This window comes from Lithobates pipiens, unplaced genomic scaffold, assembly GCF_037356315.1.
Source record: "Lithobates pipiens isolate NorthernLeopardFrog02 unplaced genomic scaffold, aLitPip1_a1.2 Scaffold_52, whole genome shotgun sequence".
Lineage (NCBI taxonomy): Eukaryota > Metazoa > Chordata > Amphibia > Anura > Ranidae > Lithobates > Lithobates pipiens.
Genome location: NW_027507875.1, coordinates 5037052 through 5181230, shown reverse-complemented (window position 1 = coordinate 5181230; position 144179 = coordinate 5037052). Strand labels below are relative to the sequence as shown.

Sequence of the window (144179 nt, the reverse complement as noted above, 5' to 3'; positions counted from 1 at the left end):
AAATATAATAACAAATACGCTTTTTGTACAAAAAATTATTACATGACACAAAATATAGGGGATCCTGAAAATGTTAGTTGCTGAGAATGATCATGTGTTCTCCCGACATGTTTCGCGTTTTTGCTTCTTCAGGGGAGTATGCAACTAACATGAACATAAACACAAAGAGAAAGGGGTTTAAGAATACAGAAAATACATTTTATGCCATACAGTTAGATGCACATAAGTTTCAGAACATTAAATATGAAATTGGTCTCAATTCACTCAGTCCGAGGAGGTACAATGCTTACCCAGGTGTAATCATTCCCGGCATCGCAACCCACAAGCCAATAGATGGTGAAATAGGTGGCAAGAATTAGGTGACAGGATCAAATGCTAAAAACAACCCAGCCCCATGCAGGGCATAGATGGAGGTAGACAAGCGCTACAAAGATCAAAAACAAAATCCAAAGATAAGTACCAAGTTTACAAATCCAGCACAGGTATTGAAAAATGTTACTTGGTGACAGAAAGGATAAACGAAATCAATCCCTAAATTATAAGAGGGAGTTGGGGCTGGAAAACATGCCTCCATAGTAGAACATGAGATACTGATTATCAAAGGAATGAAACAATTGATTATAATTACGCCTGATTAGTATAAGGGTTGTAAGAAGTGACTATTGGGGATATACAATTAATATACTGTTAAAGAGAGTAAAAGGAATAAAAATTATTTTTACCTGCAGTTAGAGTTAAAGATGAAAGAATTAGTTCCATATGATAATATTGGTGCAATACACATGCAACAGATTACAAAGAGAGAATCAATTGATTCATTGTGATGTTTTATAAATTACAGAGTGCAGCGGTATGCTGCCACTGCCAGGCTTCCTGAACCTACAAGCAAATAGAAGGGAAGATGAATAGGTATAGGTATAGAAAGATGAGAAACGATGTTGTAACAGTATAAAGTTCAACTAAAAAAGTATATTTACCAAAAGGAAGAGTCAGCGTGGCGATAGTATCTGTGCTGAACCTGCACTACAGATGAAGTGACAGCGCTGCCTTTTGTATCCCCCATCCATCGAGCCGGCGTCTGACGTCACCGGCTCGATGCGGACAGTCATAGGTGGAAGCAGTGAGCATGTGCAAAGCCTTTCGAGTCGGCATTTGAACTACCAACCCCATAATGCCTCAGTGCTGACACGAGGTTCATTTGGGTAAATGCTGATGGAGATAGGGCTACGCTAGCTCTCCGCCCTTAAAGGGGCGGGAAGACACAAGCCTGCATAGAGGGCAGATGAAACGACGATTGTCATGGCTTTTAACCCTAGAGGGGATTACATGCTCCCTTCCACCTCAAATCGGGAGCCGCCTGGGGATATGACCCAGCGGCGCCCTTGGGTGTCCATATGCCCTTGCATACTTGGAGCAAGGGAAGATAAAAAACAGAGGATCCAGTCCCAAATCACAAAATAATATGGCTTAGGGATGCGGTGTAGGAAAGGAGGGAAAAAGCAAAGCTCCTCAATGTGGGTGGGACTCATAGAGAGCAACAGAGATCCCCAAGTGTGCAAACCATGAAACCCACCTTGGGCCAAGCAAAGCGAGACATTAAATGGTATATATTACCTGTACAGCATTAATAGTAATTAGAAATGAAATTTTTTGATGTACAGAGATATTTTTAAATATAGCATAAACATAGCAATGAAGAAAATAAAAATAAAAATAAAATAAAAAAACAAAAATAACCAAATAGATTGGGGGGGGGGGATAAGAGGGAAAGGGAAAAAATGAACAAAAAAGGAGAAAAAAGGGGATATCACTTCTCTCTCTTCATGCCAGGCTCCACGGGGGCTCACAGCTGAGGTAGAAGGGTTCATGAAACAAACAAACAGAGATTAGCTATAGAAAAGATCTGTAGCTTATATTTTCATTGAAACCAGGATATTTTGTGGCTTTTAGGATAAAGATCCACTTAGCTTCAGTTTGTAAGAGAAGCTTGTCCACTGAGCCACCTCTTGAGTTTAGAGGTATATGGGTCAGGGCTGAAAATCGTATCCAGTTGGGGTCAAAGGCATGATGGGTGCCTATGTGCCTACTTATGGCTGTAGTAATTTTTTTATTGAGAATAGGTTTGATGTGGTCTTTTATGCGGATAGAAAATAGTCTTTTAGTTTTACCTACGTAAAATCCTCCACAACGGCATTGGGCCAAATATACAACGCCTGGAGTGGAGCATGTGACGTGAAATTTCGAAACAAACAGATTGCCATTTGGCAGTCTGATCTTTCGAGAATTGTATATATAAGGACACATGTCACATTGCCCGCATGAATAGGTGCCTGGATGTTTCGGTTTAGTTTCACCTGAGGAGTCCTGAAAGTGACTTCTAACCAAGCTGTCCTTGAGTGATTGAGGTCTCATATAGGTGATTGATGGTACATCGTTTATGTACTGATTAACGATGGAGTCGGCTTTTAGAAGAGGCCAGAACTTATTGATTATAGCACGGAAAGAATGATGTTGGTTAGAGTATTTGGTAATGATACGTACTTTATTATCAAAATTTTTTTGTTTATTAGAGAAGAGAAGGGAAGTCCTATCTTTATTTTTTACTCTGTTATATGATTTTTTCAAAGATACATGACTGTATCCACGTGCTCTGAGTCTGTTATATAAGTCATTGGCTGCAATTTTAAAGTCCGAGTCAGTACTGCAATTACGTTTGGCCCTTAGATACTGGCTATAAGGGATGCTCTTAAGGAGAGGTTTTGGATGAAAGCTTGTCGCATGCAGGACCGTATTGCCGGCAGTGGGCTTTCTGTATAAGGCAGAATATACATGTCCAGTGGCATCAATTTTAATGGTTAAGTCCAAAAATTCAATAGAATTTTGACTGTAATTTAACGTGAACTTTAAATTGAATGGGTTCACAGAAAGTAAATTAAAAAAGAGCAACAAATCTGATTCTGATCCTGACCAAAAAAATAAAATATCATCAATGTACCTATACCAGGCTGTGATGTTACTTAGGAAAGGAACAAGGTCTTCACGCGCGAAGGTATCTTTTTCCCACCCCCCCAGGTACAGGTTGGCATACGATGGGGCACATTTGGTCCCCATCGCAACCCCCTGCACCTGGAGGTAGTGGGATTGGTTAAATTGGAATACGTTGTGCTTTAAAATAAAATCCAATAGCTTCATAACAAATTCATTATAAGCAAAGAAATTTGAGCCTCTTTCTTGCAAATAGGAGCGTATTATTTGTAAACCTTTGGTATGTGGTATAGCATTATACAAACATTCCACGTCGATGGAAACCAACCAGGACTGTGCCGGTAGGCTGATACCCTCGAGTATCTTTAGAAGATCGATGGTATCCTTTACATAAGAAAAAAGGGAAATGACGTGCGGTGTAAGGTGTTTATCTACAAGGCTACTTGCATTTTCTGTCAAACTATCACAGCTGGAAATGATGGGACGTCCCGGAGGGTCAGTTAGAGATTTGTGCACCTTCGGAAGGGCATAGAAAGTAGCAACTTTCGGATCTTTAGAATTTAGAAAGTTCCACGTGCCTTTGTCTATAGTACCTGATTTGTATGCATTAAAGATAATCGAACGATATTGTGTGTCAAAATGAGAGATTAAAGACACAGAAATTGGTCGATACCAATCAGAATTTTGAAGAATCTTATTACACATAGTGAGATATTGTGAAGTATTCATAATTACGATGTTTCCACCTTTATCCGCAGGTTTTATGACTATATTGGGATTAGTTTTGAGTTGTTTTAATGCCGTCAATTGATTATGCGTTAAATTATGTTTCTTGGTCAATGGAAAATGAGTCTGTTCAATTGCCTGGCAAACTTGTTGGGTAAAGGCCCAAATATTTGGATTTGTATTTAGGAGTGGAAAATTTTTTGACTTGGGTTTGAACATTTCTAAAGGAGGAAAGGAAACTGACTGTACCGATAAACCAGTGGAAGAGATGGTCATCTCATCATCAGGGGGTACTTGGCCCTCTTCCCATAAATCCATCAAATTGGAGAGGGCTTGTTGATCAGCACTATTTACCTCATTGGTGAGTTTCGATGTATTTATTGGTACAGTAGGTTGATTGGGCTTATGAAAAAAGGTTCTAAATATCAATTTTCGTGCAAATAAATGTATATCCTTTATCAGAGAGAATTTGTCCGAGCTTGAATCAGGGCAGAAGGTCAGTCCTAGTTTCAGAACATCGAGTTCATGACTCGTGAGCACATAAGACGATAAGTTGACTATAGATAGTTCATTCCCTAAGTTGGATTCTGGGTTAGTAGAAGGAGATTGGGTTAGGTATTGGGTGGTTGAGGAGATTCTTTCCCTAAAAAAATAGGGGCGATTCGGAGGTCCGCCGGTAGGGGAGCACCACTAGGTGAAATGATGATATCATTAGTGTTGGTGATGGGTAAGGATGATGTCAAAGGGGCTGATTTAGTGAAGGAAGACGTGAGAGTGGTAGACATAGAAGTATTACTAGAGGTGGAAATGGACAAGGATGTGTTAATGGGGGTGGGGGTGATGAGAGGTGGGGGTGGTGGTGGGTGATGGAACATCATTAGGGGACGAACAGGGACTTGGTTGGAAATAGGATGAGTTTGAGGTGGTAAAGGGGTACTAAGGTGTTGGTTGGGTGCTGCCATAGCGGCGCCCTCCGAATCGCTTTTTCTCCTCTTTGGGAGTCTATCTCCAGATAGATCACGATAAATTGTGGAATGATTGGATGGAAAAGAGGTTGATGAAACACTCGATCTAGTTTCATCATCATTGTAGTCCCTCCTGTTGGAGGGGCGTGATGCTCTAAAGAACTTATTTTTATTTTTTCCATCTGTTGGCCATTTGTATGCCGAACCATTCGAGTAGGAATTGCTATCACGTGTGAGTTTATTTTGTTTTAAGCGTATTATCTCTAAGGTGTAATTCTCAATGTGTTTGGATAATTCAGATTCCTTGCGTTTAAATTTGGGAGTGGAGGTTATTTTAGCATATTCATCGTACCATTTTTTAATGGAATTATCTATCAGGTCGATATCATGCGAGTATTGGATGGCTAATAGAGTCATCATTGCTATCGAACATGTTTGTAGGTTTTCTTCCCATTTTTGCTTGATGAGATTGTCAATTTTGTTTAGATTGGGGAATATTTGTATTCTAAGGCCAAAAGGCACAATTTGTTGATCAATGTATTTGTGAAAGAACTTTCTGTGCCAAAAAATTCTAACCTTACGTTCCAAAAGGCGTTGCAAATATTGCAGAGCTAGATCAAGATCCTTATCCGATGGTTCACTATTCTTTTGGAGATCAGAAGCTTTGTTCATTAGGCCCTCCCAGGCCTCGCCGCTGAAAGCCGCCATGGACCCGGGAAAGAGAGAGAAGGAAACAAAGGGAAAAAGGAAAGTTTAGGGAGGAAAAGGGGGAAAGGGAAAATACAATTTTATTAATTAGTAAAAATAAATGCAAAAAATACAAAAGATCAAAGAGACAAAGAAAATTTTTTTTATCATCATTACAGAAAGTTGCAGTGTCACAGGGAGGTGGGCCTATGGACAAAAAGCGTATTAAAACGCATGAGTATAATAGAAATAAGTTGGTCCACACTATCCCAGAGACACATTACTGTTGAAGGTACCTCATCCCCTAATAATTCTATAAATATTGTATCCAAGAATAGGAAAAAAGGAGGGGGCAGGGGATTTTTTTACGGTACACTATATAAAGAAACAGAGATTTCTTAAAGAAGAATTCATAGCTTTAATATTTGAAAATGTGTTAAAATTATTTTGGAAGAACCAAAATAACAAAAATATAATAACAAATACGCTTTTTGTACAAAAAATTATTACATGACACAAAATATAGGGGATCCTGAAAATGTTAGTTGCTGAGAATGATCATGTGTTCTCCCGACATGTTTCGCGTTTTTGCTTCTTCAGGGGAGTATGCAACTAACATGAACATAAACACAAAGAGAAAGGGGTTTAAGAATACAGAAAATACATTTTATGCCATACAGTTAGATGCACATAAGTTTCAGAACATTAAATATGAAATTGGTCTCAATTCACTCAGTCCGAGGAGGTACAATGCTTACCCAGGTGTAATCATTCCCGGCATCGCAACCCACAAGCCAATAGATGGTGAAATAGGTGGCAAGAATTAGGTGACAGGATCAAATGCTAAAAACAACCCAGCCCCATGCAGGGCATAGATGGAGGTAGACAAGCGCTACAAAGATCAAAAACAAAATCCAAAGATAAGTACCAAGTTTACAAATCCAGCACAGGTATTGAAAAATGTTACTTGGTGACAGAAAGAATAAACGAAATCAATCCCTAAATTATAAGAGGGAGTTGGGGCTGGAAAACATGCCTCCATAGTAGAACATGAGATACTGATTATCAAAGGAATGAAACAATTGATTATAATTACGCCTGATTAGTATAAGGGTTGTAAGAAGTGACTATTGGGGATATACAATTAATATACTGTTAAAGAGAGTAAAAGGAATAAAAATTATTTTTACCTGCAGTTAGAGTTAAAGATGAAAGAATTAGTTCCATATGATAATATTGGTGCAATACACATGCAACAGATTACAAAGAGAGAATCAATTGATTCATTGTGATGTTTTATAAATTACAGAGTGCAGCGGTATGCTGCCACTGCCAGGCTTGCTGAACCTACAAGCAAATAGAAGGGAAGATGAATAGGTATAGGTATAGAAAGATGAGAAACGATGTTGTAACAGTATAAAGTTCAGGTAAAAATAATTTTTATTCCTTTTACTCTCTTTAACAGTATATTAATTGTATATCCCCAATAGTCACTTCTTACAACCCTTATACTAATCAGGCGTAATTATAATCAATTGTTTCATTCCTTTGATAATCAGTATCTCATGTTCTACTATGGAGGCATGTTTTCCAGCCCCAACTCCCTCTTATAATTTAGGGATTGATTTCGTTTATCCTTTCTGTCACCAAGTAACATTTTTCAATACCTGTGCTGGATTTGTAAACTTGGTACTTATCTTTGGATTTTGTTTTTGATCTTTGTAGCGCTTGTCTACCTCCATCTATGCCCTGCATGGGGCTGGGTTGTTTTTAGCATTTGATCCTGTCACCTAATTCTTGCCACCTATTTCACCATCTATTGGCTTGTGGGTTGCGATGCCGGGAATGATTACACCTGGGTAAGCATTGTACCTCCTCGGACTGAGTGAATTGAGACCAATTTCATATTTAATGTTCTGAAACTTATGTGCATCTAACTGTATGGCATAAAATGTATTTTCTGTATTCTTAAACCCCTTTCTCTTTGTGTTTATGTTCATGTTAGTTGCATACTCCCCTGAAGAAGCAAAAACGCGAAACATGTCGGGAGAACACATGATCATTCTCAGCAACTAACATTTTCAGGATCCCCTATATTTTGTGTCATGTAATAATTTTTTGTACAAAAAGCGTATTTGTTATTATATTTTTGTTATTTTGGTTCTTCCAAAATAATTTTAACACATTTTCAAATATTAAAGCTATGAATTCTTCTTTAAGAAATCTCTGTTTCTTTATATAGTGTACCGTAAAAAAATCCCCTGCCCCCTCCTTTTTTCCTATTCTTGGATACAATATTTATAGAATTATTAGGGGATGAGGTACCTTCAACAGTAATGTGTCTCTGGGATAGTGTGGACCAACTTATTTCTATTATACTCATGCGTTTTAATACGCTTTTTGTCCATAGGCCCACCTCCCTGTGACACGGCAACTTTCTGTAATGATGATAAAAAAAAATTTCTTTGTCTCTTTGATCTTTTGTATTTTTTGCATTTATTTTTACTAATTAATAAAATTGTATTTTCCCTTTCCCCCTTTTCCTCCCTAAACTTTCCTTTTTCCCTTTGTTTCCTTCTCTCTCTTTCCCGGGTCCATGGCGGCTTTCAGCGGCGAGGCCTGGGAGGGCCTAATGAACAAAGCTTCTGATCTCCAAAAGAATAGTGAACCATCGGATAAGGATCTTGATCTAGCTCTGCAATATTTGCAACGCCTTTTGGAACGTAAGGTTAGAATTTTTTGGCACAGAAAGTTCTTTCACAAATACATTGATCAACAAATTGTGCCTTTTGGCCTTAGAATACAAATATTCCCCAATCTAAACAAAATTGACAATCTCATCAAGCAAAAATGGGAAGAAAACCTACAAACATGTTCGATAGCAATGATGACTCTATTAGCCATCCAATACTCGCATGATATCGACCTGATAGATAATTCCATTAAAAAATGGTACGATGAATATGCTAAAATAACCTCCACTCCCAAATTTAAACGCAAGGAATCTGAATTATCCAAACACATTGAGAATTACACCTTAGAGATAATACGCTTAAAACAAAATAAACTCACACGTGATAGCAATTCCTACTCGAATGGTTCGGCATACAAATGGCCAACAGATGGAAAAAATAAAAATAAGTTCTTTAGAGCATCACGCCCCTCCAACAGGAGGGACTACAATGATGATGAAACTAGATCGAGTGTTTCATCAACCTCTTTTCCATCCAATCATTCCACAATTTATCGTGATCTATCTGGAGATAGACTCCCAAAGAGGAGAAAAAGCGATTCGGAGGGCGCCGCTATGGCAGCACCCAACCAACACCTTAGTACCCCTTTACCACCTCAAACTCATCCTATTTCCAACCAAGTCCCTGTTCGTCCCCTAATGATGTTCCATCACCCACCACCACCCCCACCTCTCATCACCCCCACCCCCATTAACACATCCTTGTCCATTTCCACCTCTAGTAATACTTCTATGTCTACCACTCTCACGTCTTCCTTCACTAAATCAGCCCCTTTGACATCATCCTTACCCATCACCAACACTAATGATATCATCATTTCACCTAGTGGTGCTCCCCTACCGGCGGACCTCCGAATCGCCCCTATTTTTTTAGGGAAAGAATCTCCTCAACCACCCAATACCTAACCCAATCTCCTTCTACTAACCCAGAATCCAACTTAGGGAATGAACTATCAATAGTCAACTTATCGTCTTATGTGCTCACGAGTCATGAACTCGATGTTCTGAAACTAGGACTGACCTTCTGCCCTGATTCAAGCTCGGACAAATTCTCTCTGATAAAGGATATACATTTATTTGCACGAAAATTGATATTTAGAACCTTTTTTCATAAGCCCAATCAACCTACTGTACCAATAAATACATCGAAACTCACCAATGAGGTAAATAGTGCTGATCAACAAGCCCTCTCCAATTTGATGGATTTATGGGAAGAGGGCCAAGTACCCCCTGATGATGAGATGACCATCTCTTCCACTGGTTTATCGGTACAGTCAGTTTCCTTTCCTCCTTTAGAAATGTTCAAACCCAAGTCAAAAAATTTTCCACTCCTAAATACAAATCCAAATATTTGGGCCTTTACCCAACAAGTTTGCCAGGCAATTGAACAGACTCATTTTCCATTGACCAAGAAACATAATTTAACGCATAATCAATTGACGGCATTAAAACAACTCAAAACTAATCCCAATATAGTCATAAAACCTGCGGATAAAGGTGGAAACATCGTAATTATGAATACTTCACAATATCTCACTATGTGTAATAAGATTCTTCAAAATTCTGATTGGTATCGACCAATTTCTGTGTCTTTAATCTCTCATTTTGACACACAATATCGTTCGATTATCTTTAATGCATACAAATCAGGTACTATAGACAAAGGCACATGGAACTTTCTAAATTCTAAAGATCCGAAAGTTGCTACTTTCTATGCCCTTCCGAAGGTGCACAAATCTCTAACTGACCCTCCGGGACGTCCCATCATTTCCAGCTGTGATAGTTTGACAGAAAATGCAAGTAGCCTTGTAGATAAACACCTTACACCGCACGTCATTTCCCTTTTTTCTTATGTAAAGGATACCATCGATCTTCTAAAGATACTCGAGGGTATCAGCCTACCGGCACAGTCCTGGTTGGTTTCCATCGACGTGGAATGTTTGTATAATGCTATACCACATACCAAAGGTTTACAAATAATACGCTCCTATTTGCAAGAAAGAGGCTCAAATTTCTTTGCTTATAATGAATTTGTTATGAAGCTATTGGATTTTATTTTAAAGCACAACGTATTCCAATTTAACCAATCCCACTACCTCCAGGTGCAGGGGGTTGCGATGAGGACCAAATGTGCCCCATCGTATGCCAACCTGTACCTGGGGGGGTGGGAAAAAGATACCTTCGCGCGTGAAGACCTTGTTCCTTTCCTAAGTAACATCACAGCCTGGTATAGGTACATTGATGATATTTTATTTTTTTGGTCAGGATCAGAATCAGATTTGTTGCTCTTTTTTAATTTACTTTCTGTGAACCCATTCAATTTAAAGTTCACGTTAAATTACAGTCAAAATTCTATTGAATTTTTGGACTTAACCATTAAAATTGATGCCACTGGACATGTATATTCTGCCTTATACAGAAAGCCCACTGCCGGCAATACGGTCCTGCATGCGACAAGCTTTCATCCAAAACCTCTCCTTAAGAGCATCCCTTATAGCCAGTATCTAAGGGCCAAACGTAATTGCAGTACTGACTCGGACTTTAAAATTGCAGCCAATGACTTATATAACAGACTCAGAGCACGTGGATACAGTCATGTATCTTTGAAAAAATCATATAACAGAGTAAAAAATAAAGATAGGACTTCCCTTCTCTTCTCTAATAAACAAAAAAATTTTGATAATAAAGTACGTATCATTACCAAATACTCTAACCAACATCATTCTTTCCGTGCTATAATCAATAAGTTCTGGCCTCTTCTAAAAGCCGATTCCATCGTTAATCAGTACATAAACGATGTACCATCAATCACCTATATGAGACCTCAATCACTCAAGGACAGCTTGGTTAGAAGTCACTTTCAGGACTCCTCAGGTGAAACTAAACCGAAACATCCAGGCACCTATTCATGCGGGCAATGTGACATGTGTCCTTATATATACAATTCTCGAAAGATCAGACTGCCAAATGGCAATCTGTTTGTTTCGAAATTTCACGTCACATGCTCCACTCCAGGCGTTGTATATTTGGCCCAATGCCGTTGTGGAGGATTTTACGTAGGTAAAACTAAAAGACTATTTTCTATCCGCATAAAAGACCACATCAAACCTATTCTCAATAAAAAAATTACTACAGCCATAAGTAGGCACATAGGCACCCATCATGCCTTTGACCCCAACTGGATACGATTTTCAGCCCTGACCCATATACCTCTAAACTCAAGAGGTGGCTCAGTGGACAAGCTTCTCTTACAAACTGAAGCTAAGTGGATCTTTATCCTAAAAGCCACAAAATATCCTGGTTTCAATGAAAATATAAGCTACAGATCTTTTCTATAGCTAATCTCTGTTTGTTTGTTTCATGAACCCTTCTACCTCAGCTGTGAGCCCCCGTGGAGCCTGGCATGAAGAGAGAGAAGTGATATCCCCTTTTTTCTCCTTTTTTGTTCATTTTTTCCCTTTCCCTCTTATCCCCCCCCCCCCCAATCTATTTGGTTATTTTTGTTTTTTTATTTTATTTTTATTTTTATTTTCTTCATTGCTATGTTTATGCTATATTTAAAAATATCTCTGTACATCAAAAAATGTCATTTCTAATTACTATTAATGCTGTACACTATTAATGCTGTGCTGTAATGCTGTAGGTTCAGCAAGCCTGGCAGTGGCAGCATACCGCTGCACTCTGTAATTTATAAAACATCACAATGAATCAATTGATTCTCTCTTTGTAATCTGTTGCATGTGTATTGCACCAATATTATCATATGGAACTAATTCTTTCATCTTTAACTCTAACTGCAGGTAAAAATAATTTTTATTCCTTTTACTCTCTTTAACAGTATATTAATTGTATATCCCCAATAGTCACTTCTTACAACCCTTATACTAATCAGGCGTAATTATAATCAATTGTTTCATTCCTTTGATAATCAGTATCTCATGTTCTACTATGGAGGCATGTTTTCCAGCCCCAACTCCCTCTTATAATTTAGGGATTGATTTCGTTTATCCTTTCTGTCACCAAGTAACATTTTTCAATACCTGTGCTGGATTTGTAAACTTGGTACTTATCTTTGGATTTTGTTTTTGATCTTTGTAGCGCTTGTCTACCTCCATCTATGCCCTGCATGGGGCTGGGTTGTTTTTAGCATTTGATCCTGTCACCTAATTCTTGCCACCTATTTCACCATCTATTGGCTTGTGGGTTGCGATGCCGGGAATGATTACACCTGGGTAAGCATTGTACCTCCTCGGACTGAGTGAATTGAGACCAATTTCATATTTAATGTTCTGAAACTTATGTGCATCTAACTGTATGGCATAAAATGTATTTTCTGTATTCTTAAACCCCTTTCTCTTTGTGTTTATGTTCATGTTAGTTACATACTCCCCTGAAGAAGCAAAAACGCGAAACATGTCGGGAGAACACATGATCATTCTCAGCAACTAACATTTTCAGGATCCCCTATATTTTGTGTCATGTAATAATTTTTTGTACAAAAAGCGTATTTGTTATTATATTTTTGTTATTTTGGTTCTTCCAAAATAATTTTAACACATTTTCAAATATTAAAGCTATGAATTCTTCTTTAAGAAATCTCTGTTTCTTTATATAGTGTACCGTAAAAAAATCCCCTGCCCCCTCCTTTTTTCCTATTCTTGGATACAATATTTATAGAATTATTAGGGGATGAGGTACCTTCAACAGTAATGTGTCTCTGGGATAGTGTGGACCAACTTATTTCTATTATATTTATGTTGTTCTACTTATACTTAATAAAAGAATAAAACAAAAAAAAAAAATAAGTCAATGCCAACAACTTAAAAAAAAAGCCTATGGCATTGAGAAATCCCAGGCGGTCTCCCATCCAGGTACTAACCAGGTCCCAACCCTGCTTAGCCTCTGAGATCAAATGAGATTTGGCTCTATCAGGGTGATGCAGCCATAGTAGATTTTTTCAGGCACGCTCAACCCTCTTGACAAACGCCAAGATGGTCACCTTGGGAAACAAACAAAAAAAACAAGTCAACGCCAACAACATAAAAAGAAGCCTACCGCACCTAGTATTTCCAGGCAGTCTCCCATCCAGGTATTAACAAGGCGCGACCCTTTCTAGCCTCTGAGATCAGCGGAGATTGGGCGCTTTCAGGGTGATGTGCCCATAGGCAATTTCTTTGGGCACTCTCATCCCTCTGAGGAGAATAGCACGTGTAAAGCTTTGCGGTCATATCAAGATGAGATTAAAGCTCCATCTCGTTGGGATCCTCTACCACTTAAAATATTATTGATACTAGCCCTGCTACCCTCGAAGAGTTTAGATATCCATAGATAGAGGAAGAGTATTGTGTAGTAGTCAAATGGGGTCGGAACATACCATTTTCTTTTCCCTTTTTTGAGTTAAGAAGGGAAATAGTAGAACTGAAAGGAGGGAGAAGGGGAAAGAGAAGATTGGGGAAGGAAATGGCAGAAAAGGAAAAGAAGGGGTAAGGGGGTGTCGTGGGTAGAGTGGATAGGATGTTGTCCCCTCCCAGGGAGCAAGAGACGCCCTCGGCTCACCAGCTCATCAGCTGTCCAACGTTTGGAACAGCGATCTCCAACGATCACCATGAGCTTACTATGTCTCGCGGAGGTATTCTTCCGAAAAGCGAAACTGGGTCCAGTAGAACCATCTGTTCCCATGCTCCTCCGTTTTATCCCTCATTGTGGCAGTCAGGTCTTCCATTCGTTTAATATCATTTACCCTTGCGAACCACTGGGTCACCATTGGAGAAGATTGCTCTTTCCACTGACTTGGGATGCAGGCCCTAGCTGCATTGAGGAGATGTTTAAGTAAGGACTTATGATAACGCTTTCTCGACATAGGAGTTAGATTGAGAAGAACTGCTGCGGGATCATTGGCTAAGGAAATGTCTGTGAACTTGTGAATGAGTCTCAGGACAGGCTGCCAGAATGTTTGTAATTTAGGGCATTCCCAGAAAATGTGGAGAATGGTGCCAGCCTGTTGCCCACAGCGACAGCAGCGGTCAGATTGACCGGGGAATATTTTGGCCAACACCACCGGTGTACGATACCAGCGTGTGATCAGCTTATATGAGATCTCCTGATATTTACTGCAGAGTGACGACTTATGGGCGAAAAAGAGTATTCTGTCCTTCTGTGGTTTGGAGAATGTAGTTTGTAAGTCCCTTTTCCCTTTGCACTCTCTTCTTCCCCCATCCTCCCTTTTCACTATGCCTTGTCTCCTTACCAGCCTTTGGGACCCAGAAGAACCCCAGGGTTCTGGACACGACCGGCTCATATTTTACTCTGGTTCACATAGGTCATGATAAGCTGGCTCACTGTGGTCCCAGTTGTTCTCCATGATTACATTTGTCCGAAGGGAGCTGCATTAGTTATACTGTACTACATGTCGGAGGTGGGGTTTCTCTCTTTTCTGCATGAAACTCTAGGACTCCCCTCTGAGAACCTAGAGTTATTTGGCTGCCTATTTTTTGTTACCATGTAATTGTGACCCTGGGTCATGCTGTATGGTTAACTGTTATATTTATGTTGTTCTACTTATACTTAATAAAAGAATAAAACAAAAAAAAAAAAATAAGTCAATGCCAACAACTTAAAAAAAAAGCCTATGGCATTGAGAAATCCCAGGCGGTCTCCCATCCAGGTACTAACCAGGTCCCAACCCTGCTTAGCCTCTGAGATCAAATGAGATTTGGCTCTTTCAGGGTGATGCAGCCATAGTAGATTTTTTCAGGCACGCTCAACCCTCTTGACAAACGCCAAGATGGTCACCTTGGGAAACAAACAAAAAAGTCAACGCCAACAACATAAAAAGAAGCCTACCGCACCTAGTATTTCCAGGCGGTCTCCCATCCAGGTATTAACAAGGCGTCTCTGTGCTGGGGAAAATGAGCAATTAAGGTCCTTTTCCCAGTTGGACAGACAGGTTAAGTGTGGGTAATCTGTTTGAGAGAGAATGTGGGCCAAAGGGCCTTCGTTCCTGCATAGAGTCTCAAACTCCGTCTGAGGGCGGGCGAACGTTTGAGGATTGGGGATGGAATGGAGAAAATGATGTCGTTGCGCCGCTCTCCAAAAAGGCAGTTGGAAAAGCCCTGTCGGATCTGTTAGGGTTGAGAAAGAAGGCCATTTTCCATCAATGACGGATTTAGACGCATTGTCTAGGTTGGAATTTCTAAGTGGGTCCCCAGTTCAAAGGTTGGATGGCCACGTATAGGGAATAGGGGGGAAGTCAAAGACGTGAGTGTGTTTTGGGTAGCGATCAGGTGACTGACTTTCAACTAAGCCCCTATAGTGGGATATGACATAAAATTCTGTGGGTAAATACTTATAGCACCACATGGCGCTTCTTAGCGGAATTCGGGAGTGTGCTTAGAAAGTTTGTTTCGATTCCAGTCCAATACACGCTCCAGATGGGAGGCCAGGTAGTAGCGTCGCAAGTCAGGGAGAACCAACCCTCCCTGTTGTTTAGACAATGTCAGCTATGACCGCTTAAGTCTGGGATTTTTGTGGGCCCAGTTAAATTGAGTGAGCAAGGATTGAGCTTGCTTAAAAAACGGGACTGGAATCTGGATCGGGAGAGCTTGGAAAAGATAAGTAAATTTAGGGAGTATGTTCATTTTAATGAGATTGCATCTCCTGAACCAGGAATGGAGGCCAGAATGCCACCCGTGAAGAAAACTGCGGATCTTAGTGACAAGGGGTGGGGGGAAGTTCAACATAAACGTACGCGCGATGTCTGGTGGAATGTAAGTACCTAAGTACTTAAGGGCTGTATGGGTCCATTTAAATCAAAAATTGGACTGCAAGTCTATTAACGTTTGCGGGGGGACTGTAACCCCCATGGCCTTTGATTTCAAGAAGTATCCCGTATATCTGGAATTCCCGAAGGAGATTTGGCAAGGAAACTCTGGGATTCGTCAGCGAGAACAGCATGTCATCCGCGTAGGCAGAAATCTTGCACTCAATAGTACCCATTTGGAGTCCCGTTATGTCTGAGTTTTGTCGAATTGTGGAGAGAAAGGGTTTCAATGACAGTGCGAATAATAGGGGCGACAGGGGGCAACCTTGTCTGGTCTCATTCCCGATGTCAAGGGGAGATGAGAGAACCCCATTCGCTTTGACTTGAGCTGAAGGGCGTGAGTATATCTTACTTATCCATGCCAGCATCCATTCACTCAGACCTATATGGCGAAGGACCAAGAACATCAATGTCCATTTGACCCGATCAAAAGCCTTCTCGGCATCAGTACTCATGAAAAGACAAGGGGTCCCAGATGACTTTGCTTTATGGATCAGGGTAAGCACCTTAATGGTGTTGTCCCTATCTTCCCTGGTGGGAATAAAACCTAACTGGTCAATATGTATAAGGGACTGCAAGTGATGTGCCAATCACGTGGCGAGGATTTTAGAGAATAGTTTTAGGACCGAATTTAGGAGGGAAATGGGTCTGTAGCTCCCACATAGGCCCGGGTCTTTGCCCTCCTTAGGTATCGACAAGATGTGGGCTCTAAGGGTATCCTCAGGAAAATCCCCATTCGAGCTCAGAGTATTAAATAAATTCACCAAGCGCGGGCCGAGAATAGGGAGGAAGGTCTTAAAGTATTGTGCAGTATATCCGTCAGGGTCCGGAGCCTTACCCACCTTCGGAGGTCCCACGGCCGTCTGGACTTCTTCCAGTGTGATCGGGTCCTCCAAGTACTCCCGTGATTCCGATGAGAGGGTTGGTAGACCAGAACCAGTTACATATCTGTCTATATTGTCCTGTCCAGACCCTGAATCGGGCAGGTTGTAGAGATCAGAGTAACATTTTTCAAAGACTTCGGCTATTTGGGTTGGGCTAGAGGCCCTCTGGCCATTCTCATCTATCAACTATGGTATGTAAGAGCCAGATTTCAACTTCTTTACCGACCTGGCTAAGATTTTTCCGCATTTGTCCCCTGACTCCTACGTCAGTTTACGACAAAACTGGAGTGCCGCTTTCGCTTTATAATGGAGTAGGTCAGCAATATGGGTACGGAGTGTCCCCAATTCAATCTCTAAGGTCCGTGAGGGGGCATGTTTATGTTTCGCTTCCACAGGGGCAAGTTCACGAAACAGATTAGCAAGCTGTTCCTTCCGTGTTCTTTTGATGCGCGCCCCGTGCCTGATAAGTACCCTGCAGAGTACTGACTTGTGAGCCTCCCAAATTATCCCCGGGTCACAGTCCTGCGTTTAGTTTTCTTGAAAATAAAGGTCCAATTCCCTGGTCACATCTGCTAAAACTTCCGGTATCTGGAGAAGGCTCTCATTAAGGTGCTAGAATAGAGACCTAGGTGAGGGGTTCCTAGAGAGGGTGTAGGTAAGGGCTACAGGAGCGTGGTCGGACCAAGTATTATGGCCGATGGAGGAAGAGCTCACCAAGTGCAGTTGGTCATGTGGAATCAAGAAGAAGTCTATCCTCAAGTATGATTTGTGAGGGGAAGAGCAAAAAGAGTAGTCCCTTTCCCCAGAGTGTTGCAGACGCCAGACATCAACTAATTGGTCATTCAGTAAACATTTAGTAATCCGCTTTCTAGAGGAAATGAGGAGCGAGGAGCAAGAGGCAGAAGTGTCAACCGATGGCGAAAGGGGACATTAAAGTCCCCACCTAATATCAACTGGCCCTCCCGAAAGTCACATAATCTGTGCAGGGTAGTTCTGAGGAAAGTGTCTTGGTGATCATTGGGAGCGTACACAGTGGCAAATGTAAAAAGGCGCTCTCCAATGTGGCCCCTAAGAAAAAGATATCGGCCCCCAGGGTCCACCAGAGAATCCTGGAGAACCCAGGGGAGCCTGCTAGAGATCAGAATGGAGACTCCCTTGGTCTTAGAGGAGGGGTTAGTAGAGTGGTAGACCTTAGGGAAGGATCTCGACCATAGAAAGGGGAGGCTAGTATTTTTAAAATGTGTTTCTTGTATAAATGCCACATCAGTACAGGAAGTCTTCAGTCCTCACAGGAGGATCCACCGTTTTTCAGGGGAGTTCAGTCCCTTAACATTTAGAGAGGTGACCTTTACTGAGTCTGCCATCGCTCCTCGGGGAGGGGGAGGGGGACGTCAGAGAAAAGCAAAGAAAGTTGAACCAAGGTAGGTTTTGGGTAGGTAATGCATGGCGGGAACTAAGGGGGAGAAAGGAAGGGCAAATGGAAGGAAAGGTAAAGGGAAAAAGAGGCCGGGCACCTCAACCCCAGGGGGAGAGGGAAATTAAGGGTTGTCCGCACTCAACAGTACAGGAAGGGTATACTAAAACAGCACAATTATGCTATAGCGCTTACCAGATGTACACTGGGTTTAAAGCGCTGTCCTACTTGGGTTGGTGGGTAGACAGGTCGGAGAGGGAGCCCCCGAATCCTAGTCCCCCCAGTCCCGGCAGTGGTAAATGTCACGTTTGATACCGGTATGCAAATAAAAGACAATCAGTAACATCATAGAACCAAAAAACAATAGTATAACCAAAACAGAGGTAGAGCATATAACTGTCAGCACTGAGGGGTCTCCTCGGCTCGTCCTAAACGTAGGCATGCACGAGGGAGCCCGTCACAACAGAAAAGGCATCACAGAATGGGATCCACCACCCCCCATCCCATACCCCTAAAGTACATGCAGTCCCCGAACAAATGCATTTCTCCCTTTGGCAGATTGTCCTCTCCTTACCCCCTCTCCTCCGTCCACGCCCCGGGGGGGAAAGGGGCAGGGAAGGGGGGAAAGGGGGAGTGGAAGGGGGGAAAGGGGGAGTGGAAGGGGGAAAGGGGGAGGGAAAGGAGGGAAGGGAAGGGTGGGAAGGGGGGGAAGGGAGGGGGGAAACAGGGGAGAGGGGACAAACATGCAGAAATGTCAAGTCCTTTAGCGCACTCCCACCAGCAAACACCCGGACCCCATACATTTTAACTCCTCCCCTCCATGGTCACCACATCAAGATGAAAGAGGAACAGCCCTGATCGGTGCATGGAAAATCTGGCAGGCAAGGGGCTGGGGCCACCATCCCTCCATCCAACGGGAGACTTCACCCGAGCAGCAGTCCTGGGGCCCGCCAATTAGTGTCTCTCCTGCATCGCCATCGGGGGCTGTGTAGAGCATCCAGAGGGAGGCTGGGACCGCCCAAACAGTAAGGGGTAAATCCTCCAGGGGGGTCCAGAGTCACCCTGGAGGGAAGCAGTGTCTCGTACCAATAGGCTCAATAAATAAGTCATCCAGGGTCCCCGAAAGCTGCAGAAGGCAATGTCGGCAAAGAGTAGGTGGGAGCCAGAGGGGGGGACGAGGGGCGCAACCAGGGGGAGGGGACACATATGCCTGAATGTCAAGCCCTTCCAGTACAGCGCACTAGGTATCACTCACCCCCCAAAGTGCAACTCCCCCATCTAAGGTCAAGACTCCAGAAGGGAAGATGAGCCGCCCTGGTCTGTAAATGAAAGAACCTGCTGCCAAGGGGTTGGGGCCATCATCCCTTCCTCCAATGGGAGATGCCACCGGCATGACAGCCCCGTGTCCTGTCAAGTGGTGCCCCTCTGACAATGTCGTTGTGGTATATGTGGAGCATCCAGGGAGAGGCAGGGACCACCCAAACAGTGAGGGGTAAAGCCTCCAAGGGGGACCGGTATCAGACAGAAGGATAGCGGTGTCTTGTACAAGTTGGTTAATTAGACAAGTCATCCAGTGTGTTCCTGTGAGCAGCGGAAGGAAAGTCGGTAAGGATTATGAATGGGTGGGGGCCAGGGAGTGCATAAAACTGCCACCAGATGACCGGGGCAGAGAGGGCAAGGGGATGAAAGTCAGATCTGGTAGGTGGGGGCGGGGGTGAGGAGTGTCCCTCATATTACTCACGTTGGCCATACCTTGAAGCTGAGCGCTCTGCATACCCAGGACGTTCTTCTGTATAATCTAGCCTATCTGTATACATTAGCCTGTCTTTTGTACACATTAGCCGGTCCTCTGTATACACTAGTCTGTCTGTATACATTAGTGTATACAGATAGGCTAGATTATACAGAAGAACGTCCTGGGTATGCAGAGCTGGAGGCTAGGGTATACAGAGAGAGAGGCTAGAGTATGCATACTTGCTAGTGTATACAGACGGACTAGTGTATACAGAAGACCGGCTAGTTTATATAGGGAGGCTAATGTGTGCAAAAGACAGGCTAGTGTATACAAATAGGCTAGATTATAGAGAAGAACATCTTGGGTATGCAGAGAGAGAGGCTGGGTTACACAGAGAGGCTGGTGTATGCAGACTTGCTAGTGTATAGAGACAGACTAGTGTATACAGAGAGGCTTGGGTATACAGAGAGCTAATGTATAAAGAGCAGCTAGTGTATACAAAAGACATCCAAGGGTATACAGAGAGACTCGTGTATGCAGAAGACCGGCTAGTTTATACAGAGAGGCTAAAGTGTACAAAACACAGGCTAGTGTATATAGATAGGCTAGATTATACAGAAGAACGTCCTGGGTATGCAGAGATGGAGGCTAGGGTATACAGAGAGAGAGACTGTGTTACACAGAGAGGCTAGAGTATGCAGACTTGCTAGTGTATACTGACGGACTAGTGTATACAGAAGACCAGCTAGTTTATACAGAGAGGCTAATGTGTACAAAAGACAGGCTAGTTTATACAGATAGGCTAGATTATACAGAAGAACGTCCTGGGTATGCAGAGATGGAGGCTAGGGTATACAGAGAGAGAGAGAGGCTGGGTTACACAGAGAGGCAGGAGTATGCAGACTTGCTAGTGTATACAGATGGACTAGTGTATACAGTAGACCGGCTAGTTTATACAGAGAGGCTAATGTGTACAAAAGACAGGCTAGTGTATACAGATAGGCTAGATTATACAGAAGAAGGTCCTGGTTATGCAAGAGATGGAGGCTAGAGTATGCAGAGAGAGAGGCTTGGTTACACAGTCTTGCTAGTGTATACAGACGGACTAGTGTATACAGAGGACCGGCTAGTTTATACAGAGAGGCTAATGTGTACAAAAGACAGGCTAGCGTGTGATCAGCTTATATGAGATCTCCTGATATTTACTGCAGAGTGACGACTTATGGGCGAAAAAGAGTATTCTGTCCTTCTGTGGTTTGGAGAATGTAGTTTGTTTCCATTTAGCTAGGAAGGGTGGATCCGTGGAGGATTGTGCGTCTGTCAGGATTTGGTAGGACCTAGAGAGGGAACCACGAATTGGGCCATCATCCAGGCAAAGTTCCTCGAAAGGTAGGAATTGTCTAGAGAAGAACGAATGGTTAGGTAGTGATCCGAGGAAATGGATTAGCTGTCTAGCTCTCCAGCTATCCAATGCAACAGGTACTTGCTCTAGCAGTATGGTCCCCATGGGAATCAAGCCCGTGGGTCCAAGAAATAGGGCTGCTCTCAGAAGCCCTTTCGGGGCTTGCCTGGTAAAGGCCCGGTCAGACAGGCCCGGAGGGAATCTAGGATGTCCAATAATTGGGGTCATAGGAGAAGGGAAGTTAGTCAGGTGGGAAAGGTGAAAAAAACTATCCATCTCGGCGAGCGAGGGGCCAATTAACGGGTGAGTAGTCACACAGGGCTCCAATGGCCTCCCCGCCCAAGGCAGACCAGCCAGTGGAACCCGCGCCATCTCCTGCTCTAGCTTGACCCATAGCTTCAGTTCCCCATGCCGGTGTCTTATCACATATGGTCCCCCATCGGATAGTGTACGCTGTGTACTGCCCATGCGCAGTACACAGCAACACAGATTCCGAAAATTGCCGAGCATGAACGGCGCCTGCGCACTGAGTCCAGGTTCTATCCCCACTATCCAAGTGGACATAGAGTAAGAATATAAAAGAGCCGAGCACAGCGAGGCCGAGCCCGAAGCGTGGCGAGCGAAGCTCGCCTGCGAGGGGCCCTCTAATATTCACAACCCTATGTCCGCTTGGATGGTGGGGCTACCACCTCCACTCACCGCGCAGGCGCCGTTCAGCTTCGGAGATTTTCCGAAGCTTCGTCTGCTCCGTACTGCGCATGCGCAGTACGGCGCGGACACTATATCATGGCCGGACAGTATATGGCAGAACACCGGCACCAGTCAACCACCGGTGTCATGTGCGTCGCTGTGTAATATAGAGCAGGGTCCGGAAAGCCAATACCTCCCCGCAATTTCGGTCGCAATAGCATTGCCCTACCAATACGCATATGTTTTCCGCGCCAGAGGAACTTGATAAAGATTGAGCGAACCGCATGAAAGAAAGTCTGGGGTATTTTGATAGGTAAGGCTTGTAGTAGATACAGAAGTCGTGGCATCGCGTTCATCTTCAACACATTACAGCGTCCGAACCATGACAGAGCTAGTAGGTCCCATCTTTTAAGGTCCGCTGTAAGCCCATAGGCTTCTTTTTATGTTGTTGGCTTTGACCTTTTTTTTTGCTTGTTTCTCAAGGCGACCATCTTGGCGTTTGTCAAGAGGGTTGGGCGTGTCTTGAAGAGAACGCTTACGGCCACATCAACCTGAAAGCACCCGATCTCGTCTGATTTCAGAGGCTAAGCAGCGTCAGGCCTGGTTAGTACCTGGATGGGAGACTGCCTGGGAAGACCAGGTGCCATAGAAGGATCTGGTCTGGTTAGTGTCTTGATTGGGAGATCGCCTGGGAATACTGGATGCCGTAGGCTTCTTTTTATGTTGCTGGCTTTGACCTGATTTTTTTAGCTTGTTTCCCAAGGTGACCATCTTGGCCTTTGTCAAGAGGCTTCAGAGTGCCCAAAGAGAGTGCCTACGGCCAAATCACCCTGAAAGAGCCCAATCTCATCTGATCTCGGAGGCTAAGTAGCGATGGGCCTGGTTAGTACCTGGATGGGAGACAGCTTGGGAATACCAGGTGCCGTAGGCTTCTCATTATGTTGTCGGCGTTGACCTGTTTTTTTTCCCTTGTTTCCCAAGGTGACCATCTTGGCATGTGTCAAGAGGGTTGAGAGTGCACAAAGAAATTGCCTACGGGCACAACACCCTGAAAGCGTCCAATCTTGTTTGGTCTCAGAGGCTAAGCAGGGTTGGGCCTGGTTTGTACCTGGATGGGAGACCGCCTGGGTTTTCCAGATGCCGCAGGCTTCTTTTTATGTTGTTGGTGTTGACCTGTTTTTTTCGCTTGTTTCCCAAAGTGATCATCTTGGCATTTGTCAAGAGGGTTGAGAGTGCCTAAAGAGATCGCTTACAGCCGCATCACCCTTAAAGCACCCTATCTTTTCTGATCTCAGAGGCTAAGAAGGGTTGGGCCTAGTTAGTACTTGAATGGGGGACGGCCTTGGAATACCAGGTGCCGTATTCTTCTTTTTATGTTGTTGGCGTTGACCTGTTTTTTTTCGCTTGTTTCCCAGGGTGACTATCTTGGCATTTTTCAAGAGGGATGAGAGTGCCCAAAGAGATTGCCTATGGGCACATCACCCTGAAAGCGCCCAATCTCCGCTGATCTCAGAGGCTAGAAAGGGTCGCGCCTTGTTAATACCTGGATGGGAGACCACCTGGAAATACTAGGTGCGGTAGGCTTCTTTTTATGTTGTTGGCGTTGACTTGTTTTTTTTGTTTGTTTCCCAAGGTGACCATCTTGGCGTTTGTCAAGAGGGTTGAGCGTGCCTGAAAAAATCTACTATGGCTGCATCACCCTGAAAGAGCCAAATCTCATTTGATCTCAGAGGCTAAGCAGGGTTGGGACCTGGTTAGTACCTGGATGGGAGACCGCCTGGGATTTCTCAATGCCATAGGCTTTTTTTTTAAGTTGTTGGCATTGACTTATTTTTTTTTTTTGTTTTATTCTTTTATTAAGTATAAGTAGAACAACATAAATATAACAGTCAACCATACAGCATGACCCAGGGTCACAATTACATGGTAACAAAAAATAGGCATCCAAATAACTCTGGGTTCTCAGAGGGGAGTCCTAGAGTTTCATGCAGAAAAGAGAGAAACCCCACCTCCGACATGTAGTACAGTATAACTAATGCAGCTCCGTTCGGACAAATGTAATCATGGAGAACAACTGGGACCACAGCGAGCCAGCTTATCATGACCTATGTGAACCAGAGTAAAATATTAGCCGGTCGTGTCCAGAACCCTGGGGTTCTTCTGGGTCCCAAAGGCTGGTAAGGAGACAAGGCATAGTGAAAAGGGAGGACGGGGAAGAAGCCTTAGGAAATGGACTCAGGATCGTCCAAATGTAAAAGTGGGTGATGTTATGTTGAAGGACAGCCAAGAGGGCAGGAATGAGTGGCCCGTAGGACTTGTTAATGCTCTAAGCAGGGATGGCAAGGTTAGAAAGGTGGAGGTCAAGATTGTGAAAAATGAGACTGCCAGAATTTATCTCAGACCTGTAATTGACAGTTTTGATCTTGGACTAGCTAGGATTCAATTTTCCTGTTTATCTGTTTTTTCTGCATAGCAGTAGTTATTTAGGTAGTGACATAATAAATTATGCCAGACAGAGTGTTCTGCCCATATTTTTTATGTGCTGTTACAGATTATACTGCAATGTTAGTTTCACGTTGCTGCCATCTAGTGGTCAGAATTAGTTATTATTTTGCCACAGCTTGACAGGAAGTGATATTTTCTTCACAGTGAAAGCTGGAACTGTACTTCCTTAATTTCATGACTGAATGCAGTAGAGCTCTTAACTATTCCTGGGCTAATGGTGGAATTGTCCGTGAGTACTTTCACTGATGTGAGGCTGCTGTATAATGGTTTTAATGCACTGACACATTTGTTTATGCTTATGTTGTAGTTTTACAAAGTTATTTGGAAAAAAGAATACATACACATCTGATGTCTCGTGTTTCTTGACTTCTGAATTATTTTTAAGTTGTCTGACTAGTGTTATACAACAGTTCAATAACGCAAAGCAGAACAGTGGGCGTTGCAGCACGTTTTCAAACCGCACAGCAAACTGCATTTTCTGTGTGGGTTGCGTGTTCGGAAATGTGTAGATGGATTCAGACACTGCCTAAATGGAAGCGCACACGCTATGCACATTTGTTGCCTTTTTGGAAACATGCAGAAAGGTTTTGCTGCCAAAACGCACAATGCTCCATGACCAAAAAGTTTATTTAAACTACTTTGGGGCGTTTGTCGCTTATAGGGCAGCCCATTCAAGTGATGTTTGTTTATATGGGAAAAACACAAAAAAAGTGAAGCAGGAACATGCATTTCCACTATGCTCGGGTGTGGATGGGATGTGCTGGGGAGTAAGCTTTTAGGCAGCAAGGATAACTAGGGAGGAGAGGGGGGTGGGTCAAAAAACAAAAACACTACATCAGAAGTCTCAAAGATTAAGACAAAACGTACCCCTAGCTGGTGATTTTATAATGGGAGTCGTGCTACACCAGAGTCACTAAAAAATACTGCAAGACTCAAGTCACTGAATTTAAGACAACACCTATTGAAATCTGTGTGTTTTCACTTTACCTGAGTAGCAGGTCACCAATAAATAGTCAATATGTATCAGTTCACAGGAACCATGAGGTAGATCAAAAACAGATTATAGGCGACTCACCTATAATCTGTTTTTGATCTACCTCATGGTTCCTGTGAACTGATACATATTGACTGAGCGCATTATTTATATAGCTGGTTGCCTTATGTGGCATATATAAAACAGCTTTGCTTTGCTCAGTTTTTTCCACAGTTTTTTGCATATACAATTTTTTTTTTATTTTTTTTGCACTATTTGCACATATTTTTTGGATTTTTTTTTGTACTCTGCACTTTATGGACACAAGAGATATACAGTTTTGCACTATTTTTGGACTTTTATTGATCCTTGATTAACGTTGGATGTTATATACAATATACGATATTTAAGACACTTATATTCTAGTCCACATTAACCACTTGCCACCCGCCCATTGTCAAATGACGGTGGCAAAGTGGTTTCAAAATCCTGACTGGACGTCATAGACCGTCCTCAGGATTTTGAGCCGCTGTGCGCCCCCGGGGGTGCGCATCACGGCGATCATTGTTGCGGGGTGTCAGTCTGATCCAATCACGGCTGATCACAGTGTAAATAGGAAGAGCCGGTGATCGGCTGTTCCTCACTCGCGTCTGTCAGACGCGAGTAGAAGAGAGCTGATGGGCTGCTCCTCTGAGAGGGGGGGTCTGTGCTGCACACTGGACCACCAGGGACTCCACCAGACCACCAGGGATGCCCAGCAGCAGGTATGCCACCCTAGACCACCAGGGATTCCAGTCAGTGCCATGATGTATGCCAATCAGTGCCCACAATGGGCATCACTGATTGGCATGCATTATTTTTTTTTTAACAGAAACATTTTTATTGGTCTTTTAACGGATACAGCAATGCATCACATCATATTTTTTACATATAAAATATAAAATACAATGTAACAAGCACAAAAAAGAAAAAGAAAAAAAAAAGGATCAGAGCAGAATCAAGCTATGGAGTATAGCGTACATTTAGATTTAGCAGTCATATTCCACAGAACATATCCGCACTGCACTTATCCCAGTATTCGTAGGGGACAACTCCTTATTTTGGCTGCTATAAAGGGTCAGGCCATTTGATCATAATACAGCACCTAACCATCTACAGTAGGTCGGGGTGAGGGGACCAGCGCATCAATACAGGTCAGCCCTGTGTCTCATAGTGCGCTTCTCTCTTGAACCCAACATCCCCAGATCTTAGTAAACGTTGTACCTTGTACAGCTGGAGGGCAGAATCAATCAGGGATTTCCAGTGGGCTACACTAGGTGGGTCCGATTTCTTCCACTGCATAAGAATAGTCTTTCTGGCATAGAACGCCGTATAAAACACAAACAGCTGTTTATATGTATTTGGTGCTACCCTGTCACATACGCCCAGCAGTAAAACTACCGGATCTAACCCCAACGAGAGGTCCCCAACTTCGTTGATCTCCCGCACCACACCTTCCCAAAATCGTATTATAACCGGGCACTCCCACACCACATGTATAAAGTGGTACACTTCGGGCATCTATCCGAGTATCCCGGGTATATTCTGGAAAGGCATTGCAGGGTATAGTATGGCCTATGAATACATTTCAACTGTATGTACCTGTCCTTAGCTGATATCATCAATGGCAAATATTTTTGTATCCCCCTCTTCCCAATCATCAGTCGCCAGGGTGGGGAGGTCCTCCTGCCATTTCTGGAAGAGGCTAGGTCCACCCCTGGCTGACCCCGTCGAGATCCTAAGATAAAGAGAGGAGAGGACACGATCTGCCTCCTGGGCCATGAGAAATTTCTCGACAATGTGGGAGTGTAAGATTACTCCTGAAGGAAATTGTGCTCTCAGTGCGTGGCGTAATTGTATGTAGCGAAAAATGATTCTGGAGGGGAAGTGGTATTCTTCTCTAAGGGAATCAAAGGGGATAAGTAATCCCCTCGGCATCACCTATTGCAGAGTTGTGACACCATACCTAGCCCAAAGGGCAGGGTCCGGTACCGAGTTGAGGTGTTTCAACTTTGGGTTTTCCCACAATGGGGTGTATGGCGACAGTGCGGCGGGCGGGTTCAATCGAGTCGTAACCTGATACCAAGCCCGAAGCGTAGTTCGCATAGGGGTAGTAAACTCAGGGTGAGCCTTCGGCCCTCTAAAGACTAAGTTACTCGATGCAGCATAGGAGCCTAAAATTGCCGCCTCCAGATTAACAAACGGGTTGGAGTGGAGCGGCATGAACCAGTACCGCTGCCCAATAATATTCCTTCAGACAGGGAAGGGCTAGACCCCCAAGTGACAGGGGCAATTGGAGGGTAGTTTGTGCTATTCTTGGTGTCGCCCCGGCCCATGTAAAGGTGTTCACTATCTGTTCTACCTTCTTAAAAAATGAATTGGGGATCAGGACCGGGGTGTTTCGAAAGACATATAAAAATTTCGGGAGAAACGTCATCTTGAGCAAGTTGACCCTACCCACCGGTGTCAGGGGTAGAGTTTTCCACATCTGGCACTTAGCCACTAGGTCCTGTAAGACTGGGTAAACATTATCTGTCAGATACTGCTTGGGCTCCCTCTGAACTTGTGATGGACGAACTTCCGACGGGACGTTTCGCGAACGTGAAACGCGAACGCGGCCGATAGTTCGCAAACCGTAACGTTTGCGGCAGGCCCCATTGACTTCAATGGGAGGCAAACTTTACAAACCTACAGGTCAAATTTGCAGCCACAAAATAATTACTAGCTGTGCACACATAGTCCCACCACATGGCCAAAGACATAACACATGTATGAGGTGAATCTGGGATCGACAACTACAAGCATTCTTTTTTTATATGTGAAATTCTGACAATTCAGGACTCATGAGGCAATGGATGCGAGGGAAGGTCAGGGTAGGCAAAGAAGAGGGTGCAGGAGATGATCACCAGCACCGTGATATAGAGCACTGACACCTGCACCGTGATAGAGTGATCTGACACCAGCACCGTGATAGAGAGCACTGACATCAGCAGCGTGACATAAAGCACTGACACCAGCACCGTAATATACAGCACTGACACCTGCACCGTGATACAGTGATCTGACACCAGCACCGTGATAGAGAGCACTGACATCAGCAGCGTGACATAAAGCACTGACACCAGCACCGTGATATACAGCACTGACACCTGCACCGTAAGTAGCCCCAGGAGGAAGTCAGCATAGCACAGGGATGGTGGGAGCCCCTCATAATGAGCATAGCACAGGGATGGTGGGAGCCCCTCATAATATGCACAGCAGAGGTACAGCCCCAGGAGGAAGTCAGCATAGCACAGGGATGGTGGGAGCCCCTCATAATAAGCAGCCCCAGGAGGAAGTCAGCATAGCACAGGGATGGTGGGAGCCCCTCATAATGAGCATAGCACAGAGATGGTGGGAGCCCCTCATAATAAGCAGCCCCAGGAGGAAGTCAGCATAGCACAGGGATGGTGGGAGCCCCTCATAATAAGCAGCCCCAGGAGGAAGTCAGCATAGCACAGGGATGGTGGGAGCCCCTCATAATGAGCATAGCACAGGGATGGTGGGAGCCCTTCATAATGAGCATAGCACAGGGATGGTGGGAGCCCCTCATAATATGCACAGCAGAGGTACAGCCCCAGGAGGAAGTCAGCACAGCACAGGGATGGTGGGAGCCCCTCATAATAAGCAGCCCTTGGAGGAAGTCAGCATAGCACAGGGATGGTGGGAGCGCCTGATAATGAGCATAGCACAGGGATGGTGGGAGCACCTCATAATGAGCATAGCACAGGGATGGTGGGAGCACCTCATAATATGCACAGCAGAGGTACAGCCCAAGGAGGAAGTCAGCACAGCACAGGGATGGTGGGAGCCCCTCATAATAAGCAGCCCCAGGAGGAAGCCAGCACAGCACAGGGATGGTGAACTTTACAAACCTACAGGTCATATTTGCAGCCACAAAATAATTACTAGCTGTGCACACATAGTCCCACCACATGGCCAATGACATAACACACGTATGATGTGAATCTGGGATCGACAATTACAAGCATTCTTTTTTTATATGTGAAATTCTGAAAATTCAGGACTCTTGAGACAACGGAGGTGAGGGAAGGTCAGGGTAGGCAAAGAAGAGGGTGCAGGAGATGATCACCAGCACCGTGATATAGAGCACTGACACCTGCACCGTGATAGAGTGATCTGACACCAGCACCGTGATAGTGAGCACTGACATCAGCAGCGTGACATAAAGCACTGACACCAGCACCGTGATATACAGCACTGACACCTGCACCGTGATAGAGTGATCTGACACCAGCACCGTGGTAGAGAGCACTGACATCAGCAGCGTGACATAAAGCACTGACACCAGCACCATGATATACAGCACTGACACCTGCACCGTAAGCAGCCCCAGGAGGAAGTCAGCATAGCACATGGATGGTGGGAGCCCCTCATAATGAGCATAGCACAGGGATGGTGGGAGCCCCTCATAATATGCACAGCAGAGGTACAGCCCCAGGAGTAAGTCAGCATAGCACAGGGATGGTGGGAGCCCCTCATAATAAGCAGCCCCAGGAGGAAGTCAGCATAGCACAGGGATGGTGGGAGCCCCTCATAATAAGCAGCCCCAGGAGGAAGTCAGCATAGCACAGGGATGGTGGGAGCCCCTCATAATGAGCATAGCACAGGGATGGTGGGAGCCTCTTATAATGAGCATAGCACAGGGATGGTGGGAGCCCCTCATAATATGCACAGCAGAGGTACAGCCCCAGGAGGATGTCAGCATAGCACAGGGATGGTGGGAGCCCCTCATAATAAGCAGCCCTTGGAGGAAGTCAGCATAGCACAGGGATGGTGGGAGCCCCTGATAATGAGCATAGCACAGGGATGGTGGGAGCACCTCATAATGAGCATAGCACAGGGATGGTGGGAGCACCTCATAATATGCACAGCAGAGGTACAGCCCAAGGAGGAAGTCAGCACAGCACAGGGATGGTGGGAGCCCCTCATAATAAGCAGCCCCAGGAGGAAGTCAGCACAGCACAGGGATGGTGAACTTTACAAACCTACAGGTCATATTTGCAGCCACAAAATAATTACTAGCTGTGCACACGTAGTCCCACCACATGGCCAATGACATAACACACGTATGATGTGAATCTGGGATCGACAATTACAAGCATTCTTTTTTTATATGTGAAATTCTGAAAATTCAGGACTCTTGAGACAATGGAGGTGAGGGAAGGTCAGGGTAGGCAAAGAAGAGGGTGCAGGAGATGATCACCAGCACCGTGATATAGAGCACTGACACCTGCACCGTGATAGAGTGATCTGACACCAGCACCGTGATAGTGAGCACTGACATCAGCAGCGTGACATAAAGCACTGACACCAGCACCGTGATATACAGCACTGACACCTGCACCGTCATAGAGTGATCTGACACCAGCACCGTGGTAGAGAGCACTGACATCAGCAGCGTGACATAAAGCACTGACACCAGCACCATGATATACAGCACTGACACCTGCACCGTAAGCAGCCCCAGGAGGAAGTCAGCATAGCACATGGATGGTGGGAGCCCCTCATAATGAGCATAGCACAGGGATGGTGGGAGCCCCTCATAATATGCACAGCAGAGGTACAGCCCCAGGAGTAAGTCAGCATAGCACAGGGATGGTGGGAGCCCCTCATAATAAGCAGCCCCAGGAGGAAGTCAGCATAGCACAGGGATGGTGGGAGCCCCTCATAATAAGCAGCCCCAGGAGGAAGTCAGCATAGCACAGGGATGGTGGGAGCCCCTCATAATGAGCATAGCACAGGGATGGTGGGAGCCTCTTATAATGAGCATAGCACAGGGATGGTGGTAGCCCCTCATAATATGCACAGCAGAGGTACAGCCCCAGGAGGATGTCAGCATAGCACAGGGATGGTGGGAGCCCCTCATAATAAGCAGCCCCAGAAGGAAGTCAGCACAGTACAGGGATGGTGGGAGCCCCTCATAATAAGCAGCCCCAGGAGAAATATGACACCGCTCAACCTCTTCAAACAGGAGGGTACGGGCATATAGTACGGTGTACTTTTTTTGTACAAGGAAGTGAGCCAAATTAAGAAAGAAGGTCTGTGTGCTCGATTAAAAAAATTGTTTATAGACATATACATGGTCTACTGGTCACATGTGTTGAATTCCTCCGAGATCCATGCCTCATTCATTTTTAGAAATGTGAGGTAGTTAACACTGTCGTGAGCTAGGCGTGTACGCTTATCGGTCATGATCCCCCCTGCTGCACTGAACGTCCTTTCGGACAGGACACTGGACGAGGGGCAAGCCAACAGTTCGATTGCAAATTGGGCAAGCTCTGGCCAGAGGTCAAGCCTGCCCACCCAGTACTCCAGGGGTTCATCACTCCTTAGAGCGTCCACATCGGCCGTTAACCCGATGTAGTCGGACACCTGACGGTCTAGGCGTTCCCTGATGCTGGATCCGGATGACACCTGTTGATGGGTCGGCTGAAAGAATGACCTCATATCAGAAGTCACCAACACATCTTCAAACCGGCCTCTTCTTGCAGGCGCTGTTGGATTGGTACCCGCAACTCCTTCTCTGGGAGTCGGAATTGCTCCTCTGCCAGTGCACGCAAAAGCAGAATGCAGCATTTCTCGAAGCAAGGCCTGGAAGTGCTCCATTCTGACAGCCCTCTGTGACGGCGGTAACATTTCCGCCATTTTGTGTTTGTACCGGGGGTCTAAGTACATTGCCACCCAGTACTGGTCCTTGACCCTTATGCTTTTTATACAGGGGTCCCTATTAAAACACTGGAGCATGAAGGCCCCCATTTGCACTAAACTGGAAGTGGTGTGGTGGCCTGGCTCCTGCTCATCATCCAGGATAATGTCGTCCTCTTCATTCTCCTCTCCCCATCCACGCACAACGGGGATCCCAGAAAGATTTAAAGCATGCTCTTCTTGCTCCTCCTCATCTGCCCCGGCACCATCCTCCTCTGACTCCTCTTCAGACTCCTGTTGTTCACTTGTCTCAGATAGAGTAGCCCCCCCTGGGAATTCATCCAGCATTGCGACTTCCTCATCTTCCCGCTCCTGCTCCTCCACAGCTTGATCAATGACACAACGCAATGCACGCTCCATAAAGAAGGCATAAGGTACCATGTCACTGATGGCGCCATGGCTGCGACTGACCAATTTGATGATCTCCTCAAATGGCCGCATATGTCTGCATGCGTCGCGCATGAGCAGCCACTAGCGTGGTGAAAAATAGCCCAGCTCCCCAGAACCTGTTCTGCCGAAGATCTCATACAGGTAGACGTTAACTGCACGTTTCTGCTGGAGCAGCCTATCAAGCATATAGAAGGTTGAGTTCCATCGCGTCGGGTAATCGCAAATAAGACGTCTGACCTGCAGATTGTGTCGCCGCTGAATGTCAGCAAGGCGAGACATGGACGTGTAAGATCTTCTGAAATCGGGCGAGATTTTCCTTGCCTGCCGCAAGATGTCCTGGACCCCAGGGTATTTGACAACGAATCGCTACACGACCAAGTTTAACCACTTCCCACCCGGCCAATGCATATATACGGCCGGGTGGGAGCCGTCTACTCCTGATAGGACATTCAGGAACGTCCTTCAGGGGTAGCGGGATCGAGCGCACGCGTGCCCGCGCAGCAGCGCGATCCCGATGTGCTCGTGTCACCCGGACACGGCACATCTCAGATCGGCAGGAGGGCTCTGTGATTGGCCCTCCTGATCACATGACGGCCGTGTCCAATCACGGCCGTCATGTGATGTAAACAAACAGCCGGTTGCTAGGCAATCGGCTCTCCTCTCCTCACACGGAAGTCACCGCTGAGGAGAGGAGAGCAGAACGCTGCAGCCGGCTGATGATCAGTGAGTATGGGCTGCTTTTTACAGCTTTTTACTCACTGATCATCAGTGTAGTGTCAACACACAACACACCACACAGTACAAACACAGTCCCCACACATGTCCCCAAAACATACATGTCCCCAAATAATAAAAACACATGTCCCTAATAATAAAAACATGTCCCCCACATATGTCCCACTAAAATCACATGTCCCAATGATTATCTGCACACATATGTACGTGATCACCTGCACACATATGTACATGATCATTTGCGTACATATGTCCGTGATCACACAAACCAATTATTATACACTTAACGGAATTTTTTTTACCAAAAACATGTAGCAGAATACATTTTGGCTTAAATTTATGACAAAATTTGATTTTATTGGATTTCTTTTCAAATAGAAAAAATAAAATATTGTTTTTTTTCCAAATTTCCGCTTTTTTTGCGCTTATATCGCAAAAAAAAAACGGAGTCGTGAATAAATAACACCAAAATAAAGCTCTATTTGTGCGAACAAAATGATAAAAATTTCATTTGGGTACAGTGTAGCATGACCACGCAATTGTCACTGAAAGCGCTAGAGCGATGAAAGCTGAAAATTGGGCTGGGAAGGAAGGGGGCGAAAGTACCCTGTATTGAAGTGGTTAAGATGTGTGCCATGCATGGCACGTGCGTAATTTTGCCTTGTTTCAATGCACTAAGCAGATTGGCACCGTTGTCACACACCACTTTACCAACTGTCAAATTGAGCGGTGTTAGCCACTGATCTGCCTGTGAACGCAAAGCTGAAAGGAGTGCCGGGCCAGTGTGGCTCTTTGCTTCCAGGCACAACAGACGCAGCACGGCATGGCAACGTCTCACCTGGCATGTCGAATAGGTTCTGGGGAGCTTGGGCGGCACAGCGGAAGAGACGCTAGCAGCGGAAAAGGAGGAGTCAGCCGAGGAGGAGAGGGAGGAGGATGGAGTAGGAGGAGGAGGAGAAGAAGAGCCAGGCCTGCATGCAATCCGTGGCGGTAAAACCAAATCTACACGGGTGCCACGGGTTACATGCTTGGCGGCCTTCAGAAGGTTCACCCAGTGGGCAGTAAAAGTGATATACCTTCCCTGCCCGTGTTTTCTAGACCACGTGTCTGTGGTCAGATGTATCTTGGCACCGACACTGTGTGCCAGAGATACATTCACTTGCCGCTGAACATGGCCATATAGCTCTGGGATGCCCTTCTGTGAGAAATACTTCCTTCCTGGGACCTTCCATTGTGGTGTTCCAATGGCCACAAATTTTCTAAAGGCCTCCGAGTCCACCAGTTTATATGGCAGTAGTAGGCGGGCTGTCAGTTCTGACAAGCCAGCCTTCAACCGTTGGGCAAGAGGGTTATCCGGCGTCATCATTTTTTTCGAACATTAGGCCCACGGAAGCCTGCCTTTTTGCAGAAAAATGTGAGCTTGGCGTGATGGAAGGTGGAGTGGAGGACAATTGTGAGGAGAGAGGAGAAGAAGTAGAAGACGAGGCTGGACGATGAGAGCCTGGAGAGTGGCTTTGTATGTTCCGTTGCTCCCACTGGGCTCGGTGATGGCTGCTCATGTGCCTTCTTAAGGCAGTCATCCCTAGGTGAGTGTTGGGCTTACCGCGACTAATGCGTTGACTGCAAAGATTGCAGATGGCAACACTATTGTCAGCAGCGGACACGTTAAAAAAAGCCCACACTGCGGAGCCATGTGCCGGCGTCCTGGGAGTGCCAGATGTGACCGTACATGGTCGATGACTCGCTCCTGATACATTAGCAGTCTGCTTTGTCCCTCCTGTGCAATGTAAGTTATTCCTGCTTCTCCCCCCTATCTGCTGGTCCATATCTCCCTCTGAACTCCCCTTCTCTTCCTCTCTTGTGGGCACCCACGTGATATCACTAGACACATCATAATCGACGTCACCTTCCCCACCACTATAATTAGAGATCTTGGGTAGGCAGCAACACCAGTGACCAACCTCCTCCTTGGGCTGATCCGGGTACTGTCGTCAGACTGCTGAGTGGCGGTTGTTGCTACCTCCTCTTCCTGATCCAATGCCAAGAGTGGCTGCGCATCAAAAATGACTTGATATGGATCGGAAAATAATTCCTGTGACTCAAGTGGAAGGTATGTGGTGGTGTTGTTGGTGGTAGTGTCTTTAGGGGTGCACATAGCAGAGAGTGAAGAAGAAGGTGCAGATCGAGAGAATGAGGAGGGTGCAGAAGAGTAAGGCTGAGTGAGCCACTCAACCAATTCTGGTGCTTCCTTTGACGCAATCGCATGCACCTTCTGCAATTTCCCACTTTGGCTCAAGCCTGTTGCTCCTGCCCTACCCCTACCACCCCTGCGAAAGGGCCTGCCTCTTCCTCTGCCTGTCATTTTTTAAATGACCCTGTGACAAAACTCTCGACAGAAGTGCAGTATGTATGTGGAAGAAGGTATATAACACCCCGCTTCAATCTGTTTTTTTTTGGCGGGCCACTGGTCTATCACACCAGTTACAATACTTTTTTTTGGATTGCGTTTGTCACTCTTTGTACTATCGCTGCAGAACCGCTCAGCAGTCACAATGCTGCACAGTGGAAACGCACTATACTATGCTTTCTATATGTGCAAGTATTTTATACGTGTATTACACAACTATATACTGCACACCAAATAGTACACCTATACCAGTCCTTAAAGACCTTTGTGGAACTAGTAGGTTGTGATTAGCAGACTGTACCTCACTCAACCCTATATACTGTAGTACACTATACCTTACCAGTCCTTATAAGGACCTTTGTGAAACTAGTAGGTTGTGATTAGCAAAGTGTGCCTCAGTCCCTATACTGATAAAGGACTGCTGCAGAATAGGGCAGCAGTCAGCAGTAGTGCACCTCAACCCTATATATTGTGGACCTATACCAGTCCTTAAGGATTAGCAGACTGTACCTCACTCAACCCTATATACTGTAGTACGCTATACCTTACCAGTTCTTAGAAGGACCTTTGTGGAACTAGTAGTTTGTGATTTGCAGACTGTATTTCACTCAACCCTATATACTGTAGTACACTATACATTACCAGTCCTTATAAGGACCTTTGTGGAACTAGTAGGTTGTGATTAGCAGACTGTACCTCACTCAACCCTATATACTGTAGTACGCTATACTTTACCAGTCCTTATAAGGACCTTTGTGGAACTAGTAGGTTGTGATTAGCAGACTGTACCTCAGTCCCTATACTGATAAAGAACTGCTGCAGAATAGGGCAGCAGTCAGCAGTAGTGCACCTCAACCCTATATATTGTGGACCTATACCAGTCCTTAAGGATTAGCAGACTGTACCTCACTCAACCCTATATACTGTAGTACGCTATACCTTACCAGTTCTTAGAAGGACCTTTGTGGAACTAGTAGTTTGTGATTTGCAGACTGTACTTCACTCAACCCTATATACTGTAGTACACTATACATTACCAGTCCTTATAAGGACCTTTGTGGAACTAGTAGGTTGTGATTAGCAGACTGTACCTCACTCAACCCTATATACTGTAGTACGCTATACTTTACCAGTCCTTATAAGGACCTTTGTGGAACTAGTAGGTTGTGATTAGCAGACTGTACCTCAGTCCCTATACTGATAAAGAACTGCTGCAGAATAGGGCAGCAGTCAGCAGTAGTGCACCTCAACCCTATATATTGTGGACCTATACCAGTCCTTAAGGATTAGCAGACTGTACCTCACTCAACCCTATATACTGTAGTACGCTATACCTTACCAGTCCTTATAAGGACCTTTGTGGAACTAGTAGGTTGTGATTAGCAGACTGTACCTCAGTCCCTATACTGATAAAGAACTGCTGCAGAATAGGGCAGCAGTCAGCAGTTGTGCACCTCAACCCTATATATTGTGGACCTATACCAGTCCTTAAGGATTAGCAGACTGTACCTCACTCAACCCTATATACTGTAGTACGCTATACCTTACCAGTTCTTAGAAGGACCTTTGTGGAACTAGTAGGTTGTGATTTGCAGACTGTACTTCACTCAACCCTATATACTGTAGTACGCTATACATTACCAGTCCTTATAAGGACCTTTGTGGAACTAGTAGGTTGTGATTAGCAGACTGTACCTCACTCAACCCTATATACTGTAGTACGCTATACTTTACCAGTCCTTATAAGGACCTTTGTGGAACTAGTAGGTTGTGATTAGCAGACTGTACCTCAGTCCCTATACTGATAAAGAACTGCTGCAGAATAGGGCAACAGTCAGCAGTAGTGCACCTCAACCCTATATATTGTGGACCTATACCAGTCCTTAAGGATTAGCAGACTGTACCTCACTCAACCCTATATACTGTAGTACGCTATACCTTACCAGTCCTTATAAGGACCTTTGTGGAACTAGTAGGTTGTGATTAGCAGACTGTACCTCAGTCCCTATACTGATAAAGGACTACTGCAGCAGAAGGGCAGCAGTCAAGTATAATATTCTTTCTATATTTGGAAGAAATAATATTATACGTGTAGAACCCTATTACCACACCAGTCCTGAAAAGGACCTTTGTGGACCTAATAGTAACAGCTAATGATTAAACTGACTGTCCCTCACTGCTACACACAGCTTCCTGTCTGTCCCTATTTACACTGACAAAACACAGGCTGCTGCAACAATAACTTGAATAGCACTGCACTCAAAACTATATCCTGTACTACTACACCATACCAGTCCTGAAAAGGGCTTTTGTGGACCTAATAGTAACAGCTAATGATTAAACTGACTGTCCCTCTCTGCAACACACAGCGTCCTGTCTGTCCCTCTCTCGGCACTGACAAAAGACAATCTGCTGCAACAATGACTTGAATAGCAGTGCCTCAAACCTATATCCTGAACTACATCTACACCATACCAGTCCTTAAAAGGACTTTTGTGGTCCTAATAGCTAGCGATTTGGGTCACTGCAGTCTCTCCCTGCTCCACACAGCAACCTCTCCCTATAGTGACAGTAGAAAGAATGTAAAATGGCCGCCAGATCGGGTCTATTTATAAGTTAGGGGGAATGTCCAAGTGTCCATGTGCTGTAAAGTCACAATTGGCTGTCCTGTACCACATGATGGATGTGTCATCATAGGCCTAAGTTCTTTTACACAGTAAACACGTAAGTCCACCGGGCGAACAGCGGCAATAGTCTGCCGATTGGGCGGACCGCGAGCAGCCGAAATGCGCCGTGAACCGACCGCCGGGCGAACCGTTCGGCCATCCCTACTCTGAACCTCTATTCCTAGGTAGCAAAACTTATCTACAGTCCGTAGAGAGGTACAGGTAGATACAACGAAGGGAGCGGGTGACAGGGGGAACAGTAAAGACTTATCCCAGTTGATGTGTACCCCGAGAAGGAGCCAAATTCGTCTGAGGTTAAGGGCCATTTCCAATGTCGAGGACGCATCTGGGAGATAGAGGAGAGCGTCGATTGGCATGCATTATTGTTTGGCACTGATTGCCATCCATCAGTACAATACAATGCCGCCTATCAGTGCCCATCCGTGCCACCTATGAATGAATGAATGAAATGAATGATGTGCTTGGGTGATGTGATTCGATGCGATGTGTTGGGAGCGGCGCGATTCGATGTTCTGATGCGATTTGATGTGTTGGGGTGATGCAATGTGCTTTGGGCGATGCAATGTGCTGGGGGCGATTCGATGTGCTGGGGGAGATGCGATTCGATGTTCTGGGAGATGCAATTCGATGTGCTTTGGGCATTACGATGCGCTGGGGGTGATGCAATGTGCTGGGGGAGATGCAATGTGATGGGGAGATGCGATTCGATTTGCTGGGGAGATGAGATGTGCTGGGGCGATGCGATTCGATGTACTGATACAATTCGAAGTGTTGAGGGTGATGCAATGTGCTGGGGGTGATGCGATTCGATGTTCTGGGGGAGATGCGATGCGATGTGATGTGCTTGGGTGTTGCGATTTGATGTTCTGGGAGAGATGCGATTCAATGTGCTGGGGCGATTCAATGCGATGTGCTTGGGTGATGCGATTTGATGCGATCTGTTGGGGCGACGCGATTCGATGTTCTGATGCGATTTGATGTGTCGGGGGTGATGCAATGTGCTTTGGGCGATGCAATGAGAAGTTTTGGGGGAGATGTGATTCGATGTGTTGGGGGCGTTGTGATGCAATGTGCTGGGGCGATGCGATTTTACGGGGAGGGGGGCGATGCAATGTGCTGGGGGAATATTTTCTTATTTTTAACCCGATTATCTATGTAACATAGAGAAAGTTGTTTGCGCAAATAGTTGTAAATAAGCAGTTTTTTTTAAATACTCCCACCATCCCATCTAAGGCCCCATTCACACATGCGGACATTATGTGCGTATTTCATCCATCCGTTTGCGGATAAAGTACGGACATACATGCATTCCTATGGGATAGCGGGTGTCGGTGGATGAACATCCGCAAACACCCGATATCGTCTGCCTCCGCAATTGTCCGATTCTGCAGACGGAGGAAAATCCTATTTTTCTATCCGTCTGCAGAGCGGATCGGATGAACACGGACAGGCGATCCCCCATAGAGGAGAGCGGAGAGCTGACAGGGCGGTCCATGCACAGTGTACTGGGACCGCCCTGTTATCCCCTGGCTCAGCGGGGACAACAAAGCGATCCCCGCTGAGCAAGCGGATCATCACGGGGCGGATCATTACTGATCCATCCCGTGTGAAAGGGGCCTAACACCAAAACACAAGCACAATTTTTCAAAATTAATATGCACAGTTTGAACTTCATAAAGTCGTCTTCAATACGTCTAGATGCATAAATGAATTGTGTTGCTGACATTATTTTTTTTTTAATTATTACTTTTTTCTGTACAGCTTTTTATTTAAAAAGAAAAAAAATCAGCTGAGTGTAGATATGTGTGTGTATTGTGGCAGCACGCAGGTAAAGTCACCTGGTTGTATCCAGGATGGGAAATATGTGTGCCCTAGATTCAGGCTTTATGCAGACTTTTACAATTAGAGGGGAAGAGTTAAAGAGGGATTCCGCCCAAAAAAAAAATATTAAAAGCCAGCAGCTATAAATACTACAGCTGCTGACTTTTAATAAATGGACACTCACCTGTCCCGGGTTCCAGCGATGCCGACAGCCGAGGCCGATCGACCGCTCGGGCCTCGGCTGCTGCCGCCGCCATTCGAGGTGAGGAAATCAGGAAGTAAAGCGAATCGGCTTCACTTCCCGGTTCCCTACTGCGCATGCGAGAGCCTCGCCGTGCAATAGGAGATCTCCGCGCTGTCACTGGGACCCGTGTGTGTCCCAGTAGACAGCGCGGCAGGGCAGGAAATGGCGTAGACTCCCGTGGGAGTCTATGCCCGGAAGTGGGTGAAAATACCTGTCTTTGACAGGTATCTCCACCCCCCTCCCCCCTGAAAGGTGTCAATTGTGACACCGGAGGGGGGGAGGGGTTCCGATCAGCGGAGGTTCCACTTTAGGGTGGAATCCCGCTTTAAGGAGCCCAGCTGAAGTAAGTGGGCTCATTAAGACCTCTACAAAAAACCCCAGCATGCTTAGGGAGATGCTCCATCCTGGAACCAGTTTTGTGTTGTATAGACTGGGAAGTGTGATATCTGTTCTGTGCGGTGAGTAGGGATGAGCTTCGTGTTCGAGTCGAACGTACGTTCGACTCGAACATTGGCTGTTCGGCCATTCGGCGAATTCCGAACGTTTGGGCCGTTCGCGTCAAAATTCGAGTGGCGCGCGCGGACCACAATGCACTGCGGTGGCGCAGTGTATTGCTGGCTCATGATTGGCCAAGCATGCACTGTGACCCCGCATGCTTGGCCAATCGTAGCACCAGCAGCGAGGAGAGCCATGATTGGCCACAGGCATCCTGCCTGTGGCCAATCATAGCTCAGGCTGTGTAGTGCACGCCCCACACTATATAAGGCCGCCTTTAAGGCGGCCTCGTGTAGTGTGTTAGCATCTGAAGCAGTGGGTGTTCTGTGTACCTTCAACACAGTACACACCAATCGTTTTTGGCTGATTTCCTATCTTGCTGCTGTGTAGTGGTTGTTGTCTGTGCCCTGACCGCAGTATACACCACTATATTCACCTCAGCTATATAGCTAGTGATCTAGCTTTAACCACTTAACAACTGCCCATTGCTGATTAACGGCTTCAGGGCGGTTGTTTAACTCTGAGAGGCCGTTAATTAACGGCCTCCCAGAATTCTGCTCTCGCGCGCCCCCTGGGGCGCGCACTCGAGAGCATCCGTGACCGCCGGGTCCACAGGACCCGGCGCATCACGGATCACGGTAAATGGCCGCTCGTCGCGGCCGTTTACCACGTGATCGCTCCGTCAAATGACGGAGTGATCACTTGTAAACAAACCGGCGTCATGTTATGACGCCGGTTCCTCCCTCCCCTCTCTGTACCGGTCGGTACAGCGGAGGGGAAAGAGATCGGTGTCAGCAGCGATGTGGGCTGCATCTGCAGTGCCCACATCGCTGCTCACCGAATTTAACCCCTCAATTCCCTGCCAATACTCTGCAATACCAGTGCATACTCTGCAGTACCCTGCCATTACTCTGCAGTACCCCGCCATTACTCTGCAGTACCCCGCCATAACTCTGCAGTGCAGTACCCTGCCATTACTCTGCAGTACCCTGCCATTACTCTGCAGTACCCCCCATTACTCTGCAGTACCCCCCAATACTCTGCAGTACCCGCCATTACTCTGCAGTACCCCGCCATTACTCTGCAGTGCAGTACCCTGCCATTACTCTGGAGTACCCTGCCATTACTCTGCAGTACCCCCCATTACTCTGCAGTAACAACCATTACTCTGCAGTACCCTACCATTACTCTGGAGTACCCCCCAATACTCTGCAGTACCCTGCTATTACTCTGTAGTACCCCGCCAATACCCCGCCACAACTCTGCAATACCCTGCCATAAATTGCCATACCCAGCCATACTCGGAGATACCCAGCCATACTCGGTGATACCCTGAAATACCCAGCCATAGACGCCCCCCACCCCTCACCGCCCTCCGGTGCTTCTACCAACTCGCCAGTACGATCAAAGCCAGAATCTTTTTTTTATTTTTTATTTCAGGCTTCCCAGCCTAGAGGTGAGATGTGGGGTCATATTGACCCCCAGATTTCACTGTAAAGAGGACCTGTCACCCCATATTCCTATTACAAGGGATGTTTACATTCCTTGTAATAGGAATAAAAGTGATCAAAAATATATTTTTGGGGAAAAAAATGTCAAACTAAAATAAGTAAAATGAATAAGTAAAAAAGTAAAATGAACAAAAAAAAAAAAAAAACTGGTATGTAACCAGTTTTTTTTTTTTTTTTGTTCATTTTACTTTTTGAGTTGCAAAAAAACAAGCAGAAAAATAAAACAGGTTGTCGACGTCAACAACATATATAAAAAAAAGCCTACGGCACCTGGTATTCCCAGGCGGGCACCCATTCAGGTACTAACAAGGCCCGACCCTGCTTAGCATCCGAGATCAGACGAGATTGGGCGCATTCAGGGTGATGTGGCCTTAGGCAAACTTGCTGGTCACTCTAAACCCTCTTGAAAAAACGCCAAGATGGTCACCTCGGTAAACAAGCAGAAAAATAAAACAGGTCGTTGACGCCAACAACATATTAAACAAAAAGCCTACGGCACCTGGTATTCCCAAGCGGTCTCCCATCAAGGTACTAACCAGTAGGGATGGCCGAACTGTTTGCCCGGCGGTCGTGTCGTGGCGAATTTCGGCTGTTCGCGGTCCGCCCGTTCGGCCGACTATTGCCGCTGTGCTGACTTCCTCCTGGGGCTGCTTATTATGAGGGGCTCCCACCATCCCTGTGCTGTGCTGACTTCTTCCTGGGGCTGTACCTCTGCTGTGCATATTATGAGGGGCTCCCACCATCCCTGTGCTGTGCTGACTTCTTCCTGGGGCTGTACCTCTGCTGTGCATATTATGAGGGGCTCCCACCATCCCTGTGCTATGCTCATTATGAGGGGCTCCCACCATCCCTGTGCTATGCTGACTTCCTCCTGGGGCTGCTCATTATGAGGGGCTCCCAACATCCCTGTGATGTGCTGACTTCCTCCTGATGCTGCTTATAATGAGGGGCTCCCACCATCCCTGTGCTATGCTGACTTCCTCCTGGGGCTGTACATCTGCTGGGCATATTATGAGGGGCTCCCACAATCCCTGTGCTATGCTCATTATGAGGGGCTCCCACCATCCCTGTGCTATGCACATTATGAGGGGCTCCCACCATCCCTGTGCTATGCTGACTTCCTCCTGGGGCTGCTCATTATGAGGGGCTCCCACCATCCCTGTGCTGTGCTGACTTCCTCCTGGGACTGCTTATTATGAAGGGCTCCCACCATCCCTGTGCTATGCTGACTTCCTCCTGGGGCTGTACCTCTGCTGTGCATATTATGAGGGGCTCCCACCATCCCTGTGCTATGCTCATTATGAGGGGCTCCCATCATCCCTGTGCTGTGCTGACTTCCTCCTGGGGCTGCTTATTATGAGGGGCTCCCACCATCCCTGTGCTATGCTGACTTACTCCTGGGGCTGTACCTCTGCTGTGCATATTATGAGGGGCTTCCACCATCCCTGTGCTATGCTCATTATGAGGGGCTCCCACCATCCCTGTGCTATGCTCATTATGAGGGGCTCCCACCATCCCTGTGCTATGCTGACTTACTCCTGGGGCTGCTTACGGTGCAGGTGTCAGTGCTGTATATCACAGTGCTGGTGTCAGTGCTGTATATCACGGTGCTGGTGTCAGTGCTGTATATCACGGTGCTGGTGTCAGTGCTTTATGTCACGCTGCTGATGTCAGTGCTCTCTATCACGGTGCATGTGTCATTGCTGTATGTCACGCTGCTGAGGTCAGTGCTCTCTATCACGGTGCAGGTGTCATTGCTGTATGTCACGCTGCTGATGTCAGTGCTCTCTATCACGGTGCTGGTGTCAGATCACTCTATCACGGTACAGGTGTCATTGCTTTATGTCACGCTGCTGATGTCAGTGCTCTCTATCACGGAGCTGGTGTCAGATCACTCTATCACGGTGCAGGTGTCATTGCTGTATGTCACACTGCTGATGTCAGTGCTCTCTATCACGGTGCTGGTGTCAGATGACTCTATCACGGTACAGGTGTCATTGCTGTATGTCACGCTGCTGGTGATCATCTCCTGCACCCTCTTCTTTGCCTACCCTGACCTTCCCTCTCCTCCATTGCCTTCATGCGCTCCACAGTCCTGAATTGTCACAATTTCACATATAAAAAAAGAATGCTTGTAGTTGTCGATCCCAGATTCACCTCATACATGTGTTATGTCATTGGCCATGTGGTGGGACTATGTTTGCCAGCTAGTAATTATTTTGTGGGTGCAAATTTGACCTGTAGGTTTGCAAACTTCGCATCCCATTGAAGTCAATGGGGCCCGCCGCGGACGTTACGGTTCGCGAACTATCGGTCGCGTTCGCGAAACGTCCAGTCGGAAGTTTGTCCATCTCTACTAACCAGGCCCAACCCTGCTTAGCATCAGAGATCGGACGAGATCGGGCGCTTTTAGGGTGATGTGGCCGTAGGCAATCTTGCTGGCCACTCTCAACCCTCTTGACAAATGCCAAGATGGTCACCTCTGCAATCAAGCAAAAAAATAAAACAGGTCATCGACGTCAACAACATATTAAAAAAATAGCCTATGGCACCTGGTATTCCCAGGTGGTTTGTAAGAGGGGGGTACTGGGGGTCAGGTTTGGGTGGGCCGAAAAATCATATAAATCATGGCTCCTGTATATCCTGGATCAGGGATAAGGCTAGTAAGGGGGGTATCACTTGATAAATTGACCACCCAATGCCTGCAATATTGTAAGGTAGTAAACGGGCCCCTGCTTTCAGGGTAGTATGATGTTTAGTAAAGTATATAGAATTACTAGCTCCTCTATTATGATATGAGGTCTGCAATATGAAGAATAGTTCATATAAGACATAGAGGTAAGTGCCAATATAAATGTCGCAGCAGGGCACAAGATCGGATCAGTCACTAAAATATACCAAGTGCTCTGTTCGATGTATACTTTACCGATAGGTGTCTCGGGTCCTTCTAGGCGCTCATTTGGCCGTGGTAATGTTTCGTTAGAGAGTAAAAGGCTACAACTATATGGGATCCGAGCAGGAATGGTGTCTAGTCGAGTGCGTGCGTTGAATGCTCTCTCGTCTGACGGGTTGGAGGCCCAGGACTGCTCCAGGTAGAAATCATGGTGGTAACCGGAGTCGGGGATATTGAAGCTAGTGTAAGTGTCTGTAGTCTTTCAAGGCAGGTGAGTAAGGGAATGGTCCATATGCAAGGCAGAGGAAAGGAGAGCGGCACTAGGCAGGGTATGAAGCATGTAGGCTAATCCACCGTCGCATGGGTGTCCCGGAGCTCTCGTGAGGCGACAGGTCTAGCGGTCCCTGCGTGCTCTGTGAGGTAGCGGGGCCGAAGTCGGGCTCGTCGGTGGGTGGCGGGGTCGGTGTCCCCCAAGTGGTCTGAAGGTGGATGGCGACCTATGTCTGCGAGATCTGGACAGTTGAGTTTCCATGAGATCTTCAGTGCTGCGGGTGTTGGGTGAAATGTGGACCCGAAAATCAGCATACCGATTAGGTACTTCAACCAGTGGCAGGTCCAGCATTTTGCAGAAGGTTTCTAGATCTTCTGGCACTTTTAAGATGGCAGTGCGGCCCTGGTAAGAGGCTTGCAGAGCGAACAGAAACTTCCAGCGATAGAGGATGTCTCTCTGCCTCAGCACGTCAAGTAATGGGCGCAAGTCTCTTCGATATTTCAGCGTGATCGCCGAAAGATCCTGATATATCTGGATCGAATGGCCTTCAAATGTCAGGTTCGGATCCCTCCTAGTTTTTTTAAGAACCTCTTCTTTGAGGGTATAGTCGTTAACATAACAGATGACATCCTGTGGGGGATCAGAATCTTTGCCATTAGGCCTAAGGGCTCTATGTATCCGCTCCATAGCTATAGGTGTACCGGAGGGTCGGACTAGCAGCTGGTTGAATAGGGATGTGACCGCTGGGAGGATTTGCTCAGGCTCGATCGACTCCGGGAGGCCTCTCATCCTCAGATTGTGTCTTCGTCCCCTATTGTCGATATCTTCGACACGGCGCTGGAAGTCTCTGAGCTGCCAGGTGTGTGTGTCGAGGAGGTCCCCATGATGTGACAGTGTTTTTCAGGTAAAATCCTTGGTGATCGATCTTTTTTAGGCTGAGGTAAGACGGAGCAAAAAGCTTAAGCAGCCATCCTCTCTCTAGGCAAGCCACGCCCTCCCGGCTTTTTTTTTTTATATGTTTTTGGCGTCGACGACCTGTTCTGTTTTTCTGCTTGTTTGCAGAGGTGACCATATTGGCGTTTGTCAAGAGGGTTGAGAGTGGCCAGCAAGATTGCCTTTGGCCACATCACCCTGAATGCGCCCGATCTTGTCTGATCTTGGGTGCTAAGCAGGGTCGGGCCTGGTTAGCACCTGGATGGGACACCCCCTGGGAACCCCAGGTGCCGTAGGCTTTTTTTTTCATATGTTTTTGGCGTCGACGACCTGTTTTATTCTTCTGCTTGTTTGCAGAGGTGACCATCTTGCCATTTTTCAAGAGGGTTGAGAGTGGCCAGCAAGATCGCCTACGGCCCTATCACCCGGGAATATGCCTGATCTTGTCTGATCTCGGATGCTAAGCAGGGTTGGGCATGCTTAGTACCTGAATAGGAGACTGCCTGGGAATACCAGGTGCCGTAGGCTTTATTATAATATGTTGTTGACTTCGACGACCTGTTTTATTTTTCTGCTTGTTTGCCGAGGTGACCATCTTGGCGTTTGTCACTTTCTTTCAGTAGCTGTCATTCCCATTTCATCATTGTTATAAGAGTCTCTGAGCACAAATAAAAAAAAAGCCTACGGCACCTGGTATTCCCAGGCAGTCTCCCATCCAGGTACTAACCAGGCCTGATCCTGCTTATCATCCAAGATCAGACGAGATTGGGTGCATTCAGGGTGATGTGGCCATAGCCCATCTTGCTGGCCACTCTCAACCCTCTTGACAAACGCCAAGATGGTCACCTCAGCAAACAAGTAGAAAAATAAAACAGGTCGTCGACACCAACAACATATTAAAAAAAAGCCTACGGCACATGGTTTTCCCAGGCGTTCTCCCCTCCAGGTACTGACCCTGCTTAGCATCCAAGATCAGACGAGATCGGGAGCATTCAGGGTGATGTGGCTATAGGCGAACTTGCTGGCCACTCTAAACCCTCTTGACAAACGCCAAGATGGTCATCTCGGCAAACAAGCAGAAAAATAAAACAGGTCGTCGATGTCAACAACATATTAAAAAAAGCCTACAGCATCTGGTATTCCCAGGCAGTCTCCTATCCAGGTACTAAGCATGCACAACCCTGCTTAGCATCCGAGAACAGACGAGATCAGGCATATTTCGGGTGATAGAGCGGTAGGCGATCTTGCTGGCCACTCTCAACCCTCTTGACAAACGCCAATATGGTCACTTCGGCAAACAAGCAGAAAAATAAAACAGGCCGTCGACGCCAATAACATATAAAAAAAAAAGCCTACGGCACCTGGTATTCCCAGGCGGTCTCCCATCCAGGTACTAACCAAGCCTGACTCTGCTTAGCATCCGAGATCAGACAAGATCGGGCGCATTCAGGGTGATCTGGCCGTAGGCGATCTTGCTGGCCACTCTCAACCCTCTTGAAAAACACCAAGATGGTCACCTCTGCAAACAAGCAGAAAAATAAAAGAGGTCGTCGACGCCAAAAACATAAAAAAAAAAATGCCTACGGCACCTGGTATTCCCAGTCGGTCTCCCATCCAGGTACTAACCAAGCCTGACCCTGCTTAGCATTCAAGATCAGACAAGATCGGGTGCATTCAGGGTTATGTGGCTGTAGGCAATCTTGCTGGCCACTATCAACCCTCTTGACAAACGCCAAGATGGTCACCTCGCAAACAAGCAGAAAAATAAAACAGGTCGTCGACGTCAACAACATATTAAAATAAAAATGCCGGGAGGGCGTGGCTTGCCTAGAGAGAGGATGGCTGCTTAAGCTTTTTGCTCCGTCTTTCCTCAGCCTAAAAAAGATCGATCACAGAGGATTTTACCTGAAAAACACTGTCACATCATGGGGACCTCCTCACGTGGACCCTCTGCATCTAGATCCCGCTCACCAAGGGACCTGGGAACCCGTAATACCCAGACAATACCGGATCTCTTCAGGAACCAGGGGGCCGACATGGCGGCCTGTTCTCCCACCACTAACCACATCCCATCTCCCCATCACCAACAACTAAATATCCACGACCTGAGGACTGTCGCAGCCAATATAAAGAGCACTCTGACCACGGCCATCTCGGACCTCCGCCACGAGATACAAGCAATCATAGGGAGAGTAAACTCCATGGAGCTAATGGCGGCGCAACAACAGCATGAATTGCAGATGGCTCAAGGCAAAGTCGACACACACACCTGGCAGCTCAGAGACCTCCAGCGCCATGTCGAAGATATCGACAATAGGGGACGAAGACACAATCTGAGGATTAGAGGCCTCCCGGAGTCAATCGAGCCCGAGCAAATCCTCCCAGTGGTCACATCCATAATTCAACCAGCTGCTAGTCTGACCCTCCGGTACACCTATAGCTATGGAGCGGATACATAGAGCCCTTAGGCCTAAGGGCAAAGATTCTGATCCCCACGGGATGTCATCTGTTATGTTAACGACTATACCCTCAAAGAAGAGGTTCTTAAAAAAACTAGGAGTGATCCGAACCTGACATTTGAAGGCCATTCGATCCAGATATATCAGGATCTTTCGGCGATCACGCTGAAATATCGAAGAGACTTGCGCCCATTACTTGACGTGCTGAGGCAGAGAGACATCCTCTATCGCTGGAAGTTTCTGTTCGCTCTGCAAGCCTCTTACTAGGGCCGCACTGCCATCTTAAAGGTGCCAGAAGATCTAGAAACCTTCTGCAAAACGCTGGACCTGCCACTGGTTGAAGTACCTAATTGGTATGCTGATTTTCGGGTCCACATTTCACCCAACACCCGCAGCACTGCAGATCTCATGGAAACTCAACTGTCCAGATCTCGCAGACATAGGTCGCCATCCACCTTCAGACCACTTGGGGGACACCGACCCCGTCACCCACCGACGAGCCCGACTTCGGCCCCGCTACCTCGCAGAGCACGCAGGGACCGCTAGACCTGTCGCCTCACGAGAGCTCCGGGACACCCATGCGACGATGGATTAGCCTACATGCTTCATACCCTGCCTAGTGCCGCTCTCCTTTCCTCTGCCGTGCATATGGACCATTCCCTTACTCGCCTGCCTTGAAAGACTACAGACACTTACACTAGCTTCAATATCCCCGACTCTGGTTACCACCATGATTTCTACCTGGAGCAGTCCTGGGCCTCCAACCTGTCAGACGAGAGAGCATTCAACGCACGCACTCGACTAGACACCATTACTGCTCGGATCCCATATAGTTGTAGCCTTTTACTCTCTAACTGAACACAACCCAAGGCCGAATGAGCGCCCAGAAGGACCCGAGACACCTATCGGTAAAGTATACATCGAACGGAGCACTTGGTATATTTTAGTGACTGAAAGCAGGGGCCCGTTTACTACCTTACAATATTGCAGGCATTGGGTGGTCAATTTATCAAGTGATACCCCCCTTACTAGCCTTATCCCTGATCCAGGATATACAGGAGCCATGATTTATATGATTTTTAGGCCTACGCAAACCTACCCCCCCAGTACCCACCTCTTACAAACCTATAACATCTATCAGGTGTAGGGCAGGGGTATACAAGCCGTCCATAGTTGTTAGGATTATGTAGCTCTCACTTCCCCTAGTCAAACAGCCGCCACTATACATATTGGATCACCCATCTAAGCCCCGGTTAGGGTTAATTCATTTCATTACTTGTTTGCCCATCGCTATATGGATGCTGCACATTATAGAATACAGACCCCCAACTTACTTTGGGGAACGACAATATGATATAATAACGATATTGTAATATAGTGGTTAATCTCAAACACTAACCAGACATGATCAGAGTACTACGTCTCTCCATCATGCTAAAGTTAATCCCTGCTAGACCATACTAGAAGTAGGAGACCACTCGAATGGGCTCCATAGGCACTGCAGAGGATCCCCTTGTCCCTAAGGTTCACAGGTTATGTTTACTGAAGCTAGATATTACTGTTATCTGGGGACTGCTTACCTATGGCTTTCTTGCAGAACCAGGCTCGTCCACCTGACAGGCTTCTATATACATGTGCCCAGAGATCAAGCTCTTCTACGAGATAATACCGCCCAGCTGAATTCTGGACGGCTGTTTTTTCTTTTTTCTTTTTTGGTTATGGTTATGGTTCTAAAAGTTACTATGATGCATCTGTTATTTGTTTTTTGATTCATATGTTTCAACCGACTGACTTAAGGTGACATTGGCCCTTTCTCGGTATGCGCAAACGAACATCCCTCCACATCATTCACTCTAACATGCAGACACACAAACTATTTAAGGAAAAGCTCATCGGTTTCCACACGCTCTGGGATAAACATCCCACTCCCTCACAAGCCTTAGAACACTCTTTATTTCCCATCCCATACAGTTTCCTGATTCTAAGGCTATTAGAGACACATTCTCGCCTATATACGGAAACATTTTGTTTGGGCTGAGGGTGGGACGGACAGAATCGACATATTTGGTAGTTAACGAATATCTATCTTCTCAATAGACCGGTCACCTCCCACACAGCGGTCGTAACCACACTTTCATTAACACGATTACATAGTATACCACTGACTTTCATCGGTATAACCCAAGCAGTATCTCCCTCCCTCCTATCAAGGGGTGAGAGACACCACCGATACACGAGACACTCCCCTTAACCCACCTCGTTCCCCCATCCCAATACCTGCGATTTTTTACTAGAACCCCCTCCAATAGGCTCTTGAGAGCCTTTTAGCGTTACCTCCAAAACCACAATTCTGCTCCTGAGTCAGACTCCCCTATTTGACACCTATCCTACCTAAGTAAATCTAGCTACTTGTATCAGCCATGCCACTCAAGCGTAATAGTGCCACCAAGCTGGCCACCAGTCTAACTGCAAAAATTATATCACTGAATGTCAAAGGCTTGAATACCCCGGAAAAACGCTCCCAAACCCTCCTTGAGATGCAGAAACACAAAGCCAATATCGTATTCCTTCAAGAATCTCACTTCCGCTCTAATGCCATTCCTAAACTGTTTAGTCGCCATTTCCCTATAGTATACCATGCTACGAACCCATTAGCCAAAACAAAGGGTGTGGCCATTCTGATACACAAAAATTGTCCATTCCAGTACACCGACATGCAATCCGATAAAGAAGGCAGGTTCCTCTTTCTAAAAGGCTCCTACGCAGGCCGAACCATTACCCTTGCAAACATACAGGGCCGGATTAACATAGGGGCTTGTGGAGCTGCAGCTCCAGGCCCCTCCCTCGATATAGGCCCATGCCAGTGGCTTATCAATATCAGTGTGCCTTCTTGAAAGAAGAGGAGCCCTCTGTGCACTGCACACATGGAGGAGACAAGTGTTAGTCACTGCAGCCAAGGCTTGTCTCTGCAGATGTCTGACTCCTATCACAAGATCTTTTACACTTAGTGATGTCCAGTTCATGAACGAATCGTTCTTTTGAATCGATTCTTTTCAGTGAACTGGATGAATCGATTCATCTGAGTGAACTGATTCGTTTGAAACAGTTCACTATGCACTCAGTACACAGTAGAGCAGGCCTGGTAATATGATCCTAGAGTGAGAGACCTCGGCCCCTCCCTGCAACCAATCAGCTGACTCGCAGCACAGTGACACTCAGGAACTGGATACAAACTTAAAACAAGAGTCAGGAGTACACAGTACACCGAGTTAAATAATCATACAAGTTACCGAGTTAAAGAATCATACAAGTTACCAAGTTAAAGAATCATACAAGTTACCGAGTTAAAGAATCATATCAGTTTTTAGAACCCAGTACACTGAAAGAACCACAAGTCACCACCAGTAAAACAATACCCTAAACCAATGAGGTAGCAGCAGTGATAAGGTGGTACGGACAGCCTAAGGCCCTTTCACACTCGTGCGACTTGTCCTGCGACTTGAAACTGCAAAGTCACATGACAAGTCATGACCCGTGATTTCCTACGAGTTTAGTTCATATCTGTGCGACTTAAAAGTAGTTTTTGTACTACTTTTGTCCGACTTTGATGCGACTTGTGGCAGAGACCTCAAGATTACACAGACATTGCTTCAAGTCATGGCAAAAATCATGGCAAAAGCACTTGACTTTCAAGTCGCACAAGTGTGAAAATAGCCTTAACGATTGAATTTTACTACCAGGGGTACTTCGCCCATGGTAGTGGTAGTAAAATCTGATCATCATTACTGCGCATGCGCTGTAAAGGCTACGGGCAAATCTGATGGCTATCAATGTTAACTGTGAAGTTGGCCCATCAGAATGCAGTTCACATGCACAAAAACCCACTTTTCATTTTGGCTCCATTTCCACTTGTGCAACTTGTCCTGCGACTTTGTACGCTATGAATTCCAATGAGTATTATTCATATCTGTGCAACTTCAAAGTAGTCCCTGCACTACTTTGGTCCCACTTTGATGCAACTTGAGATCCATAGACCTCTGGAATACACAGGCATTGCTTTAAAGTCGCATCAAAATTGCGGCAGAATTGTGCAACTTTCAGGCTGCGTTAGCCTTAAAAGCCTGAAAGTTGCACGATTCTGCCGCGACTTGAAGCAATGCCTGTGTATTCTGGAGGTTTAGGGACCTCGAGTCACATTAAAATGGGACCAAAGTAGTGCAGGGACTATTTTGAAGTCGCTGTGACTTGAAGTCGCACAGATATGAATGGTACTCATTGGAAATCGGGTACTTCTTGTCATGCAACTTTGCATTCCAAAGTCACAGGACAAGTTGCACAAGTGGAAACAGAGCCTAAATGAAAAGTGGGTTTGTGTGCATGTGAACTGCATTCTGGGGCAACTTCACAGTTAACATTGCTATCCATCAAATTTGCGGAAACCTAGGCTCAGGGCCAGTTCACACTGCTGCATCGTGCAAAATCGCATGCAATTTGCACTGCAGTGCAAATCACAGGCAATGTCCATGCAATGCGATTTCAGCCATACAGATAGTATGGCTGAAATCGTATCGCATTTGGACTAAACTCGCACAGGACCCTTTTTTTGGTCCGCACCAGAATCGTATCGCATTGGCACCTGTTAGGTGTGACCTCAACAAGTCACCTATTTGTCAGGTTATGTTACCGTTTCCCAATTGTTAGTTAGAGTTCTTATCTAAGCAAAGAGACACGGAGGTATTCAGTATTTCTGCTCAGAAGTCCGTCGTAACTCTGACTCTCTCTGACTCTGAGGCTTCTTTATTACATCTTTTATAGACAGAAAAGGGCAGACATCAGCAAATGTAAAAAAAACAACATTTTTGCAAAGAAAAGACAATTCTCCGGGTGTTATCAGCTGATAAGACAATCTTCTGGGCGTAGACTGCTTTTTAGGGCTGATGCGGCCTCTCCTTATGCGTACGTGACTAAAGATGACGAGTCCTTATTTTACTGAGAAGGATAAAGAGACAAGTATTTAGTAAGACATATTGTCAACCATTTTGTTTAGACATACCTTAATCCTTACATTTCCCCCTTTGACATCACCCCTCCCTCTTGCCCTGGGTCCACCTGAACAAGTTCTAGTCGGCCTATATCCAGAGTACTCTCCCTGACCGCGAGTTGTCAGAGGGGTATACACCCATCCCCCTGGACAGTACCAACATCTAAAATTCAGGAAGAGTGGCTTTTCTGCAAGATGGGTGATGTCAAGAAACTAAATCCACCTATCTTCACAAAAGTTCCATCTTTTCCGCATCATTTACCTTGGCTTTCTTGCAAAAGCACATGAGCAGTTTAAAGCATGCATAAAAGAAAAATACGAATAAGAGCACCACTATAATCGTCATTGCTGCCTTCTTAACCCAAGAGAATAACCCTGAGAAACTAAAAGTTCCACCAAACGGATCCCAGTCGCGACCAATATTTCGGGCCTTCTCTTGTAAATTCTTTACTTCCGTACGGTGTTGTGCAATGATGTCATAATAGTCAGGTACCTCAATGCTGGTGTTATGTATCCAAGTACAGCACTCATAGTCCTCAGTAGTTTCACAGAGTCCTGTCAGTGCTGCACTCATACTTTCAATTGCTAATTCATGTAATTCTAATTGTTGTCTGATGGCTCTGGTCTCCAGATTTAACTTAGTAATGTCATCAGAGTTTTTCTCCAAAACATCATTAATAATTCCTGTATAGTTATTTAGTCTTTTCATTAAGTCTATACCCCATCCTGTCCAGGACGGGAACCAAGCCCATGCCATGTCCTTCTTCAGGAATATTTCTCTTTTACTACGATACCTGAGGGGATATCTAGGGTGCATGCTAGCTTCTAATAGGTGATCACCTCGTTCATCACCTACTACTCCCATTACTGGTACTAAACTTGCGAGGTAGCACCATCCCTGAGCTCTTCTAGGTATCCAAGTATAACATTTATCCTCACAACAGATATATATACTATTTCCCAGTGCTACTGATCTACTACCGATATTATTTCTATAAAGGGAGGTGTATCCATAAAGAGATAGGTTACTCACTAACCACCTGGTGTTGTTGTCTGAAATATTACCGAGGAACTCAGCTAACGATTGGTGTGTGTGGGTTATACTAGGGTAGAAGACCGTGTTTTTCCCAGGAGTAGCTTTTGGTATGAAAATGGACAAGTTAAATTTGCTGTCTTGGCATTCTCCATTTCCTCCCGTTGTTTTCCCTAGGTTGAAACACCAATCAGGGGAAAAGGCGAGGCCATTTGACTTAAACATTACTGTCTCGCTGGTATTTGTTCTAATTATGTTAATGCTACTGTTAGCAAGATCAGTATAGTTTATAGGAACTGCCATCAGTGGTATACTTGCTGTGCTGGGGTGTAATTTGCTACAAATCCAACATTTCTCATATCCTGACTTCTGGGCATAAGCATATTTAAACTTCAGTAATAACATTTTTTTAGAAAATCCTTCATCCTTGTGTATTTTATTCTGTGAGGTAACCAAACTATTAGCCAGGATTACTGAAACAAAAAGAATAAAAAGATACATGTTGTCATTTGCCAACTGGCTCCTTTTTACAGTGAGAAGCGTGGATCCAGGTAGGTTTCCCTTCCAATTTCACTGAGGTTGCTGTAATCAATAGCACCTGGAAAGGACCTTCAAACCTTGGTTCCAGTGTCTTTCTGGTATGTTTCTTTACATACACATAGTCTCCTGGTTGTAGATCGTGTGTACCTGTGACAGAATTAGGGTCTGGAAGAGAAGAATACACACTCTTGTGGATTTTAGTCAGACGCTGTTGCAACTGTATTACATACGTAGTTAAACTATCACATTGTAATTGCATACTTTGAGGAAAATATAAACCTAATCTAGGTGCACTTCCAAACAGTATTTCATATGGGGATAACCCGGTTTTTCCTGTTGGGGTGTACCTAATAGAGAACAAAGCTAAAGCTAGGCACTCAGGCCATGGTTTGTTCAACTCCTGCATGGCCTTTTGTATTTTCAGCTTGATTGTACCATTTACTCTTTCTACTGATCCTGAACTCTGTGGGTGGTAAGGAGTATGAAAACTTTGTTGAACCCCTAACATTGCCATCACATTTTGCATTATTTCTCCCGTGAAATGTGTCCCCCTATCTGATTCTATTGTTTCTGGGAGACCAAACCTAGGTATCAGCTCAGTAATCAGTTTCTTGGCGGTGGCTTTTGCCGTAGCTGATTTCACAGGATAACTTTCGGGCCAGCCTGAAAATAGGCAGATGCACACGAGAACAAATTCAAAGGGGCCGCTCTTAGGCATTTGTATGTAGTCAATCTGCAGTCTCTGAAAGGGATATTGGGCCCGGACCTGATGTTTACGTGGGGTTTTCACTCTCTGTCCTGGGTTATTAATCAGACAGATTTGGCATGCAGCACAGTAGTTCCTTGCAGTACTACTGAATCCAGGGGCTAGCCATCCTTGGCTTACAATCCTATACATAGAATTGGAGCTGACATGAGTGGGTAAGTGGACAGCCGCTGCCATTGCGGGGTATAGAGAAGCGGGTAGACATATTTTGTCTCCTTCTCTCCATACATTGTCAAGGCCTGGTGCAGCTCCCTCCTTAACCCAACGGTCCTTCTCAATAGCCCCTGCTTGTTCCTGTAGTTCGATTAGCTGCTGCCATGTGGTTTCGGGCATACTCACCTGTACCGTGGCTAAGGTCTCAGGGCTTACTTCCCCTAGAGCTGCCTTCTTTGCAGTTAAATCTGCAAATGCGTTTCCTTTTGCCTCAGTTGTTTTTGCGCTCGTGTGTGCCGCTATCTTCATGATGGCTACTCTTATAACCTTTTGAAGATTGTTCAGGACTCTTTTGATTCCTTCACCATGTTTAACAGGTGTGCCTGCTGCTGTAAGGTAACCTCTAGCTTTCCATATGTGGCCATAATCATGTGCAACACCGTAGGCGTATGCGGAATCAGTGTAAATGTTCCCTTCTTGTCCCTCCAAGTGTTCTAGGGCTTTCTCTAGAGCGGTTAGTTCCGCTTCTTGTGCCGACATGTGTGCTGGTAGTGACTTTGCCTCAATTACCTGTGTGTCCGTTACCACAGCATAACCTGTGTGATATTTACCTTTGTCATCGGCAAATCTACTACCATCTATGTACAGTGTGTGTTCTGCATTTGCAATGGGTATGTCTGTGACATGTGGGAACCCCGTGGTTTCTTGTTCCATAAGTTGAAAACAATCGTGTTCATCAGATGTTATGTCCTGAAACGAAAGTGTGTCAGAATCCTGAGTATCTTGTGCTGTATCTACACCATTATCATCATTACTCCCCCCTGTCAAATCTGTCTGTAATGGTAAAAGCTGTGCTAAGTTAAAAGAAGTGCATCGCTGAAAGGTAACATTGGGGGGTAGGAGCAAAGTGCATTGTAGACGCAGCTGCCTTGCCATTGATATGTGTTTTGGCTGGACCTGTGACAAGATGGCGTGTATGTCATGTGTGGTATGTACCACTACAGGATTGTCTAAGACAATTTCTGAGGATTTGTCAATGATAATTGACACTGCTGCAACTGCTCGTACACAGGACGGTGATCTTCTAGAGACAGGATCGAGAGCCGCCGAGAAGTATGCTACCGGCCTTTGTTTGATGTGTTGTTGTGTCAACACCCCTGTTGCGTGTCCCGTGATTTCAGCAATGTACAAATGAAATGTTTTGGTATAATCAGGGATCCCGATCGCAGGTGCCGAAATTAGTAACCTTTTTAAGGTGCTAAAAGATTCATGACCTGCTTCTGTGAGTACATAGGGTACTATTTTCAAGCAATCATATAATGGCTGCATCAGAGAACTGGCATGTGGTATCCATTGTCTACAATATGACACCATTCCCAGAAACATACGAAGTTGCTTAAAGTTGCGTGGGACATTCATTTGTCTTATGGCCTGGACTCGGTCTTCAGTGAGGTGTCGAGTACCCTGGGATATACAGTGGCCCAAAAAGACAACCTTTTTCTGACATACCTGTAACTTAGTTCTATTCACCTTGCACCCTTTTTCAGCCAGGAATTGTAACAATGATAGAGTGGCTTTTAAACAAGTATCGTTATCCGGACAACATAACAATAGGTCATCTACATATTGCAACAATACACAAGTGTCAGGTGGTAGCCATTCCCCCTATTTTTACTTTTTAAGGTTTAGTCAGTGGGGCATCGGACAAAAGACAGTCATAACCACTTATGGGTATGGTGTCACGGGATGTCATGTGTGGAGGGACTACTGAATCAGACAACAGACTGCGTGACGCTCCTGTGTCAACCAAACAAGGAATATGTTTACCTTCCACCTTCATCAACATGTGGAGCATTTTGTTGTCTGATTCAGCTAGGACTGGGGCAAGTCATGCGGTCGGATCGTCCCTATCATTGGTACGCCTCTGTCTGTAGTCCCTCGTGTCTCTGTCCGTGTTTCCTTCCTGTTCGTCTTTTATCCTTTTCCTACAGTCTCTTTTTATATGTCCCACCTTGTTGCAGTAATAACAGGTAAGAGGTTTACGGGAGGAATTCCCTCCTTCATTGACCCGGGCAACAGTGTTAACTCCCGGTGTCCTTCTGGGTTTAGTTTCTGCTAAATCAGCCTCTATGCCTTGTGCTTTCTGCAACAATGTTCCTCTGTCCCGTATGGCTCTCCATTCGGGAGTACATGCCTTCAGTTTGTCACCTATTTGGGGTACTAGTCCTTCCATAAACTGTCGATTGAAAGCCCTAATGGTGACGGGTAAGGCTAAATCTAGACCTTCGTCAGCCATCATGCTTTCCATGTTGAGGTAAAATTCTGTAACAGTCTGACCTGGGGCCTGTTTTATGGGCGCTGTCGAACCCCTTTCCTGCTGTTTCCCTTGGCAAAATTCTCGTAACTGAGCAATAAACAGGGGTCTAGAGTCTATATGACGGGGATGTATTCCTGGTGGATCTGCCGCTGGATCCCCTTGTGGTCTATGTGGAGCAATTTCATTCATAAATTGATTAAACATCGTTAGTGTCATTTTATGTCTACATATATCTTCCCCATCTTGCCAAGTTGCTTCATGTGTGTCTAGTAATTGTGTCACGAATCTACAGAATGCGGCAGGTTTTGCTACGGGATCAGGAGCATTCTGTATTAATGCCATAAGAGTGTCAGCCGACCAAGGTGTCCATGTCCTCAGAACGACTTGTCGGGTCACTGTAGGTGGCTGTCCTGCTTGACCCGCATTTGGATTATTTACTTGTATTACCCTAGTCCGACTATGGACTGGAGCTACGGGCTCTGGTCTTTGAGCGCCGCAATGCACACATTCCTGTGCCCAGTCTGGGTTCTGGGTACCGCATACTCGGCATACCCACCCTCTTCCTCTTAAGGAAGGATAAAGTTTTGGTCTTTCATTACCTGGTGTGGTGGTGTTATAAGGAGGTGGAGTATCTCCCGTATTTACCCTATCGCCGGGAGCAGAAGGAAGACTTTTGTGTCGGACCTTCATATCCCATCCACCCTTTTCCTGACAATACTCCCATCCCTCCTCTTCAGCCCTGTTGGAAACCTTAATTAAACATTGTATTTGTGATACCCATCTGTTCTGCAGGACCTCCCCCTGTCTGTCTCTCTTTATATTCTCCCAACCTTCTACACTTAGCCCATTTTCTCCATCCATTCCAAATTTCTTGAGAATCCTATTTGTGCCTTGTGCCTTATCCTTCCCATACAACATTGTAATTATGTCTTTAACAGCATAACATTTCTGAGATTCCTCCTGGGGTTTACCATGTGTCTGGCCCATTTTGACAGTCCTGCCTAGGTGGCGTTTGGATCACTTACTAAGTGTCTCGTTGCCTTCTCCTCCTAGGGTGCCAAAATATTAAAAACCTCTCCTGGATGAGATTTCTGAAATCGAATTACCTTATATGCTAGCCAACTGACAAATATTATGACCAGACTGACAGCTACAACATATACAAGCATTCCTTTTTGGTGGCCAAACACATATAACTAGATCTCCGGGCTTTGTGGAGACCTTTATTCCCTTCCCATTACCATGGAATCTCTCAGCATTCGTTTCTTATTCCTGCTTTATTGAGGCAGTCAGGACTTATACTTTCAACCCGTTTTTAGGCTCATGAATCAAAAAGCGTATATCAAACTTAAGTGTCGGACCCCCAAAGTACTCTTACGAGTTAAGGGCGCATTCCGTTACCCATTGGGATGATATATGTTTCAATTCACACCATACAAACAGGGCTTATCTCATTCACAACAGACAGATGACAAGTAGACAGACAAGAAACAACGGTAACATAAGCCAAAATATTAAGTTCAAGACCTGCTTACTACAGAGGTTGGTGTTTACCTGAAGAACAATTCAGACAGATCAGGTGGGCACAAATCTAAGAAGCACAGAGTTTATAAGAAAATAAAGCTTTTCTTACCTGCGCAGGATTTGTCTGTGGTTCTTGATGTGCCCGGCCTTTTTGTTCCGTCCTTATGTTCGTTCGCCTCTTGTAGTTTCTTTCTGCAGGTCCCTGTTCGGGCGCCAGAAATGTTAGGTGTGACCTCAACAAGTCACCTATTTGTCAGGTTATGTTACCGTTTCCCAATTGTTAGTTAGAGTTCTTATCTAAGCAAAGAGACACGGAGGTATTCAGTATTTCTGCTCAGAAGTCCGTCGTAACTCTGACTCTCTCTGACTCTGAGGCTTCTTTATTACATCTTTTATAGACAGAAAAGGGCAGACATCAGCAAATGTAAAAAAAACAACATTTTTGCAAAGAAAAGACAATTCTCCGGGTGTTATCAGCTGATAAGACAATCTTCTGGGCGTAGACTGCTTTTTAGGGCTGATGCGGCCTCTCCTTATGCGTACGTGACTAAAGATGACGAGTCCTTATTTTACTGAGAAGGATAAAGAGACAAGTATTTAGTAAGACATATTGTCAACCATTTTGTTTAGACATACCTTAATCCTTACACACCCATGCAATCCGATTCATGTCCAAACTGACACTTTTGCAGTGCGACATGTGAGCTGAAATGGGGGTGTCATTAACATTGTATGATATTCCCCAGCAGTTTGCATATGTCATTGTAAACTGTTGTGCGAGTCGGGTGCGATGCAGGAACCCGTAGTGGAATTGCAGGGTTTCCGCATTGCACAAGTGTGAACCCAGCCTAACACAGCTGTTTGTGTATCACCAAAATTCATGACACTGAGCTAATGTGACAACAATAGGCTTGTGCTCTGCACCAATAAACTAAATCAAAGTAAACGTCCCCAGGACCTGCCAACCTTCTGTGTGAATCACTCTTCTGATTTTAATCATTTAATGTGGTTGAATCAGAGCTTCGGTTCACTTGCTTGTCAGTAGACTCAGCAAGTGAACCGAAGAATCGATTCATTGAATCGGTTCATTTCAGTGAGCAGTTCGAAATGAACCGATTCACTTTAAAGATCCGGACTTCCCATCACTAGTTACACTCACACAGATCCTCTGTGTTTGGGAGCTGTCTGGGGGAGGGGCGCTAATGTTGGCCTAACCAGCAGGAGCCCAGGAGGAAGGACATCTCCCATGCTGTTGACATAAGGTTAGTAAATTTGTTAGGGAGGTGTTGTGTAATTATTGTGCTAGGGGATACACTGCTGATTCCCCCCATGTCATGTGCTCTCTTGTACCCAGTTCCCACCATGTCATGTGCTGTGCAATGCAGTGCCCACTATGTAATGTGCAGTGCCCACCATGTCATGTGCACTGCCCACCTTGTCATGTGCAGTGCCCACCATGTCATGCTGTGCTCACCATGTCATGTCATGTGCATTGCAGTGCCCCCATGTAATGTGCTGTGCCCAGTATGTAATTTGCTGTGCATTGCAGTGCTCACAATGTAATGTGCAGTGCCCACCATGCCATGTGCTGTACATTGCAGTGCCCTCCATGTAATGTGCTGTGCATTTCATTGCTCTTCATGTGATGTGCAGTGCCCACTATGTTGTGCTGTGCCTTGCAGTACCCACTATGTCATGCTGTGCCTTGCAGTGACCACCATGTCATGTGCTGTTCCCACTATGTAATGTGCTGTGCCCGCCATGTCATGTGATATACCATGCAGTGCCCGCCATGTCATGTACTGTGCCATGCAGTGTCTGCCATGTAATATGCAGTGCCCACCATGTCATGTGATGTGCCACCCAGTGCCCACCATGTCATGTGCAATGCCCACCATGTCATGTGCTGTGCCATTCAGTGCCCACCATGTCATATGCTGCGCCTTGCACTGCCCACTATATAATTTGCCGTGTCCACCATGTCATGTGCTGTGCCATGCAGTGATCCCACCATGTAATGTGCTGTTCCATGCAGTGCCCACCACATCATGTGCAGTTCCCACCTTGTCATGTGCTGTTCTGTGCCCACCCTGCCATGTGTTGTGCTCAGAATGTAGTGTGTTGTGCCCACTGTGTAATGTGCTGTGCTGTTCAGCAGTGCCCACCATGTAATATGCCATTCCTAACATGTAATGTGCAGTTGCGTTGCCCACCATGAAATGTGCTATGCCATGCAGTGCCCACCATGTAATGTGTTGTGCCCACCATGTAATGTGCTGTGCCGTGCAGTGCCCACAATGTAATGTAATGTGATGTGTCATGCAGTGCCCACCATGTTATGTACAGTGCCCACCATGTAAATTGCAGTGCAGTGCCCACTTGTAATGGGGAGTTCTCACTATGTAATGTGCTCAGCTGTGTCCGCCATGCCATGTGCTGTGACCACCATATAAGGTCCTGTGCCCACCTTGTGCATGTGCTGTGTTGTGACCACCATGCAATGTGCTGTGTTGTGCAGGGCTCACCATGTCACGTGGTGTCATGCAGTGCCTACCTTGTCATGTGCTGTGCAGTGCCCACTATGCCATGTGCAGTACCCAACATATAATATGTTGTGCCCACCATATAATGTGCTGTGCAGTGCTCACTTTTAATGTGCAGTGCCCACCATGTAATGTGCTTAGCTGTGCCCGCCATGTCATGTGCTGTGCCCACCATATTAGGTCCTATGCCCACTTTGTGCATTATCTGTGTTGTGCAGTACCAACCATGTCAAGTGCTGTGCCAACCATGTCATGTGCTGTGCCTACCTTGTAATGTGCTGTATTGGGCAGTGCCAACCATGTAACGTGCTGTGCCCACTATGTAATTTGCTGTGCTTTGCCCACCATTAAATGTGTTGTATCCATGTATCCACCATGTAATGTGTTGTGCCAACCATGTAATGTACTGTGCTATTCCCCCCCCCCGTGTAATGTACTATGCTGTGCTGCTCCCCCACAGACCCACCCCTCACTAGGGATGAGCTTCGTGTTCGAGTCGAACATCGGCTGTTCACCCGTTAAGCAAATTCCGAACGTTATGGGGCGTTCGCGCCAAATTCGTGCACCAAGCATGCACTGTGACCCCGCATGCTTGACCAATCACAGCGCCGGCAGCGAGGAGAGCCATGATTGGCCACAGGCAGGATGCCTGTGGCCAATCATAGCTCAGGCTGTGTAGTACATGCCCCACACTATATAAGGCCGCCAGCGCGGCGGCCAGGTGTAGTATGTTAGCGTCTGTAGGAGTTAGTGGGTGTTCTGTGTACCTTAAGCACAGTATACACCGATCGTTATCGGCCGATTTTGCGTTCTTGCTCTTCTGTAGTGGCTGTTGTCTGCGTGCCCTGACCGCAGTATACACCATTATATCCATCTATATAGCTAGCTATATTTCTCTTTTTTAATAGAGCTTGCTATCAGTTGTAGGAGATTCTGCGTGCTGTCTGCGTGCTCTGAACCCAGTATACACCGCTATATCCACCCATATAGCTAACTATCTTGCTCTTTTTAAATAGAGCTTGCAGTCAGTTGTAGGAGATTGTGCGTGCTGTGTGCATGCTCTGAACCCAGTATACACCGCTATATCCACCTACATAGCTAACTATCTTGCTCTTTTTAAATAGAGTTTGCAGTCAGTTGTAGGAGATTGTGCGTGCTCTGAACCCAGTATACACCGCTATATCCACCTATGTAGCTAACTATCTTGCTCTTTTTAAATAGAGCTTGCAGTCAGTTGTAGGAGATTGTGCGTGCTGTCTGCGTGCTCTGAACCCAGCATACACCGCTATATCCACCTATGTAGCTAACTATCTTGCTCTTTTTAAATAGAGCTTGCAGTCAGTTGTAGGAGATTGTGCGTGCTCTGAACCCAGCATACACCGCTATATCCACCTATGTAGCTAACTATCTTGCTCTTTTTAAATAGAGCTTGCAGTCAGTTGTAGGAGATTGTGCGTGCTGTCTGCGTGCTCTGAACCCAGCATACACCGCTATATCCACCTATGTAGCTAACTATCTTGCTCTTTTTAAATAGAGCTTGCAGTCAGTTGTAGGAGATTGTGCGTGTTGTCTGCGTGCTCTGAACCCAGCATACACCGCTATATCCACCTATGTAGCTAACTATCTTGCTCTTTTTAAATAGAGCTTGCAGTCAGTTGTAGGAGATTGTGCGTGCTGTCTGCGTGCTCTGAACCCAGCATACACCGCTATATCCACCTATGTAGCTAACTATCTTGCTCTTTTTAAATAGAGCTTGCTGAGCATACGGCGGCCATCTTGGTACACCCGGAGCGGGCCGCAACCCTCCACCCGCACTTCTGAGGCTGAAAACTGCTCACAGTTGCACACCCCCTCTGAATTCTGCTCTCCTAAGCTTCGTGGGTCAACATTGGAACCAGGAAGGGCCTCCCCAGCCCCCTCAGCAAGTATTAACCCTCAGCCGGAGCGGTTTTGGAGCTACCTGGGCCTACTGTGTCTTCCCTGCCACCGCTTGGCTTCACTTCTTCATCTGCAACATGTGCGGTTCGCAGGGTTCCTTGCTACATTTATTGCACCAGAGACCCCTGGACTAGCGGTGAGTGCGGCACACCCCTCTCCCCCCCCCCCCCCGGCTGTAGACTGTTTCCTGGCACCCTAACCCCCCCGTTGGTTGTTCATCCTGGGGTGAGCCCCCTTCTACAGGCCACTTTGGAGCCGGCTGCTGCCGGGCGGCTCTATCAATCAGGGGCATAGCAGCCCTCAGCTTTCCCAAGGACTGCCTAATGACATTGTGCTGATTGCTGCTGCTTCTCTGCACCGCAACCCTACACAGTAGCAGCGCACGCACCTAGTTTTCCAATGATTTTCTAAGACCCCTGATTAGCTCCGTTCGGGACTTCAATCTATCTCAGAGGTATTCCTGCACCACGTTTCACCCCATCCACAATTTTTCTTTTCCTCCTTACCTCATCTTCTAACCCGCTGAGCCTTAGTGTATGCCGTCTAAAAAAAAGAAGGCACGGAGCACCGCCCAAAAGACTCTCACACAATACCTTCTCCGCTCTCAAGAACATCCTAGCATGGAACGTGAGGGATCGGTTGATGGGCGCCTTTCCCCGGACCCGGCCTCCCCGCCTCGCTTACTGGGCCCTACTTCTCCTGCTCCTTTGTCGGGTAAAAGAACTCCCAGTGCCCTCTCAAAAGCGGACCTAGAGGACAGTCTGGACTCCATGTACAACAGATTGGCATCCAAGTTTCAATCAGAACTTCAGAAAACTTCTCATGCACTTTCACAGGAAATATCGGCCCTTGGAGCAAGGACTGAAAGGCTAGAGACTAAACACGACGAGTTGGCAATAGCTCATAATGACCTCAGCCGGGAACACGAAGCCCTTTCCTCCACGGTCCAACTTCTACAGTCTCAAATAGAAGACCTCGATAACAGAAATAGACGTAACAATCTGCGTATACGTGGCATCCCGGAGTCCGAATCTGAGCTTATTCCGGTAGTTATCAGGTTGTTTAAGTCCTTGCTCCCTGAACATGAAGCAGCCATGTTCAAATGTGATCGGAAACATAGGGCTCTGCGCCCCAGACCCCCGGAGGACAAACCTCCCAGGGACATCATTCTCTGCATGAAGGACTTTCTAGTCAAGGAGGAGATTTTGAGAGCAGCTCGTAACAAACAGAGGATCACTCTCGATGACAAAGTTATCCAAATTTTCCCAGATATCGCTCCTGCGACTTTAGAGCGTAGAAGGAACCTCAAGGAGATAACCACTGTCCTGCAGTCAGCCCGCATCAGGTACCGCTGGGGGTTCCCGTTTCGCCTGGTGATTCCTCATAACGGCTCGACCTACTCTGCTACCTCGGTCCTGGAGGGTCAGGAGATCCTGGTGAAGCTGGGACTTTTGGACGCCTCGGCGGTTCGCAGACTGCCCTCCACTCCCAGAGCTACACCTATTTGGCAAACCCCTCCGACCAGAAGAGACAGACGCAGAATCAGATATGGTGCAGATGACCGGGTGGAAGACAGTCCTCGATGATGTTGTTTTGCTCTCCTTTATCTGAAGGCTCAGACTGTGGTTTGCTATAAGTTCTCAATGGCTGTTTATATGCTGCTCTGGTTTATATGGTATAGGGTAGTGTGTGTTTAAGTTTCTGGTTTTATACTGTTTCCCCTTCTTAGCTCCCGCTTGCTCCACGCCTCAGTCCTATTGGGGGACGGTGGAGCTTGTCGGAGTGAGGGGCCTTATGTGTTCTAGGTTTTTCCTACCCATTCCACCAGCCATTTACAAGTCCCTAGGAGCTGTTTTATGGCTCCCCTTTCCAGTGGTCGGTTGCTTCTTTGGTGGGCTCCCCCTACCATTGCGCAACCCTACTGGGCACGAGACCTTGTTGTCTCGGTGTTTGATCGTTATTTTGGTGTGGCTATGTTTTCCCACACGCTATTATACTTAGCTTTAATGTTGGGCCCCAGGCCCTTCTTGGGCTTTGGGCCTTTTCCTTTTGATGCATATTGTCTTCTTTTATGTCTTTTGATTTTCTCCCTTCTAGGTCGATCATATTACTTGTTCTATGCTCTTACAATCACTCAGACGCCTTTTATACTCAAGATTGGTATTTTCCCTATACACTTGTTTTTATTGCACTGTGTCTTATTTTCCTATTGTCCCGCAGATGATATGAGGGTTCCCCTGCGTCTCGGGCGCCTGTTGGACGAGTATTCTCCGAGAATTTCCCTTTCTCCCCCGGCCACCATATCTGACCTCTCCACTATAGTTGTCCTTTTTTATTTGCCATGGCAATAACTTGTATTTCCCATAATGTCAAGGGATTTAATTCACCTTCTAAAAGGCGTAAAGCCTTCTCCTTTTATAAAAGCCTTGGAGCTAAAATCCTTCTACTCCAGGAAACACACTTCTCCCGCCCCTCTCACCCTAAATTTTTCCATAAGGACTTCCCTCAAGCCTTTTACTCGCTCCACTCGTCCAAGACCAGGGGTGCCGCCATTCTTCTTCACTCCTCCCTCCCGATGGAGGTCAAGCATATATTTAGAGACCCCGAAAGCCGCTATGTTATTATTCAGGGTGTGGTCCACAACAGGGAACTTACTATTGCTAGTATTCACGCACCCAATGAAGGATCAGCCACGTTCTTTGGGTCATTTTTTGAGAAAATTGCTCAATACCACTCCCCTCACTTAATCGTGGGTGGCGATTTTAATTCAGTTGCCAACGCCACTCTCGACCGTTCATCAACACCAATCACTTCTAGAGCTTTCCCGAAATCGCTCTCCAGGGGCCTACGTGAACTGCAACTCACTGACACCTGGAGAGCTCACAACATAGGCTGCAGGGAGTACACTTTCTTCTCCCACCCACATAACAGCTATGCGAGGTTAGACTACATTTACTCCACTCCAATTATTCTTGCTAACTCGGTGGAAGCCTCCATCCACCCCTGTGTTTGGTCCGACCATCAGGCAATTTCCTTTACTACAGAGTTCATTAGGCTTGCTCCCACGCCTCACTCCTGGAGATTGAATGAATCCCTTCTCTCGGACTCAGGGGTGGAAGCCCAGGTAGCTCAGTCTCTGGAGGAGTATTTCTCCTTGAATGCTCGCCCGGACATGCCACCCTCGACCCTCTGGATGGCGCATAAAGCCGTCATCAGGGGACGACTTATTAGTCTTTCCGCAGCCCGGAATAGAGCTAATAGACTTAGGATAGTAGAACTAACCAGAGAATTGGATCTCCTATACAGAGACGAATCCTCGTTGCACTTGGACTCGTACAGGCGCACCATAGATCAGAAGCGCCTGGAGCTCGACTCCTTGTTGTCCTCCAAGGTTGAGAAGACGCTACGCCGGGCCAAGGCTCGCAGTTTGCTATTCAACAACTCTGCCTCGACCTCGTTTGCTAGGAAGTTGTCTAGCACACTTCGACCGCCTCACGTCTACCGGCTATCTAATAGTGAGGGTTTTATATCTTCACATCCCAAGGAGGTTCTCAAGATCTTTGAGCAATTCTACTCTAAACTCCTAGAAGCCCCCCGCACCCTTCCTTCCCTTGAGGACCTGTCCTGGCTGCAGGACATCCCTCTCCCAACGCTCTCCTCCTCACAAGTGGAGGCGTTGAATGCCCCCTTTACTGTTCCGGAAATCCTAGGGGTTCTCAAGTCACTGAAGTTGGGTTCGGCCCCGGGCCCGGACGGCTTTTCAGCCCTCTATTACAAAAAATTCTCCATGATTTTAGCCCCCAGAATGATGCAACTTTTCAACTCGATTCTACTAGGTGGTAGCTTCCCAGAGGAAATGCTGTTAGCCAACATGTCACTGATCCCTAAACCCAATAAGAATCATAATTTACCTCAAAACTTTAGGCCAATTTCGGTAATAAATAATGATATCAAAGTATTTAGCAGAATCTTAGCTGACAGACTAGCAAAGTTTATCCCTTCTCTGATTTCCCCCTTCCAGTCTGGGTTCATTCCACATCGTTTTATCACTGACAATATACGCCTTGCCTCCAATGTTATCCAAGATGCCAACCTATTTTCCCGTAAGCTCCTCCTGTTGAGTTTAGACATACAGAAGGCTTTTGACAGTGTTACATGGAACTATTTAGACACACTTTTGCCTCTCATGGGCTTTCAGGGTAGCTATCTAACAGGATTCCAAGCCCTCTATAATAATCCTATGACTCGCATTAAGTTGCCCGGCTGTAACTCAGAATTCTTCCCCATAGGTAAAGGCACTAGACAGGGGTGTCCCCTTTCCCCTTTAATCTTTGCCCTAGCCCTGGAGCCCCTCGCAATTGCTCTCCTTAGACATCCTGATATTTCTGGTTACACTAAGGGGTCCGAAACGTATAAATTTTGCATGTATGCAGATGATGTTTTGATGTTTATTACTAACCCTCATGTCTCTCTTCCCAATCTTTTCTTGACTCTGTCTCATTTTGCGAAAATCTCTGGCCTGTCCATTAATGTGTCTAAATCTGTCGCCCTCCCTATAGGCTTTACACCCAATGATTTGGCCCTTATTAAAATAAACTACTCATTTACTTGGGCCTCCACCCACATTTCTTATCTGGGGGTTGGTCTTCCCAGTAATTTCGGGGACCTCTTTGGGGTCAATTATCCCCCACTGATTAGCAAACTTAAAAACACCCTGAGAAGTTGGCTCTCTTTACGTATCCCCTTTATAGGTCGAATCACTGCCCTCAAAATGGTCATCCTACCCAGGTTGCTATATCTATTTCGCTCTCTACCGGTTAAGCTTCCCAAGAGCTTTCTCCTTGGCCTTCAGTCACATTTCAATAGGTTTATTTGGAACAGTAGACCTCCCAGGTTTGCGAGAGGGGTACTCTATAGATCTATGAAAAATGGTGGTCTGGGGGTACCTCAGATTTGGTTATACTACCTTGCCTGTAGATTTACTCAGCAGGCACAGTGGTCGATCCCTAATTCTAAAGTCCCCTGGGTGAGGTTTGAGGGTGACTCGATCACTCCACTCTATCTCCCCGGCCTTATGTGGTCAACTAATCATCCCCTCCTGACTCTAACCACGCGCAACACTATAGTGGCGGATTGCCTCCAACTGTGGCACCACTTCAAGCAGAGATACGACACCACCCTGGGGCGCTCTTTAGGGGCCTCCTTCCTGGGTGACCCTAGGTTCCCCCCGGCTTATCTCCATCAGGAATCTTTTGATATCTGGGTCCGTTGTGGGCTTACCCAGTTGAAAGACTTTGTGACGGGCTCTGGCTTTGTTCAATTTTCGACTCTGCAGGCCCAGCACCAACTCCCAGACTCTGAATGCTATAGATACTTGCAGATCCGCCACTTCTTCCTCTCCCGGTACGGACTCCGTCCTCGAGCACAGCTCACTGTCTTTGAAGACGTGTGTTTCAATTTCCCACGACAAAAGGGATTGATCTCTCTGATGTATAGGTCCCTTGAGGGACATTCGGAGTGCCAGTCCCTTCGATATAGAGCTCGCTGGGAGGAGGAGTTGGCTCTGGAGACGGGAGTGGTGGATTGGGAGGAAGGTTGGAACAACATGCGCAAATGCACCAGATCCCTAACTGTTAGGGAGACGGCCATCAAGGTCCTCACTAGGTGGTACTACACCCCGGTACGTTTGCACCAGATTTACCCCTTACTTCCCCCAACTGTTTCAGAGGGTGCAATCATCCTGGCTCCTTTATACACATTTTTGGGGATTGTGACTTAATTCGCCCTGTTTGGCAAGAGGTCTTGAGGCTGGTGGATGGGTTCGCGGGCCGAACACTGTCCCTCTCTTATCATCACTGTCTCCTATTCCAGACCCCCCCCGACACCCCTAAACATTTTATAAGACTAGTGCACTCTATCTGTGTTGCTGTACTGTGGACTATTGCTCTTCACTGGAAGTCCCCGTCTATACCTTTAGCACAGGTTCTCACTCGTATCGATCAGGTAATGCTGTCTGAAAAGATCTTTCACACTCTACATGACACTGAACACATCTATGACCTTAAATGGAACCCATGGTTCCTGTTTCGTCTACAGAAGTGATCGCACCTTAGGTTTTTCCTTTTGCTTCTCCTTTCTATTTGCTTTTTCTCCTCTTTTTCCTTTGTTTCTCTCTGCTCTCCCTCCCCCTTCTCCCTGTCATGATCTTTCTTTCATAATTGGGTTATGATGGTCAGCTCGTTTAACTTGTCATTCTCGTTACTATTATGATTGATGGTTGGAATATGAGACCCATACAGTGTATCATTTATCTATGTTTGTTCCTGCAGGGTTCTGTTATGTGATTATTACCTTTTGGTAACCTGGTCTTCCAACATTTTATGCCAATGCTGAAATATGTTTCTTTTTGCTGACCTTGTATTTCTGTTAATAACTTTAATAAAACCTTTTTTGAAAACAAAAAAATAAATAGAGCTTGCAGTCAGTTGTAGGAGATTGTGCGTGCTGTCTGCGTGCTCTGAACCCAGCATACACCGCTATATCCACCTATGTAGCTAACTATCTTGCTCTTTTTAAATAGAGCTTGCAGTCAGTTGTAGGAGATTGTGCGTGCTGTCTGCGTGCTCTGAACCCAGCATACACCGCTATATCCACCTATGTAGCTAACTATCTTGCTCTTTTTAAATAGAGCTTGCAGTCAGTTGTAGGAGATTGTGCGTGCTGTCTGCGTGCTCTGAACCCAGCATACACCGCTATATCCACCTATGTAGCTAACTATCTTGCTCTTTTTTAAATAGAGCTTCCAGTCAGTTGTAGGAGATTGTGCGTGCTGTCTGCGTGCTCTGAACCCAGCATACACCGCTAACTACACAACAAGTAAAGGCGCAAAAATCACATAATAATATACTCAAAGAGGCTGTCTGTATAAAGTTATAAAAGATGATAGTACATATGAGATCTTTTGGTTATCAAGTCCCAGGAAAGTGCCTTTCGTTCCTTGGATAGGAATTCAACATACAGGGCTGCCACCGCAGGGAGCTGAAACCAGGCTCCTACACTGTTACGGAGATATAAAAGAAGAAGAAGAAGGGGGCGCCTCTGGGTGTAGATTTTTTTTAAAAGCAAATTATTCACAAGTCTAAAATAGAGAGATTTTGCACTCACATTTTACATAAAATAAATGGGCATGTAGAATAAGAGGGGTCATCTGAAGAAGTGACGGACAAATCTCTTATTCTACATGCCCATTTATTTTATGGAAAATGTGAGTGCAAAATCTCTCTGTTTTAGACTTGTGAATAAATTGCTTTTAAAAAAATCTACACCTAGAGGCGCCCCCTTCTTCTTCTTTTATATCTCCGTAACAGTATAGGAGCCTGGTTTCAGCTCCCTGCGGTGGCAGCCCTGTATGTTGAATTCCTATCCAAGGAACGAAATGCACTTTCCTGGGACTTGATAACCAAAAGATCTCATATGTACTATTGTCTTATATAACTTTATACAGACAGCCTCTTTGAGAATATTATTATGTGATTTTTGTGCCTTTACTTGTTGTGTACTATATATGTGGAACCGTTGTGCTGCATATCAAATAATATTACTACTGTTGTCTACGTATACACTTATACATATCATTTTCTTTTTTTTTTGTTATGTTTTGGTGGTGGTGTTGTAGTTCTTGTTAATAATGGATATCATTTCAGCCATTACACACCATAGATACACCACACTTGATCAACTATATTCTCACCTATCACCTTTGGATTTTTCCATTGTAGTTAAACTCAATGGAAGAATCCGCCACACTCTTTGTGGAAAATTTAAACAACTAGAAAGGACCATCCACATGACCAACTCACAATGGTGGGATAGGTTCTTTCTAGAAAAATACATAGAAACTAAGATCTCCCCTAGGGGATTAGGAGTTAGGAAAAACCCTCCCCTCTTCCTAAATGATGGGGGAAAAAAAGAATGGGTAGGGGTGGCAGACTTTTGCACAACAAAATGGATGGGAATACTTGTATCTCATAGGATCGAGAAATATAATCAATTGATTACACAGATCCAAAAAATTGTAGAGGAAATCCTACACCATTCAGAAAAAATTCCAGCATCCTGGTTGGATATTTTAAAGAAAAATACAAAGAACCAAGAGAATGATCTCATTTCCACCAAAATAGGTAAATTTAAACGTGATTTAGACGATTATAATACGAATCGTATTTTTTCCTGGAACCACCAAAGTAGCCATGGGCTATCAGTACCCGATGCCCCTAAATTAGGCCTCTCCGCTCTCAAGCCAGTAATCCCGACCCGAAATAATAAAATCCACCCAACCACCAACAAACCCTTCAGGCAGACCCCACCTGCACTGATGAGTATTAATCCATACGATCCTATCGTTCCCTCTTTTTTTCACATCTCCTCGTCAAAAACTCTTCGTCTTGGTTTTAACCAATATGGCATTACAGAGAAGCACCACAACTATAATTCTAATAAAAACAATTCTAGGAACCTAGCTAGGATGGATGGATTAATACAATCTCTTAACCAATTTTACAATAGACCCACAGAAACCCCTAAAACAAGATCGAGCCCCAGTCAAGCTAGGAGGTTATCAGCCTCTAATTCAGGTATAAAATCCCCCAATAACAATAAAAATGATAATAACACTCCCAACTATGGGCATGTGAACGGGATTCAGTTAACTCTCACTAGCCCAAAAACAAAAAACCCCAATATCTTGGCACCCCTTGACATCCCACCCCCAACAAATCAGAAATCAGAAACCACTTCCCCAAGGCCAGATTGTACCACACCGCTTTTTTTTTTAGTGGAAAGTCCTCCTCCAACCTCAAATCCCCGAAAAAGAAAACTCACAGAAGAGGTTGTAGAGGAGGACGAACAAATAAGCTACGCAAACATACTGAAACACCAAAAACGATAAAAATTTTCAACCTATCCTCATATGACCCATCACCTGCTGACATTTCCCTGTTCAGTCGGGGACTAAATTTTGCACCACTAAATAGACCCAACCTCTTCACCCTCTTCAAAGACCTCAATAACTATGTACGCAATTTAACCCTTAAAAGACACTCATATAAAACAGGAAAAGAACTCCAAAGAGATAAGAGAACCTGCCAACCGGCCCACTATACCTCCAACCCACGACCCATCCGAATCTACCATCGATGACCTCACGTTTGACATTGACAATTGTGAAATTTCAAACAATGACGGATACACATCACTAATACTTACCCAACACCTAGCTTCGTCCCCTCCCATTACCCATACATCACTAAAACCTAAATCCATCTTTTTCCCTACCCAATCAAAGGGCCCTTACATCGAAAGTTTTTACAGAGTGGTATATGCTGACCTAACCAAACTGTGCAGTACCACTTCAAAATCTAACAATAACAACCTCACTTGGTCGGAAACCCAGGCATTAGATAAGTTTATACACAAAGAAGACCTCATAATTAAGCCCGCAGACAAAGGAGGTGGTATAGTCTTGCTGGATAGATCCGACTATGTCGCAGAATCTCTCCGTCTCCTTGCGGATAACATCACTTATAAAAAACTGACACATGACCCTACTAACGCTTTCGCTAAGGAAGCTGAGGTCCTAATTACATCTGCCCTCCAAGAAGGCATCCTATCCAAGACGGAAGGTGCCTTCCTACAGAAGAATTTCTACCAGATTCCATATTTCTACTACCTGCCAAAAGTACACAAAAATCCCCAACACCCGCCTGGTCGACCAATTGTAGCCGCCATGGATAGTGTCACTACCGGCTTCAGCCTTTATATCGACCAGTTTCTGTAGCCACTGGTAACACAGCTCCAATCCTACATCCGTGATGGCCGTCACCTCCTTGAAACCTTGGCCTCATACAGATGGGAGCCCTCGTATGTATGGCTCTCTCTGGATGTTAGCTCGCTTTACACCTCCATCCCGCATGCCCATGGCCTCAAAGCGGTAGAAGACTACCTAACTAATGACCCCCTCGTAAATATGCGCCAAGCCAACTTTCTAATAATAGCTGTAAACTTTTGCTTAACACATAACTACTTTACTTTTAATGGAGAATTCTACCAACAAATCCAAGGCACAGCTATGGGCGCAAATTTTGCGCCTTCCTACGCCAACCTCGCAATGGGGTTTTGGGAATCCCGCTTTATTTACAAAAACAACCCTTTTGCTGAAAATATCATCTTCTTTGGAAGGTATATTGATGACCTTATCATTATCTGGGGCGGTGCAGTTGATTTAATTCCCCCTTTCATCCAACATTGCAATAACAACCCCTACGGACTATCATTCACTTCTAATATGAACCCCGATATGATAGCTTTCCTAGATCTGGAATTAGGACATGAAGACCACACCATCATTTCTAAAAACTATACGAAGCCCACTGCGGGTAATTCATACCTACATTATAACAGCTGCCATTACCCAAAGTGGATTAACAACATACCCAAGGGCCAATTCTGGCGCATTAGACAAAACTGCACTAAACAAGAGGACTACATAGAATCCAGTACAAACCTGAAAACAAAATTTCGGGAAAAAAACTACCCGGCATCACTCATAGACGATGCATTTGAACAATGTCTCCTGGGGAAAATGACCAAAATTGACCGCCCCCCACGCGACTTCTCCAGCAGATTTATTACCACATTTCATAATGAATACAAAGCCATGGAAAAAATATTGAGAAAACATTGGGCCATCCTTCAACAGGATCCCCACCTGCGAGTCGAACTCCCAGCTCGACCCTCCGTCACCTATCGCAGGGCCCCCAACCTAAGAAATAAATTCGCACCCAGCAAACTCAAAGTACAAACACACCCCTCCATGGCCCCCAAACTGATACCGCAATGTCATTAAGCCCTCTGCAAAACTTGCAAATTTGTAGACCATGGACAAAAAGAATTCACTACAAAAGGCAAAACATACACGCTAAAAGAATTCTTAAACTGTTCGTCTGAGTTTGTGGTGTATGGACTGAGTTGTCCTTGTGGTCTCATTTATGTGGGGAGAACCATAAGGACACTGAGACAGCGCTTCGGCGAACACAGAAGACTCATTGAAGGAGGCACAGACCCACACAGTGTGCCACAACATTTTTCCCACTTTCATAAAGGCTCTACAATAGGCCTAAAGGTATGGATCATTGAACAGATTCCAAATCATCTCCCCCCGGCGGAGAGATTCAAAAAATAATGCGCCTGTGAAACATTCTGGATATATTCCCTGGATGTTCTCTCCCCGGGGGGAATCAATGAATCCATCGAAATTGCCACGATCCTCTGATTTTGCGTATACATACCCACTTATTGCTTATTACTATTATGACCTGTTATTGCATGTTGCTCATACATATATCCCCCTTTGTACTGCCCGTGCACTTTATGTTAGTAAAACTCATTTAAAGTGCAAATAATAAGTCTTTACATACAACAGTTCTTTCCTTATTTTATACATATTTTATACACAATTAGGGGATTTTTGTGTTGATAAACCTGCCTTTTTTATTATGTGAGCTCTCTCACTGTATCTGACTGTTTGATAAGATGTATTATGTATTATTATTGTGATGATCTTCATAACCAATCGATCGGTTGATTGATGGCAAACCGACCGATCTGTGTGTTTTTTTCCTGTTTGTTTTTTTCCTGGTAAACAGACACCAATCATTATTCCGCTATCATCTTCCCTTTCCCCATCTTTTCCTTCCCATACTTACCTAACCACCACAGGTAGCATATAGTAGGCTATACTCCCATTGTTCACATACCATGCTGCCGTCCCTCCCCTTTCCCTTCTTCTTTGCCTCATTCTTCTTTTTATTCCTTTTCTTTTGCTTTTTCTCGTTTCTCCTCTTTTTTCTCCCTTTTCCGTATTTTTCCTCTCGCATAATTTTTTTTACCGCATACAAAAAATTTTTGGGTGTTTCAGTATGTTTGCGTAGCTTATTTGTTCGTCCTCCTCTACAACCTCTTCTGTGAGTTTTCTTTTTCGGGGATTTGAGGTTGGAGGAGGACTTTCCACTAAAAAAAAAAGCGGTGTGGTACAATCTGGCCTTGGGGAAGTGGTTTCTGATTTCTGATTTGTTGGGGGTGGGATGTCAAGGGGTGCCAAGATATTGGGGTTTTTTGTTTTTGGGCTAGTGAGAGTTAACTGAATCCCGTTCACATACCCATAGTTGGGAGTGTTATTATCATTTTTATTGTTATTGGGGGATTTTATACCTGAATTAGAGGCTGATAACCTCCTAGCTTGACTGGGGCTCGATCTTGTTTTAGGGGTTTCTGTGGGTCTATTGTAAAATTGGTTAAGAGATTGTATTAATCCATCCATCCTAGCTAGGTTCCTAGAATTGTTTTTATTAGAATTATAGTTGTGGTGCTTCTCTGTAATGCCATATTGGTTAAAACCAAGACGAAGAGTTTTTGACGAGGAGATGTGAAAAAAAGAGGGAACGATAGGATCGTATGGATTAATACTCATCAGTGCAGGTGGGGTCTGCCTGAAGGGTTTGTTGGTGGTTGGGTGGATTTTATTATTTCGGGTCGGGATTACTGGCTTGAGAGCGGAGAGGCCTAATTTAGGGACATCGGGTACTGATAGCCCATGGCTACTTTGCTGGTTCCAGGAAAAAATACGATTCGTATTATAATCGTCTAAATCACGTTTAAATTTACCTATTTTGGTGGAAATGAGATCATTCTCTTGGTTCTTTGTATTTTTCTTTAAAATCTGTTCAACCACAGTGGCCACACATGGATCCAAATTCATCTTTAGTTACTCTTATGCCGCGTACACACGATCAAACAAGCGGGTGGAAAAGTCCGGCAAACTCAAGTCCGCCGGACAATCCCCCCGTGTGTAGGCTTCTGGCATACTTTTTTGACCCGAAAGTACGGCGGACTTAGAAAGTAGTTTTGCACTCCAATCTTCCCGCTGGACTCGCATTTCGGCGGACAATCCGGCCGCGTGTGTGCCAGTCCGCCGTACTTTTGAAATGAATGGACTTTTCCCGCCCGGAGAAAAGTCCGCTCATTTCAAGAAGACGCCACTGGCCCCGCCACCTGGTATGGACTTAAAGGGGAACCCCAACGCCAAAAAAAATCCGCGTGGGGGTCCCCCCCAAGTCCACAACAGACCCTTGTCCGAGCACGCTACCCGGCCAGCCAGGAAAGGAGGGGCGAGCGAGCGCCCCCCCCTCCTGAGCCGTACCAGGCCGCGTGCCCTCAACATGGGGGGTGCCTTGGGGAAGTGGGGGCCGCGCCCCCCCCCCATCTCGAAGCACCTTGTCCCCATGTTGATGAGGACAAGGGCCTCTTCCCGACAACCCTGGCCGTTGGTTGTCGGGGTCTGCGGGCGTGGGCTTATCGGAATCCGGGAGCCCCCTTTAATAAGGGGGCCCCCGGTTACCGGCCCCCCACTCTATGTGAATGAGTATGGGGTACAATGTACCCCTACCCATTCACCTGTAAAATAAAGTACAAAAAAAAACACAACACACAAGATAAAATAATTTATTGCACAGCTCCGAGGGTCTTCCGTCTTCGGGGGTTTTCTCGCCGCACTCCTCCGCTATCTTCTTGTAGCTTTTTTACTAGCGAAGGAGTCCGGCTTTCTTCCTCGCCGCCGCCCTCTTCTTCCGACTTCGGGGGTCTTGTCCCCCCTCTTCGGTTCTTCTGCTGGGCCACCGCACCGTCTTATAGCTCTTTTACAGGCGGTGGCCCGGTCTTCTGTCGCCGCTGTCACCGCCGCTGCCGCCGCTGTTCTGTTCTTCTCTTCTTCTTCTTCTTCTTCAGATGTTGCCTCGTCGAGTCCTCCGCTCACAATGGCTCTGACCGGGCACGCGGCGACTTATATAGGGACATCACTGGATGATGTCCCCGCCTATTATGATGTCACAGTCCCAGCATCCTCTGGGACTGTGACACCATAATGGGCGGGGACATCATCCGGTGATGTCCCTATATAAGTCGCCGCGTGCCCGGTCAGAGCTATTGTGAGTGGAGGACTCAACGAGGCAACATCTGAAGAAGAAGGGTCGTCGAAGTCAACATATTATAAAAAAGCCTACGGCACCTGGTATGCCCAGGCGGTCTCCTATCCAGGTACTAAGCATGCCCAACCCTGCTTAGCATCCGAGATCAGACGAGATCAGGCATATTCCGGGTGATGGGGCCGTAGGCGATCTTGCTGGCCACTCTCAACCCTCTTGACAAATGCCAATATGGTCACCTCGGCAAACAAGCAGAAAAATAAAACAGGTCATCGACGTCAATAACATATTAAAAAAAAGCCTACGGCACCTGGTATTCCCAGGCGGTCTTCCATCCAGGTACTAACCAAGCCCAACTGCTTAGGATCTGAGATCAGAGGAGATCAGGTGCATTCAGGGTGATCAGGCCATAGGCAATCTTGCTGGACACTCTCAACCCTCTTGAAAAACGGCAAGATGGTCACCTCAGCTAACAAGCAGAAAAATAAAACAGGTCGTCGACGCCAAAAACATATAAAAAAAAAAAGCCTACGGCACCTGGGGTTCCCAGGCGGTGTGCCTTCCAGGTACTAACCAGGCCCGACCCTGCTTAGCATCCAAGATCAGACGAGATCGGGTGCATTCAGGGTGATGTGGCCAAAGGCAATCTTGCTGGCCACTCTCAACCCTCTTGACAAACGCCAAGATGGTCACCTCTGCAAACAAGCAGACAAACAGAACAGGTCGTCAACGCCAACAACATACTAAAAACATGCCTACTGCACCTGGTATTCCCAGGCGGTCTCCCATCCAGGTACTAACCAGGCCTGACCCTGCTTAGCATCCGAGATCAGATGAGATCGGACGCATTCAGGGTAATGTGGGCGTAGGCGAACTTTCTGGCCACTCTAAACCCTCTTGACAAACGCCAAGATGGTCACTGTTATCTGGGGACTGCTTACCTATGGCTTTCTTGCGGAACCAGGCTCGTCCACCTGACAGGCTTCTATATACATGTGCCCAGAGATCAAGCTCATCTACGAGATAATACCGCCCAGCTGAATTCTGGACGGCTGTTTTTCTTTTCTTTTCTTTTTTCTTTTTTGGTTATAGTTATGGTTCTAAAAGTTACTATGATGCATCTGTTAATTGTTTTTTGATTCACATGTTTCAACCGACTGACATAAGGTGACATTGGCCCTTTCTCGGTACGCACAAACCAACATCCCTCCACATCATTCACTATAACATGCAGACACACAAACTATTTAAGGAAAAGGTCATCGGTTTCCACACGCTCTGGGATAAACATCCCATTCCCTCTCAAGCTTGGTGTTTGTCAAGAGGGTTGAGAGTGGCCAGCAATATCACCTACGGCCCCAACACCCGAAATATGCTTGATCTTGTCTGATCTCAGATGCTAAGCAGGGTCGGGCCTGGTTAGTACCTTGATGGGAGACAGCTTGTGAACACCAGGTGCCGTAGGCTTTTTTTTTTAATATGTTGTTGGCGTCAACGACCTGTTTTATTTTTTTGACAAAAACCAAGATGGTCACCTCGGCAAACAAGCAGAAAATTAAAACAGGTCGTAAACGCCAACAACATATTAAAAAAAAGCCTAGAGCACCTGGTATTCCCAGGTCGTCTCCCATCCATGTACTAACCAGTTCCAACGCTGCTTAGCATCCGATATCAGACAAGATCGGGCACATTCAGGGTGTCGTGGCTGTAGGCGATCTTGCAGGTCACTCTCAACCCTCTTGACAAAGGCCAAGATGGTCACCTCGGCAAACAAGCAGAAAAATAAAACAGGTCGTCGACGCCAACAACATATTAAAAAAAAAGCCTACGGCACCTAGTATTCCCAAGTAATCTCCCATCAAGGTACTAACCAGGCCCGACCCTGCTTAGCATCTAAGATCAGACGAGATCAGGCACATTCTGGGTGATGTGGCCGTAGGCAATATTGGTGGCCACTCTCAACCGTCTTGACAAACACCAAGATGGTCAGCTTGGCAAACAAGTAGAAAAATAAAACAAGTCGTTGACGGCAACAACATATAAAAAAAAGCCTACGGCACCTGGTATTCCCAGGGGGTCTCCCATCCAGGCTCTAACCAGGCCCGATCCTGCTAAGCCTCCGAGATCAGATGAGATTGGTTGCTTTCAGGGAGATGTGGCCATATTCAATCGCTTTGGGCACTCGCAATCCTCTTGAAAAATGCCAAGATGTTAACCTTGGTAAACAAGGGAAAATAACAAGTCAACACCCAAAAAAAAAAAGACTTGCACTTTGAGTGAGCGGTGGGCGGTGCTTCCGACGTCACTCAAGGAAGTGACGTTGGCACAGCACTTCTCTGTTCTGCCCGCCTGAGAGGATCAGGTAAGGGGCTGCCGCATGGCAGCTTACAAATTCGTTATTATTTATTCAGCGCCTCCGCCGGTACCCCCTCCAAATCCACAGGGTTTCTATGGTGGCCCCACTCGGCAGCATACCCCAACCCCCTTCACCCACCCTGCTAAAAAAGATTTAAAGAAAAAGTGTTATTATCGGTGGCCGGCAGCATACACCCCCCCAAAAAGCTTTAAAAAAAGGGTTATTAGTAATAACCCTTTTTAAAAAAAACTCTTGTCTAAGGGGGGGGGGGGGGTTATGCTGCCAACCACCGATAATAACCCTTATTTTTAAAATCTTGTTTAGCGGGGGGGTGTGGGGGGTAAAAACTGCCAACCACCGATATAAACCCTTTTTTAAAATCTTGTTTGGGGGGCAGGTATGGAGGTTAATGCTGCAGACCACCGATAATAACCCTTTTTTTAAAAAATCTTGTTGGGGGGTTTGCTGCCGACTACCAATAATAACTTATTATCGATGTTTGGCAGCATATCCCCCAAACAAGATTTTAAAAAAAAAGGGTTATTATCGGTGGTCGGCAGCATACTCCCCCCAAACAAGATTTACAGGTTGTAGATATGTGCTATTTACAGGTTGCAGATATGTGTGATTTACAGAATGCAGATATGTGCGATTTACAGAATGTGATTTACAGAATGCAGATGTGCGATTTACAGCATGCAGATATGTGCGATTTACAGAATGCAGATGTGTGATTTACAGAATGCAGATATGTGCGATTTACAGAATGCGATTTACAGAATGCAGATATCTGCGATTTACATGTTGCAGAATGCAGATATGGGCAATTTATAGGCTGCAGAATGCAGATATGTGAAATTTACAGGTTGCAGAACGCAGTTATGTGCGATTTTTAGAATGCAGATATGTGTGATTTACAGGTTGCAGAGGGTAGATATGTGCTATTTACTGGCTGCAGATATGTACGATTTACAGAATGCAGATATGTGCGATTTACAGAATGTGATTTACAGAATGCAGATATGTGCTATTTACAGGTTGTAGATATGTGCAATTTACAGGTTGTAGATATGTGCGATTTGTATGTTGTAGATATGTGCAAGTTATTACTTGCACATATCTACATATGTTTAGCATACTCCCCCCAAACAAGATTTACAGGTTGTAGATATGTGCTATTTACAGGTTGCAGATATGTGTGATTTACAGAATGCAGATATGTGCGATTTACAGAATGTGATTTACAGAATGCAGATGTGCGATTTACAGCATGCAGATATGTGCGATTTACAGAATGCAGATGTGTGATTTACAGAATGCAGATATGTGCGATTTACAGAATGCGATTTACAGAATGCAGATATCTGCGAATGCAGATATGTTGCAGAATGCAGATATGGGCAATGGTCGGCAGCATACTCCCCCCAAACAAGATTTACAGGTTGTAGATATGTGCTATTTACAGGTTGCAGATATGTGTGATTTACAGAATGCAGATATGTGCGATTTACAGAATGTGATTTACAGAATGCAGATGTGCGATTTACAGCATGCAGATATGTGCGATTTACAGAATGCAGATGTGTGATTTACAGAATGCAGATATGTGCGATTTACAGAATGCGATTTACAGAATGCAGATATCTGCGATTTACATGTTGCAGAATTTAGATATGGGCAATTTATAGGCTGCAGAATGCAGATATGTGAAATTTACAGGTTGCAGAACGCAGTTATGTGCGATTTTTAGAATGCAGATATGTGTGATTTACAGGTGTCAGAGGGTAGATATGTGCTATTTACAGGCTGCAGATATGTACGATTTACAGAATGCAGATATGTGCGATTTGCAGAATGTGATTTACAGAATGCAGATATGTGCTATTTACAGGTTGTAGATATGTGCAATTTACAGGTTGTAGATATGTGCGATTTGTATGTTGTAGATATGTGCAAGTTACAGGTTGTAGATATGTGCAATTTACAGAATGCAGATGTGTGATTTACAGAATGCAGATATGTGCGATTTACAGAATGCGATTTACAGAATGCATATATGTGTGATATACATGTTGCAGAATGCAGATATGTGCAATTTACAGGTTGCAGAATGCAGTTATGTGCGATTTACAGAATGCAGATATGTGTGATTTACAGGTTGCAGAAGGCATATATGTGTGATTTACAGGTTGCAGAATGCAAATATGTGCGATTTACAGGTTGTAGAAAAGGTGCCTGATGTGGTTATACACAAGATAGGCATGATTCATCTGCTTTAGTAGAGCCCAGTGTATAATGTGCAGCCTGGTATATGATGTTGATTCAATAAGGGGTGTGGCTTGTGATAAGTGGGGGGGCAAATCTGAGGGGGTGTGGTCTTGCGCCCCCCCCATCCTAAAACTTCACCAACCGCCACAGCCTAGGAGGTCTCCCATTTGTTACTAACCAGGTCAGACGCTCCTCAGCCTCCGAGATCAGACAAGATCGAGCACTTTCAGGGTGATGTGGCCATAGGAAATCTCTTTCGGCACCCTCAACCCTCTTGACAAACACCAAGATGGTCACCTTGGGAAACAAAAGACAAAAAACAAGTCAACGCCAAAAAATAAATAAAAAAGAAACCTACGGCACTAGGTATTCCCAGGGGGTCTCCCACCCAGGTTCTAACCAGGCCCGACCCTGCAAAGCCTCAGAGATCAGATGAGATCGGTTGCTTTCAGGGAGATGGGGCCTTAGGCAATCGCTTTGGGCACCCTGAACACTCTTGAAAAACGCCAAGATGGTCACCTTGGTAAACAAGGGAAACAAATTCAACGCCAAAAGAAAAAGAAAAAACGAAGCCTATGCCACCTGGTATTCCCAGGCAGTCTCCCATCCAAGTACCATCCAGGCCTGACCCTGCTTAGCCTCTGAGATTAGACAAGATTGGTCGCTTTCAGGGTGATGTGGCCATAGGCAATTTATTTGGACACCCTGAACCATCTTGACAAACGCCAAGATAGTCACCTTGTGAAACAAGGGAAAAAAACAAGTAAATGCAAAAAAAGAAAAGAAGCACAGGGGCCTGGTATTCCCAGGTGGTCTGCCATCCAGGTATTAACCAGGCTCAGCCCCTGCTTAGCCCCCGAGGTGAGACAAGATGGGGCTCTTTCAAGGTGATGTGGCCATAGCCAATCTTTTTGGACATCCTCAACCCCCTTGACAAACACCAAGATTCACCTTGGGAAACAAGGGAAAAAATAAGTCAACGCCCCAAAAATAAATAAATAAAAAAAAGGAAACCTACAGCACCTTGTATTGCCAGGCGGTATCCCATCCAGGTACTTACCAGGCCCGACCCTACTCATAGGCAATCTCTTTGGGCACCCTCATCCCTCTTGACAAACGCAAAGATGGTCACTAGGCCCGACCCTGCTTAGCCTCCGAGATCAGATGAGATTGGGTGCTTTCATGGTGATATGGCCCGTAAGCAATCTCTTGGGCATCCTCAACCCTCTTTGACAAACGCCAAGATGGTCACCTTGAGAAACAAGGGAAAAAAACAAGCCAACGCCAAAAAAAAGAAGCCTATGGCACATGGTATTCCCAGGCAGTCTGCCATCCAGGTACTAAGAAGGCCTGAACCTGCTTAGCCTCTGAGATCAGACGCTTTCAGGGTGATGAATCCATAGACAATCTCTTTGGGCACCCTCAACCCTCTTCACAAACGCCAAGATTGTCACCATGGAAAACAAAAAAAACAAGTCAATGGCAAAAAAAAAAGCGCCTAGAGCACCTGGTATTCCCAGGCGGTCTCCAATCCAAGTACTAACCAGGCCCGCCACTACTTAGTCTCCGAGATCAGATGAGATGGTGTGCTTTCAGGGTGATGTGGCCGTAGGCAATCTCTTTGTGCACCTTCAATCCTTTTGACAAATGCCAAGATGGTATCCATGGGTAAAAAGAGAAAAAAAAGAAAAGAAACCTACAGCACCTAGTATTCCCAGGCGGTCTCCCATCTACGTACTAACCAGGCCCACCCCTACTTCTCCTCAGAGATGCGGCGCTTTTAGGGTGATGTGGCTGTAGACAATCTCTTTGGGCACCCTCAACCCTCTTGACAAATGCCAAGATTGTCACCTTGGGAAACAAGGGAAAAAAAACAAGTCAACGGCAAAAAAATAAACAAAATAAACCTACGGCACCTGGTATTCCCAGGCGGTCTCCCATCCAGGTATGAACCAGGCCCGACCCTGCATAACCTCCAAGATCAGACGAGATGGGGATCAGGGTGACGTGCCTGAAGGCAATTGCTTTTGGCACCCTCAACTCTCTTGACAAACACCAAGATTGTCACCTTGGGAAACAAGGGAAAAAAACAAGTCAACACCAAAAAACAAAACAAAAAACATTTACGGCACCTGATATTCCCAGGCGGTCTCCCATGCAGGTACAAATCAGGCTCGATGCTGCTTAGCCTCCGAGATAAGACAAGATTTGTTGCTTTCAGGGTGATGTGGCATAGGCAACCTCTTTGCGCACGCTCAACCCTCTTGACAAAATGCCAAGATGGTCACCTTGGGAAACAAGGGAAAAAACAATTAAACGCCAAAAAAAAGAAAAAAAAAAGAAGCCTGTGGCACTGGGTATTCCCAGGCAGTCTCCCACACAGGTACTAACCAGGCCCAACCCTGCTTAGCCTTTGAGACCAGGCGCTTTCAGGGTCATGTGCCCATAGGCAATCTCTATAGGCAGCCTCAGCCCTCTTGACAAACGCTACGATGGTCACCTTTGGGAAACAAGGGAAAAAAAACAAGTTGATGGCAAAAAAAACAAAAAGAAGCCTGTGGCACTGGGTATTCCCTGGAGCAGTGGAGGCCCGTCCATAGGGGGCGCCCAGTCGCCACCCCCCCCCTCCCATTTAGTAAAAAAAAAAAAAAAAATACATATTGACCATATTGGCGTTTGTCAAGAGGGTTGAGAGTGCCGAGCAAGATTCTCTATGGCCGCATCACCATGAATGTTCCCAATATCGTCTAATCTCAGATGCTAAGCAGGGTCGTGCCTGGTTAGTACCTGGATGGGAGCCCGCCTGGGAATACGAGGTGCTGTTGGCTTTTTTTTTTTTATATGTTGGCGTCAACGACCTCTTCTATTTTTCTGCTTGTTTGCTGAGGTGTACATCTTGGCGTTTGTCAAGAGTGTTGAGAGTGGAAAGCAAGATTGCCTACGGCAACATCACCCTGAATGCGCCCGATCTCATCTGATCTCAGATGCTAAGTAATGTCAGGCTTGGTTTTTTTAATATGTTGTTAACATCAACTCCCTATTTTATTTTTCTGCTTGTTTGCCGAGGTGACCATCTTTTGTGTTTGTCAAGAGGGTTGAGAGTGGCCAGCAAGATCGCCTATGGCCACATCACCCAGAATCCGCTCGATCTCGTCTGATCTCGGATGCTAAGCAATGTCGGGCCTGGTTAGTACCTGAATGGGAGAGCGCCTATGAATACCAGGTGCCGTAGGCTATTTTTTAATATGTTGTTGGCGTTGACGACCTGTTTTATTTTTCTGCTTGTTTGTCGAGGTGACCATCTTGGCGTTTGACAAGAGGGTTTAAAGTGGCCAGCTAGACAGCCTATGGCTACATCACCCTGAATGCACCCAATTTCGTCTGATCTCGGATGCTAAGCAGGGTTGGGGCCTGGTTAGTACTTGGATGGGAGACCGCCTGGGAATACCAGGTTGCGTGGGATCTTTTTTAATATGTTGTTGGCATCAACGACCTGTTTTATTTTTCTGCTTGTTTGCTGAGGTAACCATCTTGGTGTTTGTCAAGAGGGTTGAGAGTGGCCAGCAAGATTGCCTAAAGCAACATCACCCAGAATGCGCCCGATCTCGTCTGATCTCAGATGCTAAGCAGCGTCGTGCCTGGTTAGTACCTGAATGGGAGACCGCCTGGGAATACCAGGTGCCGTTGGCTTTTTTTTAATATGTTGTTGGCGTCAATGACTTGTTCTATTTTTCTGCTTGTTTGCTGAGGTGAACATCTTGCCATTTGTCAAGAGGACTGAGAGTGGACAGAAAGATTGCCTATGGCAACATCACCCTGAATGCACTCGATCTCATCTGATCTCGGATGCTAAGCAAGGTCCGGCTTGGTTAGTACCTGGATGGGAGACCACCTGGTAATACCAGATGCCGTAGGCTTTTTTTTAATATGTTGTTAACATCAACGACCTATTGCATTTTTCTGCTTGTTTGCTGAGTGTTTGTCAAGAGGATTGAGAGTGGCCACCAAGATCCCCTACGGCCACATCACCATGAATGTTCCCAATCTCGTCTGATCTTGGATGCTAAGCAGTGGCAGGCCTGGTTGGTACTTGGATGGGAGACTACCTGGGAATACTAGGTGCCGTAGGCTTTTTTTAATATGTTGTTGACGTCAACGACCTATTTTATTTTGCTGCTTGTTTGCTGAGGTGACCATCTTGGCATTTTTCAAGAGGGTTGAGAGTGGCAAGCAAGATCCTCTATAGCCACATCACCATGAATGTTCCTGCTAAGCAGGGTCGTGCCTGGTTAGTACTTGGATGGGAGACTGCCTGGAAATACGAGGTGCCGTTGGTGTTTTTTTAATATGTTGTTTGTGTTAACGACCTCTTCTATTTTTCTGCTTGTTTGCTGAGGTGAACATCTTGCCGTTTGTCAAGAGGGTTGAGAGTGGATAGCAAGATTGCCTACGGCAACATCACCCTGAATGCACCCGATCTCATCTGATCTCAGATGCTAAGCAGTGTCAGGCTTGGTTAGCACCTGGTTGGAGGTGCCGTAGGCTTTTTTTTTTTTTTTTTTTAAGTTAGCTTTTTATTAGGTTTTCACATATTACAAGTATCGCTGGACGAACATTTTCTTATCTGTCATCAGTAAAGGTAACATACAAAATATCTAGCAACAGAATGAACATTATGCATAGGTCTATGTAGACAACCAGATGATGACCCTTGGTGCGAACACCTCTTAAATGTAGAGCTATAGAGCGCGACCCAAAATTTGGCGGGGAACTCCTCTACACCTAGACACCCCTTACGGGAACAATTATGTGCATGGGAGGAGAGCAGTGCCCCCAGGAAGCGGATCGGGATCCCATTCGTTTCGAGATCAAATTGTTTCCAAACCATAATACGGTAATAACATAAGTACAACAACTGGGTACATTATCATATCGAAAGTGGAACATAGATTCTCTAAAGTAACGTCTGATAATCCCAGTGAAAAAGAACCTCAGGGTGGTTGAGAGCAATTTTCCAGCGGAAGAATGTTGGTGTGTGCAATCCATGTTGACCAGGGGGTCCAGTTTTGGATCACCTGGTCCCTCTTGGGATTACTGCGTGCAAGCGTTAGTTCGTAAATGTGATGTAAATGTGTGGTGCTTATTACTTCCGCTAAAGTCGGTGGAGTAGGGTTTTTCCACCGTCTGGTTATTCCCAGTCTAGCTGCCAGCAAGACATGTGAGATAGAGTGCCTCATCTTTGTTGGGAATTGGTCAAGGCTCAAGGAGAGCAGAGCTAGTTCAGGACGTGGGGTAGTTACAACTTGGGATATGGCAGATATTAACTTAAAGGTCGACTCCCAAAAGGGTACCAGTTTGTGGCAACTCCAGAAAATATGGCGTACATCCCCTTTGTTCCCACACTGCCTCCAGCAATTCGTAGAGTGCTGATCAGAGAACTTTGACATCTTATCTGGAGTCAAGTACCACCGTTGGGTTATTTTAATCATCAGTTCCCATAATGTGACACATCTAGTGTATTGGTAAGTAGTTTTGATTGCCTTGGCCCATTGTTCGGGTGTGTACGTGAGGCTGAGGTCTCTTTCCCATTGGAGCATAGGAGCTGATTTATCAAGTGTGTGTTTTTGTTGGAGTATGGCGTAGAAGAGAGATATGCCTTTGTGTTTGCAAGTCGGGTTCGTAAGGAAGAGCCATGCAGGGTGGGGGATTTTGCATGTCCAATTTGGGGATGCATGGAGGTAATGCTTGGTTCTAAGGTACAGGTAGAGGTCTGAGTTTGGAAGTTGGTATTCTTTCTGCAGGTCAGGGAATGTTTTCAGTTGCCCCGATGCGAAGAGATCATTAACATGCGATATACCTTTGGCTCGCCAAGATGCATAGGACACCAAGTCAATTTTTTCTTGGAGGACGAGTATCGGAGTTTTTAAAGTGGCCCTGTTAGGATGATTGTTGGTGAGGTGTAGAAAGCTGTTCCATGTCCCGAGGGTGGCTAACATAGTGGGGGGAAAATGTGGAGTTTTGGTGAAATGGCACTTGGAGGAGAGCAACCATACATGCAGGTGATTCCCCGGGGCTAGTGATGGTTCTAACTGTCCCCAAAGAGTAGTTTGAGAGGGGGCTATCCATTCTCGCATTTGTGTCAAGATAGAGGCCATGTAATAGTCGTGGAAGTCAATGCAGCCTGCCCCTCCCGCCGAGCGATGTTTAACAAGGAGTTTGTGTGCGCTTCTGGCCTTTTTACCTTGCCATAAAAAGGCTGAAAGGATAGCTTGTAATGATTTAAGAAAGGAGTGGGGAATGGTGATCGGTAAGGTCCGGAATAGGTACAATACTTGGGGTAGATGAAGCATTTTGAAGGCTGCGAGGCGGCCCATCCACGACAGCTCAAAGGATGCCAGTTTGCGGAGGTCATTCTGTAATTGAGTGCGAAAGGGGATGAAGTTGTGGGAGAAAAGGTCGGCAGTGTTATTGGTTAGTTGAACCCCTAGATAAGTGATGCTCCTGTCTGCCCATGAGTATGGAAACAGGTTTTGTAGTATGGAGCTGGTGGAGGCATCAAGGCCCAGGTTCAAAATTTGCCACTTGGCTTCATTTACTTTGTAAAATGATACTTTGCTGAATTGTGCAAGGATACTTTGAGCTGCCGGAAGGGATGTGGTGGGTTCAGAGAGCATGAGAATCACGTCGTCCGCAAATAGACTTATCTTATGGACATTTTTGCCTATGGTTATACCGTGTATGTTATCAGTCATTCGGATGGATTGCGCGAGGGGTTCTATTACTAGATTGAAGATTAGGGGGGACAGGGGGCACCCCTGTCTAGTACCGTTGGAGATGTCAAACGGGGATGATAGTGCGTCCGCCGAATATATCCGGGCAGAGGGGGAGGAATAAAGAGCCATTATAGCGCTGTAAATGGGGCCCGTGAAACCAAGTTGAATGATTTCATTTCATGTTACAATGTAATAATAGAAATAATGCGCTTCAATCATCCTGACACCATAACAATCATGGCGCCGGGATGATTGAAGTGCCAACACCAGGTATTTGGAGTATCTTTATCTGCTGATTGTCAAACTCTGGAAAACACATATTGCTATTGTGGTGTAGGATCGAGGGGCTGCTGTCCCTCCTTTCCCTCCCCCCCCTCCATTCCCTCTCCATCCAGCATTCATCTCAGACTCTAACCACACCCATTTGAGCCACACCCTGTGTAAGCCACGCCCACTATTTACGTAAACCACGCCCCCGTTTCAATACCACACCCCCTAATTATACCACAGCTCTGCCTACTGCCAAAAAAGTGTCCCGATTTTCTTTTTTTACAATGTTGGCAACTATGAGATATATATATATATATATATATATATATATATATATATATATATATATATATATATATATATATATATATATATATATGGAAGCAGAACCGAATTCCAATGTAGGAAGTGGCTGCTGCCCCAAAAGACCCCCAGAAGGGGCTCCCCTCTTATAAGCGCTAGTTAGGAACCCAAGACCGGGGACTGCATCTGGGAGAGGCCAGAACCCAGACGGAAAACTGCCCAGGGCAGAGGTAAGATACATCCAAACACTATCCGTTAGATATGAGGAAAAAAAGGAGATGTTGTCATTTTTATAAGCTATTAACTATCCTGAGGGGAGGACTCCGGGGCGGAGCTATCACAGGTATGCTGCCATGGTGGCACCAGGAAAGTTTTATTTGTGGGGAAAAAATAAAAAAATAAAGGAAAAGGACAATATTTGGGCACGACGTCGCTCTTACTGTATGCAAATTTGCGTTCGTGGCTTGAAGGTGTTACTTTTTTTTTTTTTAGAACGGTTGGCTTTTTAGTCATAACAACCAAGGCGGCTAAAAGCCGTTCGAGGGGGGACGTCCAACCCCCCCTCCAGCCGCTCTTCCTGTCCCACTGGTAGACCTGAGCCAGCAGTCGGCACGTCCGCCCCCCAAGCTGAGACCTGAACAAAGCCAGATCATTCCATTCAGAAGGAAGAAAGAAATGACTGCAGATCCAGAACTTCCGATTGCCTTTTATATTGTTTCACAAAGATAACACCAAAGACACCAAACTATGGTCATGTGGATGCATTTCACACATACATCTTGTGCTCATTCCAGTCATCTGCAACGAGATATTGGTAACATTAAAAAACACAAGGAGGATGATATGGGGCTTTAGGCCTCAATTATTGCATTAACAACCTTTAAAACACAATGCACTCAATTGTAATATTGACAAGCTAGGCATTTTAAAACAATAAAATGCTTTCCAGAAAAGCCCGGCGCCGCAGGGGTTAACAAAACCCCGTAGGAAGAGGGCTGGCATGACTGTGTGAACAGTGCATGTCAGCCCTGCATGATAGGGGGCGGGGGATTGGCCGAGGGGAGTAGGGTTGGAGTTACTCAGTGCAGAGAAGTTGATCCCGCCCCCCCCCCCACGAGGCAGCATTCAAGAAAAAAGTTTGTATGGGACAGCAGCATGGCAGCCATAGAGGAGCTGATTGCAAAGGTTAGAGAGGAGGCAGCCACTCGGGGGGAGGCATGGGTGCAGGAGACACTGGGGGTTTTGCTGGGGCAGCCGGGGGGGACATCCACGGACGGAGGGGGGGTGGGGGGGGTGGTGGGGGTCCCACGGAGGTCACGGCCCCCATCCAGGTTTTCACCTGAACCCCCCAGGAGAGGGAGGGCTGATGCCAGCAGTCCGGGGAGGGCTCCATCGCGCCCCCCGGCGAAGAGAGCCACCAGGACTGGAGGGGGGAGACTGAGGAGCCCATCCCCAAGGAGGCTGGGACAGAGGAGCAGGCCGGAAGGGGGATCTACTGGAGCCTCTGGGCCCCATAGTAGAGCAGTAGGAGCGGATGCAGCCCCCCCACCCAGCGTGGAACACGCAGGGTTAGGACCTCAGCGGGGGAGATCTCAGGCTATGGGGGTGGGTCCACCCCCCCAGGGCTAGCATCGCCAGGTCGGGTGAGGAGGGACGGAGACTGGCGTCGGCGATTGGTGGTCGATCGGACGGGGCTGAGGTGGTCCGCACCGGCCCTACAAAGGCAACGCAAAAATCCACTGGCGGGTACGCAGCACGGCCGCAGGCAAGGTCGGCTGTTTTACCCTCGGCAGCCAGGGCCGTGTCCCCTGGTGGGCTGTCTGGAGAGGATGCGCTGATGTCCGGTCACAGGTCGGAGGGTGAGGTGTCCGGATCAGAGGAGGAGGTTCCGAGAAGTCCAATCCCTGCTAGGGTGTCCGAGAGATCGGCTGGTGGGATCGCTCCTGTGCAGCCCGTTGAGTACCCTTTAAGTTTACCTATTGGTGGGGGAATTGTTTTGGCGGGTGCCGGTGGTGCTGTGAGTGCGGGTACACAGGAGGTGGTGGAGCAGGGGAGTTTGAGGACAGGTGGGGCTGTCAGGGCAGAGAGTGGGCTGTTGGGTTTTCTGGCTGGGATCAAGGAGCTGGTGGGCAGGTTTGAGCACCAGGAGAGGGCTGCTGCTGGCCCGGCGGCGGCGTGGGTCCCTTCTGGCGGGGTGTCCGGGGGTGTCGCAAAAGGCACGGAAGTGGTGGTCCCAGCAGTGGCTGGGCCCGCGGGGCAGGAGCCGCCAGTGCCCATTAAGGCATCGAGCGGGAGCGAGTCCTTTACTAGACAAGACATTGTGCGTTTGGCGGACTCTTCGAAATGCAAGGTGTATGTCTGCTTTGAAGGGCCGTTGGGGGCTCATTTGAAGCCAGAGGTACGGGAGAAAATATGGAAGGGTGAGTATGTGGAGATATTTTCACTACTACCACTAGAGAAGTTCAACCTGGACAGGGTCAAGCCGGATGATACTAAAAAAGACGACGAGGAGAAGCGGCGGTACAGACTGATACAGAGGACCTTTTGCGAATTGGCTGCAAGCATTCGCCATCATGGCGAGTGTGATTGGTGAAAAGAACGCTGAGCATTGCTCGGCTCTTTTCTGTTACATGGACTCGGTTGGGGAAGCTTACCGAGTGTACGGGGGAACCGCGTGGCTGAGATACGATGAACAGTTTTGCCAGCGGAGAGCGGTGCGGCCGTCGCTGAGATGGGACCACAAGGACATTAGTCTGTGGATGCGCCCGATGACGTCGGCGAGGGCACTGGGCCGGTTTTTTCAGGGGGAGGGGGGGGGGGCGGTGGATCTTCCGCTCCCGGACAATCGGCCAGTAGAAAGAAGGGAACGTGTCGGCAGTTCATCGAGGGATCCTGTAAGTTCGGCGGATCCTGTCGGTACAAGCACGAGTGTTCCGGCTGCGGGGGAACACACCCGTTGTCACGCTGTTTTAAACAGGGCAGAAACAGATCTGGAGATGCTGCGCAAAAGAGGGAGGACGCCAGTGATGGTGGAAAGGATGCGACCGTTTCTCAGTAGAGGGGTTTCGGATACCGGGTAGGTTAGAGGTACCGCGGAACCTGAAGTCGGCCTTGCTGCATCCTGACGTGGTTTCTATGAAGCTGCGTAAGGAGGTAAAGTTGGGATGGATGGGAGGCCCTTTTCTGGTGGCACCTTTCCCTGATCTTGTGGTTTCTCCTTTGGGGGTGGTTCCAAAGAAGGAACCGCAGAAATTTCGGCTAATTCACCACTTTCCGAAAGGGGGGTCATCAATGATGCCATTGATCCTGAGGAGTGTACAGTTAGCTACACGTCCTTTGATGCGGCGGTGAGTTGGGTCCACCGATATGGGCGGGAGGCGCTGATGGCGAAAACAGACATTGAGTCGGCTTTTCGGTTGCTCCCCGTCCATCCCGAAAGTTTTCGGTTGTTGGGGTGTCATTGGGACAACATGTTTTATGTTGACCGTTGCCTCCCCATGGGGTGCTCCATTTCATGCGTGGTGTTTGAAACATTTAGCTCATTTGTGGAATGGGTGGTGCGGGATGTCGCAGGGCTGAACTCTGTTATCCATTATTTGGATGACTTTCTCTGCTTGGGTCCGCCGGATTCCAGAGTGTGCGGGGTGTTGCTGGCGACGCTGGAACACGTAGCGGAACGGTTCGGCATCCCGTTGGCACCCGACAAGACGGAAGGGCCCAGGAAGGTCATCACCTTTCTGGGTATTGTGTTGGATTCTGAAGCGATGGAATGCAGGTTGCCGGAGGACAAGCTTGTGGATCTGAAAACCGTCAGGGTGATGTGGCCGTAGGAAATTTTGTTGGCCACTCTCACCCCTCTTGACAAACCCCAAGATGGTCACCTCGGCAAACAAGCAAAAAAATAAAACAGGTCGTCGACGCCAACAACATATTATAAAAAGCCTACGGCACCTTGTACTCCCAAGCGGTCTCCCACCCAGGTACTAACCAGACCCAACCCTGCTTAGCATCCGAGATCAGACAAGATCGTGTGCATTCAGGGTGATGTGGCCATAGGCAATCTTGCTGGCCAATCTCAACCCTCTTGACAAATGCCAAGATGGTCACCTCAGCAAACAAGCAGAAAAATTAAACAGGTCATCGACGCCAACAACATATTAAAAAAAGCCTACGGCACCTGGTATTCCCAGGAGGTCTCCCATCCAGGTACTAACATGGCCTGACCCTGCTTAGAATCCGAGATCAGATGATATCTAGCGGATTCAGGGTGATGTGGCCTTAGGCGATCTTGCTTGCCACTCTCAACCCTCTTGACAAACACCAAGATGGTCACCTCGGCAAACAAGCAGAAAAATAAAACAGGTCTTCGACGCCGACTACACATTAAAAAAAGCCTGCGGCACCTGGTATTCCTGGTGCCACCTGGTGATGTGGCACCGGCTCTAGTAGAGCAGCCATTTACTATTTACATTGCCTATGAAATCTGCTCTGTTGGGACCACAGAGCATATGCGCAAGGGGAAATCACTGGCAATGCATTCTACACTGCTCCAAGGTGGGCATACTAATGAGCAGCAAACGGGTAGTTAACAGCATTATATACAAACAATGCTACAGTGGGCTTGGGAGGGGGTCCTGTCTAAATCCTGCTCTAGCAAATGGGCAGCAAGTGATATCTATGTGCATTGTGCCTGAACCCTACTCTGTTTTTTCTTGCTACTGGCTACACTATACATGGACATTTAATGAATAGTTTTCATTGAAAACTTTCATATGGTTTAAATTATGGACGTTTAAACCTATTTGTGTGGGAATGGCATGTGTCATACCTTTTCCCCTATGGGGAGAAGACATCTTGACCCAGTCCCTAAAGTCTGAACCAAGAATAGGGGACGTTGATTTTGGCCTGGCCAAAGTTTGTTGGCTGTAGTATGGTGCCTTCATACTCTAACCAAGAAAAGCTAAGAACCATTCCAAGATAAAAACACTGAATTCCCAGGAAGAAAGGATGAACAGTTAGAATAGGATCTGCCATTCGTTTCATAAGCCATAACCAAACATTTGGACTGCCTGCCATGTTGCCCTGGAAGCAGTTGGAAGAGAGACTGAATCAGATCTAGCCCGGCCTTCTCAGAGGAATGAGCACTCTTCCGCCAGTCCAGCACGAACTGAGATTGACCCAGTCCCTCAGCCTTCTACTTCAGAACAACCTAGCAACCAGACTAGAGGCTTAATTATAGCTTACTATTGAAATGTAAGATGGTCTAACACTTAGTAAATTCGAATTTACATGGGCTGGTCGCCTGGCAGCTTTCAAAATGATGACCTTACCAAAATTATTATATCAACTCAGGTCCCTTCCAATATGTATCCCTAAATACTACTTTAAATCCTTACAAAGCAGTTTGGGAAAATATCTATGGAATGGCAAAAAATCCTGTTGCGCATACCATATACTAATTAAACATAGAAATATAAGTGGTGCGACTGTACCTGATCTACAGGATTATTATGACGCAACTCTTTTGACCCAATTGCAAGAATGGTTCTTGCCTACTCCTAAAACTTTATGGGGACAAATTGAGAAAGACATCACACGACAGCCTAATATGCAATTCTGGTTACTTAGTAGGAAAATTAAGTCCACAATTACAGCTCAATACCCACCAATGGTGAAAGCGATGCTACACTTGGCAGAGAATCATCACATACAAATGGGATAAAACTCCAATCACGGTGTTAAACCCTCCTCTAACAATCATACCAACATTAATTCCTGGCGTACAAATACACGACTGGAATTTGGGTCGGGATATCAAACTTGGTTCCTTCTTCCAACAGGGCTCATTAAAGTCTTTTTCTCAGTTAAGTAATGAATTACAGCTTCCGAATTCTGAGCGATCTACATATATTCAAATAGAAAAGTGTCTGCTACACAAGCCACAACTCAGAGCTTTAATCCCGGTTTAAATATGGTCTTTCCTCAATAACCATGCCACCTCACAGAAAGGAGTAGCTACAATATACCCAATTCTAGGGGAAAAAAACATACCCAGCAAACTACCTTCCTTCCCTAAATGGGAACAAGATTTGGGGCAAGACTTTTCAATTAAACAATGGATGGCTTCCCTACGAAGCATATATAGGGCCACTGCATGTATTACACTATGGGTATTGGCACAAAAAATTGTTCAAAGACAATACCTGACTCCACATATCCTAGCAAAATTCAAGGGGAACTCGTCACCTAATTGCTGGAGAAATTGTACCCAATTGGGGACCCTATTTCATATTATGTGGGACTGCACAAGCTTACATAACTACTGGCAGGCAATCTCCCATTTACTCACTTCCGTAACAGGTATTGTCCTTCAACTTTCACCAGAACTAGCCATTCTGAATATGAATTTACATACGATTCCCAAACAATATCGTAAAGTAGTAACACATATACTTTTAGCTGCAACACTATCCATAACTAGAAAATGGAAAACTGACTCTCTTCCTACTGTGACAGAAGTTATAGAATTAACCCAACTTCACCACTCCTACGAATTGTTATTTCCTAATGACAAATCCCTATATATTAAGGAATAGGGATGAGCCGAACACCCCCCGGTTCGGTTCGCACCAGAACTTTCGAACGGACCCCAAATTCGTACGAACGTTAGAACCCCATTGAAGTCTATGGGACTTGAACGTTCGAAATTAAAAGTGCTAATTTTAACGGCTAATATGCAAGATACTGTCCTAAAAAGGGTTTGGGGACCTGGCTCCTGCCCCAGGGGACATGGGTCAATGCAATAAAAAATGTTTTAAAAACGGCCGTTTTGGCGGGAGCACTGATTTTAATGACGATTAAAGTGGAAAAAAAAAGTGAAATATTCCTTTAAATATGGTGCCTGGGGGGTGTCTGTAGTATGCCTGTGAAGTACCACGTGTTTCCCGTGTTTAGAACAGTCCCTGCACAAAATGACATTTAACGGAAATAACGTCATTTAAAGCTGCTTGCGGTTTTAATGTTATATCTGGTTCCTGCAATATGGTTGAAAATCATTGAGAAAAATGGCATGGGTAGCCCTCCCTGCCCATTACCAGCCCCTTTGGGTCTTGTATGCATATTAAGGGGAACCCCGTACCCATATTAAAAAAAGGAAATGCGTGTGGCCCCCAGGCCCTATATACTCAGAACAGCAGTATACAGGCGGTGCAAACAAGACAGGGACTGTGTAGGTTTGTTGTGTTCAGTTGAATCTGTTTGTAATTTTCAACTGGTACATTTTTAAAGTGTAGCTCCAGTCAAAAAAAAAAAATGTAAGCTTTTTGAAAAACATAGGGAAGGGTTATCACCCCTGTATAATTTGTTTTGTCGTCCATCTTTTTTCATCTCACTTGCTGTTGTCTCCTTCCGTTTGCAAGTAGGAGATGTTTGTAAGTTGGATGTTTGAAAGTAGGGGCCTGCCCTATATGCTCTGCAGAAATGGCGGAACAAGGTGTTGGTTTTGCCACAACATTGTAAGCCCTCAAAGTGACTCTTGGTGGGCGCTGGAGCGCCCTGCTGTGAACGATTATATCAAGAATTGTAATTACATGCCATTGTTGAACAGTGGTAGAAAAATTGACCTTTGGTGGTTGTGGTGCTGGTGCCACAACACTATAAGTCCTCACAGTTACTCTGGGTGGGCACAGGAACGGGCCCTCCTGTGAAATATTATATCAAGAATTGTAATTACATGTCCCTGTTAAACAGGGGCAGAAAAATTGGGCCTTAGGCACTGGTGCTGGTCCCACAACACTGCAACCTCTCCCATATACTCTTGTTTTATTGCAGGAATTAGCCCTGCTGCAAAGCATTGCATCAAAAATTGTACTTAAACGCCCCTGTTAAACAGGGGCAGAAAAATTGGGCTGATGGCATCACCCAGAAACAGAAATGTTCTTCCATATATCATCGGAGGAGGAAGAGGATATACAATCAACATAACAGGACAGTCACTCAGCATCAGCATAGGCAGTCTTGAAGGGATGTGATATTTCAAAAAGAAATTATTCGGTTACATCAGCTTCAGGTGCTTGGTAGCTGTGGGTGATCCAAGACTGATTCATCTTGATGAAGGTCAGTCGATCAACTGATTCGGTAGACAGCCGCACCCTGTGATCGGTAACAAAGCCACCAGCAGCACTGAAGGTGCGTTCCGAAAGAACGCTGGATGCAGGACAGGCCAGTAGCTCAATTGCATACTGTGAAAGCTCTGGCCAGTGATCCATCCTCAAGACCCAGTAAGCCAGAGGATTTTCGATGGAAAAGGTGTCCAAGTCTGACCTTGCCCCTAGGTATTCCTGCACCATGTAAATCAGACGCTGGCAATGGTTGCTGGAACCGATCATACCTTGGGGCTGCGGACTAAAAAATTGTCTGAAAGCATCAGTCAGACGGCCACCTTCTCCACCGCTCCTTCTGACCGATGCCTCAGCAACACGTTGTCCAGGACCAGGAGTTTGTAACCTCCCAGTCTCTGGGAACGCGTTGCACAGACCTTTCTGCAAGGCCTCCCAGAGATGTCTCATCCTCTGCTCCCTCTGCGATGGCAAGATAAGGTCGGCAACCTTACCCTTGTACCGTGGATCAAGGAGAGTGGCCAGCCAGTAATGGTCCTTCTCCTTGATCCGAAGAATACGAGGATCCTTCCGCAGGCTTTGCAGGATCAGGGAGGCCATGCAGCGTAGGTTAGCTGAGGCATTCAGTCCGGAGTCCTCTGGGTCACTAAGGACAACATGATCCGCAGCTACCTCCTCCCAGCCACGTACAAGTCCACGTGTTTCTTGGGACTGTGAATCATCCCTACAAGACTGCTGCTGCTGCTGATGCTGAGTGCCAGCCTCCACCTCCATGCTGACACAATCATCCTCCTCCTCCTCTTCCTCCTCTTCATCCTCTTCCTGTGTGATGGGTGGCACAGCAGGAACACTGTCTGGATAAAGGGGGCCTTGAGAGGCAAGGAAGTCCTCCTCTTCCTGCCTCTGTTCTGCCTCAAGTGCCCTGTCCATTATTCCACGCAGCGTATGCTCCAAGAGGTGGACAAGAGGTACAGTGTCACTGATGCATGCACTGTCACTGCTCACCATCCTTGTGGCCTCCTCAAACGGTGACAGGACAGTGCATGCATCCCTGATCATGCCCCACTGGCGTGGTGAGAAAAATCCGAGCTCCCCTGACACTGTCCTGGTGCCGTAGTCGCACAGGTACTCATTGATGGCCCTCTGCTGCGTGTGCAGCCGCTGCAGCATGGCCAACGTTGAGTTCCACCTGGTGGGCATGTCACATATAAGGCGGTTCTTGGGCAGGTTCAACTCCTTTTGGAGCTCAGCCAGCCGAGCACAGGCATTAAATGATCGGCGGAAATGCACACAGACTTTCCTGGCCTGCTTCAGGACATCCTGTAAGCCGGGGTACCTGCCCAAGAACCGCTGCACCACCAGGTTAAGGACGTGAGCTACACAGGGCACATGGGTCAGTTGTCCCTGTTGGAGGGCGGAGAGGAGGTTGGTGCCATTGTCGCAAACCACCAATCCTGGCTTAAGCTGGCGTGGCGTCAACCACCTCTCGGCCTGCCCCTGCAGAGCTGACAAAACATCCGCCCCAGTGTGGCTCCTGTCCCCCAAACAAACCAGCGCAAGCACGGCATGGCATCGTTTTGCCTGCGTACTTGCGTAGCCCCTGGAACGCCTACGGAGCACCGCTGGTTCTGAGGACAGAGCACTGGAAGAGGCCATGGAGGAAGAAGAAGAGGAGGGGGTGGAGGAGAGAGGTGTGTCACAACCAATAGTAGCATTTTGGAGGCGTGGTGGCGGAACAACCTCCAACACTACTGCACCTTGTCCTGCATCCTTCCCAGCTGCCAGAAGAGTGACCCAATGGGCCGTGAAAGACAGGTAACGTCCCTGTCCATGCCTGCTGGACCATGAGTCAGCGGTAATATGCACCTTACCACTGACCGCCCTGTCCAGCGAGGCAAGGACATTGCCTTCCACATGCCGGTAGAGAGACCCGGAATCGCCTTCCGTGAGAAAAAGTGGCGTTTGGGGACCTGCCATTGAGGAACCGCACATTGTACAAACTCATGGAAGGGGGCCAAGTCTACCAACTGAAAAGGCAGCAGTTGAAGTGCTAGCAATTTAGCCAAGCTAGCATTCAACCGCTGGGCATGTGGATGGCTGGGAGTGAACTTCTTTCGCCGGTTCAGCAGCTGGGGCAGGGACATTTGCCTGCTATAATCGGACGTGGGTCTACTGCTAGCAGAGTGCCCGGAAGCACTTGGCTGTGACACACCTAATTCTACACCTTCATTCCTCTCAGAGCAGGTTTCAGAGAGGACTGAAGGTCTAGTGGGGTTGGAGATGCCAGCTAATGAGGAGCAAGGAGAGGGCCTCTTGTTCTTTGGTGTGGGTCTTTGAGGTACGCTTGCCAACGAGCTGCATGGCAGGTCAACATATGTCTGGTCAAGCATGTGGTGCCCAAGCGGCTGATGTTTTGGCCACGCGAGATACGCTTGAGACATATGTTGCAAATAGCAGCTTTGCGATCTGATGCACTCGTCTCAAAAAAGGCCCACACCAAAGAACTTTTAGCATAACGTGCAGAGGCAGCGCCCTGATCAGGCGGAGCTCTGCGGTGTGATTCAGTCAGTGTGCTGCCCCCAAGCTGGCCCCCGGAGGGCATCCTGCCTCGTTGGACATGTGCCTCCTCCTCCTCCTTCTCTCTCCTACCAGGCACCCACGTGGAGTCAGTGCCCTCATCATCCCCTCCCTCTTCATCGCTGTAGCAAACCTGGCAGTATGCTGCAGCTTGTGGAACATGACTGCCAGATTGCTGTCCTTCTTAAGCATCCCCTCTCTCTGCATTCACGCTACTGCCTTCCTCTAGCTGAGTGTCATCATCAGAGGCTACAAAACACTGGGCATCCTCCTGGAGCATGTACGCAACACTGTGCTCAAAGAGTTCAGGAGACTCCTCAGGAGGACGTGGTGGGTCTAGGGAAGGAGTCACTGATGATGACATTGAGAGGGAAGACGATGCGTTGGCAGCTGCTTTGCTAGTACCCTGAGACTGGGTGAGAGAGGATGAGGAGGATGAAGAGGGCTTGGTCATCCACTCTACCAAGTCGTTGGCATGTTGCGGCTCAACATGTCCAGCTGCCGAAAAGAAGGACAAGCGTGTCCCATGGCCACGTGCTGATGACAATGCACCGCGTCCACGACCAGTACTGTTGTCTCTGGACACAGAGCCTGCTTGCCCTCTTTTATCGGCTCGCGCCTGTCTGCCTCTCCTTGCTGGCCTTCCAGACATGGTAATGGCCTGAAGGGAGTTGGGTAAAAAAGCAGTTGGGTAGTGTATATTGTGCTAGAGGCACACAACACCCACTAACTCCTGCAGATGCCTTTATTATAGAACACCAGAGATAAAGGGGTATATACAGATGTATACTGTGCTGTGCTGGAGGCACACACAACTTCCAATAACTCCTGCAGATGGCAAGTGGGCTCAAATAGAGAAGAGCTATGTAGGTGGATATAGCGGTATATACTGGGTACAGAGCACGCAGACAGCACGCACTAGCTCCTAACACTACTGACTGCAAGCTCTATTATAAAAGATAGATCACTAGCTATATAGGTGAGGTGAATATAGCGGTGTATACTGCGGTCAGGGCACGCAGACAACAACCACTACACAACAGCAAGATCGAAAATCGTCCAAAAACGATCGGTGTGTACTGTGTTGAAGGTACACAGAACACCCACTAACTCCTGCAGATGCCTTTATTATAGAACACCAGAGATAAAGGGGTATATACAGATGTATACTGTGTTGAAGGTACACAGAACACCCACTGCTTCAGACGCCAACACACTACACAAGGCGGCCTTATATAGTGTGGGGCGTGCACTACACAGCCTGAGCTATGATTGGCCACATTTGCCTGTGGCCAATCATGGCTCTCCTCGCTGCTGGCGTTGTGATTGGCCAAGCATGCGGGGTCACAGTGCATGCTTGGCCAATCATGAGCCAGCAATGCACTGCGCCATCGCATTGTGTTCCTGTACATTGCACACTCACATTGGACCCTACCCTCAAGTAGCCCACAATCCAAGGTCCCCATGCATATACTAGAGCCAATTTACCTACCTGCATGTCTTTGGATTGTGGGAGGAAACTGGAGTACCCGGAGGAAACCCACGCAGGCACAGGGAGAATATGCAAACTCCAGGCAGGTAGTGTTGTGGTTGGGATTTGAACCAGTGACCCTTCTTACTGCTAGGTGAGAGTGCTAACCACTACACCACTGTGCTGCCCTTGCGCCTGTCGGTGCCATTGCACCGACGTACGTTGCCATGCGGCGGTCCTTAAGTGGTTAAGGATGATAAAATAAATTGTCTAACATGCTATAGAAGCATTGTCAGAGTTATGAGCTTTAATCATAACTCATTACTTGGGTTCATCACTGAATTTTGTGGACCCAAAAATATTGCTTGACTGCGTTAGGAATGAAAAAGTATATAGCTCAATCAACTGCCTGAGTTATGAGCTTTAATCAGAACTCATTGCTTGGGTTTACCCACTGAATTTTGTGCACCCAAAAATATTGCTGGATGGAGTTAGGAATAAGAAAGAGAGCAGGGATTTCAGTCTGATCCCTCTTGGGAAAGTCTACAGAGAGCCCCCGCTCTCTGGAAGTAAAGGGCGGCTGTTGGAAGACCATCTTACATTTCTTTTCAAATGTTTTTATTGAGATTTTTAGCAGAGTTGGTTACAACAAGGGATACAAAACAAAAAAAATAATATATAGTAATAAAAGTAACATAACAGTATAATGTAGTGACAGGGTTTTCTCAGCACAATATAGCATAGAAACAAATAGTCCACAAGAAAGAATAAAGTAGTATTCCCAAGTATCTAATATTCATAGTCATAAAGGGACTCGAACAAGAGTAAGTCTCTTAGAACTTGTATAATAAAGTCCGTAATATAATTATTGTAAGACTTATAAATAGCGATATGGATAAAGGCCACTTCTGGACCCCAAGACACCCCTCACAGGGATCTATCTGTGTCTTGGAGTACCTAGGCCAACATCCTAAAGGAAATTCAAACACAATAGTTATCTTTTATGAAGGAAAATAAAGATCTATTCTTACTCCGCAGCTCAATTCAGATAAACAGACATGTGATATATTTGTCATTTTGTTATGAAATTATTTTTAAAGCCATCCAAAAAATATTAAAACGCACAGGACTTCTTTCTTCTATATGATTAAAGAATCAGCATTATCTAAATTGTGGAAGTGTAATTTTTGTACCATGTACTCCAAGGTTCCCATAGTTGTTGTTCCTTAATAGGGATGAGCTTCATGTTCGAGTCGAACATACGTTCGACTCGAACATCGGCTGTTCGCCCGTTCGGCGAAGTCCGAACGTTTTGGTCCGTTCGCGCCAAATTCGTGTGGCACTCGATCTCGTTTGACCTCGGATGCTAAGCAGGGTCGCGCCTGGTTAGTACCTGTATGGGAGACCACATGGGAATACCAGGTGCAGTAGGCTTTTTTTTAATATGATGTTGGCATCGACGACCTGTTTTATTTTATTGCTTGTTTGCCGAGATAACCATCCTGGCGTTTGTCAAGAGGGTTGAGAGTGGCCAGCAAGATTGCCTACGGCCACATCACCCTGAATGTGCCTGATTTAGGATGTTAGGCAGGGTTGGGCCTGGTTAGTAACTGGAAGGGAGACCGCTCGGGAGTACCAGGTGCTGTAGGCTTTTTTAATATGTTGTTGGCAACAACGAACTGTTTTATTTTTCTGCTTGTTTTCCGAGGTGACCATCTTGGCCTTTGTCAAGAGGATTGAGAGTGGTAAGGAAGATCGCTTATGGCCTCATCACCCTGAATGAGTCCGATCTCGTCTGATTTCGGATGCTAAGCAGGGTCGGGCCTGGTTAGTAACTGAATGGGAGATCGCCTGGGAATATCAGGTACCGTAGGCTTTTTTTTAATATGTTGTTGGCATCGACGACCTGTTTTATTTTACTGCTTGTTTGCCGAGGTGACCATCTTGGCGTTTGTCAAGAGGGTTGAGAGTGGCCAGCAAGATCGCCTACGGCTTCATCTCCCTGAATGCGCCCGATCTCGTCTGATCTCAGATGCTAAGCAGGGTCGGGCCTGGTTAGTAGCTGGATGTGAGACCGCCTGGGAATACCAGGTGCTGTAGGTGTCTTTTTAATATGTTGCTGGCGTCGAGGACCTGTTTTATTTTTCTGCTTGTTTGCTGAGGTGACCATCTTGACGTTTGTCAAGAGGGTTAAGAGTGGACTAAAAGATCACCTTAGGCCACATCACCATGAATGTGCCCTATCTTGTCTGAGCTCGCATGCTAAGCAGCCTTGTTTAGTCCCTGGATGGGAGACCTGGATGGAAAACCAGGTGCTGTAGGCTTTTTTTAAATATGTTGTTGGCATCGACGACCTGTTTTATTTTTCTGCTTGTTTGCCGAGGGGATCATCTTGGCTTTTGTCTAGAGGGTTGAGAGTGGCGATGGTCTTCCAACAGCCGCCCTTTATTTCCAGAGAGCGGGGGCTCTCTGTAGACTTTCCCAAGAGGGAGCAGACTGAAATCCCTGCTCTCTTTCTTATTCCTAACTCCATCCAGCAATATTTTTGGGTCCACAAAATTCAGTGGGTAAACCCAAGCAATGAGTTCTGATTAAAGCTCATAACTCAGGCAGTTGATTGAGCTATATACTTTTTCATTCCTAACGCAGTCAAGCAATATTTTTGGGTCCACAAAATTCAGTGATTGCAGGGTAATGCAGAGTAATGCAGAGTATTGCAGTGTAATGCAGAGTATTGCAGAGTATTGCCAGGAGGAAGTCAGCATAGCACAGGGATGGTGGGAGCCCCTCAAAATATGCACAGCAGAGGTACAGCCCCAGGAGGAAGTCAGCACAGCACAGGGATGGTGGGAGCCCCTCATAATTAGCAGCCCCAGGAGGAAGTCAGCATAGCACAGGGATGGTGGGAGCCCCTCATAATATGCACAGCAGAGGTACAGCCCCAGGAGGAAGTCAGCACAGGGATGGTGAGCTTTACAAACCTACAGGTCATATTTGCAAAATAGATCAAAAAGTAAATATAAATCAACAACTCCAATTTGTCAGATCAATATCACCTTGTGACGCTTAATTAGTGCAGACACTCCCTATATAGGTTCTGCCCCTCACCCTGTATTTTGTATTTCTCCCACAAAACTACATCAAGTCAAATAAATAGAATGGGAAAATATATACAATTCTCTATAAGATATGTGCAAGTGACAGCCTAACTGTTGTAGGATGTGTATAAATGACACCCTAACTGTGATTAACCCAAAAAAATATATTTGATAAGTAAGAAATATATATATATATATATATATATATATATAAACATATACACTTCCTTTGAAATATTAATGAGCAACACAACGATTGTGATTATCCCTAAACCGCAACGTGCGAATGTGTATAATTTTTAAATAGAAGCAAAAGTCCAAAAAAAGGGGAGATAGAAAGGACAGTTAAATCCTTTTCATGTGCAGTTTTTGCCAGTGTCCATAAAATGATACAACCTTCACCACACCAGCCGTGACAGTGACCCCCCTTGTTGGAGCACTCACCAGCTACAGCGCTCAGCACTCTCGTGCCAAGCTCAACAGGCGTTTAAATCACTTAAATGAAGACAGTAGATGTTCAGCACTCAGTCATTGTTTCTCCTCTTTTCAGGCTCCAATAAGGTTATCCCTCAAAATACCTCAGAGAGAAAAAGAGAGACCTCCCATAGTGCAACACTGTAAAATATCTTTAATTGCAAACTTTAAAAGCCACTCATTAATGCACTCACATGAACAAAACTTGAATAAAAGCACTTCAAAATCACTCCAATCCTTCACAACAGCGTACTTCACTCCAAGGCATTGGTGGTCACAGTGGATACTGGTCAGATTTAGCAGCATAAATACTGTCTCTCAACCTTCCTTCTGCTGTATGGCACCCCACAGCGAAGTTCTCAGTTTGAACCCAGTACCACACTCTCTCCAGTTCTATTCCTCGTGTTACACACACTCTTCTGCCTTGGTTGCAGTGTTCAATGAATCAAAGATAGTTGCCAGATAGCCACGCCACCGACATGTTTCGTCATAGGACTTAATCATGGGATTGGCTATCTGGCTCCCAGTTCCGCCTTTTATTGTAATGGCAACCATCCCATAATGGCAATGCAGCTAATCACGCCCACATTACACCAATCTAAGTCTAAAGCCTGCCTTCTTTGATTAAATAAAACATCTAAGCAGAGCCACCCCCTGAGTCCCCAGACCCGGTCAGATAGCGCGACGTACGGGAGATTGCAGACAAGCAGCTGTTCACAATCCCGCACGTCATCGCCCGGTCACGCATGCGCAGTCGCTACCAATTTCCCCTTCACAAATTTCTCGGCTCATCAGCCGTCAGACACTCCGTGTACCGCCACCGCGCATGCGCCAACCCCTCACTCCACTTACCAGGGAATGCATGACGTGTCCGAGCTTCCCCTCCCTGCTCTCACCGTCAGCACAAATTCGATCGCACATGCGTAGTTCCCCCATGGGCATCAGGTCCAGAAGGCAGATGATAGCATCCATGCTCCGACCAACACTCAGCCACATAACGCAAACGAGTATGCAAATAAATCCCACCCATCCCGGAGACAGCTGTACAGATGATATTACTGTCCATGCCAGCAATATCCATACAGATCATAGACTAAAAGGCTAGTTTATGCTAGTGACAACAGCGCAACACACAAATAAGTTGAGCATATTCTCATATCCCCATCTATTAAAAATAAATAACGTATCTCTGTGTCACCAGTGCCTCAAAGTTCACAATAACATGCTATACTCCATATACAGTCATAGTGGTGTATGTCACCCCCCCAAAAATATATTATTGCACAATAATCAATAAAATAAAATCGCATATGTAAAATTTAAAAACAAACTAAAGCAAATAAAACATATACCGTATATACTCGAGTATAGGCCGACCCGAATATAAGCCGAGGCCCCCAATTTACCCCCAAAAAAACTGGCAAACTTATTGACTCGTGTATAAGCCGAGGGTGAGACATGCCTGTCCATCCCTGTGTGTGTGTCCGTCCATCCCTGTGTGTCCGTCCATCCCTGTGTGTCCGTCCATCCATCCCTGTGTGTGTGTGTGTCCATCCATCCATCCATCCCTGTGTGTGTGTGTGTCCATCCATCCATCCCTGTGTGTGTGTGTGTCCATCCATCCATCCATCCCTGTGTGTGTGTGTCTCCATCCATCCATCCATCCCTGTGTGTGTGTGTCTCCATCCATCCATCCCTGTGTGTGTGTGTCTCCATCCATCCATCCATCCCTGTGTGTGTGTGTCCATGTGTGTGTGTGTGTGTGTGTGTGTGTGTGTGTGTGTGTGTGTGTGTGTCCAGCCTACCTGTGTCCCGAGCCTGTGTCCCGAGCCTCCGTCCCGTGCCTTGCCTCCGTCCCGTGCCGTGCCTTGCCTCCTTGCCTCCGTCCCGTGCCGTGCCTTGCCTCCATCCCGTGTCGTGCCTTGCCTCCGTCCCGTCCCGTGCCGTGCCTTGCCTCCGTCCCGTGCCTTGCCAGGATCGCCGCTCTTCGTCGGCGCCTCGGCGGCCATTCTAAAATTCAAAAGCCGCGCCTCCGCCTTCGCCTGTGATAGGCGGAACACTGAATTTCCCAGCAGCCTGTGTTCCGCCTATCACGGACATCGTCTCATCCTCGTCCGTAGTACGAGGATGAGACGATGTCCGTGATAGGCGGAACACAGGCTGCTGGGAAATTCAGTGTTCCGCCTATCACAGGCGAAGGCGGAGGCGCGGCGTTTGAAGGGTAGAATGTCCGCTGTCTGTCTGCTCGACACGCTGATCGAGCAGGCAGACAGCGATGACTCGAGTATAAGCCGAGGGGGGCACTTTCAGCCTCAAAAAAGAGGCTGAAAATCTCGGCTTATACTCGAGTATATACGGTAAAAGCTTATATATACAAATACAAATATATTTGTATGTAAACGTGCGACCACATCAGTGCGCGTGTATTATACAATCGCACCGATATAGTCGCTCTAATATCTTTATATATATGTGAATATGCACATTGTGCAATCATCCACACATATACATGACAAAATTATAATTAAAATTAAACAACTTTTAATAGAAGACTACTCTGGTTATTTCTATTTGGAACAAATGAACAAATATTCTACTCCAGTCACCCCACTTCATGATTGCACCCCCCAATCAACTGCCCCTGCCTGAGTTCCCATTTCTCTAAGGCCAGCATATTCAAACACTGTCAACTAAACCACTAGGGGTCCCACTCCCATAGGTCACATATGGATATTCCACCCCATATTCCCAATACTCAAACAGTTAATAGGGTATCACAAATTGCTAATAAAGCAGTTCACATCCAATTCAATGTTCATTCCCCTTGGTGTCAAGCTTTTCATCAAAAAGATCCATTTAGTTTCTCTCTGGGATAATTCCCTCACCCGATTAGAGCCCCTCCACGAGGGGTATACATGATCTATGCCACAAAACTGTAAAAGGCTAGGGTCTTGTTGGTGACACTCTTTAAAATGTAAAGATACACTGTGATCCTGATAACCCTTCCGGATGTTGGCTAAATGTTCAGAGATCCGTATCCTCAATAACCTCTTAGTACGACCCACATAAAACAACTTACAGGGACACCATAATAAATATACCACATATGACATATTACATGTCATAAATTCATTTATGTGAAAAGTTTCTCTCACTCCATTGGTTACCGTAGTGACCCCCCTACTAAGGCATCGGACGGTTTTACAACAAATGCATCTTCTGCATGCAAAGAACCCCTTCAATTCACTAGACATGGTCTGTCTCACCGGGGGATCAATTATCTTTTTAACAATCTTGTCCCCTATACTAGGGGGCCCTTCTATAGATGAACTTGGGGCGGCTCGGTAGAGATGGTCCTAGATGCTTATCTTTCCCTAAAATATGCCAATGTTTAGCAAAGATCTGTTCAATCTCCCTATATTGGTGGTGATAACCTGATAGAAATTTAAACTGGTGTTGTATCTCATCCCTCCCCTTATGGGATCCCTGAAGACAGGTGTCCCTAGGTATGTTGGCAATCTCCTTAATAGTGGTGTCCAGATCGGTCACATCATAACCCTTCTGTAAAAACCTCCTTCTCAAGACCTCGGACTGGGTGGCATAGTCCTCATCAGTAGTACAATTGAGACGAACCCTCAAGAACTGCCCTTTCGGGATGTTCCTGATCCAAGAGGGATGATGCCCACTTCTTGTGGATAAAAAACTATTCCGGTCCGTGGTCTTGAAAAATACAGTAGTCTTCAACTGGCTCCCCTTCCTTTCTATGGTGAGGTCCAAAAAGTTTACACTCTTAGAGCTGATATTGAAGTCCAATCTAAAAGTATTAGAGTTGGAGTTCAATCTTTCAATGAACTCCCTAGCTGATTGTTCGTGCCAACCCAAATAAAGAACAGATCGTCTATAAATCTACGATAGAAGATTAACTGTTGAGGTTTATTCATAAAAACAGATCTGTCCTCCCACTCAGCCATGAATAGGTTGGCGAGGCTCGGAGCATACTTTGCCCCCATTGCCACACCAACACATTGGTAATAAAACATGCCCCCATACCAGAAGTAGTTGTGGGTCATGCAAAACTCCAAAGCCTGGCCCACAAATACCTTCCGAGCATGGGGGACATCCTCCCTCCTACTCATCGCCCAATTCAGGGCCAGTAGGGCATCATGATGTTGGATGATAGTATACAAGCTTGATACATCCGCTGTCACCAGATGTACTTCCGCCATCGGGGGAACAGATACTTCGCTCAATGCTTTAAGAAGATCAGTGGTATCCCTCAGATACGCTGATGTATTTTTAACACTAGGTTGGAGGGATTTGTCCAAATATTCCCCCAACCTAGCCGTCACTGACCCAATCCCGTTCACAATTGGACGTGTAGGGGGAACCTCCAGGTCCTTTTTGGATTTTAGGTAGGGTATAGATCACTGGTATTCTGCAAGCGCTGGGAACTAAATATTTAGCTTCTTTGATATTCAACACCCCCTTCCCATAACCCCATTGAATTAGGGCCTCCAACTGACTTTTATATTGGTTCGTAGGGTCTGCATCCAACTTCTTATATGTGGTGGTATCACTCAATAGCACCTTTAATTGATTATCATAAAAGGACCTATCCAAAATGACAACCCCACCCCCCTTATCAGCCGGTCGTATAATAATTTATTTTTTTCTCCTCTAGGGAATTAATTCCATCTTTAAAATGCCTAGCATTAACCCCTTTCTTGAGGGGTAATTCTTCTAAATCATTCAATACTAGGTTTTTGAATACCTCTACAAAGTGATTACTCGCAATCTGGGGGTTAAATAGGGAACGATTCTTCAATCCACTATCACTCTGGGTGGGCCCTCTTTTGTCTGTTGGATGTGTCTTAATGGGATGCATCATAAAATATTTCTTGATGTTTAAAGTACGTATATACCTATGGATATCCATGTATACCTCGAATTTGTTCATAACTTTTCTCGGGGCACATTTAAGACCCGTATTTAAGATATGCAATTCATTAGTATTTAGTTGTACCTGGCTCAAATTGAAAATTCCATCATTTAATTGTCCCTCATTCTCTTTCTTGGATTGTTTAAACTGGTCCCCTGCGGCCACATCACCCTGAATGAGCCCGATACCATCTGATCTCGGATGCTAAACAGGGTCAGGCCTGGTTAGTACTTGGATGGGAGACCGCCTCGGACTACTAGGTTCCATAGATTTTTTTTAATATGTTGTTGGCGTCGACAACATGTCTTGTTTTTCTGCTTGTTTGCAGAGGTGACCATCTTTGCATTTGTCAAGAGGGTTGAGAGTGGCCAGCAAGATCACCTACAGCCACATCACCCTGAATGTGCCTGATCTTGTCTATTTTTGGATGATAAGCAGGGTTGGGCCTGGTTAATACCTGGATGGGAGACCACCTGTGAATACCGGGTTTCCACAGGCTTTATTTTTTAATATGTTGTTGCCGTCGATGACCCATTTTATTTTTCTGCTTTTTTGCCGAGGTGACCATCTTGGTGTTTATCAAGAGGGTTGAGAGGGGCCAGCAAGATTACCTATGGTCACATCACCCTGCATGTGCCCGATCTCATCTGTTCTCAGATGCTAAGCAAGATCAGGCCTTGTTAGTACCTGGATGGGAGACTGCCTTGGATATACCAGGTGCCATAGGCTTCTTTTTAATATGTTTTTGGCGTCAACGACCTGTTTTATTTTTCTGCTTGTTTGCCGAGGTGACCATCTTGGCTTTTGTCAAGAGGGTTGAGTGTGGCAATCAAGATCACCTATGGCCACATCATCTTGAATACGTATGATCTCGGATGCTAAGCAGAGTTGGGTCTGGTTATTACCTGTATGGGGGACCGCCTGGGAATACCAGGAGCTGTAGGCTTTTTTTAATGTTGTTGGCGTCGACGACCTGTTTTATTTTCTGCTTGTTTGCCGAGCTGACCATCTTGCCGTTTGTCAAGAGGGTTGAGAGTGGCCAGCAAGATCTCTTACAGCCACATCACCCTGAATGCACCCCATCTCGTCTGATCTCGGATACTAAGCAGGGACGGGCCTGGTTAGTACCTGGATGGGAGACCGCTTGGGAATACCAGGTGCCGTAGGCTTTTTTTTAATATGTTGTTGGCGTCGATGACCTGTTTTATTTTTCTGCTTGTTTGCCGAGGTGACCATCTTGGCATTTGTCAAGAGGGTTGAGAGTGACCAGCAAGATCGCTTATGGCCACATCAACCTCAGTGCGCCCGATCTTGTCTGATCTCGGATTCTAAGCAGGGTCGGGCCTGGTTAGTACCTGCATTGGAGACCGCCTGGGAATATCAGGTGCTATAGGCTTTTATTTTTCTGCTGCTTGCCGAGGTGACCATCTTGGCGTTTGTCAAGAGGATTGAGAGTGGCCAGCAAGATCGCGTACAGCCACATCATCCTGAATGCGCCCAATCGCGCCCAATCTCGTCTAATCTCAGATGCCAAGCAGGGTCGGGCCTGGTTATTACCTGGCTGGGAGACCACCTGGGAATACCAGGTGTCGTAGCCTTTGTTTAATATGTTGTTGGCATCGAAAAACCTTTTTTATTTTTCTGCTTGTTTGCCGAGGTGACGATCTTGGCGTTTGTCAAGAGGATTGAGAGTGGCCAGCAAGATCGCCTACCGCCACATCACCCTAAATGCTCCCGATCTTGTCTTATCTCGTCTGATCTCGGATGCTAAGCAGGGTCGGGCCTCGTAAGTTCCTGGATGGGAAACCGCCTGGTAATAACAGGTGCCAGAGTTTTTTTTTAATATGTTGTTGGCGTTGACAAAGTTTTATTTTTCTGCTTGTTTGCCGAGGTGAATATCTTAGCTTTTGTGAAGAGGGTTGAGAGTGGCTAGCAAGATCGCCAAAGGCCATATCACCCTGAATGCGCGCGATCTTGTCTGATCTCGGACGCTAAGCAGGGTCGGGCCTGCTTAGTGCCTGGATGGGAGACCTCCTGGGAATACCAGGTGCCGTAGGCTTTTTTTTAATATGTTGTTGGTGTAGACGACCTGTTTTATTTTTCTGCTTGTTTGCCGAGGTTGATCATCTTGACGTTTGTCAAGAGGGTTGAGAGTGGCCAGCAAGATCGCCTATGGCTACATCACCCTGAATGCTCCCGATCTTATCTTATCTCGTCTGATCTCGAATGCTAAGCAGTGTCGGGCCTGGTTAGTACCTGGATGGAAGACCGCTTGGGAATAACAGGTGCCGTAGGCTTTTTTTTAATATGTTGTTGGCGTCGACAACCTGTTATATTTTTCTACTGATTTGCCGAAGTGACCATCTTGGCGTTTGTCAAGAGGGTTGAGAGTGGCCAGCAAGGTTGCCTACAGCCACATCACCCTGAATGCTCTTGATCTTGTCTGTTCTCGGATGCAAAGCAGGGTCCGGCTTGGTTAGTACCTGGATGGGAGACCGCCTGGGAATAACAGGTGGCATAGGCTTTTTTGTAATATGTTGTTTGTGTAGACGACCAGATTTTATTTTTCTGCTTGTTTGCCGAGGTGATCATCTTGACGTTTGTCAAGAGGGTTGAGAGTGGACAGCAATATTGCTTGCAGCCACATCACCCTGAATGTGCCCGATCTCATCTGATCTTGGATGCTAAGCGTTGTCAGGCCTGGTTAGTACCTGGATGGGAGACCGTCTGGGAATATCAGGTGCCTTAGGCTTTTTTTAATATGTTGGCGCCAAAGTCCTTTTTTTTTCTGCTTGTTTGCCGAGGTGACCATCTTGGTGTTTGTCAAGAGGGTTGAGAGTGGCCAGCAAGATCGCCTACGGCCACATCACCCTGAATGCGCCCGATCTCCTCTGATCTCGAATGCTAAGCAGGGTCGGGCCTGGTTAGTACCTGGATGGGAGAGATAAGATAAGATCGGGAGCATTCAGGGTGATGTGGCCGTAGGCGATCTTGCTGGCCACTCTCAATCCTCTTGACAAACGCCAAGATGGTCACCTTGGCAAACAAGCAGAAAAATAAAACAGGTCATCGACGCCAACAACATATTAAAAAAAAGTCTACGGCACCTGGTATTCCCAGGCGGTCTCCCATCCAGGTACTACCCAGGCATGACCCTGCTTAGCATCCAAGATCAGACGAGATTGGGATGCATTCAGGGTGATGTGGCCATTGGCGCTCTTGCTGGCCACTCTCAACCCTCTTGGCAAACGCCAAGATGGTCACCTCGGCAAACAAGCAGAAAAAAAAATTACGGTAAGTATGAAACAATTTTCCGTTTTCCTGGTGCCACCATGTGATACAATAAATAGCTAAGAACAGGGTGGGTACTGCTTCAAAGAAAAAAATTGTATTCAAGGAAATGCGAGAGCTGCCTCAATCGCCCTTAACCTAAATTTTACTGAAGTGAGTGCTCTGGGGGTGATGCAATGTGCTGGGTGAGATGCGATGAGCTGGGGCAGTGCGATGTGATGTGCTGGGGGCGATGCGATTTGATGTGTTGCGAGTGATGCAATGTGCTTTGGGGCGATTCGATGTTCTGGTGAGATGCGATGCGATTGGACGGTGGGATTCGATGTGTTGGGGCGAAGCGATTCGGTGTGCTGATGCGATTCGATATGTTGGGGTGATGCGATGTGCTTTGGGAGATGCGATGTGCTTTGAGAGATGCGATGTGCTGGGGGAGATGCGATTCGATGTGATGCCATGTGGTAGGGGCGATGCGATTGCCATTTCACCCTGAATGCGCCAGATATCGTTTGATCTCGGATGCTAAGCAGGGTCGGGCCTGGTTAGTACCTGTATGGGAGACCACATGGGAATACCAGGTGCCGTAGTCTTTTTTTTAATATGATGTTGGCATCGACGACCTGTTTTATTTTATTGCTTGTTTGCCGAGATAACCATCTTGGCGTTTGTCAAGAGGGTTGAGAGTGGCCAGCAAGATTGCCTACGGCCACATCACCCTGAATGTGCCTGATTTAGGATGTTAGGCAGGGTTGGGCCTGGTTAGTAACTGGATGGGAGACCGCTCGGGAGTACCAGGTGCTGTAGGCTTTTTTCATATGTTTTTGGCAACAACGAACTGTTTTATTTTTCTGCTTGTTTTCCGAGGTGACCATCTTGGCCTTTGTCAAGAGGATTGAGAGTGGTAAGGAAGATCGCTTATGGCCTCATCACCCTGAATGAGTCCGATCTCGTCTGATTTCGGATACTAAGCAGGGTTGGGCCTGGTTAGTAACTGAATGGGAGATGGCCTGGGAATGTCAGGTACCGTAGGATTTTTTTTAATATGTTGTTGGCATCGACGACCTGTTTTATTTTACTGCTTGTTTGCCGAGGTGACCATCTTGGCGTTTGTCAAGAGGGGTGAGAGTGGCCAGCAAGATCGCCTACGGCTTCATCTCCCTGATCTCGTCGGGCCTGGTTAGTACCTGTATGGGAGACCACATGGGAATACCAAGTGCCGTAGTCTTTTTTTTAATATGATGTTGGCATCGACGACCTGTTTTATTTTATTGCTTGTTTGCCGAGATAACCATCTTGGCGTTTGTCAAGAGGGTTGAGAGTGGCCAGCAAGATTGCCTATGGCCACATCCCCCTGAATGTGCCTGATTTAGGATGTTAGGCAGGGTTGGCCTTGTTTAGTCCCTGGATGGGAGACCTTTGGGAATACCAGGTGCCGTAGACTTTTTTTAAATATGTTGTTGGCATCGACGACCTGTTTTATTTTTCTGCTCGTTTGCCGAGGGGATCATCTTGGCTTTTGTCTAGAGGGTTGAGAGTGGTGATCAAAATTGCCTATGTTCATATCACCCTGAATGCGCCAGCTATCGTCTGATCTCGGATGCTAAGCAGGGTCGGGCCTGGTCAGTAACTGAATGGGAGACCGCCTGGGAATATCGGGTGCCGTAGGCTTTTTTTTAAATATGTTGTTGGCATCGACGACCTGTTTTATTTTACTGCTTGTTTGCCGAGGTGACCATCTTGGAGTTTGTCAAGAGGGTTGAGAGTGGCAAACAAGATCGCCTAATGCCACATCACCCTGAATGCGCCAGATATAGTTTGATCTCGGATGCTAAGCAGGGTCGGGCCTGGTTAGTCCCTGGATGGGAGACCTTTGGAAATACCATGTGTCATAAGCTTTTTTTTAATATGTTGATGGCGTCGACGACCTGTTTTATTTTATTGCTTGTTTGCCGAGGTGACCATCTTGGCGTTTGTCAAGAAGGTTGAGAGTGGCAAGCAATATTCCCTATGGCCACATCACCCTGAATGCGCCCGATCTTGTTTGATCTCGGATTCAAAGCAGGGTTGGGTCTGGTTAGTACCTGGGTGGGAGACCGCTTGGGAGTACCAGGTGCCGTAGGCTTTTTATAATATGTTGTTGGCGTCGATGACCTGTTTTATTTTTTTGCTTGTTTGCCGAGGTGACCATCTTGGGGTTTGTCAAGAGGGGTGAGAGTGGCCAGAAAATTTGCCTACAGCCACATCACCCTGAATGCGCTCCATTTTGTTTGATCTCGGAAGCTAAGCAGTGTCGGGCCTGGTTAGTACCTGGATGGGAGACCGTCAGGGAATAACAGGTGTTGTAGGCTTTTTTTTAATATGTTGTTGGCGTCGACGACCTGTTTTATTTTTCTGCTTGTTTGCCGAGGTGACCATCTTGGCCTTTGTCAAGAGGGTTGAGAGTGGTCATCACCCTGAATGTGCCCAATCTCCTCTGATCTCGGATGCTAAGCAGGTTTGGGCCTGGTTAGTACCTGGATGGGAGACCTTCTGGGAATACCAGGTGCCGTAGGCTTTATTTTAATATGTTGTTGGCGTGGACGACCTGTTTTAATTAAGCCTCTAGTCTGGTTGCTAGGTTTACAAAAAGTTGTCACTAAATGATATATTGCTCACAAATGCCATAGTTATATGTGGAATTGCACCCCAAAATATATTCTGCTGCTTCACCTGAGTACAGGGATACCACATATGTGGGACTTTTCGGAGTCTAGCCGCGTACGGAACCCCGAAATCCAATCACTGCCTTCAGTGCAATCACTGCCTTCAGGATTTCTAAGGGTGCAAATTTTTGATTTCACTCCTCACTACCTATCACAGTTTCGAAGGCCATAAAATGCTAAAACAACACAAACCCCCCCCCCCCCAAATGACCCCATTTTGGAAAGTAGACACCCCAAGGAAATTGTTGAGGGGCATGTTGAGCCCATTGAATATTTTCTTTTTGTCCCAAGTGATTGAATAATGATACAAAAAAAAAAGTTTACAAAAAGTTGTCACTAAATGATATATTGCTCACCCATGCCATAGTTATATGTAGAATTGCACCCCAAATATATATTCTGCTGCTTCTCCTGAGTACGGGGATACCACATATGTGGGACTTTTTGGGAGCCTAGCCACGTATGGGACCCTGAAAACCAAAAACTGTTAGCAATCGCAGGGATCAGGCCTGACTCTGCGAATGCTGCAGTTATGTGTTTAGTGTTTTGTAAGTGACAGTGATCGATCAATACTGCACTTGGGTGGGCTGGGCGGAGGGGCAAAACGCAGGTGCTTGCAGGTATCTGGGCTGATCCCGCTAACAATGCGTTTTTTTTAAACCCTAAACTGCTGGGGACGTTAGTATAGATCTGATCAGTCAGATATTGATCTGTTCAGATTCTATACCACTAGGGGAGGTTTATGCTTTGCGCGTGGGTGTTAGCAGTACTGGCACTAACCTAGCGCTGCCTTGGGCGACACAGACCCTGACCCTAATACCTAATTGAAATCACCCGCTGGGTGATCAGGGGCTTAAACCTTTATTGGGTGATAAATGGTGGGTGCCCTGATGCTATAAAAAGCAAACTAACTAACCAGAGTCACCCATAACACTTATACGGTGATCACTGGTGAAAGGGTTAACTAGGGGCAATCAGGGGGTTAAAATCTTTATTAGGTAGTATATGGGGGTCCCTGGCGCTAAATAAAAACCTGACGGGGAACCTAAATAACTAACTGGCTAACCAGCGTCACCAGTGACACTTATACGGTGATCGCTGGTGAAAGGGTTAACTAGGGGCAATCAGGGGGTTAAAACCGTTATTGGGTAGTATATGGGGGTACCTAGTGCTATAAAAACCTGGCGGTGAACCTAAAAAAATAACTAGCTACTTAGCGGCACCAGTGACACTAATGCAGCGATCAGAAAAACGATTGCTTAGTGACACTGGCAAAAGGGGGTGAAAGGGTTAACTCTAGGGGCAATCAGGGGGTTAAACCTTTATTGGGGGGTAGGGGGCTACCCTGGACCTAACATTAACTGCCCTGACAGCTTTTACTGTCACAACTGACACTAAATGCAGTGATCAATAAATAAATGATCACTGCAATCAGTGACACTGTGACTGGGAGGGGGAGGGGGGGTTTGTGTGTCCATGTGTGCCTACATGTCAGTGTAGTGTTGGTGCACACTTACTTTCACTGTTCTCCTCGTAGTCCGGTCAATAAGACCGCCCCGAGGAGAATGACATCACTTCCTCCCTGCCTGTGTTTACTATACACAGCGGGGGAAGCTTCTCATTCGCCAGGAGCGATGGCCAGAAACCAACGGCCATCCCCTCCTCCTGGATTGCTCCTGAAGCGAAAACGGACCTCCGCATCCAGCGGGAGGGGGGTCCGATCGGACCCCCCACCTGCTGGAAGGCAAGCACGTACATGTACGTGCTTTCATAGTTTCATAGATAGTTAGGTTGAAAAAGACACCAGTCCATCCAGTTCAATCTGAGTGAGTGTCTACAATTGTCCCTATTCCTGTACATTGCACACTCACATTGGTCCCTACCCTTAAGGAGCCCACAATCCAAGGTCCCTATGCATATACTAGGGCCAATTTTGAACAGAGGCCAATTAACCTACCTGCATGTCTTTGGATTGTGGGAGGAAACCGGAGTACCCAGAGGAAACCCACACAGGCACAGGGAGAACATGCAAACTCCAGGCAGGTAGTGTTGTGGTTGGGATTTGAACCAGTGACCCTTCTTACTGCTAGGTGAGAGTGCTAACCACTACACCACTGTGCTGCCCTTGTGCCTGTTGGTGCCACTGCACTGACGTACATTGCCATGCGGGGGTCCTTAAGTGGTTAAGGATGATAAAATAAATTGTCTAACATGCTATAGAAGCAGTGTCAGAGTTATGAGCTTTAATCATAACTCATTGCTTGGGTTCATCACTGAATTTTGTGGACCCAAAAATATTGCTTGACTGCGTTAGAAATGAAAAAGTATATAGCTCAATCAACTGCCTGAGTTATGAGCTTTAATCAGAACTCATTGCTTGGGTTTACCCACTGAATTTTGTGGACCCAAAAATATTGCTGGATGGAGTTAGGAATAAGAAAGAGAGCAGGGATTTCAGTCTGATCCCTCTTGGGAAAGTCTACAGAGAGCCCCCGCTCTCTGGAAGTAAAGGGCGGCTGTTGGAAGACCATCTTACATTTCAATTGTAAGCTATAATTAAGCCTCTAGTCTGGTTGCTAGGTTGTTCTGAAGTAGAAGGCTGAGGGACTGGGTCAATCTCAGTTCGTGCTGGACTTGCGGAAGAGTGCTCATTCCTCTGAGAAGGCCGGGCTAGATCTGATTCAGTCTCTCTTCCAACTGCTTCTAGGGCAACATGGCAGGCAGTCCAAATGTTTGGTTATGGCCTATGAAGTGAATAGCAGATCCTATTCTAACTATTCATCCTTTCTTCCTGGGAATTCGGTGTTTTGATCTTGGAATGGTTCTTAGCTTTTCTTGGTTAGAGTATGAGGGCACCATACTACAGCCAACAAACTTTGGCCAGGCCAAAATCAACGTGCCATATTCTTGGTTCAGACTTTAGGGACTGGGTCAAGATGTCTTCTCCCCATAGGGGAAAAGGTATGACACATGCCATTCCCACACAAATAGGGTTAAACGTCCATAATTTAAACCATATGAAAGTTTTCAATGAAAACTATTCATTAATGTCCATGTATAGTGTAGCCAGTAGCAAGCAAAAACAGAGTAGGGTTCAGGCACAATGCACGTAGATATCACTTGCTGCCAATTTGCTAGAGCAGGATTTAGACAGGACCCCCTCCCAAGCCCACTGTAGCATTGTTTGTATATAATGCTGTTAACTATCCGTTTGCTACTCATTAGTATGCCCACCTTGGAGCAGTGTAGAATGCATTGCCAGTGATTTCCCCTTGCGCATATGCTCTGTGGTCCCAACAGAGCAGATTTCATAGGCAATGTAAATAGTAAATGGCTGCTCTACTAGAGCCGATTTTTGGTTTATATGAAATTCAAATGATGTGTTGTGCAATCAAGCCCACTGAAGCATTGTTTGTTTACAATGCCATTAATTCCCCTCCACTACACATTTATATGCCCAACTTGGAGCAGTGTAGAATGCATTGCAAATGATTTCACCTTGCGCATATGCTTTTTGTGGTCCCAACAAAGCAGCATTCATAAGCAATGCAGATAGTGATTGGCTGCTCTAGGGGAGCCAGTTATATGAAATGCAAATGATGTGTTGCACAATCAAGCCCACTGTAGCATTGGTTTTATACAATGCCATTAATTCGGCCTTTGCTGCTGATTCATACCCAGTCTGGCGCAGCATAGAATGTATTGCGACTGATTTCCCGTTTCAGGCTCTCTGTGGTCCCAACAGAGCAGTGTTCAGATGCAATGCACATAGATTTCTTGCTGCCCATTTGTTGCAGCTAGGCTTTCGACAGGACCCCCTCCCAAGCCCACGGTAGCATTGTTTGTATACAATGCCATTAATTTGCCCTTTGCTGCTGATTCATGCCCAGCCTGGCACAGCATAGAATGCATTGTGATTGATTTCCCATTGGTTTCCAGCTCTTTGTGGTCCCAACATAGCAGTATTCAGACACAATGCACATCATTGATTTATTTTTATTTTTTTGTTAGGCTTTAGTGCGGTTATTAGTTAGCATTAGAACCATGTTGTTTAATGTGAAAATTATGTATATTTTTTACTGCTGAATGCTTTATTTTTTTAGAAGCCAGGAAAGCATTTTATTGTTTTAAAATGCCTAGCTTGTCAATATTACAATTGAGTGCAGTGTGTTTTAAAGGTTGTTAATGCAATAATTGGGGCCTAAAGCCCCATATCATCCTCCTTGTGTTTTTTAATGTTACCAATATCTCGTTGCAGATGACTGGAATGAGCACAAGATGTATGTGTGAAATGCGTCCACATGACCATAGTTTGGTGTCTTTGGTGTTATCTTTGTGAAACAATATAAAAGGCAATCGGAAGTTCTGGATCTGCAGTCATTTCTTCCTTCCTTCTGACTGGAATGATCCAGTATGGCTGGGCTGCTGTTCGATCTAAAGTAAGTGAAGGGTACACATTTTTTCTTAATTTTATACATTTATTTTTCTTTAAAGATGCATTTAGCCTTTAACTCCAGGGCACGTTCATCCCATTGGTGGTCAGTGAGCAGCATGTCTCCCCTTGGTGGTCAATGATGGGCAGCACGTCTCCCCTTGGTGCTCAGTGATGGGCAGCACGTCTCCCCTTGGTGGTCAATGAGGATTCACTATTGAGTTGGCCCACCCTTTTCAGCTACAACAGCTTCAATTCTTCTGGGCAGGCTGACCACATGGTTTAGGTGTGTGTCTTTGGGAATGTTTGACCATTCTTCCAGGAAGAGCATTTGTGAAGTCAGGCACTGATGTGGACGAGTAGGCTTGGCTCGGGATTCTCTGCTCTAATTCATCCCAAAGGTGTTCTATTGGGTTGAGGTCAAGAATCTGTCCAGCCCAGTAAAGCTCCTCCACCCCAAACTCGCTCATTCATGTCTTTTATGGATTATGCTTTGTATACTGGTGCACAGTCATGTTGGAACAGAAAGGGGCCTTCCTCAAACTTCCCACAAAGTTGAGAGCATGAAATTGTCCAACATTTCTTGGTATGCTGACACCTTAAGTGTTGCCTTCACTGGAATTTAGGGGCCAAGCCCAACCGCTGAAAAACAACACCACACCATAATCCCCCCTCCACCAAGTGATTTGGACCAGTGCACAAAGCAAGATCCATAAAGACATGGATGAGCGTGTTTGGGGTGGAGGAACGTGACTGGAATGCAGAGTCCTGACCTCAACCCAATAGAATACCTTTGGGGTGAAATAGAGTGAAGGCTGCGAGATGGGCCTTTCTCGTCCAACATCAGTGCCTGACCTCACAAATGTACTATTGGAAGAATGGTCAAATATTCCCATAGACACACTCCTAAACCTTGTAGGCAGCCTTCCCAGAATAGTTGAAACTGTTAGAACTGCAAAGAGTGTGCCAACTAAATATTGAACCCTATGGACGAAGACTGATATTCCATTAAAGTTTGTGTGTGTTCGTGTGTAAAGGCAGGTGTCCCAATACTTTTGACAATATAGTGTATGTGTAAGGGGGCACTCTGCCACACTCTGATGCAAGGGGGAGATACTCTGCTATAAAGTGGGACTCTGATGTAAGGTGTTGTGGGTGATGCAATGGGCTTTGGGGAGATTCGATGTTCTGGGGAGATGCGATTGGGCGATGGGATTCGATGTGTTGAGGCGAAGCGATTCGATGTGCTGATGTGATGCGATGTGCTGCGATGTGCTGGGGGCGATGCGATGTGATGTGCTGGGGCGATTTGAAGTTCTGGGGATATGTGATGCGATTGGGCAATGGGATTCTAGGTGTTGGGGTGAAGCAATTCGATGTGCTGATGCAATTCGATGTGTTGGGGGTGATGCAATGTGCTTTGGGCGATGCGATGTGCTGGGGGTGATTTGATGTTCGTGGGAGATGTGATTCGATGTGCTGGGAGATGCAATTCGATGTGCTGAGGGTGATGCGATTCGATGTGCTGGGGGAATGCGATCCTATGTGCTGGGAGCAATGTGGTGCGATGTGCTGGGGCGATGCGATGTGCTGGGGCGATGCGATTCGATGTGATATGCTGGGGGCGATGCGATTCGATGTGTTGCGGGTGATGCAATGTACTTTGGGAGATGCGATGTGCTGGGGGTGATTCGATGTGCTGGGGAGATGTGATTCGATGTGCTGGGGGAGATGCGATTCGATGTGCTGGGGGAGATGCAATTCGATGTGATGCCAAGTGCTGGGGGGCGATGCGATGTGATGTGCTGGGGCGATTCGATGTTCTGGGGAGATGTGATGCGATTGGGCAATGGGATTCGAGGTGTTGGGGGTGGTGCAATGTGCTTTGGGCGATGCAATGTGCTTTGGGCGATGCGTTGTGCTGGGGGTGATTCAATGTGCTGGGGGAGTTGCGATTCGATGTGCTGGGGAGATGCGATTCTATGTGCTGGGGGAGATGCGATTCTATGTGCTGGGGGCAATGTGATGTATTATGCTGGGGGCGATGCGATGTGCTGGGGCGATGTGATTTGATGTGATGTGCTGTGGGCGATGCGATTCGATGTGTTGCGGGTAATGCAATGTGCTTTGGGGAGAGTCGATGTTCTGGGGAGATGCGATGCGATTGGGCGATGGGATTCGATGTGTTGGGGCGAAGCGATTTGATGTGCTGATGCGATTTGATGTTTTGGGGGTGATGCAATGTGCTTTGGGCGATGCGATGTGCTGGGGAGATGCGATTCAATGTGCTGAGGCCAATGTGATGTGCTGGGGGCGAATCGATGTGCTGGGGTGATGCAATGTGCTGGGGGTTATGTGATTCGATGTTCTGGGGAGATGCGATTCGATGTGTTGGGGTGATGCGATGTGCTTGGGTGATGTGTTTCGATGCGATGTGGTGGGGCAAAGCGATTTGATGTGCTGATGTGATTCGATGTGTTGGGGGTGATGCAATGTGCTTTGGGCGATTTGATGCGCTGGGGCGATTCGATGTGCTGGGGGAGATGCAATGTGCTGGGGGAGATGCAAATCTATTTGCTGGGGAGATGTGATGTGCTGGGGGCGATGAGATGTGCTGGGGCTATGCGATTCGATGTGCTGATGCAATTCGAAGTGTTGGGGGTGATACAATGTGCTGGGGAGATGCGATTCAATGTTCTGGGTGAGATGCAATTCGATGTGCTGGGGCGATTCAATGCGATGTGCTTGGGTGATGCGATTCGATGCGATGGGTGATGCGATTTGATGTGCTGGGGCGATGCGATGTGCTTGGGCAATGCGTTTTGATGCTATGTGGTGGGGCAAAGCGATTTGATGTGCTGATGCGATTCGATGTGCTGGGAGATGCAATGTGCTGGGGGAGATGCGATTCGATTTGCTGGGGCGATGTGATGTGCTGGGGCGATGCGATTCGATGTGATGATGCAATTCGAAGTGTTGGGGGTGATGCAATGTGCTGGGGTGATGTGATTCGATGTTCGGGGGGAGATGCGATTCGATGTGCTGGGGCGATTCAATGCGATGTGCTTGGGTGATGTGATTCGATGCGATGTGTTGGGGGCGGCGCGATTCGATGTTCTGATGCGATTTGATGTGTTGGGGTGATGCAATGTGCTTTGGGCGATGCAATTTGCTGGGGGCAATTCAATGTGCTGGGGGAGATGCGATTCGATGTTCTGGGGAGATGCGATTCGATGTGCTTTGGGCATTTCGATGCGCTGGGGGTGATGCAATGTGCTGGGGGAGATGCAATGTGATGGGGGAGATGCGATTCGATTTGCTGGGGCAATGAGATGTGCTGGGGTGATGCGATTCGATGTACTGATACAATTCAAAGTGTTGGGGGTGATGCAATGTGCTGGGGGTGATGCGATTCAATGTTCTGGGGGAGATGCGATGTGATGTGCTTGGGTGTTGCGATTTGATGTTCTGGGAGAGATGCGATTCAATGTGCTGGGGCGATTCAATGCGATGTGCTTGGGTGATGCGATTTGATGCGATCTGTTGGGGGCGACGCGATTCGATGTTCTGATGCGATTTCATGTGTCGGGGTGATGCAATGTGCTTTGGGCGATGCGATGAGAAGTGTTGGGGGAGATGCAATTCGATGTGCTGGGGGCGTTGTGATGCAATGTGCTGGGGCGATGCGATTTTACGGGGAGGGGGGTGATGCGATGTGCTGGGGGAATATTTTCTTATTTTTTAACCCGATTATCTATGTAACATAGAGAAAGTTGTTTGTGCAAATAGTTGTAAATAAGCAGTTTTTTTAAATACTCCCACCATCCCATCTAAGGCCCCATTCACACATGCGGACATTATGTGCGTATTTCATCCATCCGTTTGCGGATGAAGTACGGACATACATGCATTCCTATGGGATAGCGAGAGTCGGCGGATGAACATCCGCAAACACCCGATATCGTCCGCCTCCGCAATTGTCCGATTCTGCAGACGGAAGAAAATCCTATTTTTCTATTCGTCTGCAGAGCGGATCGGATGAACACGGACAGACGATCCCCCATAGAGGAGAGCGGAGAGCTGACAGGGCGGTCCATGCACAGTGTACTGGGACCGCCCTGTTATCCTCCAGCTCAGCGGGGACAACAGAGCGATCGCCGCTGAGCAAGCGGATCATCACGGGGCGGATCATTACTGATCCATCCCGTGTGAAAGGGGCCTAACACCAAAACACAAGCACAATTTTTCAAAATTAATATGCACAGTTTGAACTTCATAAAGTCGTCTTCAATACGTCTAGATGCATAAATGAATTGTGTTGCTGACATTATTATTTTTTTAATTATTTTGTTTTTCTTTTTAAATGAAAAGCTGTACAGAAAAAAGTATCAGCTGAGTGTAGATATGTGTGTGTGTGTATATGTACAGAACACGATATATATTTAGTGTGTGTGTGTTTCTTGAATAATATTTCTTGTACATGCAGTATATTTACTGGTTCCTGGAGGGAGGAGGGGTTTGCATAGATATGGGTGGCAACTTCCTCTAACACTGCCGTTGCCATGGAAACCTGACCTGAAACTTATTACACTGCTTGTGCAGCATTGAGCATGTGCGAGATCTGCAAGGCTGAAATCCAGGAAGAAATACGGTCTGGCTTCAGATGCCCACACTTCAGATGGTCACAGTCTGCTGCTAGTTTATAAACTTTCAAAATGCTGTAATAACCTAACAAAACGGACCTTAGTTTACAGACCAACTTTACTGAATACATTAAGCTTGTGTATTATAGGGGTATTTTTATTTAAAAAGTGTAATTTTGGCCTGAGCACCACTTTAACCACTTGCTTACTGGGCACTTAAACCCCCCTCCTGCCCAGACCAATTTTCAGCTTTCAGCGCTGATGCACTTTGAATGGCAATTGCGCGGTCATACAACACCGTACCCAAATGAAATTTTTATCATTTTTTCCCCACAAATAGAGCTTTCTTTTGGTGGTATTTAATTACAGGTGGGAGTTTTATTTTTTGCTATACAAACAAAAAAAGATGCAAAAAAATAAAAAAATCATGTTTAATAGTTTGTTATAACATTTTGCAAAGAGGTCATTCTCCTTCATTGAAGTGCACTGATGAAGCGGCACTGGTGGGCACTGATAGGCATAGTTAAGGTGACACTAATAGGCACAGATAAAGTGGCACCGATAGGCACAGATAAGGCAGTACTGATGGGCACAGATAAGGCGGCACTGATGGGCAAAGATGGGCACAGATAAGATGACACGGATGGGTGGCACTAATAGGTACCACTGATAGATGGGACTGATGGGCACTGATAGGTGGCTCTGATAGGTGGCATTGCTGGGCACTGATGTGCGGCACTGATGGGCACTGGTAGATGACACTGATGGGCATGGATATGTGGCACTGGGGTGCAGCACCGTTGTTGAGGCAGATTGTGGGCACTGATGGGTGGCACTGTGGGCACTGATGTGTGACACGGTGGGCACTGATGTGTGGCACTGTGGGCACTGCTGGGTGGCACTGTGGGCACTGCTGGGTGGCACTATGGGCACTGCTGGGTGGCACTGATGGAGGGCCCCTTTTTTTATTACAGAGGTGGCACTGGCAGGGGGCAGGTGGGTACTGGTAAGCTGGCCGTGATCGGGACTGATGTCCCGATCACGGCCACCGGTGATCGGCGCTTTTTTTTCTCCTCGCGCCGTCAGCCTGAGGAAGAAAAATAGCCGATTACCGGCTCCGTTGTATCACATGATCAGCTGTCATTGGCTGACAGCTGATCCCGTGGTAAAGGTTCGGGATCGACCCCTTGCTCGGATCCGTGATCAGGCGAGTCTTGTAGACTCGCCGATCACAGAGCGCACCGCGTGCGCCCCTCAGGGGGCGCGCAGGCTGCTCGTGCACGGGATGACGTCAATAGACGTCGTCCCACCAAAGGAGGTCCACACTGTAGCCGTCATTTGGCTATAGCGTGGGTCTCTACTGGTTAAACTGAGCCTCAGATCTAAACCATTCTGCAGAAACTCCAAAACTACTGAGGTGGACGGAGTGGTGGGGTCCCACTGCTTACTTTCTGCAAATGTTTTAAATGTATTCCATATTTTAGAATAGATAAAGTTCGTGGAAGGTTTCCTAGGAGAGTAGAAATCACCCCCACTGAGAATCCTAATGACTGGAAATTCTGCCGCTCAAGATCCAAAGATGTAGATTCAGTTTGTGAGGAGCTGGGTGCACCAATTTCCCCTGTGAGAGAAGCTGCGGGAACACTGGGATCTTGAACGGCGGGGCATACGCTGAGGTTCACTGCCCAAGGGAACCACGGCCTCTTCGGCCAGTACGGCAGAATAGCTATCACTCTGACTGGCTCCATTGATAATCTGATTAAAAACTTTGCGATCAAGGGTCTGGGGGGAAACGCATATGCGGTCTCGCATCGCCACGGACTCGAGAGGGCATCTACTGCTTCTGCACGGGGATGAGGCAGACGGGATGGAAATCTCTGCAGCTTCGCATTCTTTGGAGAAGCAAAGAGATCTATTTCTGGTGGCTTCTGCAGACTCATGATCCAACTGAAGACTGATGGGTGCACTGCCCACTCGTTGCTGTCTGGAAAACAACGTGATAGGCGATCCGCCTGCTGATTCAAACGGCCCGGAAGGTAAACTGCCTTTAAATCCAACAAATTTATTTCCGCCCATAACTACTTCCTTTAATAATGTGATGCTGTGCGTTCACCCCTGCCGTTATATATATGAAACTGCTGCTCTGTTGTCTAGCCGCACTAGCACTTGTTTCTGCCGTAGATGTTCTTTTAGACTCAGCAGAGCTAAGTACACTGCTCGCAGCTCTAAGACGTTGGAGACTACCCCCGCCACAGGGACGTCCCATTTCCCTTGCACTGCCAGGTGATCTCAGTGTGCTCCCCACCCTTTCAAACTTGCGTCGGTGGTGTAAGAATGGTCCAGGAAGGGCATTGCAGGAGCCGAGGCTTTGAAATGAGGTCTTCCTTCGACCCCCAGAGGAGACTTCTCTTCATAGAAGCTGAAATTGATATTCTCTGACATAGGGACTTCTTCCTCCACTGCGTCAAAAAGCCCCATTGAAAAGTCCTCAGATGCCAATGAGCCCAAGGTAACATTGGAAGGCAAGCCACCATGGTCCCGATTAAACTCAAGCAATTCGAGGCTGACAGGTGGGAGAGAGATCTGACATGGACCATCTTCTGAACAATCGCCTTCACCTTCTGGGGAGGGAGGCGCACTGTACCAGCCTTGGTGTTGAATAGAGAACCCAGGTAAATCATCACCTGAGTTGGGGTTAGGAGGCTTTTCTCTGTATTTACTAACCACCCAAACTCTCTCAGAGTCCTCAGAAGAATCTCCTTGTGGTCCCGTAGCTGGGCTTGATCGGACGCTAGCAGTAGAATGTCATCCAAAAAGTGAAAGACTCGAAGGTGCCAGGGCTGAAATGAGATCTTTTGAGAATATCCCTGGTGATGTGCATAGGCGAAAAGGCAGGCATTGAAACTGGAGATGTGTTGAGCCTATTGCCACTCTCAAAAATCTTTGGAACGCTGGTAACACGGGAACATGGAAATAAGCATCTTGCGAGTCTACCTATACCATCCAGTCTCCTGGTTGGACCATCTGGATGATCGTCTGCAAGGATTCCATCTTGAACGAGTCGAGCTGTATGAAACGATTTAACCTCTTCAGATCCACCACTCTCCACTCTTCTTGGGGATGAGGAAGAGAGGAGAATAGAATCCCATGAATCTCTCGGAGGGAGGGACCGGTAAAACTGCCTGTTGGACTACAAGAAGGTGAAGATATTTCTGCAGAGCTTCCGCTTTCTGCTGTGAAGTTGGACTTTTTGTTAGAACTAACGAATCCTGTGGGGGCACATCTTGGAAGGTCCAAAAATGGGTAAAACGGACTGTAGAAACCACCCACGGATCTTCGCAACGACTGCCCGATACCTCCGCAAACCTCTTCAACCTGGCTGCAGTGGCCTTTTGTCAAATGGACTTTGTCCCCTCCTGATTATTGGAGAGGCTTCTCTATTTGCCTTTAGAAACGTGGCCTGAGTACTCCTCCAATTCTTTTTGGGGTCTCTGCCTTGTCTAAAGTTGGAGAAATTCCTATTCCTGGAAGCTTGGAATTTTGTTGATACCACGTGTGAATGCCTCACCCTTCTATCCTGGGGAAGTAGCCCCAACTTCCCTCCTGTCACTAATCCATAAAAGACATGGATGAGTGAGTTTGGGATGGAGGAGCTTTACTGGGCTGGACAGATTCTTGACCTCAACCCAATAGAACACCTTTGGGATGAATTAGAGCAGAGAATCCCGAGCCAAGCCTACTCGTCCACATCAGTGCCTGACTTCACAAATGCTCTCCCTGGAAGAATGGTCAAACATTCCCAAAGACACACACCTAAACCTTGTGGTCAGCCTGCCCAGAAGAATTGAAGCTGTTGTAGCTGCAAAAGGGTGGGCCAACTCAATAGTGAATCCTCATTGACCACCAAGGGGAGACGTGCTGCCCATCATTGAGCACCAAGGGGAGACGTGCTGCCCATCATTGACCACCAAGGGGAGACGTGCTGCCAATCATTGACCACCAAGGGGAGACGTGCTGCCAATCATTGACCACCAAGGGGAGACGTGCTGCCAATCATTGACCACCAAGGGGAGACGTGCTGCCTATCATTGACCACCAAGGGGAGACGTGCTGCCCATCATTGTGCACCAAGGGGAGACATGCTGCCCATCATTGACCACCAAGGGGAGACGTGCTGCCAATCATTGACCACCAAGGGGAGACGTGCTGCCAATCATTGACCACCAAGGGGAGACGTGCTGCCAATCATTGACCACCAAGGGGAGACGTGCTGCCTATCATTGACCACCAAGGGGAGACGTGCTGCCCATCATTGACCACCAAGGGGAGACATGCTGCCCATCATTGACCACCAAGGGGAGACATGCTGCCCATCATTGACCACCAAGGGGAGACATGCTGCCCATTGACCACCAAGGGGAGACATGCTGCCCATTGACCACCAATGGGATGAACGTGCCCTGGAGTTAAAGGCTAAATGCATCTTTAAAGAAAAATAAATGTATAAAATTAAGAAAAAATGTGTACCCTTCACTTACTTTAGATCGAACAGCAGCCCAGCCATACTGGATCATTCCAGTCAGAAGGAAGAAAGAAATGACTGCAGATCCAGAACTTCCGATTGCCTTTTATATTGTTTCACAAAGATAACACCAAAGACACCAAACTATGGTCATGTGGACGCATTTCACACATACATCTTGTGCTCATTCCAGTCATCTGCAACGAGATATTGGTGACATTAAAAAACACAAGGAGGATGATATGGGGCTTTAGGCCCCAATTATTGCATTAACAGCCTCGGACCAATAAATACCTTAAGGACCAGAGGTCTTTTTCCAATTTCGCACTGCGCTGCTTTAACTGGTAATTGCGCGGTCATGCAATATTGCACCCAAACGAAATTTGCGTCCTTTTCTTCCCACAAATAGAGCTTTCTTTTGATGGTATTTGATTGCCTCTGCGATTTTTATTTTTTGCGATATAAATGGAAAAAGAGCGAAAATTTTGAAAAAAAATGATATTTTCTTCTTTTTGTTATAAGAAAAAACTAAACTAAATTTTAGTCATACATTGAGGGCAAAATTTATTCAGCCACATGTCTTTAGTAAAAAAAATGTCAATAAGCGTATATTTTTTGGTTTGCGCAAAAGTTATAGCGTCTACAAACTAGAGTACATTTTCTGGAATTTACACAGCTTTTAATTTATGACTGCCTATCTCATTTCTTGAGGTGCTAAAATGGCAGGGCAGTACAAACCCCCCCCCAAATGACCCCATTTTGGAAAGTAGACACCCCAAGGAAACTGCTGATGGGTATGTTGAGCCCATTGAATATTTATTTTTTTTGTCCTAAGGGATTGAATAATGACAAAAAAAAAAAAAAAATTTACAAAAAGTTGTCACTAAATGATATATTGCTCACACATGCCATGGTTATATGTGGAATTGCACCCCAAAATATATTCCGCTACTTCTCCCGAGTACGGGGATACCACATGTGTGGGACTTTTTGGGAGTCTAGTCGCGCACGGCATCCCGAAAACCAATCACCACCTTCAGGATTTCTAAGGGTGCAAATTTTTGATTTCACCCCTCACTACCTATCACAGTTTCGAAGGCCATAAAAAGCCAAAATAGCACAAAACCCCCCAAAATGACCCCATTTTGGAAAGTAGACACCCCAAGCTATTTGCTGAGAGGCATGTTGAGTCCATGTAATATTTTATATTTTGCCACAAGTTGCGGGAATATTACAAACTTTTTTTTTTTTGCACAAAGTTGTCACTAAATGATATATTGCTCACACATGCTATGGGTATATGTGAAATGACACCCCAAAATACATTCTGCTGCTTCTCCTGAGTACAGGGATACCACATGTGTGGGACTTTTTGGGAGCCTAGCCGCGTACGGGACCCCGAAATCCAAGCACCGCCTTCAGGATTTCTAAGGGCATAATTTTTTTATTTTACTCCTCACTACCTATCACAGTTTTGACGGCCATAAAATGCCAAGATGGCACAAAACCCCCCCAAATGACCCCATTTTGGAAAGTAGACACCCCAAGCTATTTGCCGAGGGCCATCTTGACACTATTGAATATTTTTTTTTTGTCCCAAGGGATTGAATAATGACAAAAAAAAAAAAAAATGTACAAAAAGTTGTCACTAAATGATATATTGCTCACACATGCCATGGTTATATGTGGAATTGCACCCCAAAATATATTCAGCTACTTCTCCCGAGTATGGGGATACCACATGTGTGGGACTTTTTGGGAGTCTAGTCGCGTACGGCGCCCCGAAAACCAATCACCACCTTCAGGATTTCTAAGGGTGCAAAGGCCATAAAATGCCAAAATAGCACAAAACCCCCCCAAATTACCCCATTTTGGAAAGTAGACACCCCAAGCTATTTACTGAGAGTCATGTTGTCTGAACGAAAAAAAAGAGATTGATCGGTGGGTATGCCCACCATTAGATACCTCCCTTCATCCACCCACTTCTAATGATGGACATACATGCACCATTTATATATGCCGAAGCATGGGGGCATCCTCCCGCAAAAAAGTTATGCCGCGTACATATGTTCAAACTTTTCCATGGGCAAGCCCCCTGTCGGAATTTTGACCGTATGTACGCGGCATTAGGAGCAAAATCGCTCCTCCACCCCTTATGCCCCCATGCTTCGGCATATATGCTCTTTTTTAACTGTGGTGGTGAAATCACCGCCTACAGCACTGGAGTCACGGCTTTATGTATCGTGGGAGCAAACGCTGTTGCTGTCAAGATAAATAAATCCGCGCTGCAGCTGAATGGCGTACCTGCTAAGCAAATTATGGTTAACGTTAAAACAAAGTAACATTACAGTATAACAGTAAAACCTTACCATACCATACCTGCAAAGCAAATTCCCAAAAAAACTGTAAAAAATAAAACATTTTTTAACACAACCTGTGCCTAAAATATATATATGCCGAAGCATGGGGGCATCCTCCCGCAAAAAAGTTATGCTGCGTACATACGTTCAAACTTTTCCACGGGCAAGCCCTCCGTCGGAATTTTGACCGTATGTACGCGGCATTAGGAGCAAAATCGCTCCTCCACCCCTTATGCCCCCATGCTTCGGCATATATGCTCTTTTTTAACTGTGGTGGTGAAATCACCTCCTACAGCACTGGAGTCGCGGCTTTATGTATCGTGGGAGCAAACGCTGTTGCTGTCAAGATAAATAAATCCGCGCTGCAGCTGAATGGCGTACCTGCTAAGCAAATTATGGTTAACGTTAAAACAAAGTAACATTACAGTATAACAGTAAAACCTTACCATACCATACCTGCAAAGCAAATTCCCAAAAAAACTGTAAAAAATAAAACATTTTTTAACACAACCTGTGCCTAAAATATATATATGCCGAAGCATGGGGGCATCCTCCCGCAAAAAAGTTATGCTGCGTACATACGTTCAAACTTTTCCACGGGCTAGCCCTCCGTCGGAATTTTGACCGTATGTACGCGGCATTAGGAGCAAAATCGCTCCTCCACCCCTTATGCCCCCATGCTTCGGCATATATGCTCTTTTTTAACTGTGGTGGTGAAATCACCCCCGACAGTGCTGGAGTCGCGGCTTTATGTATCGTGGGAGCAAACGCTGTTGCTGTCAAGATAAATAAATCCACGCTGCAGCTGAATGGCGTACCTGAAAACATAAAAAATGGTTAACAATAACACAGTAAACAGTAAAGTATAAAAAATTTGAGAGAAGAGAGAGAGAGAGAGAGAGAGAGAACAATAAAACGACAACTATTTTTGGTTTTTATATTTTATATTTTTTTTGGTTTTTATATTTTATACTTTTTTTGGTTTTTTTATTTTACTTTTTTTTTTTTTTTTATACACTTTTTTTTGAACTGTAAACTGTAACTGTAACGGTTCGGGTCTCTCAAAATGTAATGGCATCTTGGGAGACTCTGTGTTAGTGTGCCTAGGCTGTGAAATGCTGTACCCTACGCTAATACTTCACTAGTTCATGGTAGCGTTCAAAACACTCACCCTGACAAAGACCAGGATTGCCAGGACAGCGTGGACAATAAGAACGGGTGTCACGCCTATATCCGCGCTTGCTACAGACACGACATCTTTTTTGGGGGCTCGTTGGGTAGGGGTACTCGGGAGGACATAAGAATAATGCCTCTCATGCAGCCGGCTTACTGCATTTGGTTGGGAATGGTGAGGTACAGAACCGTCTGGAAACAGAAGCTCTGTGACAACCTCTCTTTGAAAGAAAAGAAAGGTTAATGTTCCGCCTGAAGTTTTGTATAGCACAAAAGCATTCAGCAAAGCCAATTGAAATAAGTAAGCAGACACTTTTTTGTACCAGCGTCTGGTCTTACGGGAAGTTAGATACGGCGCCAACATCTGGTCATTGAGGTCCACCCCTCCCATATTTTTGTTATATTCGTGGACACAGAGGGGTTTCTCCACAATACCAGTCGCCGTAGGAATTTGGACCGTCGTGTCTGCATGAAGGGAGGTAAGAACGAAAACATTCTTATTATGCCTCCACTTCATAGCGAGCAAATTATTACACCGATAGCAGGCTCTCTCCCCCAGCCTAAGACGGGAATCTACAAGCCGCTGGGGAAAGCCCCGGCGATTAGGTCGCACGGTGCCACATGCTCCAATCTGATTATCAAATAAATGACTAAACAGTGGCACGCTGGTGTAATAGTTGTCCACGTACAAGTGGTACCCCTTTCCGAATAAGGGTGACACCAATTTCCACACTATCTTGCCAGCGCTTCCTATGTAATCAGGGCAGTTCTCCGGCTCTACGTAACTATCTTTACCCTCATAAACCATAAAGCTCCATGCATAGCCTGTGGCCCTGTCACAGCACTTATAGAGCTTGACCCCGTACCTGGTACGCTTGTTGGGAATGTACTGTTTGAATGACAAGCGACCAGTAAACTTAACCAGGGACTCATCAACGCAGACAACTTTTTGGGGAGTAAACAAGTCTGCAAAACGTTGGTTGAAGTGGTTTATGAGGGGCCGAATTTTGTAGAGCCGATCGTATTCAGGGTCTCCACGTGGACGACAAAGTTCATTGTCACTGAAGTGCAAGAACCGCAAGATCTGCTCGTATCGTTTCCTGGACATGGAGTTAGAGAACACAGGCATGTGGTCAGCCGGATGCGTGGACCAATAAGCCCGCATCCGCATAAATTTATGTGTGCCCATGTTGAGGGAAAGGCCCAAAAACGTCTTAAATTCGGAAACCGTAACTGGTTTCCAATCTCTGGCAAGAGACGGCAACTGGGGATTAGCGGCGATGCGTTGACCAGCATATAAATTGGTTTGGTCCACAATAGATCTATAGAGATCTTCCGTGAGATACAGAGAATAAAAATCGAGTGGCGTAAAATCATCTGTATCCACCTGAATACCGGGTTGGGCAGTGAATGGGGGAAGTACGGGTTCTGCAGAAGTGGTGGGCACCCAATTGGGATAGGCGAATTCTGCAGGAAGGGCACTATGGGTACGACGGGCCTGTCTTTGTCTTCTTCTTCTTGGTGGCAGCGGGACACTACTTGTGCTTGCCACCTCGCCAGCTTGAACTGCACTTATGGGACTCGCCACGTCACCACGTGATACTGCAGTGCTGGATGTACGTCCAGGGTGTACTAGGCCGCTGGTGCTTGCCAGTTCACCAAAAGGATGAGCGGCGCTAGTACTGGCTCTATACTCCATACGAGGGACTTGCGGTTCCTGCACCTCAACAACATCAGAAAATCGGGGTCGGGTACGCCTGACAATAGCAGGGACCTCTTCTTCGTCGTCAGAGCTATCTGACATGGAGGCGCTGTCCTCTACAGGTTCGTATTCTGAGCCTGAATCTGACAGATCAGTGTCTTCCTCTTCACTATCTGTCATGCTCAGAAACGTGTAGGCCTCTTCACTAGTGTACCTTCGCTTTGCCATTTTGGGCTCTAAATTTAGGGGTACAGTAGTGAGACTCACAGGTAAAAAAGCACCTAGCCTGTCAGCGACTGTATAAAAACGCTACCAAAAAAACTGCTAGCGATCGCAGGGATCAGGCCTGACTCTGCGAACGCTGCAGTTATGTGTGTTGTGTTTTGTAAGTGACAGTGATCGATCGATACTGCACTTGGGTGGGCTGGGCTGGGCTGGGCAGAGGGGCAAAACGCAGGTGCTAGCAGGTATCTGGATTGATCCTGCTAACAATGCGTTTTTTTAGAACCCTAAATTGCTGGGCACGCTAGTATAGATCTGATCAGATCAGATATTGATCTGTTCGGATACTATACCACTAAGGGAGGTGTATGCTTTGCGCGTGGGTGTTAGCGGTGCTGGCACTAACCTAGCACTGCCTGGGGCGACGCAGACCCTTTCTGACCCTAAAACCAAATTTATATCACCCGCCGGGTGATCAGGGGGTTAACTAAGGGCAATCAGGGGTTAAAACCTTTATTGGGTATTTATATGGGGGTACCTAAATAACTAAATAACTAACTGGCTAACCAGCGTCACCAGTGACACTTATGCAGCGATCGCTGGTGAAAGGGTTAACTCTAGGGGCAATCAAAGGGTTAAAACCTTTATTAGGTTATATATCGGGGTACCTAACGGTATAAAAACCTGGCGTTGAACCTAAAAAAAAACTAGCTTCCTAGCGGGACCAGTGACACTATTGCAGCGATCAGAAAAACGATCGCTTAGTGACACTGGTAAAAGAGGGTGAAAGGGTTAACTGGGAGGGCAATCAAGGGGTTAAACCTTTATTGGGGGGGGTAGGGGGCTACCCTGGACCTAAAGGGGCCTAACACTAGCTGCCCTGACACTTTTTACAGTCACAACTGACACTAAATGTAGTGATCAATAAATAAATGAACACTGCATTAGTGACACTGTGACTGGGGGGGGGGCGGGGGGCCGATCGGGGGGGTGATCGGGGGGTGACTGGGGTGAAATGTGTGCCTGTGTGTACCTATGTGTCAGTGGACTGTTGGTGCACTTACTTGAAGGTCTTCACTCCTCGCTGTCCGGTTCAAAAAGACCGCCACGAGGAGTGTGACATCACTTCCTCCTCCTGTGTTTACATTTTCACAGGGGAGGAAGTTCGTCACTGGCCAGGAGCGATCGAGAGGCGATGGGCGGAAACCAGCGGCCATCCCCTCATCGCCGATCGCTCCGGCACCGAAAGGGACCGCCGTATCTAGCGGGAGGGGGTCCGATCGGACCCCCCACCCGCTAGAAGGCATTCACGTACATTTACGTGATTGTGCCTGCCTGTGCCATTGTGTTGACGTACATTGGCAATACGGCGGTCCCGAAGTGGTTAAAACACACTGCACTCAATTGTAATATTGACAAGCTAGGCATTTTAAAACAATAAAATGCTTTCCTGGCTTCTAAAAAAAGAAAGCATTCAGCAGTAAAAATATACATCATTTTCACATTAAACAATATGGTTCTAATGCTAACTAATAACCGTACTAAAGCCTAACAAAAAAATAAAAATAAATCAATTATGTGCATTGTGTCTGAATACTGCTCTGTTGGGACCACAAAGAGCTGGAAACCAACGAGAAATCAATCGCAATGCATTCTATGCTGCGCCAGGCTGGGCATGAATCAGCAGCAAAGGGCAAATTAACGGCATTGTATAAAACCAATGCTACAGTGGGCTTGATTGTGCAACACATCATTTGCATTTCATATAACTGGCTCCCCTAGAGCAGCCAATCACTATCTGCATTGCTTATGAATGCTGCTTTGTTGGGACCACAAAAAGCATATGCGCAAGGTGAAATCATTTGCAATGCATTCTACACTGCTCCAAGTTGGGCATATAAATGAGTAGTGGAGGGGAATTAATGGCATTGTAAACAAACAATGCTTCAGTGGGCTTGATTGCACAACACATCATTTGAATTTCATATAAACCATACTCTAGTAGAGCAGCCATTTACTATTTACATTGCCTATGAAATCTGCTCTGTTGGGACCACAGAGCATATGCGCAAGGGGAAATCACTGGCAATGCATTCTACACTGCTCCAAGGTGGGCATACTAATGAGCAGCAAACGGGTAGTTAACAGCATTATATACAAACAATGCTACAGTGGGCTTGGGAGGGGGTCCTGTCTAAATCTCGCTCTAGCAAATGGGCAGCAAGTGATATCTGTGCATTGTGCCTGAACCCTACTCTGTTTTTGCTTGCTACTGGCTACACTATACATGGACATTAATGAATAGTTTTCATTGAAAACTTTCATATGGTTTAAATTATGGACGTTTAAACCTACTTGTGTGGGAATGGCATGTGTCATACCTTTTCCCCTATGGGGAGAAGACATCTTGACCCAGTCCCTAAAGTCTGAACCAAGAATAGGGCACGTTGATTTTGGCCTGGCCAAAGTTTGTTGGCTGTAGTATGGTGCCCTCATACTCTAACCAAGAAAAGCTAAGAACCATTCCAAGATCAAAACACCGAATTCCCAGGAAGAAAGGAATAGTTAGAATAGGATCTGCCATTCACTTCATAGGCCATAACCAAACATTTGGACTGCCTGCCATGTTGCCCTAGAAGCAGTTGGAAGAGAGACTGAATCAGATCTAGCCCGGCCTTCTCAGAGGAATGAGCACTCTTCCGCAAGTCCAGCACGAACTGAGATTGACCCAGTCCCTCAGCCTTCTACTTCAGAACAACCTAGCAACCAGACTAGAGGCTTAATTATAGCTTACAATTGAAATGTAAGATGGTCTTCCAACAGCCGCCTTTACTTCCAGAGAGCGGGGGCTCTCTGTAGACTTTCCCAAGAGGGATCAGACTGAAATCCCTGCTCTCTTTCTTATTCCTAACTCCATCCAGCAATATTTTTGGGTCCACAGAATTCAGTGGGTAAACCCAAGCAATGAGTTCTGATTAAAGCTCATAACTCAGGCAGTTGATTGAGCTATATACTTTTTCATTCCTAACGCAGTCAAGCAATATTTTGGGTCCACAAAATTCAGTGATGAACCCAAGCAATGAGTTTTGATTAAAGCTCATAACTCTGACACTGCTTCTATAGCATGTTAGACAATTTATTTTATCATCCTTAACCACTTAAGGACCGCCGCATGGCAATGTACGTCGGTGCAATGGCACCGACAGGCACAAGGGCAGCACAGTGGTGTAGTGGTTAGCACTCTCACCTAGGAATAAGAAGGGTCACTGGTTCAAATCCCAACCACAACACTATCTGCTTGGAGTTTGCATGTTCTCCCTGTGTCTGCGTGGGTTTTCTCCGGGTACTCCAGTTTTCTCCCACAATCCAAAGACATGCAGGTAGGTTAATTGGCCTCTGTCTGAAATTGGCCCTAGTATATGCATGGGGACCTTGGATTGTGGGCTCCTTGAGGGTAGGGACCAATGTGAGTGTGCAATGTACAGGAATAGGGACAATTGTAGACACTCACTCAGGTTGAACTGGATGGACTGGTGTCTTTTTTCAACCTAACTAACTATGAAACTATGAAAGCACGTACATGTACGTGCTTGCCTTCCAGTGGGTGGGGGGTTCGATCGGACCCCCCTCCCGCTGGATGAAGCGGTCCGTTTCGCTTCAGGAGCGATCCGGGAGGAGGGGATGGCCGTTGGTTTCTGGCCATCCCCTCTCGATCGCTCCTGGCGAATGAGAAGCTTCTCCCGCTGTGTATAGTAAACACAGGCAGGGAGGAAGTGATGTCATTCTCCTCGGGAAGATCTTATTGACCGGACTATGAGGAGAACAGTGAAAGTAAGTGTGCACCAACACTACACTGACATGTAGGCACACAAACCCCCCCCCCCCCCGATCGCACCCCGCCCCCTCCCCCTCCCAGTCACAGTGTCACTGATTGCAGTGATCATTTATTTATTGATCACTGCATTTAGTGTCAGTTGTGACAGTAAATACTGTCAGGGCAGTTAATGTTAGGTCCAGGGTAGCCCCCTACCCCTACAAAAAAGGTTTAACCCCCTGATTGCCCCTAGAGTTAACCCTTTCACCCCCTTTTGCCAGTGTCACTAAGCGATCGTTTTTCTGATCGCTCCATTAGTGTCACTGGTGCCGCTAAGTAGCTAGTTATTTTTTTTAGGTTCACCGCCAGGTTTTTATAGCGCTAGGTACCCCGATATACTACCCAATAATGGTTTTAACCCCCTAATTGCCCCTAGTTAACCCTTTCGCCCCCTTTTGCCAGTGTCACTAAGCAATCGTTTTTCTGATCGCTGCATTAGTGTCACTGGTGCCGCTAAGTAGCTAGTTATTTTTTTAGGTTCACCGCCAGGTTTTTATAGCGCTTGGTACCCCGATATACTACCCAATAGCGGTTTTAACCCCCTAATTGCCCCTAGTTAACCCTTTCACCCCCTTTTGCCAGTGTCACTAAGCGATCATTTTTCTGATCGCTGCATTAGTGTCACTAGTGTCGCTTGGTAGCTAGTTATTTTTTTAGGTTCACCGCCAGGTTTTTATAGCGCTGGGTACCCCGATATACTACCCAATAATGGTTTTAACCCCCTAATTGCCCCTAGTTAACCCTTTCGCCCCCTTTTGCCAGTGTCACTAAGCAATCGTTTTTCTGATCGCTGCATTAGTGTCACTGGTGCCGCTAAGTAGCTAGTTATTTTTTTAGGTTCACCGCCAGGTTTTTATAGCGCTTGGTACCCCGATATACTACCCAATAATGGTTTTAACCCCCTAATTGCCCCTAGTTAACCCTTTCACCCCCTTTTGCCAGTGTCACTAAGCGATAATTTTTCTGATCGCTGCATTAGTGTCACTAGTGTCGCTAGGTAGCTAGTTATTTTTTTAGGTTCACCGCCAGGTTTTTATAGCGCTAGGTACCCCCATATACTACCCAATAATGGTTTTAACCCCCTGATTGCCCCTAGGTAACCCTTTCACCAGCGATCACCGTATAAGTGTTATGGGTGACTCTGGTTAGTTAGTTTGCTTTTTATAGCAGCAGGGTACCCACCATTTATTACCCAATAAAGGTTTAACCCCCTGATCACCCGGCAGGTGATATCAATTAGGTTTTAGGGTCAGGGTCTGCGTCGCCCCAGGCAGCGCTAGGTTAGTGCCAGTACCGCTAACACCCACGCGCAAAGCATAAACCTCCCGTAGTGGTATAGAATCTGAACAGATCAATATCTGACTGATCAGATCTATACTAGCGTCCCCAGCAGTTTAGGGTTCCAAAAAAATGCATTGTTAGCGTGATCAGCCCAGATACCTGCTAGCACTTGCGTTTTGCCCCTCCGCCCAACCCACCCAAGTGCAGTATCGATCGAAAACTGTCACTTACAAAACACTAAACACATAACTGCAGCGTTCGCAGAGTCTGGCCTGATCCCTGCGATTGCTAACAGTTTTTTTGGTAGCGTTTTATATTTAAATCCGGAAGGCAGTGCTTGGTTTTCGGGGTGCCGTACGCGGCTAGACTCCCAAAAAGTCTCAAATATGTGGTATCCCCGTACTCAGGAGAAGCAGCAGAATATATTTTGGGGTGCAATTCCACATATAACTATGACATGTGTGAGCAATATATCATTTAGTGACAACTTTTTGTAAACATTTTTTTTTTTGTGTCAATATTCAATCACTTGGGACAAAAAAAAAATATTCAATGGGCTCAACATGCCCCTCAGCAATTTCCTTGGGGTGTCTACTTTCCAAAATGGGATCATTTGGGGGGGGTTTGTACTGCCCTGCCATTTTAGCACCTCAAGAAATGAGATAGGCAGTCATAAATTAAAAGCTGTGTAAATTCCAGAAAATGTACTCTAGTTTGTAGACGCTATAACTTTTGCGCAAACCAATAAATTTTAGACATGTGCAGAGTAAAATATTTCGTTTCGGAATTTCGTTTTCGTCCGAAAACTTAATTTATTTAGTTACTCCGGAAATTCGTTTTTATTTATTTCGTTTTTCGTTCAAAAATTGCATTCGTCCGAAAATCCACATGAATTACGGTCGAATCTGTCTTTGAAGGCTTATGGTGTCTGTCGAATGTATAAAGAAGATTCGACGGAGCTAGTATATAGCATACTTTAGAACCCCTGTTAAAGTCTATGGGACTCCAACATTCAAAATCTAAAGTGCTAATTTTAAAGACTAATTTGCAAGTTACTGTCTTAAAAAGTGTTTGGGGACCCGGGTCCTGCCCCGGGGAACATGTATCAATGCAAAAAAAAGTTTTAAAAACGGCCGTTTTTTCAGGAGCAGTGATTTTAATAATGATTAAAGTGAAACAATAAAAGTGTAATATTCCTTTAAATTTCGTAGGGGGGGGGGGTTGTCTATAGTATGCCTGTGAAGGGGCTCATGTTTCTGGTGCTTAGAACTGTCCCTGCACAAAGTGTCATTTATGCAGGAAAAAAAGTCCTTTAAAATCACTCGCAGCTATTATAAATTGTCAGCTCCGTAATACAGAGAACACTCATTGAAAGTCATTGATAACAAAATAAAAATAATAATAAAAAAAAAAAAAAAACGTGGGGGTCCCCCAAATTCAATTACCAGGCCCTTCAGGTCTGGTATGGATATTAAGGGGAACCCTGCCTCAAATTTAAGAAAAAATTTGACGTGGGGTTCCCCCTAAATATCCATAACCAGACCTTCAGGTCTGGTATGGATATTAAGGGGAACCCCGCGTCAAATTAAAAAAAAAATTGACGTGGGGGTCCCCCTAAAAATCCATACCAGACCCTTTATCCGAGCACGCAACCTGGCAGGCCGCAGGAAAAGAGGGGGGGACGAGAGAGCGGCCCCCCCTCCCTCCTGAACCGTACCAGGCCACATGCCCTCAACATTGGGAGGATGCTTTGGGGGTCTGTGACCCCTCAAAGCACCTTGTCCCCATGTTGATGAGGACAAGGGCCTCATCCCCACAACCGTGGCCGGTGGTTGTGGAGGTCTGCAGGCGGGGGGCTTATCAGAATCTGGAAGCCCCCTTTAACAAGGGGACCCCCAGATCCCGGCCCCCCCCTGTTTGAAATGGTAATGGGGTACAAAAGTACCCCTACCATTTCACAAAGAAAGTGTAAAAAATAGTTAAATAAGACAAACACACTTTTGAAAAATATCTTTATTAAAAATAAAAAAAAATAAAAAAAAAGATTCCAGCGGCGGTAATCCACTCTTGCTATCCAGCGACGGACGGTCTGATGTAACACAGGCAGGTTTCCGTTACATCAGAGGGGGGCGGGGTCACCCATACGTCACAGGGAACCCCGGGTTTCCCCTTGCATCAGAGGGGGGCGGGGTCAGGTGACGGGTGGCCCCGCCCTCCGTATATAAGAAACGTCAGGCCGCCGGAATCCTTGCA

The 144179-nt window shown here is 46.2% G+C and overlaps 32 pseudogenes; 20 read left to right on the top strand and 12 right to left on the bottom strand.

Moving 5' to 3' along the window:
* The first annotated feature begins 22871 nt into the window (after positions 1–22871).
* On the top strand, positions 22872–22990 carry LOC143957290 (5S ribosomal RNA; annotated as a pseudogene).
* A 19902-nt stretch (positions 22991–42892) lies between these two features.
* On the bottom strand, positions 42893–43011 carry LOC143957235 (5S ribosomal RNA; annotated as a pseudogene).
* A 3900-nt stretch (positions 43012–46911) lies between these two features.
* LOC143957323 (5S ribosomal RNA) lies at positions 46912–47030 on the top strand (annotated as a pseudogene).
* A 109-nt stretch (positions 47031–47139) lies between these two features.
* Positions 47140–47259, top strand: LOC143957493 (5S ribosomal RNA; annotated as a pseudogene).
* Positions 47260–47409: 150 nt separating this feature from the next.
* On the bottom strand, positions 47410–47528 carry LOC143957224 (5S ribosomal RNA; annotated as a pseudogene).
* A 552-nt stretch (positions 47529–48080) lies between these two features.
* Positions 48081–48199, bottom strand: LOC143957253 (5S ribosomal RNA; annotated as a pseudogene).
* Positions 48200–48308: 109 nt separating this feature from the next.
* On the bottom strand, positions 48309–48427 carry LOC143957309 (5S ribosomal RNA; annotated as a pseudogene).
* A 30725-nt stretch (positions 48428–79152) lies between these two features.
* LOC143957464 (5S ribosomal RNA) lies at positions 79153–79271 on the bottom strand (annotated as a pseudogene).
* A 108-nt stretch (positions 79272–79379) lies between these two features.
* Positions 79380–79496, bottom strand: LOC143957440 (5S ribosomal RNA; annotated as a pseudogene).
* A 110-nt stretch (positions 79497–79606) lies between these two features.
* LOC143957376 (5S ribosomal RNA) lies at positions 79607–79725 on the bottom strand (annotated as a pseudogene).
* A 108-nt stretch (positions 79726–79833) lies between these two features.
* Positions 79834–79952, bottom strand: LOC143957241 (5S ribosomal RNA; annotated as a pseudogene).
* A 951-nt stretch (positions 79953–80903) lies between these two features.
* LOC143957238 (5S ribosomal RNA) lies at positions 80904–81022 on the bottom strand (annotated as a pseudogene).
* A 5799-nt stretch (positions 81023–86821) lies between these two features.
* On the top strand, positions 86822–86940 carry LOC143957540 (5S ribosomal RNA; annotated as a pseudogene).
* Positions 86941–87048: 108 nt separating this feature from the next.
* On the top strand, positions 87049–87168 carry LOC143957367 (5S ribosomal RNA; annotated as a pseudogene).
* A 108-nt stretch (positions 87169–87276) lies between these two features.
* On the top strand, positions 87277–87395 carry LOC143957534 (5S ribosomal RNA; annotated as a pseudogene).
* Positions 87396–87503: 108 nt separating this feature from the next.
* Positions 87504–87622, top strand: LOC143957331 (5S ribosomal RNA; annotated as a pseudogene).
* A 95-nt stretch (positions 87623–87717) lies between these two features.
* Positions 87718–87836, top strand: LOC143957485 (5S ribosomal RNA; annotated as a pseudogene).
* A 7154-nt stretch (positions 87837–94990) lies between these two features.
* LOC143957672 (5S ribosomal RNA) lies at positions 94991–95109 on the bottom strand (annotated as a pseudogene).
* A 107-nt stretch (positions 95110–95216) lies between these two features.
* LOC143957636 (5S ribosomal RNA) lies at positions 95217–95335 on the bottom strand (annotated as a pseudogene).
* Positions 95336–104973: 9638 nt separating this feature from the next.
* Positions 104974–105092, top strand: LOC143957536 (5S ribosomal RNA; annotated as a pseudogene).
* Positions 105093–105200: 108 nt separating this feature from the next.
* On the top strand, positions 105201–105319 carry LOC143957299 (5S ribosomal RNA; annotated as a pseudogene).
* A 7458-nt stretch (positions 105320–112777) lies between these two features.
* Positions 112778–112896, top strand: LOC143957257 (5S ribosomal RNA; annotated as a pseudogene).
* Positions 112897–113004: 108 nt separating this feature from the next.
* On the top strand, positions 113005–113123 carry LOC143957647 (5S ribosomal RNA; annotated as a pseudogene).
* A 544-nt stretch (positions 113124–113667) lies between these two features.
* LOC143957239 (5S ribosomal RNA) lies at positions 113668–113786 on the top strand (annotated as a pseudogene).
* Positions 113787–113895: 109 nt separating this feature from the next.
* Positions 113896–114024, top strand: LOC143957453 (5S ribosomal RNA; annotated as a pseudogene).
* A 336-nt stretch (positions 114025–114360) lies between these two features.
* Positions 114361–114479, top strand: LOC143957652 (5S ribosomal RNA; annotated as a pseudogene).
* Positions 114480–114822: 343 nt separating this feature from the next.
* LOC143957657 (5S ribosomal RNA) lies at positions 114823–114942 on the bottom strand (annotated as a pseudogene).
* A 544-nt stretch (positions 114943–115486) lies between these two features.
* LOC143957472 (5S ribosomal RNA) lies at positions 115487–115605 on the top strand (annotated as a pseudogene).
* A 959-nt stretch (positions 115606–116564) lies between these two features.
* Positions 116565–116683, top strand: LOC143957562 (5S ribosomal RNA; annotated as a pseudogene).
* A 335-nt stretch (positions 116684–117018) lies between these two features.
* On the top strand, positions 117019–117137 carry LOC143957297 (5S ribosomal RNA; annotated as a pseudogene).
* Positions 117138–117244: 107 nt separating this feature from the next.
* Positions 117245–117363, top strand: LOC143957398 (5S ribosomal RNA; annotated as a pseudogene).
* Positions 117364–117452: 89 nt separating this feature from the next.
* Positions 117453–117569, top strand: LOC143957606 (5S ribosomal RNA; annotated as a pseudogene).
* The last annotated feature ends 26610 nt before the right edge of the window (positions 117570–144179 follow it).